Source organism: Capricornis sumatraensis, chromosome 15 (genome assembly GCF_032405125.1).
Source record: "Capricornis sumatraensis isolate serow.1 chromosome 15, serow.2, whole genome shotgun sequence".
Lineage (NCBI taxonomy): Eukaryota > Metazoa > Chordata > Mammalia > Artiodactyla > Bovidae > Capricornis > Capricornis sumatraensis.
Genome location: NC_091083.1, coordinates 81,733,557 through 81,839,371, shown reverse-complemented (window position 1 = coordinate 81,839,371; position 105,815 = coordinate 81,733,557). Strand labels below are relative to the sequence as shown.

The 105,815-nt window shown below is 47.2% G+C and overlaps 1 protein-coding gene and 1 pseudogene across 1 annotated transcript; both read right to left on the bottom strand.

Moving 5' to 3' along the window:
* Positions 1-911: 911 nt before the first annotated feature.
* PTPN1 (protein tyrosine phosphatase non-receptor type 1) lies at positions 912-65,001 on the bottom strand. The gene is made up of 10 exons (XM_068987030.1): positions 64,833-65,001; positions 21,790-21,880; positions 18,339-18,439; positions 15,980-16,078; positions 9,903-10,040; positions 6,758-6,967; positions 6,301-6,462; positions 5,700-5,926; positions 3,884-4,055; positions 912-2,752 (listed from the first exon to the last, which is right to left on the bottom strand). Exons 1-10 carry the CDS (start codon positions 64,893-64,895, stop codon positions 2,318-2,320), a joined length of 1,698 nt encoding a protein of 565 aa, XP_068843131.1. The 5' UTR covers positions 64,896-65,001; the 3' UTR covers positions 912-2,317.
* A 23,883-nt stretch (positions 65,002-88,884) lies between these two features.
* Positions 88,885-90,612, bottom strand: LOC138091416 (eukaryotic peptide chain release factor GTP-binding subunit ERF3A pseudogene; annotated as a pseudogene).
* Positions 90,613-105,815: the final 15,203 nt, after the last annotated feature.

The window sequence follows — 105,815 nt, the reverse complement described above, 5'->3', positions numbered from 1 at the left end:
CTGGGTCCCCACTGTCCTTGCTGGGCGCTCGGGGGCCCCGTGACCACAGGCTGTCTTCCTTTCTGGGTTCCACGGATCTCACTGGGAGGCCACAGCACCCGCAGTTTACTCAGCAGCCAGCTTTGAAACAACCATAAAACCTTAAAGGATGTTAGAGGAATTCTCTGTACTATTTCCTCAACATTTTGCAAATCTGAAATTATTCCAGAATAAGAAGTTTAAAGAAAAGAAATCACCTTAGGGGAGAGTCCCATTTGATTTCAGACTACACTACATGAATCCATTCACTATTACAGCTCCATCAGTTCCACATCAAATGTGGCTTGGGAAAGGGGCTGAGAGGTGGTCCCCTGGCGAGGGGACATGTTTCTCAAGTTTGAGCAGTTCTTCAAACAACTTGTATAAACTTGTCAAGTTATTCAAGGGCCCTAATACACTGAAATGGTGAGTTTTGTTACCGTTACTGAGGGATAAGAATAAGAAGAGGCCCCGATGTTCTGAGTAAAAGAACCAGGTGGGGAACGTTCTCGCAGGCCAAAGACACCCATGACCCTAGGAGGCTGTCGTAATCCTCAGATGTGGAAAAGCTGCAGCCCCTCCTGAACGACAACATCTGCTTCACAGCAGCAGGCATGGAAAGAGACATGAGTTGCCCAGCCTGCTTTAGGCCCTGGTTTAAGCAATGAAATGGGAAGCACCCCAAATCCATGTTCTTTAGAAAAAAAGACTTTTATTGTTGCAACTAAAATGCAAACCATCATTTATATGGCAAGTTGGAAAACTGTACAGTTTGACAGTTCTGTGAGGTCACAGAAGACCCTGAGACGCGCCGCCCCCCCCCCCATCATGCATCCACGTATACACACACCTGGAAAGTTATTATACCAAAACACCTGGCTGTTTTTATTTTTGTAAAAATGGTTTATTCTATGGCCACTGTAAAAAATAATGACCTGACGAGTAAATATTGGCTTAAGGCATATAGCAGAGCAGCTCACTACTTCTCTAACATACGTGTGACAGGACGCAGAGCCATCTGGTTTCCAAGGATAGGAGGTTAAACCAGTATATCCACTTTGAAATGCTACTAAATATACACACCCAAACTACTACATACACATACAGGACTTAACAGAACCGACGGACAAGCCCAACTCAAACACGCCTGCAGCCTGGCCCCCAGCCTCATCGCACCTCACCAGGGCCTGCGGGCAACACAGCAGATGCTCCCCCCCGGAAACTTATGCAGAGCTTCTAACACGTGAAAGGCAAAAATGTGAAAATGCTGGCCAAAGAGCAGCTCGTGAGCCACAGCTGCCTTTTATTTTTTCTTGGTAAAAAAAGCCACTGAATGTGGAGGTCATAGGTTCCCCCCCACGCAGGCAGAGTCCTGAGCACCATCAGTCCCCAGAGTTCGAGGTGGGGGCAGACGCCTCGTGCAGCAAGGCACCCGGACCTAGAGGGCCCCAGGCTGACTTGAAGGGACCGTCGTCCAGGCTGTTTCAGGAAGGGCGGTTTCCGACAGTTGCCGTGGTTCCAAATCACGGTCCGCTCAAGGCGAGTATGAACTTGGGTGCAGTGGAGGCTGATCCGAAAGGTGCATGTGTGTGTGTGTGGGGGGGGGGTGGGTGGGAGGGAGGACCCTGATTCTCCACATGTCCAGCGTGCAGGTGTGACCATGGCTCCCCATACCCTTGGAATGTCTGAGCTGCAGTGGACCCAGCTGGAGGAGGACAGGCTGGGCCTCACTAGGAAGTCACCAGAGTGTCGTGCCAGGAATTAGGCAACTATCTGTTACTGGAAAACGTCATTCCACTGCTGAATAGCAACTATTTCAGCAACAGTCTTAGGAACCACAGACATGTAACGATCAGACCGTGCAAAGGGAAACTGGACTTATACATGGGGCACGCTAGTCAGCAGAGCGCTAAGTATTCCAAGCACGTCGTATCTGATGGGGACACAGGAAGACGGGACATGCATCTTAATACACACAGGGAGAGTGGTGGCTGAGGTCAAGGTTGAGCAGGTAACTGGGGAGGTGAGGAACTGGGACAAAGGAACCTCACACCATGTCTTAAATAGCCAAGTGTCCATTATACATTATCCCCTTGCTCTATGAACACATGCAGACTCCTTCTCGAGTGCGCCGCAGCATCGTGACATGACGACAGCTCCCAGCCATCCTCCTACTGGGCACTGGTCTACGTGGAGGCTTGCGGCAAAGTCCTCCGTTTCCAGCCCGACCTGAGGGTTTACTGCTGTACTTTTGGATAAAGCCCTTGGTGCAAGGCTGACATCCAAAACCTTGAACATGTTACTGGTTTAAGAAGATGCCAGTGCACTGTGGATGTCTTCGGGGGAAACGATGTGAAAATAAATATGGAGTGGAGAGAGGCTCACTACGGGCAGTCTCCCAGGAGGGCGGCGGGAAGCACTGTGCGCTGCCCGCTGCGGGCCCCCACGTGAGGCTCGCCCCGCTGCCCACCCAGGCTGCCCTGCCCCGTGCCACGGGCACAGCGCCCTCCTGTGCCCTCCTCAGAACTGGGCCGTGGGTGTGGTCCTCCAAGCAGGGGAGGGGGAGGAAGGGGAGATGGTGCAGCTGAGGCCAAGTGCCCAGGAGGGCCGCTTCAGTGCAGACCCGCGACTCGCGGGCGGCTGCGGCCTTGCCTGTAGCCTCACCCACGGCGGCTGCCCGCCAGGTGGACGAGGCTGGCGCTGGGTCAGGCTGTGTGTCGCTGCTGAACAGGAACTGAAAAGAAACCAAGCATTTCCAGACGAGCCCGGCGCTGCAGAGCTGCAGACGCACGCACACCCTGGCTGCCCCTGCCTCCCATGAACAGTTTGATTTTTCACAGGAGCTCTGCCTTCCCCAAAATCACCTCCAAACAAAAAATTATTTGCATGCTGCTAAACCACTGGATGCAAAGACGGTTGCTTAGAAAAGAGGTAAAATGTGAAAAACCAATAAAGAACGAATCATCTTGGGAGGTGATTTCCGTGACTGGAGGTTTGAGGCTCCTCCTCGACCTTTTCCTTAACTTGACCAGTGACACGTTCTAACTGGGGGGATTTCTGCCGAGACAGGATTCCTATTCCGAGCCGAGCAGTACCTGCTCCATCTGGGTCTTGAGGCCTGGGTGGAGGACTGGCGGCCACCCTGCGGTGACCTCTGGCCCCAAGGGACCCTGAGTGGGGAGCCGTGAGGGGAGGGCTGTGTGGGGAAACGGAGGCGGGACACCCTGAGCAGAAGCAGAAGCCAGGTTCTGATTTCTAGAGATGGCCTTCGCTGCTCTCCTTCTCCCAGTGGGGGAAGCCTGCAGCAGGGGCTGTGGCTCAAGCCAGACGGGGGCCGACTCTCAACCCTCTTCACCAAGGGAGTTTACATTCGTACATGTGTGGGAGTCTTTCCCTGGGAAATCAAATAAAAACTGTATCTGGTGAGGCCACCTAAGGGCACAAGGCAGTTTCATAAGTGCCTGGTCTTTTCTCCCCCCAACCCCAGAAATAACAAAAAGCTTCTTTTTATAAAGGTTAAAAACAACAATGTGTTGTAATTCTATTATTTTTTTTTTTTTTCAAAAACGAACAAAAAAAAGGAAGAGAGAGAGAGAGACGTATTTGGCATTTCTTCTACTTACTCCTGAATAGGTTAAGGCCCTGAGATCAGACTCCTCCACTCCTGGGGCCTCAGCGCCTCCAGCCCCCAGTGCGCCAATCCCCAGTCCTCTCCTGTTAGCCCTCACAGTTCTAGACTCTGAAAACCTCTGGCCTGCTTCTTCCGGACGGGCTCAGGGCCTCCCCGGCACTGAGCGCCGCCGCCGGGCGAAGGCCAGGCTTTCTGCAGGCGGTCTGGCCAGCACGTCCGTCAGTGGAAACAGACCCTGTAGCAGAGGTATGCGCCGGCCGTGAGGACCGTGGCCACACACACGTTGACCAGGAAGGGCTTCCAGTGGCTCAGCGGCTGGTCTCGCTCCTCTGCAGGCGGCGACGGCTCCCCCTGCGCAGGGTCTGCGCCCACGACCCGCCTTCTGACTTCAGTGTCTTGACTCGCGCTGAGGAGTAAGGGGGCAGATAAGGGTTACTCACCCGGGAAGACAACGGCAAGGATGCTATTATCACGGGAGGAACTGTAGGGAAGGGAGGCCCCTGGAAACGGCCTGACAACGCAGACACTGGCTGGAAGACTGCCTGTCACCACCTCCTTGCCAGGGCAGGGGTCCGGGGCGAGGCCTGGGTGCGTGCGGGCTCCCCCTGGTGCAGACACTCAGGAGTTTGGCCTGCTCCATGGTCTCCTGGCACCCTCTGGCTTTCACTGCCCAGATCCACGCTTCCCTGCTCCTCACTTTCACCCATGGAATGTGGAGGGCACCTTGCTCCACGGTCTTCATGAATGAAGAAACAGGACACGTGACCCCGATGTGGCACAAGCCGCGGGCCCCCTCCGTCTCTCGCCCGTGGCCTGCGAAGAGCCCTCGGGGAGCACACCGTCCACCCTCAAATGTCAGCGGAGGCCCTGGAAGCCGGGCACAGCCTCCTGCACTCAGGCTCTGCTCTGGGAGGCTCCCCCGGACAAGCGTCTCTAGAGCCCCAGAACGAGAGGTGCACAAAAGGCCCTGGGAGTGGGTTCATGGGCCGGGACTCAGGTCTGGAACCAGCATTTGGCAAAGTAACCAGGGAAGATCTGGATGGTACGCTTAGCCGGAGGGCCTGGCAGGGCACACACCACGTGCAACCTGCTCACTCCTGCATGACGTTCCCAAGCCCGGCCACGAGAACACACCCTGATCCCGCCTTTCAACAGCTGCAGAGCATTCAGCACAGGGGGAAAGCCCTCCCGATACACTCCCTGGATTCACAATCAACCCACCTCTAGTTTTTCACCATTACAGGTGATGCCACCATGAACACCTCTGCCTACACACCTCTGCACTCCACATGCCTGCTGAGAACTGCTGCAGGCTGAATCGCAAGGTGCAGACAAATGTGAGGTCAGAGTGGGCGCTAATCTTAAGCTGCCCTCTGAAACAGCAGGCACTGAGGGCACTGCTTCCACGAGCTCAGGCTGATTCCTGTCCACCCTTCAAGCTCCGGCACAACGTCACCACCTGCAGGCAGCCCTCCCTGACCTCCCAGGAAAAGCTGGGTGGCTCTTCTCTAAGGCTGGTCACCTCAGCGTGCGCCTCCATCACAGTCCCATCCATGGGGCCCCCACCACAACCTACTGTTCCCTTCCCAACAAGATGGTCCAGAACACAGATCAGGGGCCCTGCTCTAATTATCTCATTTCTCACAGGCACGAGTAGGTGCTCGGTAATTTTGTCAAACCATAAGGAAGAAAAACGACAATCAAAGCTACACGAAAAGGTTGAGTTCTGGGGGCTGGAGGGACGTGGTCAGGCCTGGATATCAGTTTCAGGACCTGTCCGAAGCACGGCTCCTGTTTTCTGTCGCTGTGGACACTGGGCTGGAAGACCTGACTGGAGCCCCAGTTCCAACAGGCACCACCAGGTGGCGCTAGACCCCTGCTGCAGTCAGTCCCTCTCCCCGGCCAACCTGTGCTCAGTCCAGAGGCTCCGCCAATCAGCGGAGGCGCAGGGCTGGTCCAGGGGCCTGTCTCCCCAAGGACACAGAAGTACCAGTGGCCAAGAGAAGGCTGCCCGCCCCCACCCCCTCCAGTAAGCCAGGACCATCTTTACCTTTCCAGGCTGCAGGGGGTGTTTAACGGGGCTCTGGTTGCTTCCTTGATGGGGCCGTCTTCTTTATCCTCCTCCTCAGTGTCATCCTTTACCCACTGATGGTTGGGGAAGAATTCCTTGCACTTCCCGTTGTGTGGCTCAAGGACTCGCTTGGGGGGCCGGGGAGGTGGGGGGACGTGCTCAGGTGGGGGCTCCAGATCCTCGTGGGAGAGCTCTTTCCATTGCTCCTTGAAAAAGCAGCAAGAGGAAGATTTCACGGTTGGTGATTTGTCGGGAAATCTGCTCCCTTTCAAGTGAGGAGAGGTGAGGGCTAGGTGAGGGGCCTTTCAGCTTCTCGGGTCTCCAGCTGTGTCCTTGGAAGATGAGATCTTTGGAAAATAAGGTCTAACTTCCCTATTAATGCTCTCTGGGTGAGCACTTCAAAGAAACTGGAACATGGTGACAATTCCCACAACTTTCTAGCTAAACGGACTTAAACATGAAGTCTAGCTCTTTCCCCTGACACATGACATTATTTCAACTTTGACAGTGAACAGCCTCCTTCTTTAGAGGCAAAAGTTTAAAGCCAACACACTCGGATTAAAGCAAAAGGAATGCTGACCTGCACCGAAGAGTCTCCCATGATGAACTTGGCGCCCTCGATCACAGCCAGGTAGGAGAAGCGGAGCTGGTCTGCTGTCTGGATCAGTCCCATCCGAAATTTCCGCATTTCTAACAGAACTTTCTTGATATCAACAGAAGAAGGGTCTTTCCTTTTGTCCATCTGAAAGCCAGAGAGGAGACGCAGCTGAGCGAGGTCTGGGTGTCAGGGGCAACATGACTATACACGTCCTAGGGGAGCGTGAGAGGAAGAGTGTGAGGGAAGGGGATTCTCTGGCTTTAAGAGCACTCCTCCAAATGAAGCTGTCTACGGTAAAGCTCCCTTGACAGGCGGGAAGCTGCTAGAAAGTCAAGACCAAGGCAGGCTGCCTGCAGACAGTGATGAGGGCCGCGGCCAGGCCAGCCTGGCGGTCACTGCATGCTCCCTCTGCTTCCTGCGGTCTTGAGGGATGTCTTACCAGCAAGAGGCAGGTGTCAGCCAGGCAGAAGGTGCCTGACCTGCCGATGCCGGCGCTGCAGTGAACCACAATGGGGCCGTGTTCACGGCTGAGCGAGCCCGACTCGCGGACTTTGAAGAGAAAGTTCAGAAACGAGGCCGGCGATTCGGGGACTCCGAAGTCAGGCCACGTGGTATAGTGGAAATGTAAGATCTCTCGGGTTTCTCGAGACTGAAAGAGAAATACACATGTGACGACTCTCAAAGAATCACCTGTCTGAGAACCACTGACTTCAAGTAAGCGCGAAGTGCCTTTCGACCCGCCCGCCTCCACGAGCAGCCTTCGTTCCCAGATTCTCTCCTCGGGACCACAGACTCAGCGGACAAGGCTCGAGCCCCGGGCAGGCGCCAGGCTGCTCCTGCTTCAGCTGCAACACTTTCGCCCCCAGGAGCCCTCCTCTCGACGCCCTTCTCCCTTCTGCTGTCTTCAAGGTCACAACTGACTTCTCTCCGTAAGTCAAAGTGGTGCTGCACCACCGCCCACAGCAGTCTTGTCATCAGCGCCTCGGGGTTTCACATCAAAGAGTGGAAATGTAACCACACGTGACGGGCACCAGCTCTGGGGAACCCGGGACTTTACAAGACGATCTGGACGTCTCAGAGGACTGTCATTTTACAGAAAAAGGTTACTGACTCGGTCCCCAAAGACTGGAGGCTGCACGTGTGGCTCAGTCCCTCAGCGAGGAGGGGTGCCGGTAAGACCAGCTGGCCCGGCCCCCAGTGAGCGTCTGCGCTCCCGCGCTGGGCACCTGGGCTCCCAGAGCTCTCGCATGCCACCCCACTAGCCCCGTTACTCCCATGTTCCAGATCAGAAGCCTGAGGCTAGGCAGGCACCGCTCTACTAGCAGGGGGGCAGGAGTTTCAATCTGAGTTGCCTGACTCCAGAGCCCGCGTTCACAGCCTGCTGCAGGGACCCTGAAGGTGGACCCTGACGCTTGCCCCCGAGTGTGTCTCCTTGTGGCCCTATCAGCTCCCAGGGGAACTGTGAGGACGGCCTCTGGGGCTGATTCCAGCTCTGCTCCTCTGAGATTCCACTCCCAGGGTGGACAGCGGGCTGCCAGGGGCGACAGTCAAACCGTGGTTCTCACTGAGGAGAGCCCTCAAACCAAGTGCCCACAGTCACGGGAGCCAGTCACGAGGTAAGTAAGGCCTGAGACAGGAACCCCACCAGCAGCGTGGAGCCAAGGGCCACGCTGGCACCCAGGTCACCTGCAGAGCAGGTGATGGGGAAACACTGGGCCGGAGACCTGGTGGCCGACAGCGCCTCTCCCCTCATTTGGCGAATGTCCACCACGTGCCTCCTGGATGCCAGGTGCCACGAGGGACGACTCGGCCCTGCCCTCCCAGAGCTCACGCCTCCGGTACAACCACCCTCCCTGACCAGACGGTGACAAAAATGTGGGAAACGACCCACAACACACAGCAAGGACCTGACACCACAGAGAACACACACGGGTCACCCCGCACCAGCCATGACTCATGCTGGTATCTTCCTGCAATGACTGGAACCAATCTGTTGATCACACCAGGATAACTTTGAAAACCACACAGGCAGCTCCATGCCTTCCTTCCTAGAAAACGACCTCCTTATATACTTTAATGGTTTAAAAGAGAAACGTGTCTTTCTTTTTTTTTGGGGGGGGGTTGGTAAGAAAAGCACTTAAAAAGATTTTTTTTTAATGGAATAAGAAAACAGGCCAAAAGCAAGTTCCTTCTTTAAATTCTTGAAAAGGTGTGGGTCATCTGTTTACGCTCTCCCTCATGCCTGCCCACCTCTTTCTCAAGGAATTCATTTCAGACCTATGCGCGAACAGATCCACAAGGCTCAGAACAGATTTTTTTTAAAAACCACATTCTGTTAGAGCAAACAGATCTCCCCCAAACCTCTGCTCTGCCGCCCAGACAGAGTAAGCCTCTTCTGCTCGGGCGAATTCCATTCTCTTCAACGAGCGAAGAAATTTTCTCGAGTTTACCAGAAGTCATTCGTAATGCCAGGCTCGCAAGTGCTCAAAAGCATTAAAAAAAAAAGTCTACCACAGAATCCTCCAGGCACATTCCAACCCTCCGCCAAGATTACTCCTGAAAAACGCCCGTCTCAGCCCCTCGGTCAGCGCAGAAGCCCGTGTGCGCCCTGCCCCCGGGGCCGCAGCGCTCAGCAGGGCGGGGCCGCCACGCGGTTTCCACCTCTCCTCCGCTCCCAGGCACCTGCGCCGAGCTCTCCATCTCACTCCCACTCTGAACCCACTCCAGGAGTCACTGCCACTACAGAGCAGAAGTCGAAAGTTAAACTGCGAATGAGGACAAGGCCGGAGCAGACCCTGCCCGTCGGCCCGCCCGCCCGCGGCCCTGGGGGTCCGTGCTCCCTCGGCCCCACCGGAGCCCGCGAGCCCCGCACACGGACCGCTGCGGGAAGCCTTCCAAAAGCCCGGGCTGGGGATAGACTTGACAGGCGGAGAGATACGGTGCCCTCGGCTCAGGACCGACAGTTTGAGGAGGTGGGCCGTGGGACTGCACAAGGCTGGGGTGCCCACGTCTGAGGGAGCCCCCCGGAGCTCCCCTCTGCGGTCTCCGTCACGCACGGGGGTCTCCAGTGGGGGTTGGGGCGCAGGCGAGCTCTGCAGCTTCCCCGTGTAAGGGTCCTCAGCAGGGTTGCGTCCAGCAGTGCCGAGAGGTGGTCCAAGGCCATCATTTAATAAGAGCCAGCCCCTGGTGTTATAAACTCCCCCAAACTGGGCCTTTCTTCCCTCACTGCAAACTAGCGACTGTGGATGAGAGACCCGCGTGCCCCGCTGGTGTTAACTCCCAGGCTATCACGTTAGACCCCCTGCAGCTGGTCTGAGGTAAGAACCTACCCTTCCCCCTAAGAACCGGTGTTAGCTGGGGCTTAGAGAGTTCTGTGGAAAGGGAGGTACTAAGACTTTGCTCCCCAGACACTGCTGTTCACCTGGCAGGTAAGCAGGCAGACGCTGCTCACCACGGTGTGAAAACCACATCTTGCTCAGAGCTCAGAAAACCACTGGTGCCAAGTAAATCACGACTGAAACAACACCTCAAGGAGACGTCACCAACGGGCCCACCCCCAGCACTCAGGTGTGGGTCGTACTCACCATGAGGTTTTCCAATTCCAGCTGTCGTACTGTGTAATAGGACTTAATGTCTTCTGAGATCAATGTCAATTTCAAATTTGTGTCTTCAAAGACCATTTCTCTCTCTTCTTTCTGTGGCCAGTACTGTGCACATTTTAACTAGGACAGAAAATAGCGCCTAGTTATTGTGAGCAATGGACTGTCTTCCTATGGAGGTGTGGAATACTGTCCAAGAGCTTTATGATAACCTCCAAACCAAGGGTTTTCTGACCTTGGATGCTGACATCAGTGTAACCTGCCCGCCTCCTGGGGAGATGGGGAGGGGCGTGTGAAGACCTAGGCCAGGGCGAAGCGGGCAGACAGGACGTGCACTCTGCGCCCAGCCGCCCCGGTTATCCGCACAGAGACAGGCTCCATGCGTCGCATCCCCTTCCTGTCACCCACAAGAGGAGCCAGCCTGCACACAAGGTTCAGTCTCCTAGGAATGACTTCATGTAGCCATTTCAAAGATTATCAAGAACCTGATTGGTGCCCTCGGCACAATGCCGACTCCTTACCTTGGGGACGATAACAAGACTAGACTGTGAAAAACTTCAGGGGTTGTGCGTGCTAATTTGCTTCAGTGGTGTCCGCACATTTTGGCGACCCCATGACTGTAGCCCACCAGGCTCCTCTGTTCAAGGAATTCTCCAGGCAAGGATACTGGAGTGGGCTGCCATGCCCTCCTCCAGGGGATCTTCCTGACCAGGGATGGAACCCACACCTCCTGAGGCTCCTGCACTGCAGGCGGATTCCTTACTGCTGAGCCACCAGGGAGCCCCTTGAAGGCTTTAGTCAAACAGAAACCAGGATCTAGAAGGCTTGAGAGGGGTCCTCCAAGGCTGGGGATCACCTCCTGCCCCATCCCACCCTTTTATTCTGGTCTGGTTCAGTTCAGAAAAGTCCTTTTGATGTTCAATTAAAAATCCCAGGAACTATGTGATAGTCTTGATTTAAATGTAGCTCATTAACATTTTCCTTAAAGCAAGCAAGCTCCCAAAGACTTGGTTTCATTTAGAGGTCAAGAAAGAAAATTCGGGTCAAATTCAGTGGCAACGCTTTGCGTGAGCCAAGTTTCTACACCAGACATTTCTGGCTGCTGATGACTATTCTGGACAAAACCGGCAGGTAGACAGGGAGAAGCTGCCGGGTTCATAAGCCAGAAGAACTGACATCCCCAGACAGGGGCCCTCGGAGGCAGTGTGACTTCCATCAAATGAAGTATCAGTGCGTGTCAACAGCTCTTTGGGAAACAGCACAAGTTCAAGACACTTAGAATTCAACACGCACTGACTCAGAGGAGAAAGGAGGCTCTTGAAGAGGCTGAAGACAGAACAACAAATGCCCACTGATCCTGCTTTAATGAAAACCAAAGCCACAGAAAAAAGGGGGGGGAAACAAATTAAGAAACACCACATTGTGAAGCCACCAAAGCATCCAACTTTGTGGTCCCCAAACAGAAGGCCAATAAGGTTTTCTAAAGAGCCTAGACATGGACGTTTTGGACGGTTTCACCCATGTCATCTCCCTGCACCGATGTGCATGCATGCATGCTAAGTAGCTTCAGTCATGTCTGACTCTTTGATACCCTATGGACCGTAGCCCTCCAGGCTCCTCTGTCCCGGGGTTCTCCAGGCAAGAATACTGGAGTGGGCTGCCATGCTCTCCTCCAGGGATCTTCCCGACCCAGGGATCAAACTTGCGCCTCATAAGTCTCCTGCACTGGCAGGCGGGTTCTTTATAACTAGCGCCACCTGGGAAGCCCAGCTGCGAAAATGAACCGCTGGAACAGAGCCCAACTATCAGCATCAAAGTGATCCTGCCACTCAGGACACAGAAGCATTGATGGCATCACACAATCATGACTGCATGCTCAGCCACAGTGGGCGAGGCAGGTGAGAGCAAGACTTTTTCAGTTCAGTTCAGTTCAGTCGCTCAGTCATGTCCAACTCTTTGCGACCCCATGAATCGCAGCATGGCAGGCCTCCCTGTCCATCACCAACTCCCGGAGTTCACTCAGATTCACGTCCATTGAGTCAGTGATGCCATCCAGCCATCTCATCCTCTGTCGTCCCGTTCTCCTCCTGCCCCCAATCCCTCCCAGCATCAGAGTCTTTTCCAATGAGTCAACTCTTCGTATGAGGTGGCCAAAGTACTGGAGTTTCAGCTTCAGCATCATTCTTTCCAAAGAAATCCCAGGGCTGATCTCCTTCAGAATGGACTGGTTCAATCTCCTTGCAGTCCAAGGGACTCTCAAGAGTCTTCTCCAACACCACAGTTCAAAAACATCAATTCTTCGGTGCTCAGCCTTCTTCACATTCATACATAACTACTTAGAGGATGTTTAAAGGAGGCATTTATTCCTACACTTCGAATAATCAGATCTGTGTAATGCCTTGAGACACCAGAAACAAAGAAGCCACCTTGGTAGGCCCAGAGCCACGAGTGCTGGAGTGGGCACCCAAGGCAGTAAGCAGACAGAGAGTGAAGCCAAGAAGCAGAAATGCAGAACGGCCAGTTGCTCTCAGAGAAAAGTCCAATGCTTTCATGTCTCATGGGCAGGAGAGGCAAGTCTTTTAAATCTCGTCTCCACACAACAAGCACTCACTTTCAAAAGTAAATATAAAGCCTCACAAATCTCTTTTATCTGGATAAAGACCAAGACTCTGAAACTTTATCGCTGAGGAATTTTGGCACACACTGAGTGTCAATCAACCAATACTTATTTAAAAATAGGAGTTCTTCAAAGAACTCTTAGGCATCTCCAGCAACATGCCACAGTCTGCTCTCTGTCATTTCCTGTAGAAGTTTTTTGCTGTAAAAACACATAAAATAAAACAGAGCAGAAGAGAAGCAGCACAAGACCACTACTCCTGAGATCCTATTAAGTGGATCCACAGTGACCGGAAGAGGAGATTATTTTGTTGGAAAGCAGCCCTTCACTTAGCTAAGCTGGGGGCATGTCTCGAGGCGGCCAGGCCAGAGCTGGCACCTGTTAGAGGCGCTGTCACCAGCAGGAGGGCGGTGTGAGAGTTCTCGGGTTCTTCTCAAACAGCTAGGGCATGCTGAGAAAAATCCACCGAAGGCATCTGAGGTGACCCACTGATGGGTGATCTGGCTGAAAGAGGGATGAACACGGAGAACTAAAAGTGGAATGTGAGACAGACAGACAAAGCCTAAAGCACCCGCGATATACAACTCAGGGTCCCGAGGCTGAAAGCCCTTGAAATCAAACAGCATCTCTAGCAGGGACTTCAGGAGAGAGACTGGGTGACGCTTCTGGGTGAACATGGCCTGGCTTACGCCCCCTGCCTAGACAACTTGCATTCCTGGCCCCTGCACACATATGCACGCCAGCTTATCATGTCTAAATGCAATTTCTACATGGAATGAATGAGAACTTTAGCCACTTGGACGAACTTGGTCTAACACACACAATTATTTTTTGCACAACTGTCTTCCAGGAAGTATATCGGGTCCCCAAAGGGTAACGGGTAGTTCTGCCAAAACATACGAGGGGGACCACTGGACACTATTTGGTGACAGAAACCAGAAAACAAATATGCATTACATGGAGACGCTCTGCCAGCTGGTTTTTAACCACAGGCTGTAGTGGAGAAATTATAATTAGATTAGTTGAGCAAACAAGACACTGCAATTTCTTCTAATTTCCCCCGGTCAGCTCTGATGGGGGTGATAACTGAGAACGCTGAGGCAGAATTTAAAATGTTGATCCCAAGGAAGGCTTAAGAACCATAAGCCACACACGGCTTTCCATGTCAATTTGCATGCCCAAGTGACCTAGGGTAAAAAGAAGAGCTAGAGAGGAAGACAGGGACTATGCCACATTACCACAGTAAACTACATATAAACACTAGACAGTTTTAAACGGCCAGCACAGCAGTCCAAGGGGAAAGGACATCACAGTGGATCCGTGGTCTGTCTATGCTCAGCTTTGGGTGGGAGACCACCGAGGGCAGGGCCTGCTGCGGAGCATGCCACTTGAGTACCTGGATACCCTTCCTGGTGTCCTCTGACCACAGTAGCTGGAGCAAACCATGTGCAAACAGTGAAGAGGTTTCACCTGAACTTTCAGTGACAAACAAACAAAAGGCAAATGCTACCTTCTCTGATGAGTTTTGAGTAAGTCAGTCTTGATTTAAAATTCTCAACCCTCCACATCACGACAGAGTGAGTCACAACTGCAGGCAAGTCTGCCTCTCCAGGGACACCGGACAGTGTCTGGGGACGCTTTTAAAGGCTTCGGCTGCCGGCAGGGTGCTCCCAGCAGTTGGTGGGTGGAGACCATGATACCCCAAGCCACAGGCCGGGCCTCCCCGGCCCGGGCAGAGCGCGACCCGGCCGGAGAGGCAGCAACACTGGGGCTGGGAGAGCCTGGTGCCCCCGTGCTCAGCGCCCGCGCTGGCCACCACGGCTCGCTTTCCCTTGCGGAGCGCCTGTGTGGCAGCAGCCTGATGTTTTGTTTCTTTATTCAGAGTTGCTGACAAGAAAGGTGGTGGATAAGGGCTTACTTCACGTTTGCAAATTTGTGTTTTACTAATCAAGCCACTGCAGAGAAAATTAAAAAACCACTTTCACTAAGACTTTTTTTTCAGACAAAACACACTGTTGTAGCAGTTTAATATTCAGGTTAAGTGCTTTATCTGTTTCTGTAGAGCAAATGAATCCTCTCTTCTGAGAAAAGGAGGCAGAGGCAAAGAGACGATTTTAAACATGAACTGTCGTAAGAGGGCCGTTTGCTGTCGCCAAGCCCCGTCCTTTCTGGGGAGAGAGGGATGAGTCTATGCGGCAGGTGCATTATCCCTTCAGGTTTTCACTGCTCAAGTTTCCTTTGACACATTACTGCTTCACACTTGTACTTTTCCCCTGAGGGCCACGATGGTCCTTTCTCCGGCGGTGGGCTTCTCTGGAGCATTCACGTCCTTCTGGAAGCCGGGACAGCGGCGTCCATGCTGAGCCCAAGCACGGTGCCAGCGCCGGCCCGGACCCCCCTTCCCGTTGGCCTCCATGCTCCTTGGCTCTCTTCCCCTGGGGCCTCCGTGTCGGAGGCTGCGGAGCCTCGCGTGGCCGGCAGTGGGCATTGGGGAGAGGGCAGGAGCCTGAGAGGAGGACGTGACACCTACTGTGCCCTCAGACGTGAGGGAAGGTCAGCACAGCCACGCGGGCCTAAGGGCAGCCACGTGCACCTGGCGGGGGCGAGTGCGATTTAGGTCATTAGTCCAGAGAAGGGGCGAGAGACTTTAAAAAAAAAATTTTTTTTTAATAAAATAAGTCTGCTCTGGCTGGAGTAGGGTGATGAAGGGACAGAGTGGGGCCCAGGCCACCGAGGGCCCAGCTGTACCCGGTCCAGCATATGTCCTGGGAGGCGCGCAAGCCCTAGAAAGGTTTCAGCTGGCAAGAGGTGTGGGAGACCTGGTTTAGAAAGATCGCTCTGGATGTAGGGGCAGAAGAGACAGAGGAGAGGCAGGCGGTGGCCTCAACAAACAGGTTCATGTTGCAAAGTCCTCAGAAGCGAGGCCCACACTCCGGAAGGGAAGCGCAAGCAGACACTGTCCCTGTGAGAGGAGCAGCCAGGGAGACTCCAGGGGCCCAGCGCCTGCGGACCTGACAGGGCCGGCTCTGCGTCCAGCTGCTCCCACCGCTGGGTTGTGCAAAGGGGCACTTTACCAGAGAGGGCAGGCACGGTCAAGGCACAGCGGGAACTTGCTTTCCAAAGTGAAGCTCTGCTCACACCGCTGCACGAAGCCAGCAGAGCAGCCCCAGAAGCACACGGGAGAGGAAAGCGGGGCTCACGCTCCAGGCGCTGGGCAGGCCGGCCGACAGGGTGGGGTGGAGACCAGGGCAAGGGCCGCTCAACCTTTCTCTCCTTTAAACTCACCTGTTTATCTGACTTGGTTACAATAAGCATGTAATTACATACTGCTTCTTTGGATTTTTCTAACAGAAATCTAAACAACCTGAGGAAATGAACAAACATCGCCCTAATGGACTGGCACCCGTGCGGACAGTGGCGTGAAGCGTGGGCAGCTCCGACTCACCGATCCTTTCTCCATCACTCTGTTGAGCATGACGACGCCCCTGCTCTTCTGCTCCCACACCATCTCCCAGAAGTGACCGCAGGTGTTGGGTAAAGGGCCCTGCAAACACAATTCACAGTGTGTGCATCTTACATACAAACCCGTCCTGGTGCGAGCTCGCTGTCGGTGCTGAGTGGACAACAGCGCCCTCAGGTAGCGTGGAAGCCGTGGCTGAGGCCAGGACCTGCCTCTCCCTGCCTAGCGGTCAGTAACCACAGTTCTATTTTCTACCATGTAGCGAAAGGTCATTTCCGTATCTCAGAGCTGGTTCAGAGCCGAATGACAGAGGAGAGAAAACACTGATTCTGCTTTCTGGTTTGGGCTGGCTGGAGCAAGGGCGCCAGAGATCTCTATGTCAGGGCGGCTGGGACAGTGAACAACACTGCTGGCTGCTGGTGAGCGGTGGAGGGGAAGGGCCCCACCCGCACACCCTCGGACAAGCCACCTGCCTCCCTTCCCGCAGCTCCTCCGCCCAGCCTCTAATCGTCAGAGCACATGTTCACAGGGCTGGGAAGATGGTCACAGACTGACTACACCTTTCTGCAGGACCCGGAACACAGTAAATACCCTACGAAGTGTAAGCTATCATTATTACTACTATTAATGGCCAATCCGACCACAGACTCCCCTCACCCTTGGAGCACGGGACCTAAGAGATGAGGGCACACACAGCCGGGGGTGGGCAAGGGCCGTGGTGCCACTGGCCCCAAACATCACTCCAGTCCAGAACGGGTCTGAGGGACTAAAGTCATGGAAGATCTGAAAGGACACTCACCAAACAGCCAATACTTGAAGGTGGGCGTGAAGGCCAGTATCCGTGACATTACTCTCTACAGGTTTAAAAAGTGAGACGAGAGCCTTGCATTATTTGCTTAATGAACGACACTGAAAAAATGGGCACAGTGTTCTTGGTTTTGTGGCATGGAAATGATTTCAGTCCCACTGTCCAGTGGTGCAACTTTGGGGCCAGGCTGCTTGAACCCCTTACGTGAATCTCAGGGCAGAGGGAGACCATGTCAGCAAGCAGCTGGATACATCTGGGGTGCGATCTGACGGACAGACGGAACTTCAGACGTGCCAAGCAACTGCGAGGGTGCGGGGGTGGGGAGGACAGCGGGGTAAGAGTTTTCATGATGATTTCCTAATTCCCGTTTGACTTTATATACCCTATCTTTGCTTTGGGCTTGCTGACCCCAGACCAAGCTGAACGGCTGAAATCAGGAAGTAAGGAACTTGACCACTTCTAAAAGAGAAGTTCCCAAGAAGCCACTTGGCCACAACCTCTTCCCACCAGCTTGCCACCAAGGTCTCCCTGCCCCTCACCCCAACCCCAGAGGGCTGGGAGGACCACGGCTGAGGGCCTGGGGACTGATGTTCCGTACAATGCCTGGGGGCGTGTCGGGCAGACTCTGGTCATGTGTGGAGAGGAACCCGGATAGAACAAAGGGACAGTCAAGAAGGGCCCCCAGGAAAAGGCTCCAAAGCAGACTTTGGTCACTGTGCTGCCTAGCTTCACTGTCATTTTAGCCTCCAAATATTAGACAGGGTTGTGATGTTCACAGTCACCCTAGGACCCAACCTAACATAAGACTGAGAAACTGACATGGAAAGAGAAAAGAGGAAATGAGGATTTAAAGAGAGAGAGAGAGAAAGATTTAGACTGTGTATATCAATGTACCAGTAAGAGATGATGACTTGAGAAAATCGGTTGAGAGACCCCTTCACCCTCTTCCCCAGACTCCCGTGGTCTCTGGGTCATATACCAGTGTTTCACAAAAGGCCAATTATGAAACCACTGTTGTGATTTCTTTTTCCATAAAGATGCCAAAAACCAAGGGGAGTTTCAAGTCATTCTGCATGCTTCTCCACATAACCTCACACACCGCTCCACCCTCAAAGAATGAGGACCACGCAGAGGAATTCTGAAAGGCCATCTGGATAAAGATTTCTGGTCTATTACTAACCCTCTTACGTGTCCATAACCAGCTCTGATGCCCTGAGGCAAATACTTAGGGACTCAACACAGGTACCATCTTCTCTAGCTACTGCCTCTGTCGACAAACCAGACAACCCTGGCATTTTACTGCTGTTGTCTACAAATCCAGCAATGACACACTTCCCAGGAAAGACTCATGTCATGACTAGACTGAATCTCTGAAGGAAGACTCTTCCCTCCCATGTTGCTTTTTTGGGTTAGAAACCTGGTCTTCTAAAAGATGTGGAAGACTTTATGTGAGGCATGGATAACGGCACTGTCTAACTCTTTGGCTGACATCGAGAGAGGCAAAACCCACTAGAGAAAAATTCAAACTCTGTTTACCTGGGTGAGAATGTAACTCCTTTGGGCTTCTTCCATTTTTATCAAACTAGCATTGATATAGTCGTTATCTTCTTGATGAAGTTTAATCCGACTGTGATCAACTGAAAGGCAAACCAGAATGCAAGGTTAATCCAGGGGGTCTTAAGTGCTTGCACAGGCGATGCGCCCTATGGGGAAAGCAGAGAAGGTGAGTGAGGTGCTCAGGGTGTTCACACTGGCTGAGTCCAAACTGTTCTGAGATTAAATTAGTGTCTCCAATAATGGGAACAACAAGTACTTTCAGAAGGTTTTTGAAAGTATCTGAAACTTAATACAAAATAGCAACAGAAACAAATTACACTAAAACACAGATTATTAATTCTTGTTTGGGAAATCTGTTTTTAGGCTTTATCGTCTTATAATATTTATTACTGTCCTCACACCTCAGAAGATGGGGGGGGAGGGGATGTCAAGGAATCTGTTCTCTGAGGCCTAAAACATACTTTTATTGAGTAAAAAATGCAATGGCTTTGATCTTTAAAAGGGAACAAAATCCACCAATATTCCACCCAGTCCCCAGAGTTCAAGTTAGTACAATGAACGAAGTTGTTCATTTACGATCGCGTCTCAGGCTCACCTGTGCCTAATGCTTCCAAGATTAAATGGCTGAAGTATACAACAGTGTGAAAATTCATACCTTGAATTCCTTGATACAAGGTTGTCTTTAAAAAAGCTCAAGTATAACATAAATGTCACAATCAAAGACACTTAAAAGAGAGTTTAACAGGAAAACATAGACTCTGAATCCAAAACACAACACTAAAAATATATTAAAAGTAACCTTCAGAATAGTTTTTAGAAATAGACTTGCATTTGAAAGGTCTACCCCAGGTTACTAAAAAAGCACAGCCACTTCTTCTCTTTACCACATTGTCACAAAAGCCCTATTTTCCTGAAGGCAACTTTCCTTATCTTGCCAGGCCCATTAACAAGAGCAGGTGGGTGTTTTTATTTCTGGTACAAACAAGGGACAGTAAACTCAGCTGACGGCCCATAAACAGTTCTCCCCTTGCCCAGAGAGAAAGGAAAACTTAATGCGGATAAGCAGTTAGGGGCTTTCTACTTGAAAGCGTTCCAAAGAGATGTTTTAGTAGATTAGCCATTGTTTGGAATAGTATTTCTCATCACAGAGGGTTAGTACACACTGACATACTCAGGTGATACTGAAATGGGCCATGGACACAAGCGGCCTCACAGCACTGGGTGGTGACCTCGGGCAGAAACTTATCTTCTGAGTGCTGAGTGTTTCACCTGCCAAACGGAAGATACCAGGATCACCTTCTACCTTGAAACTTTCTCCCCATTTCCTTCATAACTTTAAAAGCAAATTACCTTCTCTAGTGAAGAGTGGAGGTAGGGGAGAAAAATGCAAGGAGTTAAGACTGGTTAAAACCAACCTAGATAGCATATTGAAAAGCAGAGACATTACTTTGCCAACAAAGGTTGGTCTAGTCAAGGCTATGGTTTTTCCGGTGGTCACGTATGGATGTGAGAGTCAGACTGTGAAGAAAGCTGAGCGCCGAAGAATTGATGCTTTTGAACTGTGGTGTTGGAGAAGACAAGAAGTCCAAGGAAATCTAACCAGTCCATTCTGAAGGAGATCAGCCCTGGGATTTCTTTGGAAGGACTGATGCTAAAGCTGAAACTCTAGTACTTTGGCTACCTCATGCGAAGAGTTGACTCATTTGTAAAGACCCTGATGCTGGGAGGGACTGGAGGCAGGAGGAGAAAGGGACGACAGAAGATGAGACGGCTGGATGGCATCACAGACTCGACAGACGCAAGTGTGAGTGAACTCCGGGAGTTGGTGATGGACAGGGAGGCCTGGCGTGCTGCAATTCATGGGGTCGCAAAGAGTCGGACACGACTGAGCGACTGAACTGAACTGAAAAAGTTTGGGAATTGTATCCCTGGAAGAATATTTCAAATGCTGTTTTTTTTCTCTGTAAAGCTGGTTTACAAACTTAGATGAATACTGATCGAAAACATAGAAAAGAAATGAAAGATAATATTGTTGCTAATTCAGAGCGAGTACAGCAAAGGCTCCAGACCAAGGGCTCGGTGGGCACGAGTGTGCGGTGTGAACCTCGGTGGTGACTCCAGTGCAGGGCAGCTGGCCAGGGCCTCATGGCAGAATTCCCTGAGAAGAGGCCATCAGTATTATTCTTAAATGAAATCTATGTGAAGCCATAGCCTGGAAGTGCTAAATCAAGAGAATCAGGCACTGGGGCAAAATCCTGTGTCACCTGACCTAGCCGCGTGGTGGACGTGCCCAGCGGGCACTTCAGTTCCTGGCCGTCTCAGCCACAGCCGACACCGAGAGTGAGACTTGGGGCTAAGCACTGATGTGTCCTGACTTCCGTCTGCGTCCAGTCCTGAGATCCCTGTGACTCCGGTGTGACTGAAGATCAGAGGAGAGGGCAACCCGCCTGGGGCCATGCAGCTCAGAGGGGCAGAGCACCGCGGCAGCCGTCGGAGGTAGACTGCTTAGCGCCAGCCCAGGTCTGATTCACTCCCCAGCCCACAGCCTGGGACACCGCACCATCTGGCAGGAGGCACTGCCACTTTCCTGTGGAGGGCACCAGGAGCCGGCCCTGCAGCGGGCTTCGGTGGGACTGGCCTGCTCGGGGGCCTGGTGGCATCGTCACGTCCCCGGCAGAGGGCACTGCTGTGGAGGTGCCGCAGCCACGGCCCTCACTGCTGGGCGACGCCACGTGGAGGTGAGTCCCAAGGCTCTCTGTGACCTAGAGGAGGTGGTGAAGTTCCCGTCCTTCCCTCCTCTCTAGTTTTTCTCACTTTACACAGATTCTAGCACAGTTATTCACTTTCGAGGGATCAACGGACTGAAAGCCAATTACTCAGAAGGCAGAGGAGGCTGCCAGCAGGCACACTGAGAGCTAAGGGCAGCAAAGAGCCAGAAAAACAGTGATGGTGGAGGGGGTGACCTGGGGGGAGGTGAGGTCAGCGAGCAGAGCCGACTGCGTCTCTAGCTGAGGCGGTGGGTGAGTGCCTCACCCACCCCCACCCGTGCCAGTGCAGGGCATCACTGCCGGTCAGTACAGTGCTTCGGGCCCAGCAATACCAAGTCACCCAGAAGGGGTTATATTACGCCTGCCATTACACACACTCAGCTGGTAGGAAAATGACTCATCATTAAAATAGTCGAAGCTAAGAAAAGTGCTTTGAACTTCGCTGAATTTTCTAGAAACTGAAACCTTATCCCTCCTCCATGGGTGGAAAAATGAACCATTACTATAAGCCTCTAATACCTTCATCATAGGAAACAATCAAGTCACAGACCTTGACTGCTATTGATTTATTACCAAACCCCAGGGCTAAAGGAGTCTGAGAGGCCCGCAGCCTCGGAGGAGCCGGCTGGATGGGAGCAGGTGACTGTGGTGTGAATACTTACAGGGACTGACGTCTCTGTACCTGTTTCGGTTTTTGTTCTTAGGAAGCTTGGCCACTCTGCATGGGAAGTCACTGGCTTCATGTCGGATATCCTACAAAATAAGAGATAAAGAGTTCTCTCTTGAAATCTCTGGCACCAGGAACCCAGCTGACTGCGTGCGGGCCATGTGCCAAGCACTGAGGAAGACGTGGCACAGAAACCAACAGCAAAGGGGGCCGGGGAGGGCGGGAAAGGCAAGGTGTTAATTCAGAGGCACGTCCAAGGCCATGGGAGGGAGACAGAAGCATATCCGCGTGCTGTGGGTGGGAGGAGGCGGTGTGGGGCTAGGAGCTGAAACAACATGGAAGAGGGCGACGGGAACGGGGTGCAGTACTCAGAGCACCCAGCACAGCAGAGGCACGGGGCTGAGTGGGCCGGTGGAGGAACGACAGGGCTGGAGTACACAGGTGGGTAGAGATCAGATCTTGGAGAGCCTTCTGTCAGGCCTGGGAATTCCATCTGCAACCTCTTGTAAAGCTACAGTTTACCAAGAGCAGATAAAAGGCCCTCTTCTGCCAAGCAACTATCCAAACACTTTCCCGAATGTGTGTGTGTGTGCATGCGCACGCACACACGCAGTCAATCATGTCCAACTCCTCGCAGCCCCATGAACTGTAGCCTGCCAGGCTCCTCTGTCCATGGAATTTTCCAGGCAAAAATACTGGAGTGGGTTGCCATTTCCTACTTCAGTGGATCTTTCCGACCCAGGGATCAACCCTGCATCTCTTGAGTCTCCTGCATTGGCAGGTGGATTCTTTACCAGCAGCACTACCTGGGAAGCCCCAGATGCTTTCCTAGAGGATGGTAAACAAATCCCATTAAATCAAACCGTCAGAAAGTGCAAGAAGTTAAATAAGTAGGGTGACAATATACAGCCTTGACAGAAGGCTGCAGCGTGTGTCCCGCTAGACAGACCACACACACCGCATTTGCTCTCCCACATCAACAGCACTATGACTCCGTTTGGAGACCTTTTTCTCTATGTCTGCATCTCACTAGTACTTTCACTAGTACTATGAAAAGACAAGCGCGCACAACAGTGTGTGTACACTCAATGCCACTGAACTGTTCACCTAAAAATGGCTATGATGGTAAATTTATGTTATGTATGTTTTACCAGAACTTTGAAAAAAAAGGACAAGGCTGCAGTGAGAGAACAGGAGAGCAGACAACAGCAGCACAGCTTCGGAAGCTGGCCATCAGACTGATGAGCAGCTGGCAGGTGGGAGGAGGCTCAGTCACAAGCCGCGGTGGGGAGAGCAGAGCGCCGGCCTGGTTTCCACCACAGAATTCTGGAACGAGGGGTGGGACTCTCCGCAGGGTGGGGCGGGGCTGGGCGAGGGGAGCTGCATCTCCGCCCCCACCTCCCCCTTTCTGCTGCTGGGTGCCTGCTGCCTCACACCTCTGCTGAAATCTGGAGATTTACTTTCTGGAAAATGTGAATCAGGGGGCAGAGCACCGTTCAGGTGATATGAGCAAACAGGAAGAAAGACCAAAAGGTACCATCACGAGGGTATGCAAATAGCAGCCCACTTGCACCCAGAGGCCTCAAGGCAGACGTGTGCTGCCCAGCCTCGGGCACCTGCTGGGAGCCTGCAGTAGACCCCAGAAGCCCCCCGTCTTCATCAAGCACAGACCACCGATTAAGAGATGTCAGAGGAAGGAACGCCTCTAGTATGAAAGAGATCTAAAGGAAAAATAAAACACGGGAAAAACAAGCCCCTTGGAGGAAATAGAGTGCAGAGAAACCAAAGCTTAAAAATATATTTATCATTAATATACTCAGAAAGATAAGATCCATACATTCATGGATTAAGAACAGGATGTTGGATAAAAATGTCTCTTGGAACTTGAAAACAAGATGGCAGAAATGATAAGCTTAACTGAAGAGTCAGAAGATAAAGGTAGAAGAAACTGCCTTTCCAGAAGGCAAAGCCTAAATAAATAATGGAAAATTAAGCAGAATAAAATACAAGGAAAGAAAACATTAAAAAATAGTTCAAGGAAATCTACCAGAGACATCAAGTGCTCAGCAAAACTATAAAAACAGACCCACACTAAAGCACAGTAATGTGTAGGTCGAAGATCTTGCCAACAAAGAGAAGATTCTGTAAGTTTCCAGGAAGAAAAAATAGTTCACTTTCAAAAGGTAAGGGGATCTGAATGGCTTCAGATTTTGTAAGAACACTGAAAGCTGAATGGCAACAGAGCAAAATTCTGAAGAAAAATGATGTCCAACCTAGAATTCTACACACAGCCCCAATAATCGTCAGGCAAGAAGGAACGAGAGACACGGCTCAGATCTGCAGGGCCTCAGAGACCCCACCACCTCTGCTGCCCTTCTCAGCATCCACTGGAGTTTCCACCTGAGCGAAGGAAAAAGCCAAGGAAGAGCAAGATGCAAGCTACCCAGGGGAAACCAAACGAGCAAAACACGATCCACAAGAGCAAAGGCGCAGGCAATCTCCGCGCAGGCTGCGGCGGGGGAAGCCCCAGGATGGCAGCTACACACCAGCCCCAGGGGCGAGCAGCCGGACTGGACCGGAGTGACTCAAGCGACGGACATGCCAACAGCATGCCTCTGTCCACTATACCCTCCGTGACTGAGCGAGACCACCAGAGGGAAACGAGAATACCTGCAGTCCAGAAAACAGGGACGCCAACTGAGAAGCAAAGCAAAGCTGGGTGCCGTGTGGCAGTGTTCAGAGCAAGCGACCCAGACAGAGGGACGGAGGTGTCCAGGAAGGATGCCTCCTCCAAGACCAGGGCTGCAGCTGCGGAGTCACCTGAACCTGCTCTGTCTAATACAGTAGCCATAAGCCACCCGAGATGTGGCGAGTCTGAAAAGAGATGCTGTGAAGGGTAAAAAACACACATCAGGTTTTGATAACTTGGTACTAAGAAAAGAAGGTAAAATATCTCAAATACTTGAAACATTGACTACTGGTTGAAATGACATTTTGAACATGTTGGATTAAGCCAACTATATTATTACTCTCATCTGCTTCCTTTTACCTCTCTTGCTGCATGCTAAGTCATTTCAGTCGTGTCTGACTCTTTGCGACCCCATGGACTGTAGCTCGCCAGGCTCCTCTGCCCACGGGATTCTCCAGGCAAGAATACTGGAGTGGGTTGCCATGCCCAGAATTACATACATGGCTGGTACTGTATTTCTATTGGATAGTGCTAACGGAGCTCAACATTCAGAAAACGAAGATCATGGCATCTGGTCCCATCACTTCATGGGAAATACATGGGGAAACAGTGGAAATAGTGTCAGACTTTATTTTTTGGGGCTCCAAAATCACTGCAGATGGTGACTGCAGCCATGAAATTAAAAGACGCTTACTCCTTGGAAGAAAAGTTATGACCAACCTAGACAGCATATTCAAAAGTAGAGACATTACTTCGCCAACAAAGGTCCGTCTAGTCAAGGGTATGGTTTTTCCAGTGGTCACGTACGGATTTGAGAGTTGGACTGTAAAGAAGGCTGAGCGCCGAAGAATTGCTTTTGAACTGTGGTGTTGGAGAAGACTCTTGAGAGTCCCTTGGACTGCAAGGAGATCCAACCAGTCCATTCTAAAGGAGATCAACCCGGGGATTTCTTTGGAAGGAATGATGCTAAAGCTGAAACTCCAGTACTTTGGCCACCTCATGTGAAGAGTTGACTCATTGGAAAAGACTCTGATGCTGGGAGGGATTGGGGGCAGGAGGAGAAGGGGACGACAGAGGATGAGATGGCAGGATGGCATCCCTGACTTGATGGCCGTGAGTCTGAGTGAACTCCGGGAGTTGGTGATGGACAGGGAGGCCTGGTGTGCTGCGATTCATGGGGTCGCAAAGAGTCGCAAAGAGTCAGACTGAGCGACTGAACTGAACTGAACTGAGCTTGTGGAAAATTGTTGTGAGAGGTTCTCAGAAGGTATGAGAAGAGTTAACAACAGGTAGGGGCTTCCCTGGTGACTCAGGCAGAAAGGAAACTATGCAAATGAAGAAAAGGCAACCACTGACTCCAAGAGAACCTATCAGAAAGGAGAGCAGGGCAGCACAGCACTGCCTGTGAAGCTGGGCCAGGCAGACAAGCCAGGCAGACAAGCACCACATGCTGGGGGAGGGGAAGCAAGAGGGACAGCAGAAGGGACGGCTGTGCAAGAAAGCGCCATCCTGTATCTCCCTGAAGATCTAAACTCACAAATCAAAGGACAAACATTTCCCTTAAAAACTGAAAACACATGCAAGCTCGAAGCAGGCTCAAAGAGTTCAAAAGTCATTCATAAAAAGAAAGACTGGGAATGGGGAGATTCCCAGTGGGCAGCAAATAACTGGATTATAAGACCATGGTGGTAGTATTTAACTTCTTAAACCATGTGTACATTCAACTTGGATTTAAAGAGAAAGTCCACATTCTGCTATTCTGCTATTTAAAAGAGAAACCTACAAAATGGCAAGGCTTTTGACTCATATGAGCAAGATAGATAGCAACTGAAAAGTAAGATAATATATTATAAACCCACTTGAGATTAAACAAATTAGTCTAGTAGTAAATGTATCCATCACATCTTTTATGGATGAGATTAAGCTTTGGGGGAAATGCTACACAGCACAGAAAAATGACTTGAAGGGGGAAAAAAAAATCTCATTTTTAAACTTCTTACTCTAGTTATTATTTGGACGTGTTCACCAATAGGTACAAATTTGCCTTATGACATGAAACAATCTTGCTCATTCCAGCTGGTGTGACTGAAAGAAGATGGAAGAAACAGTTGATATGAATAAACCACTGAAAAAATATTCATTCTAAGGAAATAAGGGCCAAAACAACAACAGTGTGCAACTGATTTTATGCAGCTGAAGGATTTAGTAACCTGTACTTTTTTGGTTGAAGAGAACACACCGAAACAGCTAATAAAAATATTGGGAAAATAGAAGCTATTCACATAATAGCTTTGAAAGAGTCTAAAATTAAGGTAGACTCAAACAGTCAAATGCACAGATCTTAAATATGTAGTTCAGTCAGTTTTTCTAACCAATTTCTTTTTGTTTCCTGATTTATTTTTTCCCCAAATGTCATACTTTTCCTTTTGTACTGGGGTATAGCCGATTAACAATGTTGTGACAGTTTCAGGTGAACAGAGTAGGGACGCAGCCACACACAGACTTGTATCCATTCTCCCCAAAACCCCCCTCCCATCCAGGCTGCCACATAACGTTAAGCAGTTCCGTGTGCTATACAATCGGTCCCTGTTGTCTAATCAATTTTGAGGTATAATTTACAAATAATAAAACAAACCCGGTTTAAGTGTTTCTCTATTTCAGAACTGCACATAAGAAATACATGCAGGCTTTAAATATGAGTTTACATTTCACTCAGTAAAATAAAATGCCAGGATTATAGTATTAATATTGAGGAGTGATAAAAGCACCTATAAAATTAAAAGTTAACTACCAATAGTGGTTTAGAAAAAAGTAGATTAACAACTGTACCACGAAATGTGACAGAAATACAGCAAAACAAGATTTCTGCCTTCTAAAGGACACCAAAGGCGAGCCGGCTTTCCAACAGCTGAAGGAAAGCAGACCAATGGCCAAGTTTAAGGGGACTGCCATCGCAGCATACGGCGTCCCTAGATCTTATACTGCTCTGACCAAAGATTAAAGAATCCACTGAAGTGTGCAAAACATCCACACAGAGAAAATAAAATAGAATAAAGGTCTTAAGGCTGATGATGAGAAGATGACTGTTGGGTAAATTTAGGAGCCACGCCAAGAAGGAAATAGTAAACTTGCCATGAAACATATTCTCAGAAGCATCCCCTGAAAACCCCCATTCAACATTTCAAGCACCATTCAAAGTGCACCTCATCCTTGCAGGGATGAGATCACACTGAATGGGAACCTGTAACAGTGAAGTGGCCTACACCAACAGACAGCTGCCCGTCTCCAGCTGCCCGTCTCCTTCCCTCGGATGGTGCTTCATTGGCTTTTCCGGAGTCTACTTCCTATTCTTGGTACAGGTTTCTTCAGAAATGTGACAGCAGAAAGCATCACGTGTAACAGACATCAAAGGTTCATGCTCTCCTAGAGAACACATCTGATGGTGTGTGGCCAAAGGAGGGCTCACATTCAGTCACAGCTTACCGGTGAGTGGTTTACATTACACTGTGTCATTTTATATAGGCACTGGGCACCCAAAATGATCTGCCGCATTTCTACAGTGAATCATTTTCATGGGAGAGAAAAAAAAAAACAACAGTTCTTTTAAAATTATGACTGAGCTGGGCTAGAAAGCTGGGATAAAGATGCCTGAAGTGAAGTGAAAGTCGCTCAGTCGTGTCCGACTTCGCAACCCCACAGACTCTACAGTCCATGGGATTCTCCAGGCCAGAATACTGGAGTGGGTAGCCTATTCCTTCTCCAGGGGATCTTCCCGACCCAGGAGTTGAACCGGGGTCTCCTGCATTGCAGGCAGATTCTTTACCATCTGAGCTATCAGGGAAGTCCTAAAGATGCCTAATAAAATTTAAACAAAACATCTGAACTGAAAATCCATCTTAAGAGGCAAGGTAGGGCAGAAACCATCATTACTTGAAAAACTTCTGAAGCTAGTTCTGACTCCCCATCCTTCCACACTCACTTAACAAGATGACTGATGATCTTCCAGTGAGCACCCAGTGAGCTCCTCATAAAGCTCTGGGAAGAGAAGGAATTAGGGCCCAGAGTCAAGCAGTTTCTCTATTTACAGGAAAGCTCATTATCCATTATTTAAATACCCCCCAAATCCAATTAGGCAAAAGTCAAACATGGGGTAAAGCTGATAATGTTTTAAGTGAGAGTTCTAATTTTTGAAAACACATAGGCATAAAAGCCAGGCTTGCAGAAATATTCTAATGTTTATAGCACTGTGTTAAGTTAAACTTAGCGATTTTGGTTTGAACATCCTTCTCTCTTCAGTCCCACAATAGGGTGAGTGTCTCTGGCTCCACTGTAAAATGCATCATTTCTCTTAAAACTATCCAAGAGTGATGAGGTGGAGCCAGTGTCTCACTAAAGCTGGGAGTCTGCTGGGAAGGTCCTAGACTCTCAACCCTCCTAGCACCAGCCTGGGCCCAGAGTGGGCATTCAACCTAATTCTAATAACTGAATTAAGGAATGGTTCTAAAGGTGTTCAGAAAGTCCTTAACTCGATACCAGTCTGCTTCATCTTATGGAGTAGAAATGTTCTTAAAGGGAGTGTGTTTAAGCAAACGTCTGGTCCACTCCTGCTTTCCAATAATAACAATAATTATTATTCTTACTATTTTGCTTTGCAATTGAGTCACACAGCCTCTCAACAAGATAGTACTAAAGAGCTACTAAAACACAAATTCAAAGCATAAATGGTTATTTTTAGATGATTTAGATAGCCATGTGTTTTAAATGTCTGAAGGAAGAAAACCCCCCAGTGGTACCTTGTATTTGCTAGAACTGCAGCGAACTGCAACTCCCTTAGTCTCTTCAACATGGTCTATTCTCCCCACACCCTCTTTCTACAAACGGTTGCCTAATTTGATCGTTCTAGCTGCTACCTAGTACTTTAAGGAAACTACTGCCTCTCAGAAACAGAGCTAGATCAAAGGGAAATACAGAAGTACAGTAAAGGCAATCATTTAAAATAATAAGTGAACATACAGGGCATGCATTTCCTGGAACTCTTGCAAGTAGTCACCACTGAATAGGAAGATATATATAGAAGTGGGGAGGGGGGCGGGGATGGCTAGACTAGAATTTTAGGAACCAAATCTTCCAAGTGACATTTGTGTTGAACAAACTGTTACTCATAAATCTCATTATAAATGAGAATATAAAATTACTGTATAGTAAAGCATACTGAGAAACACACAACTTTCAAAATCAGAAATTCAGCGTCTTTCAAGCTGAAAGCAATGCTGTGCTCTTTGTCTACACTGGTTAATGGAACGATATAACTTACTGCAAAGATCTTTGTTGTGGTGGTTTAGTTGCTAAGTCATCACTAAGTCACGTCCGACTCTTTGCCACCCCATGGACTGCAGCAGGCCAAGCTTCCCTGTTCTTCACTATCTCCCAGAGTTTGCTCAGATTCAGGTCCAGTGAGTCAATGATGCTACCGAACCATCGCATCCTCTGCCACCCCTTTCTCCTCTTGCCTTTAGTCTTTCCCAGCATCAGGGTCTTTCCCAGGGAGTCAGCTCTTCATATCAGGTGGCCAAAGTATTGCAGCTTCAGCTTCAGCCCTTCCAATAAACCTTAGTAAATGATTATATTTATCCATTTATATAATCAATATGCCAGAAGTCACAGTCAATACTGCTAAACTGTAAGATAATCTACACTGCTTAGATAATAAAGAGTTTAAAATTTAGTTAACGAGTAGCAAGCTTGCTTTGGTTTAAAGTTTAAAATGATTATGCAATGAATAGAAAAAGATGCTGAAAAGTAAACCCAGAGCCTCAAAATCTAATGTGGTAGGCTGAGAGAGAGGAAGGAGAAATGAGCACAACCAGCTGGCGTTTAAAAGGCAGCAGATCCGCAGCGATCACCCTCGCCAAAGCCTGCAGACACGCTGGGTCATCCTGTCCACTGGTCAGGGGGGAGGTTCAAAGATAATGGAGCCACAAATCACTACCAGAACAATTATGTGCATTTGGAAAATGACATGGAAAAAAGCAGAATCAAATTGCTTTACAAATTCCCCACAAATGAGAAGATGAGGGCAGGCACGGCAAGTGTGGTGTACCCTCCACAAAGGCGGCAGGGGGAACAGGGGAATCAACATGTGGAGGTGGTGGGGCTGTTTCAGCTCTGAACTACACCCTCCGCTCTGAATGCAAAGTGAGGGTCAATTAAACACAGAGAAAAACACAAAGGCACAAAGGCTCAAAAACAAAACAAAAACAAACGAAAACAACACACCTCCCACTCAAAATCATCTGTAAGCACAATACCGAAGAAAGAAAAACACACACACTATAGAAGACTCGTTCTGAAAAATAATCAACCAGAAAAATAACTATTTCACATGAAATTTACTGTTGGCTTGTCAGGCACTTTAAAGATAAATGTATTTGAGATCAGGGATAAATAAAGAAATTGTGCATAAAAAAGATGTTACATATACATCTAGGAAGGAATAAATGAAGACACAATAAGCAGATAGGAAAGAATAAATGAGAAATCTTGAAATGAAATCGACAACCACTGACATTTAAATAACAACAGACCTTAACAAATGAAGATAAACTCTGCACTGAACACAAAGGACAGGCACTTTGGAAGTGAGTACAGAGGAAGAGAGCATGGAGAAGCAGGAGACAGACAGGACAGGGCGGCCCCAGTGCGCCTCCAAAATAAGTCAGTGCCCGCACGATAGGGTCAGAGTAAAGCTGCAGAATATTACGGGTAAAAAAAGAATCTTCAAAGTAAATTATATTATCCTTCGGATGCTTAATATAACGTTAACATTATCATTTATTTTTAATAACTCTATGGTTACACAGTTAAATAGTTAACAAAGAAAAACTGTGTTTTCAAGGGTCACTGACTTTAAACCTTATTTTTACAATCCTTAAAGTATCTGTTTTCTGTTTTTGTTGCTTTTTAACATCACTTACATTTTCTGTTAAATGTCATAAATTTCACCTTGGGCAGAAATCAATAGGCAGAAAATGAATCAGACTTACAGTAACTCATGTCAATGAAGCATATTGGAACAAGTTTTTTTTTTTGAATGCTGAGAACCACAAATGTTCTCTTGCCATTCCTGGAAGAGAACAGTCTAAAAAACTGAATCCACTTTCACTTCTGTTTTGTTTACCTTCTGCTTTCCATAGGACAGTTGACGTGTTCAGGCCCTGGGGTTCTGCCACTCTGCAGAGGACAGTGGCACAGCTGACTAAGGACACAAGTAGCTGGCAGACATCTGAGAGTGGAAGGTTCACAGCTTGCTTTACAAGGAATCAGACTGCCAACCACCAGCTTCCTCCCTCCACGGTTAATTTCCCTATGGAGACCTTAGGAACCCACACAATATGCCCACTTTGAAATAACTGATATTTCATATCAGTTTATGAAACTGATGGTATTCTGTGGATAATCTGGGAGTGTGAATGGGAGGGAAACAGAATGTCAAAATGAAACCAGCTTTGGTTAAGAATTTGTTTAACATTTCAAGAGTAGTACAAGATTCTCTTATCATAACCAAAGAAAAGGCTTTTGTATTACTGTTACCAACCAAGTGAGTTTTCTAAATACCTTCTAGATGTAAATGTACTTTTCTACACACCACTTCGGGATTAGAGATGATGAAGGAAGATGCGCCCAATGCTCAAAACCATTCTAAAGTGATAGTTCTTTAGTGAAGCCACAAAAGTAAAATGACAATTCGGGGAAGAGAGGAAGCGGTGACCAAGCTCTTCTGACCGGCATTGCAAAGAACTCAGCTCATGTGAATTAAGGAAGCAAGGTTTACATTCAATGTCTGAATCTCTTCAATTCATCCAAATATTTATTTAGCACTGACTATGTGGAAAGCAAGAAGGATAGGAGGGTGAACAAGAGAGGCAAAGTCCTGCCACTGTGGACCTTGTGCTCCAGTGGGGAAGATGGCCAGACAAAGAGACACGAGGTTCTGAGCTAGGCGCTGCCACACAGAACTCACGCAAACATGCCCACCACTATTCATCAGGGACTGATGGTAAAACAGAAGGATTAGAGCTCCTAGCAAGCAGATACTCTACCTATACCCCCTCCCACCACCAGGGATCTGATCCCTTCTGGAGAAGCAGAAGGGGCAGTTCGGAAGCCCCAACCTCCACCCGCACACGCATTCCTTTCGCTTCCTCCTGGGTTCTAGCGCTGACCTGTGCCTGAGAACAATGAAGGACTCCAGGCACCAGCACAGAAGCACACGCGCCACACGTTCTAGGCAAATGAGGGGCAAGCTGACCCATAGGGGGCCACGTCTACAGACAACCCCATGTTAACGGTGTTTTTCGACGGAGAGAGGTTCTTCTTGGCAGCACAGTTCAATTTATGAATCTTTTCCTTTATGGCTAGTTTTTGTGGGGAGTCTTGTTTAAGAAACAGTTTTCCATCTCAAGTTTATACACACACTCGCCTACATTATTCTTGAAAGTTAAAAGAAAAATGTTTCCCATATATTTTCACTTATATCTTGATTATGACTCAAAACGCTGGAATAAAACATACAGATGACAAAATGCCATGTCTGTCCCTTCTAACAGCTGTTTTTGTGCACAGTAAGCACTCCTTTAACTTTACCAGCAGGCACTTACAGTCTGCTGCATGATGTACAATGGAACGAATGTCTGTCTTTGCGTAACAGTCTTTGAGAATATAAGCATTTTTCTTACTCTTATAAGCTCTTTACATATTTTAAAGCCATCAATTCTTTGTCTATGCTGGAAACGACTTTTCCAATTTATTTGTTTGCACATTAAACTTCCCCTACATAAAAATTTTTTTAAGTGTGGGAGAATGATCGTAAAACATCATTGTAACAATAGAGCTGCCACTTGGGAGAATGATTGAGGGAATTTTTATTTTCTATTGTTTTCTGATGGTTTTCTAGAGCATACATGCATTATCTAAGTAATAAAAAGTTTTAAAGTAGTTCTAAGTTTTAAAGTATTCAGACCCTATCGAACTTTTCCTCTGCGATTTCCTTTATTGCTTCTAATGCTAGAAAGTTGTCGTCGTCTTCAGTAAGAAATAACACTTTAGTAAAAAAAAAAAAAACCCCATCCATCTGGTTTATTTCCTTCTATAGTTCTCACCTATACCCACTCTGCTGTCTCTAAATCTCAAACTAGCAAAGAATAGGTGTTTCTTCTCCTTCTGTCAGCCTCGCAGTTACTCTGCTAATCTCTGTGTCCGGTTCAGAGAGCTCGACCTCCCTCTCCCTAAACTCAAATAGTAACAAAAATGCAGTTGCATCTGATCATTCAGATTTCAGAAAGAACAAATCACTATTTTTCAGAGAAAGAAAAACCGTTAAAACTAGGCAGAATTAAAAAAAAAAAGATTAATGCAGGCTCGATCAATTCTTTGCAACTATTTAGCAAAGATCAAGAGGAACACAGGAGGTTAAAATAGTAGGAAACTTAAAAAACCCACAATAATATTTCTGCACTTAAGATGAACATTGCTCCTTTGTTCTTCTGTAAGGAAAGGGTAGGCAGCATGGCTTTGGCACAAAGTTCTGCCCCCGTATTTATCTGGTATGTATTATTATGTGTCTAAATTTGTAGTGAAATACATGGAAAAAAAATGAAAACATTATATTATTTCTGTTCACCATGTCAATAAACAGATTATTTTGTAAAAAGCATACTTCTCCATGTTACCTGACGTCTAAGTTTTTAACTTCTGTCAAAGCAAATTTTACTTTATTGAGCCAGTCAGTCAGTTCAGTCGCTCAGTCGTGTCTGACTCTTTGCCACCCCATGAACTGCAGCACACCAGGCCTCCATCACCAACTCCCGGAGTTCACTCAGACTCATGTCCATCGAGTCAGTGATGCCATCCAGTCATCTCATCCTCTGTCGTCCCCTTCTCCTCCTGCCCCCAATCCCTCCCAGCATCAGGGTCTTTTCCAATGAGTCAACTCTTCCCATGAAGTGGCCAAAGTACTGGAGTTTCAGCTTCAGCATCAGTCCTTCCAAAGAACACCCAGGACCGATCTCCTTTAGAATGGACTGGCTGGATCTCCTTACAGTCCAAGGGACTCTCAAGAGTCTTCTCCAACACCACAGTTCAAAAGCATCAATTCTTCGGCACTCAGCTTTCTTCACAGTCCAACTCTCACATCACATGACCACTGGAAAAACCATAGCCTTGACTAGACGAACCTTTGTTGGCAAAGTAATACCTCTGCTTTTGAATGTGCTATCTAGGTTGGTCATAACTTTCCTTCCAAGGAGTAAGTGTCTTTTAATTTCATGGCTGCAGTCACCATCTGCAGTGATTTTGGAGCCCCCCAAAATAGTCTGACACTGTTTCCACTGTTTCCCCATCTAGTTCCCATGAAGTGATGGGACCGGATGCCATGATCTTTGTTTTCTGAATGTTGAGCTTTAAGCCAACTTTTTCACTCTCCTCTTTCACTTTCATCAAGAGGCTTTTTAGTTCCTCTTCACTTTCTGCCATAAGGGTGGTGTCATCTGCATATCTGAGGTGATTGATATTTCTCCCGGCAATCTTGATTCCAGCTTGTGCTTCTTCCAGCCCAGCGTTTCTCATGATGTACTCTGCGTATAAGTTAAATAAGCAGGGTGACAATATACAGCCTTGACGTACTCCTTTTCCTATTTGGAACCAGTCTGTTGTTCCATGTCCAGTTCTAACTGTTGCTTCCTGACCTGCATATAGGTTTCTCAAGAGGCAGGTCAGGTAGCCTGGTATTCCCATCTCTTGAAGGATTTTCTACAGTTTCTTGTAATCCACACAGTCAAAGGCTTTGGCATAGTCAATAAAGCAGAAATAGATGTTTTCCTGGAACCTTCTTGCTTTTTCCATGATCCAGTGGATGTTGGCAATTTGATTTCTGGTTCCTCTGCCTTTGCTAAAACCAGCTTGAACATCTGGAAGTTCACGGTTCACGTATTGGTGAAGCCCAGCTTGGAGAATTTTGAGCATTACTTTACTAGCGTGTGAGATGAGTGCAATTGTGCAGAAGTTTGAGCATTCTTTGGCACTGTCTTTCTTGGGGATATTTAATTAAAAAGCAACTTTCTGAGTAACTCTTCAAACAATATCCAGAATAAAATAGCTATGTTATTGTTGCTCGGTCACTCAGTCGTGTCCGACTCTTTGCGACCCCATGGACTGTAGCCCACTGGGCTCCTCTGTCCATGGAATTTTCCAGGCAAGAATACTGCAGTGGGTTGCCATTTCCTTCTCCAAAAATAGTTGCACCTCAACAAATTAAATTAGAACATCTTCCCGCCTCCTTCAACATATTCAAATGCAATTGTTTTAAAGAAGATGCCTGTCAATGCAGGAGCCGCAGGTTCGATCCCTGGGTTGGGAAGATGCCATGGAGAAGGAAATGGCAACCCACTCCAATACTGTTGCCTGGAAAATTCCATGGACAGAGGGGTCTGGTGACCTGCAGTCCATGAGGTCGCAAAGAGCCAGACACGACTTAGTGGCTAAAGCACCACCACCACCACAAACTGCTTTAAAAGGGCTCTGTGCCCTCGTCTTCTCCAGTCATAAGCTGTGGGCAACAGCTGCATGATCTTTTGGTCATGTGCCTTCTTAGAACTGGATTCATAAAAAACACATTTTCTAAGGGATGGAAGGAGGCAGTAAACCTCTTCTAATAATATATGACCAATTTTTAGAAGCTTTTGAAAGCTGATGCATGCCAAATCTTTCCTCAAGAGGATTTGCTCAATATCTCAAAGCTACAACTAAAACTATATAGGAACTAAAAATCCATATACATATTGCTAGATACAGACTAGGGTCACTATTATTACATAAATAACTGAAGCTATTGCAGAAGCAATATCCCTTAAGATATTAAAATAATAGCCAGACACTCTTCTTCCCAAGGCTCAGAAAATGAAGACATTTATGCTGGTTTAGCAGGAAAATAAATCCCTAGGACCAAATAAATCAAACATTTTGCAAAAAACAGGATAACGAATTTTAGAGACACTAAGTCTAGTGACATTTTCATGGAACAGGCAATGCCTAAACTTGAAAAAAGCTCATCATTAGAATGTTTGCTTTCTTACTGCACTGAAAAGCAATCTTCACAAGATTACTCATAGCAAACAGTGTGTAGCTTCAATAAGGTATGTTCATTAGAGAACAGGGTAGTTAAAAAGCCAGAGTTGTAGCATTCTTAAAAGTAATTGGTCTTAACACCCAAGTGTATTTTTTAAAGCAAAGCCTCACATATGATGCCAAAGTCAAGTTTTGAGGATCACCTTCAGAACCCAGAGCACAATATATCATTGTACTTGCAGCCAATTTTTGGCCTTGCATTTCATGCTGCGCCAGTGTTGTGGGGCAGGTGGCTCTGTCATGATCCCTGTCCTCACTGAGTTCCTACTCAGTGGGGAAGACCAGCCGTGGCCAAACACAGCACTACTCAGTGGAGTCCTGCCCAGAGGGGACATGTATTCACAGGAAGAAGGGAGAGGCATCGAGAAGGGCCCTGACAGTGAGACAAACTCAGGAGCGCCTGGGGAGCAGCCACATCCATGCAGACCAGAGCTCTTCCTGGCGCTACTGACCTGCTGCGTCTCCTTGCCCATGCTGGCTGACACTAAGCGGAGAAAAGAAGTCAGACGGCTGATATCCAAGCTGCTTTGCCTAGTCTGTTCTGACACTGTTGATTCAAAGGAAGCCTGAGCAATGAGGGCTGAGGAGGAGAAAGCATGGCCACCCTCCACTGGAGCAACCCCAGCAGCCTGCCGCCCTCTCCAGGCCCGTGGTCAGAGAGGAGAGAGTGGGCCCGCACCTCATCCGGGCCTGCAACCCGGGTCTGTGACCCTCAGGGGCGCACCGGGCACAGCTACCATGTCCTAAACCTGTCTCTGCTCCACAGGCTTCCCCAGAGACTGCGGTCTGAGCCTCCTCAGCTCCGAGGAACAGACATGCCAGGTCTAGCGTGTTCCCTGCCGAGCACGACTCCTGCAGACGCAGGGCCCTCATCAAGGATCCCCTGACTTGAGTGGGCTAAACAGGACGAACCAAGCCAAGAGAGAGGAACGTGGAATGAAGAAATCCGAGAAAGTGTGAGGATGGCGCTGGAAAACAAACAGTGGCTGTCAGAAGCAAGCACCAGTGACCCCACTATCTCTGAGCACTCTGTTCTTGGACTTCCTCAACAGAAAGGTCGGGGTGATTTTCCAGTAATGAGTAACTTCCTGCCATGATGCCCAGGGAACGGCTGGGTGTGAGAGCAGCGTTTCTTGGAAGGATGTGCCTCTTCCTCTCCGCTTTTCCTGCAGGCGGTACGGCTCTCTGATGTGCTGCATTCCTGGAGAAGGCTTCACTCCATCTGAGGCGGGATCCGGGCTCCCTGAACCCCATCCCTACAGAGCAGCGGAGGAGCAGGTCAGCAGTTGGAATATCAAGAAGGCTTTTCTGGAGCCCGGAGCTGGGCTGAGGAGAACTCAGCCTGGTAGAAAGCACACCCCCCCACCCGGGGCCCTCTGCAGCAAACAATATTTAGGCAGGAAGGGCAAGTGCTATCTTCCCAGCTCCCTGCCTAGCAGAGCATGCCATGATGTTCAGCTCCCTAGAGGCTGCACTCCAAATTTCTGTCCACGTATGTCCAGGCTGATGGTGCCTCAGCCCAGACCCTGGACATAAACTTCAGCTTTCCCTGACATTTCCCTTTCCTTCCCAAGTCCAAAGGCGATGTGGCTCTGGCTCCTCTGATCCCTGAGTGTTCAATTTTTTTTTTTTAAGTATTTATTATGATGCTAGAGTATCAAAATAAATGAGAGCTGGGAGGGGTTAATGGGTAGAGGCTACAGAGGAAAAAAGATGCACCATGAACTTATAATGGCTGAAACTGGGTGACAAACACACAGGGGCTCGTTACCCTAATCTAGTCCCATGCTTGAAAGTCTGCATGAAGGGTTCTTGCAACTCAATTTTTTTGAGCAGAGAGGAATACTACAATCGGATGCGTGTTTCTGAAGAGACTACTCTGGCTTTACGGTCCTGGGAAGTCAGTGGCAGCAGGACAGGTTTTTCCCCTCCCTGAACTCCCCCAGAAAAGTAAACAGGACGGCAAAACTGACAGACAACCCTCAGACAACAACTCAAACAGAGCCCTTTAGGATTTTGAAAGTGCACAGAAGGAGGGGACAGCCAGTGATTAAGACCCATGTGGCACTGCACTGTATGGGAGGAAGGAGGATCAAGACATGGGGGAGTCTGATGGCTGTGATCAGGAGAACCCCGAAGCATAGGCCTCACGGGGAGGTGTGACAGGCCGACCGTGTGTGTAGCCAAACCCGGAGCAGATTCTGCAGGCTCCGATTCATAGGTATCAGCAGGCTCCCCTTCCCCCAGGTACCCAGAGGCCCTCCAGACTCTCCCAACTAAGACCTTCCAAGACAAAGCCTGTACCAAGAGGCTTCTGGGAGTAGACCACATCGAGCACGGTAAGGACAAAAGGGGCAGAGGAGAGAGAAGGTTGAGATAATAGGTAAAAACAGGAGGAACAGGGGAAGCAGACCCTGGAGACACAAAAGTCACTTCACAAAGGCAGCTGAAGAGGGAGCCCGAGAGCCCTGAGCTAGACCATCCGCCTGATACACCCCTTCCTCCTCAAAACTGCTGGGAAACTGTTTGCTTAAAGATGGCCAACTGACAGGGAACAGCTGAGTTCCACATAACATTACTATACAAGAGAACAAGGGTCAAAAACTGCCCCTACAGAAAAGAAGAGCAAGCCAGAAAGAGGCCCACAAAAGATGAAACTAACCCAAGACACTAAGAACATGGTAGAAGCTCAGAAAAACAGCACAAATGAGGAGAATTCACAAAACAAAGTAACTGGAAAACAGGATTCGAAAAGGTTAGTGAAAGAAAGCGGGGACGAATTTAAAAGAAAAGAATAAAGTATTTTTAGAAATAAACATAAGACAAGGAGAATCCAAGAGCAAACACATGTTTAATGCCTTAGAGGAAACAGATATAGTGGAGTTAAAAAAAATAATAATTCCATAAAATATAACCAAAGAGAAATGTTTTAATTGTGTAAGTTTGAAATAATATTTTTTTAAACGTGCAAGTATATTTAACAATTTTTCTTTTACTTTAAAAGCTAATTAGATTTAAAAATTTTTTGAGGAAGTGAAAGAAATAGATGATAAAACAAGAAAATCAAACAAACACACAACAGGCTGAGTCCCTGAGAAGGAAATCAAAACAATGGAACAAAAGGAACAATGGAAAAATACTGCAACTTCAAATTTAAGGCTCTCCTGAAATTTAAAAAAAAGAAAAGATGTGAAACTATATATTAAAAGAACACACTGGTTTGGGAGGAGAATGACCCAAGATGGCCAAGAGCAAGATACAGTTTAACAAATGATGACACTATGACACCAAAGGCTAAGAAAAAACTCCTCTGGGTATCTAGCAAAAGGGCCAAACCACTTTAAAGGCAAAAAAACCAGACCATCAAACGCCCACTGCAGCGCTCTACACTGCAAGACACACAGCGGAATAACGTATTTAAATTACTTAAGGGAATAACATGTGATCCAAAGATTTTTATATAGATAAAATGGCCTTCAAATATTAAAGCTGCAAACTGTTAGGAATACGCATTGATAATTCACAGAATATTTCTATAAACCATTCCCAAGGAATTTAGTAGAGAAGGAGCATCAGGCAACCAAAATGACAAGAAAGGTTTAAGGAGCAACGACCATGAGCAATAAGGAGAGTTGGATACAACTTAGTGACGAACAACAGAGCAGGCCTGACACAAGAGGACGGCGGCGCAGCGGGCAGTGTATACGCGGCGGGCAGTGTATATACAACGCAGAGGACGACCGCCAGAGGGGACGGGGAAGGAGGAACAGGAAGGGCAATCAGCAACGGATATTAACTGAGACTCCTCAGATGCCAACCGAAAATACTTCAAATCGGATGCTGGGGGAGAGGGAAGGAGAGAATGGCTGATTATTACATAACTTCAATAGTGCTCACAGAAGGGAATCACAGGAACAGTCCCAAACTGGGGGCTCCGAGGGTAGAGAACAGCGACATCAGAGTCGAAGGGATCATCGGAAAATGCAAACATTCCTAAATACTCAGACTTACTTACAAAATCCCTCCACAGGAATTATAAACACATGTCCAGTGTACACAATATAAAGGTGTAATGAAAAACTTTACCAGCGTTAACAGTCTAGCAGAATCTACTCCTCCAAACATACAAAACAATGAACTCTTAAATAATGAATTCATTATTTTTGAATTGTTACTACTTGTTTTTACATAGACGGGCCCACAATATATGCATTAGTCTAGAATATAATCTTGTTATTCAGCCGTCTAACCTACCTTCATCTACTCAGGTAATTTTTCTAAAACTGCATTTTCTGGGTTATCAATCACACTACAAATAGAAGAAATCAAACTGTCAGCACCCACTGGCTCACAGAAAAAGCAAGAGAATTCTAGAAAAACACCTGCTTCACTGATTAGGCTAAAGCCTTTGACTTGTGAATCACAACGAACTGTGGACAATTCTTAGAGAGATAGGAATATCAGACCACCTTACTGAAAGATGCTTGCTCCTTGGAAGAAAAGCTGTGACAAACCTGGACAATCTATTGAGAAGCAGAGACACTGCTTTGCCGACAAAGGTCCGTCTAGTCGGAGCAGCGGCTTTTTCAGTAGCCTCACATCCGTGTGTGGATCTCAGAGTTGGACCATAAAGAAGGCTGAGCACCGAAGAATTGATGCTTTTGAACCGTGGTGTTGGAGAAGACTCTTGAGAGTCCCTTGGACAGCAAGCAGATCAAACCAGTCAATCCTAAAGGAAATCAATCCTGAATATTCACCGGAAGGACTGATGCTGAAGCTGAAACTCCAATACTTTGGCCACCTGATGCAAAGAGCTGACTCACTGGAAAAGACCCTGATGCTGGGAAAGATTGAAGGTGGGAGGAGATGGGGATGACAGAAGATGAGATGGCTGGATGGCATCACTGACTCAAGGGATATGACCGTGAACAAACTCCAGGAAGTACTGAAAGACAGGGAAGCCTGGCATGTTGCAGTTCAGGGGTCGAAAAGAGTCATACACAATTTAGTGACTAAACAATAAGTTAAAAAAAACTTCACCACTTTACCAGGTTTGAGAAACAGATTCTCTTGTTGAAGTACCTTCCACATACTCTTATGTTATTAAATCTTAATTATTAAGAGTTGCTGAACAAGCTTAGCCAGAACCAAACTTTTTCATCAGTGGGAGCCTAACCTCCACTGAGATCGTATTCTGGACAGAAGGAGCTCTCTTCTCTCACTCTCCAAACTCTAAACAGACACTCACGCCTCGTGTTCCTTCTGGGGTCCTTTCCGTCTGCATGCCCTTGGCAGTTTCCTCCTACTGTGAAATTTCTTCAAGCTGTCTGTCCAGTCGCCGTGCTTCCAGCGACCCTGTGCAGCTTCACGACTGGCATCGACCATCTCGGCTTCTCTCCCACTCTACTCAGGCTTCCTCAACTCAGATACTTTAAACCAATTTCCTTCTTACTTTTCACATGTCTACTGTTTCTTTTTACTTCAAAATTGAAAACTGGGGGTATTTTCTCATTATTAAGGTAATATATTCCCACTGAGAAAACTCAAACAATACCAAAAACCAGACCACGTATGAACATCATATGACTACTGAAAAATCAACTGACCACACATGCAGCAAGCAAGTGGTTATTAGCTTAATGAGAAGACTATTCACTGAAGAAATAAGAGCAAAATTCTCAAAGCTCCTTTGTTACCTGGACGTTCCCTGTATATACTTATTCTTCTACTTACTCTGCTCTGCTTGAAGTACAGGCAACTTGACATTTACACATCCCTGTCAGGCTTTTTTTCCAGACATACTTTGGTCTGTTTTGAATGGCACTAAATGGTTCTTAGTTACAAACCACCCAGAGGATCTTTCAGTAGCAGGGCCAGAAACTGTAAATTAGCTAAACTGTCTACAAACAATCGGTAAGCTGGTAAGGTACATTCAGACTGACAATTCTGTTCTCAGTCTACTTATTTCCCTTATGGGCAGTTGCTTTTTAAAACAAGTTGTGAGAAAACACATAAGGATATGAGAGGGATATATGATTAGGAGAGGAGATGCTTTTTGAGGGCAAAAAAGAAAAAAACTGGAATGAAATCACACCACAAAATAGCATTACTAATACAAGAATTCATGGAAAACATCACGCACAAATGAGCACAAGTAAAACCAAGGAAACCTGCTAAGATGGACAAGCTGCCATCCATATCAATATCCTGGTTGCGACAGTGCATTACACTTTTGGATAATGTTATCAAGGTGGAGGAAACTGGGCAAAGGGTACAAGGGATCTTTCTATTATTTCTCACATGAATCTATAATTATCTCAATAAAAATTTCAATTAAAAATGATTGGCAGAAAATAGACAAAATGGTTATAGTACCTACACTGTGCAATGATAGGGATAAAGAAAACTTTTATTCTTTTTTGTTTTCCATAGTAAACATATCACTATACAATGAAATACAGTATAAATTAGAAAAATAAAGAATTCTTAATAAGGGTTGAAAGGATAAGATGAAGACTTTAAGTATTCTCAAAATAGTATATAAAATCTCAAGCAATCTGAGTAAAGTGAATAGAGGACTCTTCAACGAATCATGGGACTCTAGTATAAGACAAATGCTTAATTTTAAAATGTCTGTAAACAAAGAGGAAGTCCTACTTTCTGCAACTGAATAATTAACTTCCAGGAATCATTATCTCAGGAGGTGACATACTCTGGAGACCAGTGCTTAGGCCATGCATGTCTTCCCTGCTTTCTTGAAAACTGCTAAGCCCCTTCTGTTCAAAAGGCTGTCCCACCCCATCTTGTAAGCCTCGCCTTCAACACTCTCCTGGCACCTTTTATTTTCCTTCCATGGCACTTTGCTCCGCAAGTCATCGCCCGCGTGACTGTGACGGGGCCACGGGCCGCGTTTCCGACCACCCGCGCCTGCACACGCGCCACTGCCTAGCGTCCCGCCTGGTATCCACAGGCACCCGATCAAGTTGGGATGAGTTAAGTGTCAACATAATTTATATGAATTTATAGATGACCAGCATAATGGTTTGTAGGGAAAATTACAACTCTTCTGTTAGTGAATAATTGTTAGGTAGCTTACTCTTTTAAGTGTTGAGTCCTTAATGTGGTTTCTTTAATTCCATAAACATTTCTGAAGGGTGTACAGAGGTATCCATCTTATATGGCAACTAAATTCTATAACTTGTGATGAGGCAAAAATTGCATGCAACTGAGATTAAAACCTTGGGGAAAAAAACCTTGAATTGTCAACATTGAAGGCTGAGATATTTTAAAGCCTAGATCTTAACTTCTTTTGTTTCTCTTTACCTGCAGTCTCCCCTTCCTTGCAGAGGATATCAAGAAGTGGTCAGACAGGACAATGTGGTACTTAGAGGAATTGCTCTTTTTGTTTGTGGCACTATGTACAGTTTAACTAAGCATGATTAAATGCGTGTACGGTACAGGTCCACAAGGTGACAATAAGCCAGACGCTACAATACACTTGGTCTTGAGGATACAAAGGTCTGAAAGACATGATCCCATATTCTTGGAGGGTTCATGTTCTAGCTAAGAAGAAAATAATATATAAGCAATAGAATAAAAATATTAATTCACATAAAATGGAATTGTTAAAAAGGAGCAACATGCTGTAAAAAAAAAAAAAAAGCTATTTGGCATGTCAGAGGCAGAATACGTGCTTTCTCAGTGGCTTTCTTCCTGCGACCAAATCCTAACTTTCCTCCAGGGAGATGGATTCCTCGAGTGGATAAGGGAAAATCACTGCATTCACAGAGGTAACAGAGAAAGCATACTAATAATATTTGCTGTAGTTTTTTGAAAAAAGGGAACTGAACAGGACAGTCAGCTCAGCGTTGGGAGCACGAGGCACATGCTCCATGGAGGTGGGGCCTGTGAGCTGAAAGCAGGCTCTCAGCAGACAGGAGATCCAGCACCCACAATGACTCAGTCTGAAGTGCAAAGGGAACGGGGTGAGGGGGGCTTTGGAGGGGTGGGGTGGCGGGGGACGGGCCACACCCTCCACAGACTGGCTTTAAGCACCTGTGTTAGGTGAGGCCAAGGAATCTGGAGACGCCAGACCCAGCAACACAGATCCACTGGAAGTCTTTGAGTAGGACAAGGACATCCCTTCTCGTCCCATGAAAGACAGGGTGGAAGTCAAGGGCCCGAACCAGTTGAAGGGGACTGTAAACGGCCAGAGAGGAGGGGGCCTGAATGGAGGCATGGGGAGAAGATGAGGAAAGAAGAGGGTCAGATGCACATTTCAAGAAGGAAGCTGGAAGACCTGGCAATCAGCTGGAAGAAAGGGAAAACTCAAGAACTGAAGGTTACTTTAGGTTTTTAGCGCAACTAGAAACAGGACTGAAGCGACTTAGCAGCAGCAGCAGCAGGAATAGATGCATATGTTAACGTGTAAACAAATGTCTGCTGGTTTTATAATTACTCAGTGGATTTCCCAATATACAAAAAAATGTTTAGTGGTTAAAAAATTTATCAAGCTTATAAGACAGGATAAAGCAGTGAGTGCTCTATGTTACAAAATACATCCTCCAAATAAGAGCATAAGAAAGTCTACAAAAATGTATCTAATATAAAAAGAATGCATTAGAAAATATATAAAGTCTTACAGGTAACCCATTTCTGTCTGATCTACTGTAAAGGAATATAACAAATTTGCATAGGTTAAAAAAAAAAGGCTAAATCCTTGAATGATTTTCTGGCAAAATAATTAGATGTTTTCAGAAAAACTGCCAGTAAATTTGAGAGAGAAAACCTAGTCTCATTTGGATAAAACTTGTTAAAAGCAAAAAGTGCTGTTTAATATGACAGCTTCCATGGCCAGACAAGCCCACTCCCCCATCCCCTTCTATGCTATGATTATTAACAGGAATAAGATGCCAGAAACTTCCATCACACTATGCCAGAGTGCATTTGTGGAACAATCTGTAATGCTGGGGAGCAGCCATGTTCCACCTCCAGCCCCGTGTGACCCCACCCCACCTTGTTTACGCTGACGCCAGACCCAACCTTTCAGAAGTGGTACATCACACCTTCCTTTCTGAGTGTGTGGGTAGGCCCAGGGTCCCTTTCTGCTGAGAAGTGAAACAGCAGCCGTCCAGTCAGGGACAAAAAGCTGAATGTAAACTAGCAGGGAACCTTAGCCCTGCAGCTCTCCACGAGCCAGTTCAAAAGCAGCCAGCTGCTAGATGGAAACACCCAGGGCAACTACGGCCATCAGCCCGCAGCCCAAGGGCCCCGCATCTCAGCACTGCTTGGTTGAGCAGGAAGATGAAGTGCAAGCTGGCTATTTGTGGGCTCAGGGGGGGAACGTGACATTCATGGGAGATGACAGCCCCGGAGGCAAACCGTTTCTCCAAGGCCACGAGGGCCAGGCCTGCCGAGCCTTCAGACGCTCTTGAGGCCCTGCCTGCTAGGCCTGGCTCGCGCTGCCCGTCCTTGCCCGTGAAGATCTCTGTGCATCAGCTGGGGCTCCAACCGAGCCTAGGCCACAGAGGTCGCCTGCCCGGAGGTTTACCCAGGCGCCTACGGAATGCATCTTGGACTCTGTGGACAGCTTCTGAAGGCTCAAGTAGGAAATGCGTTATACAGTTTCATGTACTGTCATGAAAAGGTCTTATCTGAAAACAAGTCTTATATAAGAAATATAATCAAGGGAAATGTTATCAGTATAAACTATAAAAGCTATTATTTTCTGCAATGTGATACATGTCAGGGGAGAATGAAATTGAAATACAGGTACAGTTTATAAAGTTTAGTCACCTGGGATTCTACAATTTCTCACAGCAAAATTAACAGGTGACAACTCAGCTACAACATTTAATTTTGAAAACCTCAAAAAGGCTATGTATTTATTTCAAAAACAGGAGCCTTGGATAGGAAACTCAGGTGCAGATCAGAAGCAAAAACCCTGGTCCAAGCAAAAAAAAAGGTAACCAAGGAAAAAAGGTCAATGTATGGAGACCCCAGAGGACAACAGAGGGCAATGAAGAGATGGCCAGCCCCAGAAGTGCTGTGGGAGCTGCCACTGTTCTCCAGCCCCAGAAGCACCAGCCTAGTCAATCCTTCAAGCTCTAGTCTACCCCCTGCATCCCTGAATCCAGCCTCTCCCCTGAAATCCATGGGAGTCCATACTCACCTGGAAGGGGGGAGAAAAACGACTTCCAGTGCCAAGGTTGCATGAGAACAGGATACATTAATACACACCCATCCCATCCCCCGCCCCCAGAGACACACACACTACCTCCCAGATAGAACCTGGAATGGTTTTTATTAATAAAATCACTATTACGCATAATATTAAATATTATATATAGTAATCATCATATATCATAATTGTACAGGAAAAGCGTGTATTAACAGGGACACTTCAGGTATACTGCAGATTAAATAGGTACCAGGGTAAGTTTGGACCTTAACCACCGCATTGATTCTACAGAAACAACGTTCCGTGTCATGAACAACGAACTTTCAATCTTCTGTACTGGACATGCTTACGTATTAGGGGCTGTCTGTACTTTCATGCTTGATTTCCGTTCTAGACTCTGCCAGCCGGAAGAGTCCATCTGAACACTGTTCCCGTGAGCTGACCCAAGTAAGATTTAAGGGATGCTCCGGACAGTCATAAACTTTGAGCCTCACACCCAGGTACTCCATGACACAGGAGACCGCCCACAGCTTTTTATCTGAGGCCTGCCAATTTAAAAAAGACAAAACAGGGCGATTAAAACTCAGACAAAAAACAAAACCCGTGGACACTGAACTTGGCCACTGAACTTGGCCACTCAGAGCCTGTTCTGTGTTACAGGCCGCTGCACCCAGCTTTCCGGCTGTTCGTGAACACCTCTCCCAATCTGCTGAAAGCTTGCTTAAGCAAGTGTAAGACAGGCTTGCTTCTATCATCCATCCTCTTCAACCAGCCTTAAACACAGAGACAGAAAACAACTACACATCAGAAGGTGGGAGCAGTCATTTGTTGTAGTTTGCAGCCAGTCAAATGTCCCAAGGCCACAGCGCGAGAACCCACAGAGCTCGGTTCCGACGCCCACAGCCAACACCACTGGCCCTGTGTCCTCAGGGAAGCAGCCTCAAGAGCCAACACGGGGCTAATTGCTACTGGTGGCTGCGGTGGCCCTGGGGGAAGAGGGTGGTGAGCAGGGGAAGCAAGGAAGGGGGAAACAAGACCTAGAATGTGAGGGTGAGTGCGGACTCGGTAACGGAGGCCACAACCCCAGGACTGTGTCAGTATGCCTGAACCCAGCCTATTGGGATAGAAAAGCTTCCTGCTTCCCATAACCATCTTCAACACAACTTCTCTAAGGAGCAATGAGGGTTCAAAGGTGAGCAGGTTGAAGGCAGGCGAGCGCTACAGTCCCAACAGGAAACCTCTACTCCGACAAAAGGCATCCCCGGTCTCCAGGAAAGGCGTACATCTGGAGGAAAGGACACTGGACCAGGAAGAAAAGAACTCTCTGGTCACAAGTCTGCTTTGCGACCACTTAATCACGCCAGGCCTTGGTTCATTTGAAAAAACAACCCTGCCTCACGCCATTCACCACAATGACTTGTGTTTAATACAGGTAACAGAAATGTGTGACTAAGGGTGTTTATACACATTTGATTACATTCACATAAAAATTCCAGTTTAAAAGACAAACCTTCAAAAAAAAAAAAAATCCAACAAAAAGCCAAACCAATCCAAAATACCCCTTCTTCACCAGATTAGACACGTCATTCTGCTCCAAGCCACAAAGCCAAGCCTGCCTAGGCAAGAACAAGGCTTTTACGTTTATTTTTATTCCGCTCCTCCATTCAAACAATACCACTCCTTTCTTAAGAACCAGAAGATGAGGGAAAAGTTGAGAGTCACAAAAAAGAATAACCTTCAGGGTTGAACCAAGGGTAATATGTTAAGAAAAGAGTTAAAAACAAAAACAATGATTTCTTTTCACATGCAAATTCTTCACCTGCCCAGAATTTTGTTTTGCTGGAAATTTTCTGGCAAGATCAAAATCTCAGGAAATTCCAAACAAATGAAATTCTAAAGGCAAATTACTTAGGAAAAAGGATCTAACTTGAGAGACCCAAGCACACTCCTCCCATTTTTGCCCAGTTCTTCACTTTTATAGAGGAGCACCACACCAACCACAAAATCATATGCTAACAGGAGCTCTGTGTCCTGCACGCTGACAGCTCTGGCTTTCAGTAAATGCCTCTGTTTCCTGTCAGCACTGGCCAGTCGCAGCTACCAAACCTTAGGAGTTTCAACGAGGGAAGACCACCCCCCCCACCCGCCTCCGCTGACGTCGCTGGTACTTGGCCAGCACCGTGGAAGAAGCCACAGGGCAAAGGCCCCTCCCGAGCAGCGTGGGCTGTGCGCCGCTCCGAGGCAGGACCAGCTGAGGAAGACAGAGGTGGTTTACAGGCGAGACTTAGTTCCAGCGGGTGTATTTGTGTGTGTAGTGTCTACCTATCTGAGATGAAGACCACTGGCATGAAGTCCCACTACGTGCAGCGCACTGTGAGGGAGACACCAAGATTCCACCCGGATCCGGCTCAGAAGGGCTCCCCATCTCAGTGGAGGAGGGGGTGGCTTCACACATACTCTCCAAGGCAAGAGAGAAAACAAAGTGTGTGCTGACCCGATCGCGGGCCAGCAGCACACGGCCTGCACAATGCTTACCGAGTCAGTGCCTCCCTGCCAACCAGCTTCTGGTTCAAGGACCAAAGAGCACAGCTCATCAGCTCAGCCGGGAACTACGTGCTCAGTTCTTTCATGTGCCCGGCACTATACCGGGTACTAAGGGACAGAAATGACTCAAACAAAAGCAATCCTGCCAGTCCTGTCCTTTCGAAGACTTCTAAGCCGGGTTAGCTGGCGATATGTACGCAAACAGGCAATTACAGGACCATGGGTGTCATTACAGTGTCACCGCACAGGGCACTGTGGAAGCAGGAGTACAGGGATGGGCGAGTTGGGGAGTCTGAGCAGGCCTCCTGAGAGGCCCACGCTGGGACGGGAAGGCAGAGCAAGAATTGGTGAGGGAGAATGATCCAGGCAGAGGAAGCAGCACACACAGGCCCTGTGGGGGACAGCGAGCTGGCATTCCAGGAGCGAAGCTCATTCTGGAAGCTGTACCCGACTCCAAGGCCACCTATGAGCCACTCTGAATTCAGGGGCTGTTACTACCTCTGGGTGAACAACTGAAACAGCAAAGAACAGAGGCAGATGAAAGCAGCGGTGTGGGGAGACGCGTGGGGCTCCCCTAGCAGAGGAGCCCAGGAGGGCGGGCTGGGGCTAGCCAGCGAGAAAGGGAGGAGACAGAAAGGAAAGGGAAAAGAAAGGAGAGAGCGATGGAGACTGCGGTTACAGAATGTTCAAGGAGCAAACAGGTCGACCGTGTTAAATGCTGTTATGATAAGGATGCAAAGAATCCGTTGGATTTAGCAACAAGGAAGCGAACAGTGACCTTGTGAACAATTATTTTCACGGTGTGGTAGGGTGGAGCGTAGCTTCCCTGGGTCGGGGAGTGACCAGGAGGTGAACAATGGACAGAGTGACCTATTTGTTTCAAACATTTCAACTGGAAAGTGCTGATGGTGGGGGAGTTGCTGCCAGAGAGAGCGTGCAAATGTTTAAGTGGTTCAAAAGAGATGGCAAACCAGACGGAGGGCTAAGGACACATCCCTAAAAGTGTCACAGAGCTGTCAGAACAAGACAACTTGCAGAGGTAGGACAGGATGGCGTGGAGAGCACAGAGGTGAGGGCTCTCTCAGGATCAAAGGCTCCTTTTTCTTGTCGAGAGAAATAAGGCTTGAAGGATGGCTGGCAAACTTCAGACCCGACAGCCAGGAGCTGACCAGACTCCTAGTGGGTCCATCTGCACAAGTGGAAGATTTTCTCCAGCAGCACTTAGGAGTGGGGGCCCAGGGAAAGACAAGCTGGTGGCTGGCTTGGTCCAGGGTGGGCTGGTCAGGTGTGCTGAGGGCAAGAAGACGGGCAAAAGGGCGAGGTGGGACTACTGGAGAGGCAGCATTTCAGGGGACTGACCACTGCCTAAGGAGGGAAGGGGGGCTTGAGCTGGAAGCGAGCAGCTGAAAATCTGGCTGATGGGGTAAATCCAGAGGAGGGAAGTAACTGAGGGAGGGGGTGTGGAGGCGCAGGGCGCTGTGACCGGAGAGTGGAAGGTCTGAGTCTAACGAGACAGCAAAGACAGAGATGACCCTAAGGGCCAGAGCACGCCTATGGGAGGGGGACCGAGAGCAGAGACACAAACTGTACAAGGTGAGGATGGCAGGCAGCCGGCCCCAGCGATCACTGACGTGGTCCGCACAGACCGCAGCCGTGGGACAGAGGGCTCGCTGGGAGCCGGGAAAATTAGGGGGGACAGAGGGATGCTGAGGGGCCCACTTAAAACATAAGCAGCACGATACAGGTGAGTAATTAAACCAGTCCCCGAAGGCGATTTACTGACTAGGAGGCGAGTCCCTGCTGGGGTTCTCTAAGATACACCCTCCCAGTTATACCTCCCTTCCAGCCCTAACTCTTCTCACTGTCTTCAGCAAATCTGAAGACACAGCATAATCAACGAACCGGAGTCTTGTCCAGAGTTTGGACTTCTATTGAAGGTCTATTTTTATGATGCTTTCCTATTCGCCTCCATCTTAAAATAGTTGCTCCCTCACACCACGCCTGGCAACATTCTGCCCGTTTAACTGCTGTGCTTAGTGATTCTGTGAGAGGTCTATGGACTATTGTTGTTCTACTCCATACATCTACTGCTATGGATGTTCCACAGTATATCCATTCCAAAATAAAATTTTAAGGAGGAAAAACAAAAACCAAAAGCACACTTAAACATCCTCCACTATTAAAAGAAAGACAGTCAAAGCGTCTTTTACTCTACTTCATCACCCACCATCCAGAAAAACTCTCCCCCTTTCAAATCTCTGACAACTAGCAATCAACAATTATTCTTTAAAGAATAAAATCCAGTGTTACTTTGATACATGATCTTCAGAGCCAGAATTAGAAAAAGGGAAAAATAGATGTTTCACAACCTTAATGGTTTGCAGATATCTAATTCTGACTGTTCCTACACAGCAAGGAATGAGTTTAGTAAGTATGTGAATGGAAAACAGACAACATTCAGCAACTCATTCAGAATTGCTCAAGATGGTAACTTGTATGTTTAAATTTTGGTAATCATAAAGTCTCAGAATCTGTAATCATATCCAAAATGTTAAAATGCCTGAGAATTAAAGCTCATCGCTTAATCATTTAAAACTAGGATAAATTATCAGCAAACTTATTTTACAAGGTACCAGACATGAAAGAATCACTCAAACAAAGCCATCTATTTATAGAGAACCGTTAACACAGACCACATAATGGCATGAGCTGGCTAACACCATTAAAAATATCCTTTAAAGTTCACAGTGAATAAATGAGACCTTTATTTTTACAGTATCATCTGCAACTCAGGGGGATAGTCACATATTTTCAATTTGCTCTTAGTGAGTCAAGTTTATACTTAAAGAGTCTTTAAAAAAAAAATATTTTACATGTGAAAATGTAACGCTGCTTTCTGTACAGACCGAAGAGCATCTGCAGGGCTTCTGGCTGCGGAGGCTGCTGTCGCTGCAATGCACAGGCGGCAGCGCGCTCAGGCTTCGGAAGGCACGGTTCCCGGCTCCACAGCACAGGTGCAGTGGCTGTGGTGCATGGGCCTAGGTGCTGCGGGGCATGGGGATCGAGCCTGTGTCTCTGGCACTGGCAGGTGGACTCTCTGCCACTGAGCCACCAGGGAAGCCCAGATGAGACGCATATAAACTGTTTCTCCTGACAGTGCCTCTGCCTGCTGTTCCTTCTCCCGAATGCCCCAGCGCCCAGGCCTATGCCAAGAGCACTCTCAGTACTGAACTGGGATTGTCTCTCTTCGGCCTGTGCTGGCTGCACTGCTAAGCTTCTTAAGAGTAAGGACCGACTGTGTCTTTCTCGCGCACCACTTATCCTCACTGCCCCCACAGCCTGGCACCCAGCTCACATACTTGAATGAGTGAATGGGCTCTGCCTGAGAGGAGTGTGCAGTAAAAGCTTCATGGAGAAACTGATCTTCAGTTACTGATTTTAACTGCACATATACAAAGAAGTATTAAATGAGTAGTGCCGTCATATCACATGATTCTGGGCTGCTGGAACACGGAGTCAGTTCTGTCCTTCTGGGATTCAGCTTTAGGAAGGGAAAAGGTATAAACCCTAGAACAAAGATCCTGATTGTTTTATAATGGTTAAGAATCTGCCCTACCTAGTGCCTGTACTTAAAAAAAAAAAAACACTTTATTTTTAATTAATGAACATATTTATTTTTCACTATGCCATGCAGCCTGCAAGATCTTAGTTCCCTGACCAGGGACTGAACCCACATCAGTGGCGGTGAAAGCACGAAGTCCTAACCACTGGGCAACCAGGGATTTCCCGCTATGGCTTGTTCTGACTTGTTACATAGCACACACCTCTATGGAGGAACAGATGTTCAAGAGAGATCAAAGAAGCAGCATCTCTTACAGTAACACGTGAACTTCTGCTGCTACACAGGTACCAAGACCTCTCACGTCTAGTCTTTGTAATGCATAGACATATTTTCTTCTCATGGCTGTCATTTCCTTCATCCCTTGCCAGAGGGTACAAGGTAGAGAAAGAAACTTCGTGAATTGAGACCCACAACAAATGGTATCGTTCCTAACCAGGTCACCAAGCAAGTCATTAAAAACCTTACTTCTTAGATTTTTCAGTGCAAATACATTTGAGCAAGTCATTCTTCTTATCAAGTCCCACATGGACTATCCAATTTAATTTCCAAGTTGATCATCAAAAATAGTTCATGGAAATAATTGAACATGGGACAAAAATATAATCACACTCAGTTGCTCGAGGTGGAAAAACATGGCGGCAGCTTCCAGCTTCCTCAAAATAGCAGAAGGGGGCAGAGGATGAGAGGGGAGGGGAAGGGCAGGAAGGAAAGAAGCCCCTGCTTAATAATCTTGTCCTGGCTTTCAATGTTAAGGGCCCGCCCAAGGCATTTTGACACCAGCCACCACATTTCAGGCTAGTATTCCCTTCCTCTGATTTTATCTAATGACAGCACGCTAACTACTTACAAGCCTAAACATCATCTTAAAAATCATCTTAATTCTGATGCTGATAGCAAACTCTAAATGGAAAAACCCAGCCTGGAGTAGAGGCTCAAATTCAAGGGTCCAAGGGCTGGGTAGTTCATACAAGAGAGGACAGGCTGACCGGCTGGAGAGCTGTGGTAAATGAAGGATACACACGAGTTAGATTACTAGTGTGGAGTTAGGGGGAGTGGTGCCCCTGGGCCCACCAGACCACTATCACTCTGGGTTCAGACTGTATGATCTGCAGATTTTTCAAGAGAAGTCAAAACCCCAGATTTGTTGGTAATTCCTCCTGATTTACCAACAACAACAAAAATTCAAGCTCCTCTTGTTTTTAAAGCACTGTATGGACCAAGTCCAATATAACTGGATAGTCACCTTGTGACATATGAGTAACAGGTCAGAAATACGGACAGTGGTCACAATCTTGACCTTCTCTTTCCAGGTGCTGATCACCCAGGAGGCGCAGCACAATCCCGTCTGCAGTGGTGCAGTGTGAGCACGGCCACCAGGCCATTGTAAAGCTGGATGTAGGACACGGGAGACCTCAGGCGGGGAAGAACATAGAAGCTCTGACACCTAATTGTCCTCCTAAAGCATTTCCTGCTCTTAAAGACCGATTTATGGTGTGTAATAAACGGCACTGCAAGTAAAGCGCTCTGCCCAGTGCCTGGGGCATACAACAGACTTCAGTAAATGTCAGCTATACTGGGTTTCATTATGAACGAGCGCACATCATGGATCAGACCGTGTGTTTCTCCCTTGAATGGGAGATATTAGTCCAATTACAAAAACCTAATAATTCTCTTCAGACATGAGAATAATTTCAGAAGAAACTACGTTCGTCAGTGTGGCAGTTGGTCATTTTGTAAAATAATCAATTTATGCCTACATAGAGTGCTTTATTTTTAAAGCCATAATGAAGCCGTTAAAGTTTTGATTTGAGCAAATATGGAAACTGGAAGCTCCGTCTCACTGTTAGATGAAGGGGAGCACAGAACACAGAAGGCTCCCGAATCCAGCAGCCGTGGGGCACGGAGCCCGGCTCCTCAGCAAAGCTGTCCCACTCTTCCGGCTGCTCATCCGACCACGGAGGCGCAGGATGTTAGATTCCAGCCATGCAGCAAGGTTGTCTGGTCTAATCACTACATTTTTCCTGATCCTGAATGTTAACTCCTTTGAGGTCCCACAATAATTGAAGGCAGACCCAGATCCCAAACCCCGTGCTCTCCCTTCCATCACCTCCCAAGTTCCTGGGGGTACATCAGGGTGGTTCAGGGTGGTTCCTTAAGAGTGGGGAGCAGGGCAGTTTGGAACTAATGCTTTGAAGCAAAACTCCTGTGTGAACCTAACCAGTACTGGAAAGAGACAAAAGCCCAGTCTTTAGAAGTACAAGGCTTTATCAATGAAGGGGACAGGGTGGGAAAGGTTTCCTATGCAGTTACATCCCAGGATCAGACAGACTCTTTTAAAAAATACCCTTAAGCTGCTAGCCTGGAGCAACAGTTCCACGCCTGGAGGAAAGAATCTAATTTACCTGCTGGAAAAGGAGAGACATTACTCAGCAAAGCAATCGATGATTTTAAAAGAAAGCTGCTATGCTTCAAAGTGTCCGGCTACCGAAGTACTGAGAAAAATATGCTTTTGAAATGTCGCCAAGTGCAGAATATAGACTGAGTCCTACATTTCAACATTTGTCTTTCTAAGAAAGCATGTTTTAGCGTCAGAGGATATCGAGCAAGCTGTGAACAGGAGACCAAAATGAGCTCAAACCACAAATAACCTAACACGCTTATCACTTCCTTAAGAGCAACCTACAAAAATCAAACATTAAAGGCATTTACAAAACTAAAGGAGTGATGCCAGTTTAATCCTTTAACTTCGGCTGTATCCTTTCTTCCTTCTAAAGTGGACCTGACATGGAAACTTTACCAAAGAATGGCATTTTATTCCTCTGAAGGCAAGTACAGGGGAAACCACTAGGGCCAAGTCTCACCCTGTAAATAAAGTAGCATGTGCTGTGTGCTCCTCAGTGGTTGGAAGGGTAACCACCTCCTCAAACTGAAGATAGGAAAGTTTAGATGATGGACCACACCCAACTCCAGCTGCACTTCACAGAAAGAGCCATGGACACGCCAGACTCCTACTGCAAACCGAACCTTGCCTCCATCTCCTCCAGCTATTTATTTCTTACGTTCAAAAGGAACTTCACTGTCCAATGAACAAGTCTGTTGGGAAACAATAACAAGTAGTGGAACATGTTGCAAAAAGAAGCTTAGTTGACAAATACAGGTTCCTGGCAGGGGGAGGGGGGAGGTACCAGTTTGTTAAACTTCAACTATTTTTTTTTTTTTTAGTTATTCTGAGTGATGACTACGTTTTTGTAAGTTTTCTGAGGCAAGTTCAAGCTCAAAAAGGATGGAAACAAGTGGTTGAGAAAAGATGAGCATAAAACTTACCAACTGCTACTGTGCATTCTTCAATACTGTCACTCAAATGATCCAAAGCATTCTTACCAGTAAGTAGGAAAGCAAGGCACAGGAGCAGACCTGGCTACTACGATGAGAACAGATGAAACGGAACTCTGCTAATGGCACTAATATTCCTAGGATGCATTAAGAAAAACTGTCAGCAGGACACGAAGGAGTAATTAGATACACCTAGAACAGTACCATGAGAGGCACATGAAGGACCCCTGAGAGCATAGCACACATCCTGGGGCCGTGGAGTCTCAGCCAACAGTCAAGAGGCATGTGGACCGGCTGAGCCTCCAGCTCGGCCACCTCACCCCGTGCACTGAGGGTTGCTCCAGAGACGGGCTTTGCGCCTGTCAACCTGATGGGGCTTAAGGCAACTTCCTAATCCTGCACCACTCTGCTTCACCCCGCCTCTCAGGATGATGATCTGAAAGACCCTGGCAATAAGGAAGTGGCATCCAGGCAGTAGGGGAAGATCCAGGAAGTGGCATCCAGGCTGGGAAGATCCCCTGGAGAAGGAACAGGCTACCCACTCTAGTATTCTTGGGCTTCTCTGGTGGCTAAGACAGTGAAGGAGCTGTCTGCAATGTGGGAGACCTGGGTTCAATCCCTGGGTTGGAAAGAGCCCCTGGAGGAGGGCATGGCAACCCACTCCAGTATTCTTGCCTGGAGAATCCCCATGGGCAGAGGAGCCTGGCGGGCTACAGTCCATGCGGTCACTAACAGTCGGACACAACTGAGCAACTACTCACACACAGCACATCCATGTGACAGAGAAAAATACTGGCGACACTCAACTCTAAGATGCTGTCAAAAAACAGCTCAAATTAGGGTAAAAATAGAGCAGAACAAGAACAACAAAAAGCAGAAAACTCCCTCTAATACACCTCTGAAGATCTTCTGAGAGGCCTCTTCTCTCTGTGCGAAGGCCACACAAATATTGACTAGCCACTGAAGCATACTTCACCTTTATCCCTGCAGAAGCAAACTCAGGCCTGACTCTTTGAATAGTGAAGCAATACAAGGTCTAAGAGAGATAAATATAACAGCGACAAATGTTTAACCACCAAGGGAATTTAAAGCTAATTTACCGTATTATGACAAATGCAGCTTGCCTGTTTGTTCTCCTGAGTGAAGTTATATTCAAAAGTGATTTCATGTGCAGACATTTTTAAGTGACCCCTGTTCTTCAGAAAACTCCAACTATTTGGAGTGATTACTTGATGTTCACCTCTCTGTAAGCAATTCACAGCAGTGCACAATTCTCTGAGTAATCAGGACTCATCAGAATAAAAACTAGTTAAGCTGTTCCCTGGGACTTAGTGTGGCAATTTTTAAATATGACTCTTCAAAAGGAAGAGTTGCACCAATAACAAAGCCATTAAGTAAGAAGAAAAGTCAGGGGGGAGAACATTTAATAACAGAGTAATGGAGATAAGGGAGAGTTTTCCTTCTCCAGTCACTAACTAATAAACTAGAAAAACAGCCTTGGAACCCTAGTTTTGCTATGCTCATCTTATCTTTGCAAGTGGTGCTGCTGGCCCACAAAAGCCACAAACACAACCTAGGCTCTTCCTCCTCCATCCGTCAAAGCAAGCACACCTCACTCAGTCTTTGGGAAGACTGCTCTGCAAGTAAACGAGCCCAGGACACAAGGCGACTTGGGCCCAAAGGTTTGCTTCAACAAGTGGTTAACCTTCTTCAATAAGGACTCACAATTTCCTGGCACAGTACTAGATTAATAGTAGCAGGGAATATGTGTATTTTCCTGAGAAAAATACAATCCTTAAGGGTCCCTTTGCTAATAAGCCATGTTTACTATGTGGTTCTGTGCTGCAGAACTCCTTAAGCACCAAATCTAATTACCATGGGGTATCCATAAAACTTTTGGAGAAAGAAATGGCCACCCACTCCAGTATTCTTGCCTGGAGAATCCCATGGACAGAGGAGTCTGGCGGGCTACGGTCCAGAGTCACAAAAAGTCAGACACGACTTAGCGAGTAAACCACAATAACCACCTGTAAAACTTTACATACAGCCTCGGTAGAATCATAAGCATTTGGAACTGCAAATTAAATCAGGTCACAAATTTAAAACGAAGAAAACTGAAAATCATGTATCAGTAGTTATTTTCATCTGCAGTGTGACTTGCACTGCAGTATGACTGACTGATGGGGGCGGGGGGAGTGTGTGTGTGTGTGTGAGCTTGATTTTCCTTTGGCTGTTTATTTTGGTAAAGAAAAGATCTTACGTGGGAAATGGTCTTGTTCCTAGCTTTCAGACATTCAGAATTTACAGACTGTCAGTAAGTTACTTGTGATTACATCACGCTGCCTTGAGAAAGGGGAGGGCAGCTGTCAGGCAACTCTGAAGCCCAAAGTGAAGCATTCTTTCTCAAACGCTGGAGCCTCGGTACTTGGTTCGCAAACATGGCAGCTGTGTATACTAACATACTCTTCAAATGAATTTAGACCAGATGTAGGTTTCTTTCTAAAATTACAACATACAGGGCAGCGACTCTTCGTGTACCTAGCTGGGGTTGAATCTTTCGTAAATTCTCAAGAATCAGTTCCTCTATCTTTACAGGAAAAACCACCAATTGCTACTTCGAGAAACACTGCAAGCGTAACTTACATGTCAGTGCCACTCATTTTCCCACATTACTGCACCAAAGCAACCCCACTTATTAAAAAGGTTTCAATACCTCTTGGGAAAAAAAGCTTCGATTCTTCTGAATCTTTAACTATACTCACAAAACTTTCATGCATTTTTGAGCCTAATTGTACCCACTGACACCCACACACCTTATAAAACTGAGCAGTCACTGCAGTGTTTACAAGGCTTACTTCAAGAACATTAAACTCTCTTTGTGAGCACATTAAAGACTTTTATTACTTGACGAGAACTTAGTGGTCAGTTAGGTAGAGGATTACTTTTACAAAGGAAGGGACTGAAGCGCAAAGCAGGGAAGCGACCCAGTCAGCCTAGTTAGTGTTAGAACCGACTGGAGAAAAAGCAAAAGATTCAACTACTCTCCTGGCTAGAAGTGTGGTCTGATCAAAGGCCAAAAATGTTTGCCTTTACCATTTATACTTTGAGGAAAAAAAAGAAAAATCACAGATTTTAAAAGGGTTGTTACTTTACGGAGAACCATATTTTTAATCCCACCATAGTCAAAACATATCTTACAAACCAGGTACATGTGAAGCCCTTCTAGAAGGCATGTGAGAATAAGTCGAGAGTGATGAGAAGAGAGTAATTCAATAATTTTTAGAGACAGATATACTACCTCCAAGTCTCCTATTCAGCTCACCCCAGGCCAAGGACAGATCTGTTGTTACCCTGAAAGTTCCTGTGAGACACACTGGTGGTGTGAACTCCTACTGGGTAAGAACCCAGGCTTTTCTTCCAAGCCACCACAGTGGGCAGAACCAAACTGCTTCATCAAGCCATGGCTCCCACTGTGCTGGTTTTCTCTGAGTGGCCTCTGCTATTAGTACCGACACAGGCTAATCTATTAATGTGTGTGTCAACCATTCCTCCTCCCTGAGAATGTGAGTTGGGAACCATGACTCGTCTATGTCTATTGCCAGGGCCCAGAGCAAAGCGCTGACAATCCATTCAACCCCAACATTTCTTAAGGCACTCTGGCCGGTGCAAAGCACACCAAGATGAATGAGAAAGATGGAAGAGCTGACTTCCATAGCTTGGACTCTACAGGAGATGAGCCCAGATACGAAGAAACCACTCCCATGAGAGCACGGGGTGTGAAGGTGTAAGGACGCAGACAAAGGAGAAGGCCAAAATCTAGTGTGAGGGGCATGCGTTTGAGCCAGAAAGAGTGGGACTGGCAGCCTAAACAGAGTGCTGAGCCAAGGGACAGAGGAATGAGAGAGAAGGGTGTCTGGAGAAGACTGCACTTTCCAGGGTGGCTAGAATAAAAGGTACATGGGAGGGAGGGGAAGGCTGGAGCCTGGCTGCCACACCAAGGAGTTTGGACCTCACAGATAAATGACAGCGTAGAAGTAAACAGAGGAGAGACAGGCTCAGGTCTGTTTTTAACACAATTACTCTAGAGATAATGTGAAGAATACATCCGGTAGGGCAGGGGAAGATGTGGAGAGATTGTTGAGGGACCTTATTAGTATGTTTCTGGCTTCACTAATTTCTGTCATGTGAAACCAGAAATGGTAGCAGCATAGGCAAACTGAGACCAGTGGGACGGTAGGAAGCATATCATGGTGACCAGTCAATGGGATGCAGCAGAGGAATCAAGAACCACTGCAAAGTTCCTGGCACTCCTGGATATTCAAAACGTGCGCCCACTGACTGGTACCAAGCTGCCCTGTCTTGAACACAGTGACCCAGCTGGACTTCCCATTGTTCCCGAGCAGGGGCCGTACAAGCAAACACGCCCAGCCTCTCTGCAGTCAGTATCAGCTGGTTACCACGAACGAATTAACATAACCACTGTAGGGAGGGATGCCAGCTTGTGCAAAACTCACATGCCATCAGGTAGGCTGATGAAAAATACATGCCATTAAGAGCACAGCATTGGACAAAAACTGCTAAAAGGATTCTACAATTTAAATGATCAGAAAACGGACAACTCAAAAAAAGAAAAAAGGCGGTGGGGGGCGGGGAGGCACGGGGTGGACACAGTTATTTCAGCAGTTTAGAGACTGAAAAAAACCCCTACAGAAAATTTAAAGACTTATCATGAAACTCAATATACATTAATTACATTACTCAATACCAGAATAAAAACAGATTTGGGAGAGCTATTTGTGCTAAAATGCAAAATGCACTGGAGAGGCCTTGGGGCCCAATGGTAGGTAACTGAAAATCACTTGCATTACCACTATACTGGTGGGATACAGTCCATGGGGTCACACAGAGTTGGACACGACTAAGCACATATATGTGCGCGCGCGCACACACGTTATCCACCAGCTGACTTTTTAGAACCATCTGATACTATGGTTTATGATGTACTTCCAAATAGAACCAAAGTATTCCTATAAATACGTCAGTGATGTCAAACGAATAATGACAGCAAAACAGTCTTCCTTTCACTATTTCTACTTGTGCCCCCTGTTAATCTAAGAGGAGTCCAGACAATTACAAGCGTCTTTGCATGTTTCCAAAGTGGGGATCAGACACCTAAATTTAGTGCACTCAAACCAGGGCTACAAGAGAACATTTAGATCTAACGGGTCACTCAAGATGACTAGGGCTTCCCAAGCTCTCCATGTATTTCCGCTTGTCTTTTTTTTTAAGTGAAGTGAGTCATAGTATATAGATCTCTTCCTCTGCACAAAACACAGTTTTTCTCTGAAGAGCATAGTATTTACATAAAAAATTATTAGGAAATTTTAATATTTGCCTTAGACTATAATGACACAAGAAGTATAGAACAGTAAGGAATTTTAGTGGACTGTTGTAACATGGTTTTAACATAGGCATTAAGTCGTATTTCACAATGAAAGCAGCTATAAGAACAAATGTCAGTTGGAAGAGTGGCCCATTTTACGAAGCCTGCCTCTAATACAGAATAAATCTTGCCTTCGAGTCACAAGCTATTGTTGCAATCTCTTTTATCTGAGACAATCAAATCATTCATACTGAGAAGTAGTGAACAGTGTCATAGAATCAAAGAATTAGAAATGAGAGAAATAGTGAAAATACCTGACCCCCAACTTTAAATTACAAATGCGTAGTTTTTCCGATTTTCATTCACTCAAGCCCACTCTTCTCTCATTCTAGCTTCAAAACCAATCCTTTTCCCCACCTCTTCTCTCTTGAGCACTCAAGGCCCTCTATGTATTACTTCCACTTTTCAAACCAGACATACAATCATTTAAGTGATAGAAAACAACTTTTAAAGCCATCTGCACATGCTTTCAGAGCTTTTTATAGACCTAAATGCTTATTAATGTCTATGCTATTTATTAGCATTAACGACTAAAACCAGTTATACTCACTTTATCAAACTGACAAACAGAATCTTTGCTTGAAACATTTGTTTCCTAAGCCGCCACATTTCTCAGCATGTAAAAGTCTACTTCATCCTTTGTTCTTTTCCCATTGTTTCCAAGTTTTTACATTTTTTTGTTCTAGTTACAAGTTAGTATAGTGAGAAATAACTGCACTGCTTTGTTTACAAAAATTACGTGTTATCTAAAAAATCATAATAGACTAAGCAAGCTCAAAGTGGCTTGGTAGAAAGTTGCCTTCATTGTGATATGCCACAAAATATTTTTAACTTCCATTTTCTACCAACCATAAACACATTTCTTTGAATTTCTGAAAAATAATGGTTTTGGTAAATTGACACATACTTTGGAAAACCTGCCACCTTAAACTCAAGGTCATTTGAATTCTACATTGTCTTAAAATGCCACAGTTGGCTCTTAACACTTTTAACGTTAAGAAGGAAAAGAGCTTCTAATTTCGATTTTGTAAAAGAGAAATATCTGTACTGCAAAGGTGAGAAAGCCTGAGTGGATAATTCTCTAAGATAAAAGAAACCACCTCCAGAAATGTGGCAATCCATTATGAGTCTAGAGAAATCTCAACATATAACTCATGGGACTTCAAGGTGGTAGACAAACTTAAAACAATGAGGGAAATTTAATTGAAGACCATGCTCCATGCTAGTGGGTTGCTTAACAAAGTTTTAACAATGCTTGGGTGACAGGTCTCTCACTCTGCCCTGAAACAAATCAAATTCAACCAAAACTCCTGGAGGCCACCCCTACTTGAGATGGGGTACATCATAATCAACACTTCAGACCAAGAATTTTTTCTTTTAAAACCACTTTACTGTATTAAATTTGATGCAGAAAACTTGTCTACACATTCTCAAAGTCACTCGTGGAATTCATTCAATTCACTCAGACTAGACATGCAATAAAATGTTATATATTGATCGACTGTACTTATAAAGATTAGAGTGGTTATAAACATTAGTCTATCAGAAGCTAATATACATTACAGTGCAAGTAAAAAGAATCCTGTCAAATAAGCTTGATGCAAATCCACATGAAACCAAGCCTGTCAAAAAAAGGCTTTCGTTAGTCAAGCATACCAAAGAACTGCTTAAAGCTTTTTTCCTTTTTAAGTGGAGCTCAAAATAGATTTTAATACTACCAGCTGATGGGTCTCACAATTTGCCTTTGGAGCCTATAAGCCGAAAACAGCCTTCTCCCTTCACACAAGTAACAACATCTCTCTATTCTGTACATCGCTTATTTAAAACACCCAGTATGGTTTTGGTTAATCCTCACAACCCCCGCAATGACATTTAATCGGGAGCAACATATTTTCCTCACAGGATTTAGCTGCTCCTGAAAGCAGACCTCTTCATCTTTTCTATCTGATGATGCAGACATATGGGAGAAACCCCACCTCCCTAAGTTTTTATTCATGAACCACCATAGCCCACAAGGAGATGAGGACTGGGAAGACATCATCATCTCCACCCTGACCAAACGGTCAGATGTTCGCCGGAGAAAAAGATGCTGTTTTCGAGAGGGTAAAAACGTTAACCTCCCCCCGCGCTGCCTGCCTGACACGGGGGGTAACCTTCTGGCCCCAGTGGAGTGGGTGCTACAGGCCTCCTGGCTGTAAAGCGCTTGAGTCTGTACTCTCAGGGCGGAGCTCACGGAGCAAATGCCTCTTCTTCTGACAGATCTTCCCTGATCCCCTTCTCTGAGACAGACCCTCTCTCCTGAAGTCACTCTCGACCTGCTGATACTGTTTCCGTCGTACCCCCTGTCACTATTTGAAATGATCTGCTCACGTGTTTGACTGCCCCCGTTCGACACTAAGCTACCGGGGTGGACAGGATCTCGCGGGTCTCGTTCAGCCAACACTACCTCCAGCGCCTCCGCAGTGCCTAGCACGGTAACAGGCACGCGGATGCAGATCCATCAAATGAATGAACAGGAAAGGGGAAAGGACTGTCATCCTTGGGACTCGACGCAGCACGGCGACTAGGGGGAGAGGAAATGTATGAGAGGGAGGGCGGCAGTACTCCTCTCCCCCCGGGGAGACGAAGGAAGGCAGTCCGCGGTGGTCCGGTCTAGGAAGGGAAGTGGGGGGTGGGGGGCGCTCTGCCCATCACCCCAAGGGACAAAGAGTGGCCGGGCCGGGGGGCGGGGTCGGGGTGGGAGGCTTCGCACCGAGAGCGGAGGCCGGCGGCTCCCAGGCTCGCGAGGTCGGTCAGCCGGGGCTGGAAGACCTGAGGAAGGTGGGGGGTCAACGGGGGACTGCGAGGCCCGGGACAGACGCAGGCCCGCCCGGGAGACAAAGACACAGTGCGCCGGCCGCGGCCGCCGTCCGATCGGGTCCTCAAGCAGCGGGGGCCGAGGCGGAGGGCAGGACGCACAGGGAGACCGGGGCTGAGGGCGGTGTGTGTGAGGGGAAGGCTCTCGAGGCCTCAGGAAGGGCCTGCAGCGCTCCGGGGCGCTCCCGCACCTGGTAAATGGCCGCCCAGCTCCCAGCTCTGTCGATCTGCTCGAACTCCTTCTCCATCTCCATGACGGGCCGGGGCGGCTGCCGCGCCTCTCCCTCGGCCCCGCTGCGCCGTCTGCCGCTCTAGGCCGCGTCACGCTCGCCGCCCCGAGTCCCGCCGCAAGCCTCGGCTCTGTCGCTACCGCCGCCTCAGCCGCCGCCGCCGCCGCCGCGCCGCCGCTTCTTCATGTCAACCCGGCAACCGGAAGTACGCACCGCGCTGCCGCGAGCTCCGCCCCTTAGCCGGAAGGGCCAATCAGCACTCGTAGGCGTCGACAAGCACTTCCGCGGGGCGGGGTCGGGGGGCGGGGCCTGGGGCAGACATCTTGCCGCGCGAGTTCCCCCCCTCCTTTCCCGGACTCCGGGCTTGGGCGTGGCACGCGCCCGTTGCCTAGGCGACCCGTGGCGCCCCGCCCACGGCGCATGGGTTTGCAAACCTCCCCCCGACCCCGCCCACGCGTCTTGAGTGCCCGCCGTAACGCTGTGCGTGGGGTTCAAGTGACCTTGAAGCAGTGATGCTTCTTTCCTGCAGCGCCAGGGCCTAGGTCTCAGGGCTCAAAACTGGAGGAGACGCGAGGAGCAAGGGAGCATTATGTGCTCCCCTTCCAGGCTCCTTCTCTGGCCCGATGTCTGCCCCGGTTTCTTGAAACTTCGAGCTTCGTGGTTTATCGGACTTTCGGGAAAGGCCCCGCTATTCTCTGAATGTATTTTCTGTTTCGGAGTCTCCTGGGCGCTGCGGAAATGAATGGATTGAGATCTTGAAATGATTTTCAATATTTCCCAAAATAGCAAGGAAGTCCTGCTCAGACTGGATTCAATGTAGCACACATTCCACGGTGCAATAGTGTTGAATAATGGCAGGTTTCCGGGCCGACCTCCAAAAGATTAGGGTACAGGAATGTGTATTTTTCACCCGCCAACCCAGCTAATTCTGTACCTGTGGTCCTTGAAGCGCACGTGGAAAGAGCTGGTCAAGTTGCCTTCCCGCAGGTTCTACTTTAAGCCATCCACCTTTGGCTCTAGCACCTTATATGGATTCTGTGAACTTCGTGGGGTCAGAGACCCTACAGGAGGGAATCATCTCTCTTCACGGTTCCCATCTCAAGCCTCCCCAAGAGTTGTGTTGAATTCCAGCTCATTCCTTGAGTGCTTACGGTGGGCACTGTGCCTGGCATTTCAAGTACATTTTCTCATTTAATCTCTGCAACCACCCTACAATATAGGCACTTTTATTCTCATTTTATAGATGAGGAAACTGAGGCGCTGGGAGGCAAAATCACTTGGCCAAGGTACCTTTGCATATGGGTATGGAAGCCAGGATTCTAACCCAGTCTCCAGGAGAGAACACCCTTTGGAGCCAGGCTGCCTATGTCCAAATTGCAGCTCTATTAAATATAATACTAGCTGTGCAACCTTGGGCAAATTACCTAACCCCCCTCTGCCTCTGTTCCGTCCTTTGCAAAATGAAGATAATAAAAGTACCCACCTCATAGGGTGGTGTGAAGATTGAAAGAATATGTATAGTCCTTTGGGGTCTTCCCTGGTGCCTCAGCGGTAAAGAATCTGCCTGCAATGCAGGAGACGCAGGAGAGTGGAGTTCGATTCCCGGGTGGGGAGGATCCCCTGGAGGAGGGCATGGCAACCCACTCCAGTATTCTTGCCTGGAGAATCCCATGGACACAGGAGCCTGGCAGGCTGTGGTCCATGGGGTCGCGAAAAGTCGGACACAACTGGAGCAACTGAGCACACACACAGCACAGTGCTTTTAGTCTGGTAGGTGGATCAATAGATATGAGCCCTGTTATTATATTCCATCAAATAATAGCAAATGGGAGGTAAATTATTATTGGGTAAATGCAGTTAGTTTGCTAGGTAGTGTCTTTAGAAACTATTTCACGGAGGGGGAAATTAACAAAAGATGTCCTTTCAAGTGAAAAGTTTGGGAACCCCACACTTGGCAGTTGCCTAATTTAAGTCTTAGCTATTTGATTCTCCAGGTCCGTGAACTCTTCCTGCCCTTGTTTCTTTAAGTGCTTGTTTGTCTGGAACTCACAGAAGAACTCCTTGAAGGGGACAGAGAACAAGGCTGGTTCATTCCTTTCACATGGGCTAAGCTAAGTAAATCAAATGCCCATAGGGAGCCCAAGTGGCCCTCAAATGCCCATATGGAGCCCAAGTGGCCCTCATGTCTTCAGGGAGTGCCACCCAGTGACTGGAGCAGCTTTGAGTGGAGCCAGCGCTATCCACAGGATATTGGTGAAGGAGTGTGGTGGGGTGCAGGGTCCATGTGTGTTTAGTGGATGTATTAGTTATCTAGGGTGACCCTAGCAAATTACCAGAAATTTTGTTGGCTTAAAACAACAGAAATAAATTTTTTGAACAGTACTGGAGGCCAGACGTCTGAAGTCAACATGCTGACAGGGCCACACTCCCTCTGAAATCTCTAGGGAGAATCTTTGCTTCTTCCACCTCCTGGTGGCTTCAGTTGTTCCTCAGCTTGTGGCAGCATGAATCTGGTCTCTGTCTCGTCTTTCCTCAGTTTTCTTCTCTGTCTCCTCTCCCTCTGCCCTACTCGTTGAAGGATATCTGTCATTGGCTCCGCTGCTGCTGCTAAGTCGCTTCAGTCGTGTCCGACTCTGTCCGACTCTGCCCATAGACGGCAGCCCGCCAGGTTCCCCCGTCCCTGGGAATCTCCAGGCAAGAACACTGGAGTGGGTTGCCATTTCCTTCTCCAATGCATGAAAGTGAAAAGTGAAAGTGAAAGAGTACTGGAGTGGGGTGCCATTGCCTTCTGCGGTCATTGGGTCTAGGACCTACTCTAATGCAGGGTGACTTTGCATGGCCAGGTGATCCAAGGTGATCTCACATTGAGATCCTTGAATTAATTACATCTGCAAAGACTCTTTTTCTGAATAAGGTTACATTCTAGGTTCTAGGGGATAGGACTCAGGTATATCTTTTTGAGGCCCGCCACTCAACCTACCACAATGGCCGAGGGTAAAACTTTGTCACAATATTGATCCTGAATGAAACCCCTGATTTCAGATTTCAGTTAGTCACTATTATATCCATTCTTCACATAGCAGCCAGAAAGTGCTCTTAACTTTTAGATCATGAAAACTTATACGTAAAATCCTCCAGTAGTTACCCATCTTTATTAGAATGAAACCCAAATAAGTCCTAACCTTGGTCCATTTCACCAAGCTCTCTCCTTTTTTTTGTACTCTAGTCCAATTCTCTAATTCACTGAATGAGTTTCAACCTCAGGACTTTTGCACCAGCTTTTCCTGCTGTCTGGATCTTCTTGCAGTTCTTCTCACCCTTTAAATCCCAGGTAAAATGTCCTCAGCACACAGGTCTCTAACCACCATCTCTGAAATAGACCCCAGTCACTCTCTAACAGTGAGCTTGTATTTTTTCATTTCTTGGCATCACAGAGTTCATCTCTGTGTTAAATCCCCCTCTTTATTCGTGGGCTTGTTTCCTTTCCCTGTCCCCACCCCCCACTAAAGCATTCCATGAGGGTAGGGACCCCGACCTCTTGGGCAGTGTCCCAAGCCCCTGATATTGGGTTGGGAGGAGAGACTTGAGTTGCTGGAATCTTCTCCAGCTCTCTGAGGCTTGGCTCTTATCCATAACACTCTGCCAGTTCCCTGCTAAGGCCTGGCCTAGAACTAGCCAAGGCTTGGTATCCCCTAGAGATGTGATGGTGATGTTGGGGAATCTTTTAGTGATGACCGGTTAGAAAATAAACAAACGACCATGTGTCATGATAGCTAAAACCTTTTCCTGTCAGGCCTGCCTAAGGGATGGTCTCACGCAATTTCCCAGGTCTTTCCTTCACAGATTTAGCTAATGGAGGAAATCAATGACCCATTAAACTTTTAAAAATGTCCTAAAGAGTTGTCAGTAGAGAAGGGTGGCTATTTACCAAGCCTCGGACAGATCACTGACTCCTGACTTAGCAGTGTCGGCAAGTTTCCTGGTAAAAATCCATCCCAGTCTTTTTTTCTCGGAGATAGACCAGTGTTAGGAGCTTGGGATTCAGGGGGAGACCAAACTAGTCTCCAATGCGATGTCACTTCCTCAGAGAGGCCCCTTCTGATGCCCCCAGGTAAACAGTGCCCCGAATCCCTGTTCCTTCTCAGCACCTATCAGGCCTTTGAGGACATATTTTCTCCCTACTGTTACCATGTGGTGTTATCTCATACATTTTTCTGTGTTCTCGTCTACCACTGCATGTAAACTCCATGAAGAAAAGAGACAAAGTCGATCTCAGTGTTGTCTTCCTTGAGCTACAGGTCATTCCCAGATGGGCCCACCAGACCTTGGAAGGTTCCAGAAGTCAAGATAACAGGGCTTTTTTCTACCTCATAGACTCGGACCCCTAGAGTCCTCAGGGGCCCCCAACTCCTTCTGTCTGCCAGTGAGGATACACAGCCAAGAAGGGACACGGCCCTGCCCTCTGAGATTCACAGCTGCTCTCCTGAAGAGGTCTGGGCACCTGGACCAGTCAGCTGATTTGGTGACAGTCAAACACATCCCTGAGATGGGATAACTGACTCGGGACAAAACCCAGGCCCCGCAGCACAGACACTGGGTGCATAGAGAGAGCTCAGCCATGGGTTACAGACATGCTAGGTGTGATGTTGCATTTTATTTTTTAAAAATAGTTTATTTTGGCTTTTTCTTAAAAAATAAAATAAAATTGTTTTTCTTTGGCTGTGTAGCACGTAGCATATTATTTCTCTGACCAGGGATTGAGCCTGCACCCCCTGCAGAGGAAGTGTGGAGTCTTAACCACTGACCGCCAGGGAAGTCCTGATCTCGCATTTTATATTTTCCAACAGTCCTAAAAGTCTGGTGTGATTCCATTTTGTGATGAGAAAATGGGTAAAAAGAGGTGAAATCAGTGAATACCCCAGTATAGAATGCTGGTCTGAATGCAGTTGGTTAGAAGCTTCTAAACCCTGGGTTTGCTGCTTGCTACCTTTCAGGCTTTTGGGCAAGTTGCTTAACCTTCTAGTGTCAGCCTGGATGCTTTCCAGTGAGAAAAGCTCAACTGAAAGTAGCTTTCACAAAATGGGGAATTCACTGGCTCATGAAACTGGGAAGTCCAAAAGTGGCTTGCTTCAGGCACAGCCGCGTCCAGGGGCTCAAACCTTGTCACTGTGACTCTCTTCCACTCCTGCTGTCTCACTGCTTCCCCCTGTGTCAGCTTCGCTCTCCTCGCCAGGTACCCAGGATGGCCCTGGCAGCTCCAGGCTCACTCCTTGCCAACTCGGCAACCCTGGCAGAAATAGTGCTTTTCTTCCCCTGTGGTCCCAGCACCAGTCTTGGCCTTGACTCTCATTGGTCCACTTGAGTCTCATATGCCATCTCTAAGCCAATCACTTTGTCTAAGGGAAGTATTGGCAAATAAGTAAACTGAGGCCCAGAAAGGTCAATTTTTTAACCGAGGTCACACAGCTATAAGTATGGAAGTAGGATTTAGATAAGAGGCAATCTGGTTTCAGCACCTGTGCTCTCAGCCACAGTCTCTGCAAGAACTCCCATGAGCTCTTAGCAAATAATAACCATGTGTGCGTGCTAAGTCATGTCTGACCCCATGGGCTGTAGCCCACCAGGCTCCTTTGTCCATGGGATTCTCCAGTCAAGAATAATGGAGTGGGTAACCATCCCCTTCTCCAGGGGATCTTCCTGACCTAGGGCCCACCCCAGGTCTCCTGCATTACAGGAAGATTCTTTACCATCTGAGCCATCAGGGAAGCCTTAATAATAAACCATGGATACATGAGAATCGTGATAATAATTATCACAACAGCATGGTGAAGCTACTACTATTATTATCCCACATTTGAACTGAAGCACAGAAAGTTTCACAGCTCGCTTGTAGTTACATGGCTAAGAAATGGTGGTGTCAGAATTTGAACCCAGCTCAGCTCTAGATGCTGTTTCTAATTCTGAAATTCTATGACTACATTTGAGTCCTGCACTGTTTCAGAACTCACAGGAAGATTAGCAGCCCAGAAGCTCCTCCCTCACCTCCTCTCGGGACCTTCCCCATCCTTGTGAAGACTCTCCCACCTCCCCACCCAGCCCTCGCCCCGCCACCAGCCCCACAAAATATTTCAGACTTGACTCCAAGCCGTTAAAAATAAAAACAAAAATAAATACATAAATCTAATCTGAACCTGCCTCTCTTGTAAGGGTGAGTTCCCAGGGACTGGAGGGGCAGGCGCTCAGGGGAACTAGGGGAATCACGTGTCTTCTGAGAAAGGAGGGTGTGGGGTGATGAGTGAAGCAGGCAACCTTCGAGCAGGGAAGTTTGACTCAATGATGGAAACTAGACCTGGCCCCATGCTTTCAGCAAAGAAAGGTTTCCAGAGGCCACCCCACTACAGTGGTTCTGGGCGTAGATTCTGCAATCTGGCTGACTTGGGCTTATGTGCCCTTGGACAGGTTACTTACCCTCTCTGATTGTCAGTTTTCTGCCTTTTACATTAAGACAGGGATGTGACAGTTGAATGAGTTGGTGTCTGAGCCTTGTCTCTGGTTCAAGGACAGGACTCCATAAACATGGCTGTTATTATTGCAATTGTGTAGGTTGCTGAGTGAGAAAAGCTACCACCCGGTCCCAGATGTTTTCATGGTATAAGTTGCCACCTCCTACTTTACGTCTCTAATTTTTGGCATGCTGCTGGAGGTAAGAAGGGCTGACTTTGTGGGTGTGTCTCTCATCTGGTGGCTCAGGGGTAAAGAACCTGCCTGCTAATGCAGGAGACACAAGAGATGCAGGTTCGACCCCTGGGTCAGAAGATCCCCTGGAGGAGGAAATGGCAACCCACTCCGGTATTCTTGTCTGGGAAATCCCTTGGACAGAGGAGCCTGGTGGGCTACAGCCCATGGGGTTGCAAAGAGTCAGACACGACTGAGTGACTGGGCACACACCCACTGCGATCTGTGCAGCTGCACAGGGCCCCGGGCTTTATTTATTAAGTAGTTGCTTTAGCAGTTTTTGTGTTTGAAGATGGAAATAGCTTCCATTTGAGAACTGTCTGTGCAGACAGGGAGGGACTGGCCTGAACTTTCTCTCCTTGTGCTGGCGGGGAGACCTGTGGAGAGGTCCCACACTTGGAGTGACTGAGCAGAGGGACCCAGGCTTGGGGAAATGGGTTCACAACTCTTTTGCTATCCTCACCTGAGCCATGGGGAACAGTGGGTGGAGCTTTCCTTCGAAGAACCAGGATCTCCCCACTGCCCACATCTGGGGTAGGCAAGGGAGAGTAAGGGTCCAAAGCCTAGAAGGAGAGGCAGGAAGGCCCCCTCCATGGCAGGTAGACTGGCTCCCACCACACAGTCACAGGCTGGAGAGAAATGAGGAAGGAGACCAGCATGAGCAAAAAAGTAGGGTGCAGGTACATGGCCTCTAGAAACACTGTGCTTACAATTTCATTTTATGTTTTCCTTTTCTGTGCATAATTCCCGCCTGTTACACTCAAGGCTTCACTAAAATGTTGTTCATTGCTACAAGCTCATCTTATGTTGGGGGTTAGATACTAATCATTCCCAACATCAATTCTCTTCTTCTTTCATAGAAACAGGATTGTACCTTGGCAATGGCTGCCCAACTAAAGACTACATTTCCCATGTTCCCTTGCAGGTAACTATGCCAAGTGACTACATGCTGGCCAATAGGATATGGGTGTTAGTGATGTGGTCCACTTCTAAATCGTGCCCTCAAAGGCCTAAGCAGTACTGGGCAGGGGGACAGGTAAGTTCTTTCTTTTGCTTTTTCACTTCATCCCTCTGCCTGGAATGTAGGATGCAGTGAGTTCCAACTTGAGCTGTACAGACAAGGGCAACATACAGGGGTGGAAGAGAAAAAGAAGAGCCCGGCCCATCACCCTAGACTGGTCATGCATAGATTGTTCTATGAGAGATATAAAGGAGGCTGATATTCAGCTGATACATACAGGTCTAGTCATCATGGTTGCTTACAGACATTCTTGCTGTTAAAAATAAACTTCTGCTTTGTTTAAGCCACTGTGGGAATCTCATTTACAGTAATTGAATCTGTTTTCTGGTTAACTCAGCCATATTTTAGGGGGCTGATAAGGAAAAGGGCTGGGTAGTGCCTCCAGATTCAGATGGTGTTGGGGACAGGAGTGGCACCCTGTTGCAGGCAGTTAAGAGAAGGCAGACAAGGGCTGTAGAAGTCCTGGGAGAGACAGCTCACTGTGGTTGCCAAGCAACCACAGGGATGGTCCATGGGACATGTGAACATCCCCCGGAGATTCTGAGTAATATCCGCAGAAAGAACCTGATAAAGTTTAGTCTTGTTCTTGTCATGGGGTCTGATCATTAGTTAGACATTAAAGGGGAAGCTGGAAATTTCGGGGACAGCTGGGGTTAGAAACCATGCTCAGAGAATGTTAATTCCCTTCTGAGGCAGATACTTTTTGGTTGCCTATCTCCCCACCATTCCTTCCCCCACCCTTCTTCTTGGCTGACTGAACCCACCCAATATAACAGAGGCAAAAAAAAGTGAGCTGTTCTTTTTCCAAGCCATCTTGGCAGTTAGAGCATGGACATATAACTCAAACGCAGCTTATTCGGCGTCAGGCAAAGTCTGCCCAGGAGCTCCTGGGAAAGGTTTCTCCTTCTTGTAAGAGACACGTGGAAGGAATTATGCTTCTTTCTCGACAGGCTAAGGCTGGAGGAGCACAGAGAGAGAGAGCCCTGAGTCCTTGACAAAGTCACGGAGTTACTGAGCTGTCCCTGGAGCCACCTGGCTCTGAACTTCTTTGTCATGACAAGCTTTTTTGTTTTATTGTTGAAGCTACTTTTTTGTTACTTGCAGCCAGAAGCATGCTAACTGATACGCTGACTTTGTCTTCTGTCTCAACCTTCCTTCAGCCCTGTGGGTCTCAAGTGTAACCTTATTGCTTCTGCAAAGCCCTCATTGCTTTGGAAGTCAAGCTCTTCTGGAAACCACCTGCATTGACTTGTCACCACTTTTCTTCTAAATAAGAATCTCCCTTGTCATGTCTTACTTCTTCTTTTCAAACCAAGATCTGTATCTGGGTGGGGTGGGGTGAAAGCAGGACTTTGGGCTTTGTGCAACCCTCTCTTTTGGCGCAGATCAGTCCTCTTGTATTGGCCTTATCGGTCCGGATGTGTCTCTCTCTGAGACTGGGAGCTTGTCTCATGCATGGGCTGAGGAGTGTTCGTCTTGGTATACCTTGGGTAGCTCAGGCCTGGGCAAAGGAGGTGCTCCCTGAATGCTTGTTGAGTGACTATATGAAAGAATGAATCATCCAAACCCAATTTTATCACCTCCCTAAACAGAGCCAATTTCCCTCCCCACTGCCCTCCTACACTACTCTGGGACAAGACAGTTCTTGCAGAGGTAGAGACAGGAAGAAGTTAATTCCGTTCTCAGTTCCAAAGCAGCTTCTAATCCTTCTCTCCTTAAATTACCTTTAATCCACCCACTGTCAGCCTTAGCTCTGGTTCAGCTCTGAGCTGACTTTGACCCAGAGCATCTCAAAGAAAGAAAAAAAAAAAAAAAAAAGGGAAGGAATGAGAGAGAGAAGAAAGGAAACTGTGTTTGTATTTAAATCATTTCAAGAAACATGGAAGAACTAGAGACAGAAATGATTGGAGGTGGGCATGCTCTCCACTAAGAGTTGTCAGTTGCAGACCTTCCCCGCCCCCCTCAGTTCTTCTAATTACAAAAGCGATACACATTTAATGAAGAAACCTTGGAAAGCACATATGAAAGAGAGGAAACTTAGTGTTTTAGTCTAACCACTTATGATGGTGACTTAACGTTTTGGTATGTGCATTTCCGCATTTCTTTGGTTTGTCCCTGTTTCTTCCCCTCTGTCTCCATCTCCCTCTTTCCTTCAGCCCCTCTTGACTCACTCACTCTCTCTCCAAGTATCTTTCTCTCCTTCTCCAATTTAAATACTTCCAAGTTCTTCACCCTCCAGACTGGGTCGTCCCCCGCCCTCCTTAATAAACAACTCAGCTTGATCTAATTCCCGTCTTGTAAGGCAGCAGGAAATTCAGTGCCCTGGCCTCCGCAGCACTTTCTGAGAAGTCTGAGTACCTTTTCCTCGAACTTGGCTTATCGCTTGTCCTTTCTCTCTCTCAATGGCCTGCTCTCCAGCTTCCCTTGCTCTTCCTGCATCGATGGGGAATGCTTCGGCCCTAAGTCACACTCCAGCTGAGGCAGGTCAGAGCTTCGTTTCCCCAGACGAGCATCCCCAGATGCTCCTGGCCTGAGCATCCCCTTGGCCCCCCATGTTCACACTTGCAAGCTTCCTCCAGTCACTGGAGTGGGCGCAGTGGCCCTCCGGGTCTGGTCGCGAGTGCCAAGGAGCGCGTGCCTTTGGGAGCAGCCCTTGGCCAAGGACAAGGGGAAGCTGGTGCACAAGCACCTCGACTCCCTGCTCCTCAGAGGGGGGCCTCTCAGGGACTGGCTGGGAGTCCCCACGGGGGCGGAGGCCTCCTTGCCCACGGTGGTGACCGGCTCCTGAGTGCCCTTCTTGTTCCCTTAACCCTGGACCAGTCCTCCCTAAGATCTCTCAGGCCACTCAGCGGCATTCGGAGCTTTGCCTCCGCGTTGGCTTCTGGAGGAACTCTGCTCAAGACGGTAGACTTGGGCTTTTCCTTCTGACTAAAGGGCCATGAATAGAAGCATCATCTTCAACCAGGTGTGATCCTCAGCTTCCTGGCATCTTCAAAAGAGCAGAGCATCCCCACTCTAGTCCTCGAGACATCAAGTATATTGGGCTTCATCTAGGCCCCCCCATTACATATGCTTTGCAGCCTCTACTTCATATATATACGATAAAATGATGAGGGGGCCCTCTGAGTGACTCAGTCTAAATTCAGAGCTCATCTAGCAGTTGGGGGCAGTTGCTTCTCTTCTGGGCTCCCTGTGAAGCCATTTCAGCAGGAAAGCACCCGACTTCCTCCCCTTCTTCCCCTCCCCTCCGTTTCCAAGCCCCTGAGAGCCAGAAGTCTCACTTGAACTGGGTGATGGAAGTGAGGAAGGGCTAGAAGAACTTTGCATCAAATTCTAATTTTGTTTTCTTCTTTTGGCTGCACCACGTGACCTGTAGGATATTTGTTCCCTGACCGGGGATTGAACCTGGGCCCTCAGCACTGGGAGCCCAGAGTCCTAACTGCTGCACTGCAAGGGAAGTCCCTTTGCTAATTTTTTTTTTAAATCAAAGTCTAGATTGAAGGGTTTTTTTTGAGCAAATTTTTACAGAAATATAACATATATACAGAATAAGTACACAGTTTAAAGTACACAGTCTTAAGTATGCAGTTTAAAGAATTTCTCCCAGCTGAACACGCTCATGTAGCCAGCATCCAGATCAAGACACAGAGCCCGACCAGCCCCCTGAGAGCCACCTGGTATGCCTTCTAGTCACATCCCTTCCTCAAGGACGACCACCATCCTGACACTGAACACTCTAAGTTGGTTTTGCCTGTTTTTGAACTTTGCATCAGTGGAATCACTCAGAGGGTGCTCTTCCGTGCTTGCCTTGCCTTCTTTCCGTCAACATCATGGCCATGAGATTCATCCATGCTGGGTCTAGCTGTGGCTCACTGGTTGAGACCAACATTTTAATTTGAGGAGTTTCGAGTTTTAAGAGCTGAAAGAAGATAGTTTCGGTAACTAAAAGAGTCCCCAAAATTATAGAATTGGAGAGAGGTGGGTTGAGGACACCACATGTCTTGGGGCAGTGACCAAACTTCTTGTTTCTCTATTTCTGTAACATGGGGCTAATACACGTTCCTACTTCACAAGGTTCTTGTGAGGACTCACTGAATTACTGTCTGCTGGGGTGCAGGAGCTTCCCTGGTGGCTCAGACGTTTAAGAAAATCTGCCTGCAATGCAGGAGACCGGGGTTCCATCCCTGGATCGGGAAGATCCCCTGGAGAAGGGAGTGGCTACCAGCTCCAGTATTCCTGCCTGGAGAATCCCATGGACAGGACTAACTCGCAAGGTGTGTAGAGCAGGGCCTGGCCTGGGGGCGGTGCTCCATGGACGCCTGCTGCGGCCTCCGTTCCTGTCTCTGCCATGAATCCTACCTTTACTCTAGATTTTTATTATTACCCAGATGGAAAACGGAGGTTTCAACACAGGCTATTTGGTAGTAATTATTATAAAAATGATTTCATAGTAACACCTCAACTAGTTGAGACATATCCCTAGACCGGTTAGGTGTGTGTCTCAGGTAAAGTGCACGTCAAGCCTGAGAAGTTAGTACGGCTCATGCTTGTTTAACAGATGAGGCAACTGAGGCTCAGAGGACGAAGCAACTCCTTCTGGGTCACAGAGCGGGTTGGTGGTGGAGCCGGGGCCTCTCTGACCAGGGAATCCTGTTCTCTTCTCTTTGCCCTTTCACCTCCTTCTCGTCCCCTGCTAGGTCTAGCAGTCCTCAGGATGCCCGGGGGTGGTTCTGCCTGGCTGCCCCTTGGCCTGACCCCCTCCCCCACCCTGGCAGCCAGGCGGTCCTGCCTTAGGACCTAGAAAATGTTTTCTGTCTTGATTTTCTCATTGACCTGTTCGCGTGAGGCTCCGTGTTTCTCGCTGGTCTCATAAGTGGCACTTTGTGAAATACCAGGTGAGTCAGTCATCCTCAGCAAACAGGTTCTCAGGTAGCCTCGTGGTCGTGGTACGGTGGCTGGGGATGTCGGTTTTTATGGAGCTGAAATTAGTCAACAGCAGTTATAGAATTCTCCTACTGCCAAATCATGAAATTGGTTCAGGCCAGCAGGCATGGTAAAGGAACTTGTGAGAAGGAGGTAGGCACTTTATAGAAATGCAGAAAATGCCAGAAGCAAATTCGAAAAGGCTTGAGAACAGGATGGCCTGGGGGAGCCTTGGTTACACAAGCGGGCAAGTCAGCTCTGATCATGTGTCTTGTAGGGTGCTTTGGCTGCAAGCAACAGAGAGCAGGGCCTCACACCGGCTTAAGCAGTACGGGAGCTGGGAGGCAGGGCAGCTCTCCAGTCGCTTGACTTGGGGGTTCAAGAATGTAACTGAGAACCCAGGTTCTCTCTCTCTTCCCTCTACTATCCACAAGCTGGCTTCAGCTGATAGCTGGTTCCCTCTGTGGCTGCAAAGTCGTGGCCAGTAGTAATCAGGCTAAAAAATGGTTAGCATCCAATGGGGAAAAAAGAGAGTGGCTTTCTTGGACTCTCTTAAGAGTAAGGAAGTGTTGCTGCCTGAAGTCCTCAGGACATCTATCCTTGTGTCTCGTGGGCTAAGGTGGCTTGGGCCCGTTCACCCCGAACCAGTCATCGGCAAAAGGCATATTTGGAGGACATATTTTAGCAACACTGGGAGACATCTGGAAGTATTAGTGGCATCTCATGGGTAGAAACCAGAAGTTAAGTCACTAAGTTATGTCCCACTCTTTTGCAACCCGTCAGACTGTAACCTGACAGGCTCCTCTGTCCATGGGATTTCCCGGGCAAGAATACTGGAGTGGATTGCTGTTTCCTTCTCCAGGAGATCTTCCTGACCCAGGAACCAAACCCACATCTCCTATATTGGCAGGTGAATTTTTACCACTGAGCCAACAGGGAAACCTGTAGAAATCAGAGATGCGGCTAAATACCCTACAATGCCGGGATGGTGCCTCCCCAATTCATACACTACAGAAAATTACCTGGTCTGAAACGTCAACACTGCAGAGGTTGAAAGTCCCTGGCTTAGACTAATCAGGCCCTCTCTGCACTGGGGTGTAATAGTTGGTGGGGAGTCACCTACAGTGTCCACTGCAAACTTTTTTTCAGACTTTGTCACTCTGTTAGGGACACTGTGTTAGGGATTCAAATTTCAGGGAGGGTTTGTTTGGCTTGGCCTGGACCACTTGCCCACTCATAAGCTTACAGAGTGTAAGGCACCGTGGTTGACCAGTAGTTCCCCCACAGGAAGATCCTGGTACAGGAAGTGGGAAGGGATGTTAAACTAGCAGAACAAAGCAAAAAAAAAGCCCACCTCAACTTCTCTAAGAAGCTTAAACTCTTGATACTGCTGGAGGGGACAAGTTTCAGGTCTTAACTGAGAACCCACGAAACTGTGATTCCCTCCCCCAAAGAAGTGACACTCCTCTCAAAGAAGGAGAGGGAGACATCCCAGAATGAAATAGGGAAGTGGGGGAAGCACACTACATCCTGGGATGATGTTGGGGAAGGGAGGGAGAGAAAGAGTACATGTTAACTGGACTTCAGAGATGGCTGCCATTCATTCTTGCCCTTCAGGTATGGGGTCTAAACTTCCACTCCCTTGAATCTGAACTGGCCTAGACTTTGTATCTGTTTTGACCAATAGAACATGGTGCAAGTGATCCTGGGCCAGTTCTGGGCTTCCTGCCTCATGGTGCCCTGAGGAACCATGGAAGAAGTCAAGCCTACTCCAGTGGGAGGGTGCTGAGGTGCCATCTTGGAGGTCCAGCCCAAGTCAAGAGGCATCAACCCCTGTAGCCATCTGCTTGCAACGGCCTGAGAGAATCCAAGTGAGAACCACTCAGCCGAGTCCAGTCAACCCACAGAACTGTAAGTGAGAATAATAAACCGTTGTTTTTAAAGCCTCTAAATTTGGAGGTGGTTTGTCATGCATCAATTGATCGTGAGAACAGTATATATAAAAATAATATATATGTCATTAAGGTTTTCAATTTTAATATTTCCTAATATTTTCATGAAAATATTTTATTATAAAAGTGTTACCAAAAATGGAGAAAAGAACTACTGCCCCTGGTTATGCTGATTTAACTCCAATCACAACCGCTGCTAGCATTTTAGTGTGTATTCTCCCAGCCTTCTTTCCTATGGAAGGTTTTCATAGGGCAGTTTGAGAGCATATTTTTTCCCCTTTACCAGCATGTCATCATCAATATTCTACATTGCCACAGAGTTCTTGCAGCCAGCAAACTATATTAATAATGCCATTAACAGGCGCTTATAGTAGATAGAGTAACGGTCCCCTTAAAGATGTCTAGGGGCTTTCCAAGTGGCACAGTGCTAAAGAATCCGCCTTCCCAGTGCAGGAGATGCAAGAGTCGTGAGTTTGATCCCTGGGTCGGGAGGATCCGCTGGAGAAGGAAACGGCAACCCACTCCAGCATCCTTGCCTGGAAAATTCTGTGGACAGAGGAGCCTGGTGGGCTATAGTCCATGCGGTTGTAAAGAGTCAGCTGAGCACACACACCCCCCCCCAAAGATGTCTATGCCCTAATCCCCTGAACCTGTAAATGTGTTACTTTATGTGGCAAAAGGGACTCAGCGGGTGTGATTTAGGTTGAGGATGTTGAGATGGGAAGATTATCCTGGATTATCTCAATGGGCTTAGTGTAACTACAAGGTTCTTTATAAAAGGGAGGCAGGTGGGTTGAAGTCAGAGAAGATGATGTGGGTAAGGAATCAGGGTCCAAGAGAGTGAGCAGAATATGCAAAGTTGTTTGCTTTGAAGATGGAAGATGTGCCACAAGCCACGGAATTCAGCAGCCATCTAGAAGCTGGAAAAGGCAGGGAAACAGGTTCTCCCCTGGAGTTTGTAGAAGGAACGCAACTCTGCCAGCACCTGGGTTTAGCTCCATAAGACCCATTATTTTGGACTTCTGACCTCAGAATTATAAGATAGTAAACTGTGAAGAAGGCTGAGCGCCGAAGAATTGATGCTTTGGAACTGTGATGTTGGAGAAGACTCTTGAGGGTCCCTTGGACTGCAAGGAGATCCACCCAGTCCATTCTGAAGGAGATCAGCCCCGGGATTTCTTTGGAAGGAATGATGCTAAAGCTGAAGCTCCAGTACTTTGGCCACCTCATGTGAGGAGTTGACTCATTGGGAAAGACTCTGATGCTGGGAGGGATTGGGGGCAGGAGGAGAAGGGGACGACCAAGGATGAGATGGCTGGATGGCATCCCTGACTCGATGGCTGTGAGTCTGAGTGAACTCCGGGATTTGGTGATGGACAGGGAGGCCTGGCGTGCTGCGATTCCTGGGGTCGCAAAGAGTCGGACACGACTGAGCACCTGAACTGAACTGACTGAACTAAGCCACTAAGCCTGTGATCATTTGTTACAGCAGCTATCAGAAAGTAGTACACCGCCTTATCATCATTTAACACTCAGTATCTTATTTAATTCCCACAACAGCCTATGAGGCAGGTCCTGTTACCATCTCTGCATTTTAGAAACGAGGAAGCTGGTGCTCAGAGGGACAAAGGGACTTCCTCAGGCCCCAGAGTATTAAATGGCAGAGCCCAAGCTGGCCCGCCATTTATGGTTATATTTATAAAAACCACTGGTATAGGATTTATTTGGAGTTGGGTAAACATACAGACGTTGGTTTAAGCCTTTGTCATATTGCCATCTTTTTTTTCATTGTTTGTTCCTGTATTAAGTTAACATTGTGACTTCTGTGGAAGTCCCCGCCAGCCATAAGATGAAAACCACAGTTTTGAAATCGCATGAGCCATTGACTCATTGGCTTTTATTGTTATTGGCACTGAAGTGTCTCATTTGAGAAGACAAAATCCCAGTTCAGTTTGGGGTTTGGTGGACCAGATGTAATTTTGAAGGTTTCTTAAATCTTAACTGCTCTGTCAATCTTTTGCTTTTGGGACTCAGTTTTAATGACCTTTAAATAAGGTCTCTGACATGGAGCCTGAATGCATCTATAATCTGAACACAGACAAAAGTCTGTGCAAAGAAGATTCTTTTCTACTCAGCGCAGTTTCCTCCTCTTGCAGCAAGGTCGGTCAATCCATGAGCTAAGCTCCCGCACAATGGCATGAAATCCAGTAGTGTTCCCCCAGACTGCTTTTGCATTGATCTGTTTGGAACAATCTCTTTTAACATTTATTTTTAATTGAAGGATAATTACTTTACAACGTTGTGTTGGTTTTAGCCATACATCAACATGAAACTGGCCACAAGTATACACATGTCCCCTCCCTCTTGAAGCCCCCTCCCTGCTCCCCCCCCATCCCACCCTTCTAGGTTGTCACAGAGCCCCAGGCTGAGCTCCCTGCACTGTACAGCAATTTCCCGTTAGCTCCCTGTACTCTGCATGGTAATATATAGTTTCAATGCTGCTCTCTCAATTTGTCCCAGCCTTTCCTTCTGCTGCTGTGTCTGTTCTCTATCTCTGTGTCTCTATTCCTGCCCTGCAAATAGGTTCATCAGTACCATTTTTCTAGATTCAGTAGAATATTTGTTTTTCTCTCTCTGACTAACTTCACTCTGTATAACAGGCTCTCGGTTCATCCGCCTCACTAGAACTGACTCATGGTCGTTCCTTTTCATGGCTGTGTAATATTCCATTGTGTTTATGTACCACAACCTCTTTATCCATTCCTCTGTCAACAGATATCTAGGTTGCTTCCATGTCCTGGCTATTGTTCATAGTGCTGCAATGAGCTTTAAAAATTTTTTTTAATGTGTGGAAAACAATCATTGCCCACATCTAACACCAAACGCCTGCATTTCCACCAAGATCTCCCAGTTTCTCACATGTAGATTGGTTCCAATGATCCTGGGCTCTTACTCCCCCTCACACAGTCCCCCACTGGGGTCAAGATTTGATTCAGAGTTCTCACCAAGCTGATTTCCCCCCAAACATCCAACTGATAGTCCTGCGTGCTTTTTTTGGCCACACCCACAAGATGTGGGATCTTAACTCCCTGACCAGGGAGCGAACTCTCACCCCTGCATTGGAAGCATGGAGTCTTAACCATGGGGCTGCCAGGGAAGTCCTCATAGTTATACTGTAGAATCTTCTGAAATAATTTTTTTTTAATTAAGACATTATCTACTGTAAGATTTACCCTATTTAGGGTCAAGTTCTACAAGATGAAACATCCTACAATGCACAGGATAATCCCCAGCAATGAAGCAATTCTGCCCAAGGTATCAATAGGCTGAGGCTGACAGCCTGCATCACAGCTGTGATTTCAAGTAATTTCCCTTTACTGTCAGCCTTCCCTTCCTTGTCTCACTTCCCCACTCTGGGACCCATATTTCTATTGCTTCTCATCTGTGTGTTTATTTGTTTACTGTCTCTTTTTCCTCCTGTAATATAAACTCTAAGGGGCAAGGATTTTGCCTCTTGTTCCCACCATATAATAGTTGCTTAATAAATGTGTTGAATGTATAAAAAGTGCAGACAAAAACTATATTTTATAAAGCATCTTTAAAATTTGAGGATACGGGGACTTCCCAGGTGGTCCAGTAGGTAACACTCTAGGCTCCCAATTCAGGGGGCCTGGGATCGATCCCTGATCAGGGAACTAGGCGCCACCTGCCACAATTAAGAGTTCGCATACCGCAACGAAGACCCAGTGCAGCCACATAAACAAGTAAATAAATAAACAGTTAAAAAACAGAAGAATAAATTTTGAGGATGCCAGGAGGCTTCTCTGGACTTCAGTCTTGGTGACTCTCTAAACATCATCTGGGGAAAAAAATGTATGAGTGAGACAGAGAGAGACATTGTCTTCGTAGACTAAACCTGAGCTGAAATTCTAGCGCTGCCACTTAACTGCCACATTGCCAGAAACAAGTCACATTCCCTCATCTGTAAAATGGGAATTATAAGAAGATTAAATGTGCTCATGGATGTCAGCACCCTGCACTTTGTAAATGTTGGCTTTGACCTTCTTCTCTGTTTGCTCCTTCTCGAGTTTCCAGGCCAGCACTGGTGCCCGTGGTCATCCTCGTCAGCCCACCCTGGAGGACTGCCTGCAGCGTGGTGGACAGCTCTGTACATGCCTATGGCAGCTGCATCACTGCCCAGGGCCCATGTGATTGGCACGTTCACAGCAGGTCAACAAGGGAAGTGCCTGGCAGTTGACAGCCCCAGGCAGTACTGTCAACCACTGGGAGATGGGCATTGTGGATAAATGTCGCAGCTTCCTGACCCCTTCCCAGGACAGTTCTGAAGTGTCCTCTACATCATCTCCCAGAGGTCCTCTGTGAGGTTGAGCCCCGTTTGCCCACAAAGGTAACCAGCTCATTGACACACCTGCCATTCTCCCTTCCCTGTCTCACCTCCCACTTCCTCATTATCCTTCCCGAGGTTGTTTCCCAGATAAACTACTTGCACCCAGGGAGTAGCAGTCGCTACCTGTCGGCCTCGGATTTTCTCATTTGCTCAGCTTCATCTGCCCATATTCTAGCTGTTAGCATCTTCACCTTTTTGCATGAGTTTGTTTGGTGTTTTTTTTTCCTGACTATAGGGGTCAAGCAGGCTAGAAATGCTGAAGAATTACTGCTTCGTCCCTTCTGCCCAGCAGCCATCAACCTGTGCGTGGAAGGAAGTGGTGTATAAATGCCCCCAGCTCCCTTGTCCTTCAGGTAGAATAACTCTGAGACAGAATAACTCTGTTCTACTCTGCGGGTGGGACGTGGGGTTAAGCTCTAGTTGCCCATAGTAGTAACTGTCTTGATAACTTGTTTAATCCTGGTTGTTCTTCCTTCCCTCCCTCACTTTCTTTTTCCCTATTGGTGTGTCTTTTGCCTTCCAACTAAATTACTCGTCCTTGAATCTTTGTCTCAGGGTCTGCCTCTGGGGAAACCCAAATGATGGTACAAGCTCTACTGTGGGGGGTTTCCAAACTAATATCCGTTAGACCCAACTGTAGCTTCTCTTTAAATCTCTGAATAGGAGGGAACATGCTATTGGCCAATTAAACAGTGCTCTTCTAATAATTCCACCTGGAGCCGAAGCAGATGACTCCTATTCACTGAGTGGAAGGACCTCATCTTTCCCGTGGCATTAACAAGCCTCACACCCCACCCTTTAGTACATAGTTGCCCCCTATATTTCACATGAATTCTTCTGTTGGTAGCCCTGGAAATGCCCCTTGAGTCTCCAGTGGGGGGCGTCTCCTGTTCCTATTTATTTAGTTACTTTCTGGGGATAGGCATACATGTTGAATGTTGGCAGCAAACGGTCTGGCTCAATACTTTCATTTGTTTTAAAAAAAAAAAAAATTCAGAGTGGCTGATTGGAAATCCCACAGCAACTAGTCCCCCCACTCCCATGACACTTTGTTATTTTTATAAAAAAATTTCCCCCTATTTTCTTTCTTTTTATAGTGGTGAGTACAAAGGGTATTTGCTAATTCAGGGCCCTGCTCAATGGTTGACGGTACCGCCTGGGGCTGTCAACTCCCAGGCGCTTCCCTTGTTGACCCGCTGCGAGCATGCCAATCACATGGGCCCTGGGCGGTGATGCAGCTGCATAGTACATGCGTGGACAGAGCTGTCCACCACGCTGCAGGCAGTCCTCCAGGGTGGGCTGACGAGGATGACCATGGGCCCCAGTGCTGGCCCCGAAACTCAAGAGAAGGAGGAAACAGAAGAAGGTCAAACCAAATTGCATCCTCTCCTATGCCAAGCACTCAGCGTTTCCGTTGGCACCACCCCTTACGCAAGTTCTCTGTCCAGGAGATTCCTGTGACACTCCGCCCAACAAAGAACATGTGACTTAGCACCAGCCAATCAGAGCAGCTGAAGTACAAGGGGCACCATGACACGTGGTACAGATTGGTCCAATCAGAATTCATCTCAGGATTTGTTTGGCAGCAGCCGGGAAGCAGGTCTGTCTTGCAGTCCCTTGGGAGTTTAGTGTGGTTGGGTTGCTGACAAACAACTCAGCTTACTGAACATCTCAATTCCAGAGGAATTTCAGATGCTAAAAAAAATTTTTTTTCACCAACACTGCTCATTATTGTATTATGTTAAATCTCCCTGGAGAGCAGATTCCTTACCAGTATTTTTGAGCAGCACCTGTCACTTTCTAGTCAGTTTTGCTTGTTTTAAAAAGCTCAGTCTAAAATAGATCCAAAAAATCTGAGCAAATACCTGATTTAAATCTCATATTGGTCAGAATATCCATCCCACTGCAGTAAATAAAAGGCAAAATAATTGGCTTAAAAAATGGAAGTTGAATCTTCTCTCATGGACTAGCCCAGCGGTTAGCGTCCAGTTCGCCGTGGTGGCTCCACCTTGTCTGGGGTTCAGACTCTGTCTCGTTGCTGGGCACTCTTAACGTGTGACTTCCACTTCCTGGTCTGGGAGGGCTGTTTTAGCTCCTGCCGTATTTCCTCCTGCCGGTGGGAAGAGGGAAAAGGGAGGAAGAGGGCCCTCTGATCCCTCCAAGGGCACAATCCAGAAGCTTGTTGTCACAGAGCTGGGGACGTGAGCCTCCTCCTCCTTCCCTCCAGTCTTTCCCACTCAGCTCTGTGACCCCTGTGTGCAGCATCAAAGGGCTCTCTTGCCCTCTGGCTTCTGGTTGGGTTTGATCGATGAGAGACACTGGCAGGAGACGGGAGGAGAGGAGCAGCATGGGTCTGGTTATTCCCCCAGCTCTCCTGTTGGGATCCTGGGCCACTGTGTTCCTTGACTGAAGGTCACAGGTCCTTCAGACACCGTCTTCAGAGGTCTTCTCTCCGGATCTGGCAACCACTTCCATCTTTGCCCTTTTCTATTACTGTTACTACCTAAGGGTTGGAATGCACCCCCACCTCGCCCTGTTATGACTGCTTAGTGGTAACACCCTCTCTGTTATTAGCCCTGGGGGTGTTGTAGCATCCATTGGGGCTGCACCCTGCCCAGTGCCTTGTAAACAGTCCATTCGTAGAACTGCCCTCCTGCTGGGTCTTTGCTGCTGCTGCTATTGCTAAGTTGCTTCAGTCGCGTCCGACTCTGTGCCACCCCATGGACTGCAGCCTACCAGGCTCCTCCATCCATGGGATTTTCCCGGCAAGAGTACTGGAGTGGGGTGCCACTGCCTTCTCCATTGTCTTTGACTGGTGTGAATCCTCCTAACAGTCAAAGGCCATAGACGCCTTTATTATCATCCCTGTTGCATAGATGAGAAACAGAGGGACAGAGCGGTTAAGTGAGCTGCCTAAAGTCACAGAGCTAGTAAATGGTGGCACCAGTGTTTGAACCAGGGTGGTCTGGCTCTGGAAACTGCATTCTTTATCACTACACTGGACTCAGCTTCTTGAAATATGAGGCAAGAAGGACAAGGTTGTGGATTGTCCTCCACGTCATCATTAACTTGTTGAGGGCCTCAGTTCCTCGTATTTTTGGTGAAGGAGTGGACTAGTCCAAGAGTTACAGGTCCCAATGCCTGTGGAAGCCAAAAACTGACATAAACAAGGGGCATGGGCTGGGTCATCGGCACCAAGAAATATGTTCTCTCTTGCTTTCCTGTAAAGATCTGGCCCTCCTGTCTATCTTTCCTTCCCCACTAGCATAGAGAACCAGGCACACAGAGAAATCATTTAGAAATTGCACTTGGCTGACAGTAACTGCTATCAATACTTGACTGTAGCAGTTTAAACCAATTAGAGGTTTCTTCCTTTTACTTAAAGCCAGTCTGGAAGTCAGCATTCCAAGGAGGTAGCTCCATGGTGTGGACAGAGATTCCGTTTCCTTCCATCTTTAGTACAGACCCTCTCTCAGGTCACAACGTGGCTACTTAAGCTCCAGCCATCATGTTTGCATTGCAGGGAAAACTCAGGAGAATGGCAAGGCACCAACAAGCATTCTTGGAAGCCCCACCATCAGCTTTCACTTGCAACGCGTGGGCCAGTCAACCTTAGCAGGAATGAGAGTTTGGACTGAAGAATTCTCCGTGGTGGGATCTGTCCCGGGCACTGTACTGGCAGGAGTACACTCCTCGGCTCGCTAGATGTCAGTAGCGCTCCCCGCCTCTAGCTGTGACAACCGGAAACATCTCCGGGAACAAAACTTCCTCGATTGGGAAACATTAGAGCACTCTCACATTCAGAAAAGCTGGAAAATGTGATTTTTGAATATATTACTACCCCCAATAGTGTAGTGGTGTAAGTATGAGGGAAACAGAGCTTAGACATGTGGGTGGCAAACAGCAGTCCTTGCTCCGAGAGATCTCGTTCATTTTCCTCTTATTTCTGCTGAAAGAGAAACAGTGACCTAAGGGCAATGATAACCATTGTCAGCATCAGGAGTGATAGAGAATGGTGAGGACCAAACTGCAAGCAAAGGCCCCGTAGAGGGTGCTTTCCAGCTGCTTCCCAGCGGGTTAGCCTTTGTTACCCAAAAGGGTTATGTGGGCCTTCCCTGGTGCCCCAGTGGCTAAGGCTTTGTGCTCCCAATGCAGGGGGCCCAGCCTTGATCTCTGATCAGGGTGCTAGATCCCACATGCCGCAACTAAGAGTTCGCATGCCACAACTAGAAAGAAAGAGAGCAAGAGAGAGAAGAAGAAAGAAAGGGAGGAAGGGAGGAAGGAAGAAGGAAAAGATCCTGCATGCTGTAACTAAGAAGATCCCACATGCAGCAACTGGGACTCGGCATAGCCAGATAAATTTATGAATTAAAAAAACAGAAGGATCATGGGACTGGAGTTATGAGAGCTTCTGATTTTTCAAGAAAAACTAGAAACCAAGCCTTTAATTTGCAATCTGCCATTTCTAAACATTGGCAACTAACGATTTTTATAAAGATTTTTATGAATAGTGTTTGACCCATAGGATGCTAGTTTGCAGTGAGTGGCCGACAAGATTTAAAAACTTTATTTTTAAACATGTAGAAAAAATAGAAACCTAATACTTGGGTATACATCTTCAACAGTTATCCACATTTTGCCAATCTCATTCGGTCATCTTCCTTCAAATTACCCTTTCTTTGCCAGAGTTCTTCTTTTTTTTTTTTTTCAAATTGAATATTTTATTAACATGGTAGTTGTCTTTGTAACATGTGCACACACACTCGCACACTCAGAATGATCTGCCTGGGGGGAAAAAGACTAGGAATGCCTAAGGGGAAATAAAAAATAAAAAAATTCCTGGTAGGTTTTTCATTATTGTAGGCAATTATGTCCACATCACTTACAAAGCTATTGCCAAATCTGTCCAAGGAAGCAGAGTTTGAGAGGGGAAGAAAAAAATCTTGGGAAAAATTCAATAGTGGCATAGCAGAGCTCTCAATATGAGAAAGCTGACATAATGTGGACTTTTGCTGTGAATTTTGTCTTTGCAAAATATGGGGAGAGGTTTGTCAATGGGCAGAAAATAAGAGAAGGCGGTGTGAAGTAGGCTTTTGCAGTCAATTTTCCTCACAGTATTGTGCAGGGTCATCAGGAAAATGCTTCGTCTTTCTCTGCAACCAGTTTCAGAACTTTTCCAATTGCAATGGTCTTACCCTCATCTCTTAAAGTAAAGCGACCCATCTGAGGGAAGTCTTTAAAGGTCTCAAGGCAGACGGTTCCTGCTGTCGTCAAGCGGGCAATGCACACTTGATCCTGCTTCACAAAACGGGGTCGAGTCTTACTTTTTCCTCCTGATTTCTTGTCTACCAAGCAGATTAAGGCTGTTATTTCGCCTTCTTCAATACAGGTATGAATATGCAGCACCGCATTATAACCTGGGCAGATGATGGACTTGTGCTCTATAATCACTATCTGGGCATCAGATGTGCGACCAGAATGACAAAGATTATTCGGATCACAAAGTATGAACCCTGGAAGAATCTCCTCCTCTTCAATTCCTTTCAGTCTGATTTTGAGGTTTTCACCTGGGGCTACAGAATCGGTTTCCACATCGTCGGAAAGGATTCCAAGAACTTCCACATTGTGCTTGTTTGGCATCATCACAAGCTGCTGGCCTTTACAAATAGATCCTGATTCCAGCTTTCCCAGGACCACAGTGCCCATATCCTTGTACTTATCCACAATTGGCAGCCTGATTGGTCCATCAACTGATCTATTGAAGTTTGGCAAATTATCCAGATATGGAATAAATGGTAATCCAATGTACCAAGGACAGAAATCTGATTGCTCCTTAAGATTTGCTCCCGTCAGTCCTGAGCATGGCATGAAGTGAATGTCCTTTTTGGGATTAAAGCCAACTTTTTTCAAAAACGGCACCAGTTTCTCTTTACATTCTTCGTATCTCTCATTGCTCCAGTTTACTGTTGGGTTGTCCATCTTATTAATGAGCACAATCAAATGCTTTACGCCCGCCGTCTTTGCCAGCATGGCATGTTCTCTCGTCTGTCCTCCTTTCTCAGATCCAGTTTCAAACTCTCCTTTCCTGGCAGAGATCACCAGTACAGCCAAATCAGCTTGAGAAGCACCACCAATCATATTTGGGACAAAACTCTTGTGGCCAGGGGCATTGAGAATTGTAAAATGCTTCTTTTCCGTTTCAAAATAGGCACGACCCACTTCTACTGTTTTACCCTTGTCTCTTTCTTCCTGATTTGTGTCTAAGGCCCAAGATAAGTACCAAGTTTCTCTGTTTTTTTCTTTAGCTTCTCTTTCATATTTCTCAAGTGTTCTTTTGTCAACCATTCCAGTCAAATACATTATTTGTCCTCCAATGGTTGACTTGCCAGCATCTACGCGCCCAATGAATACGACATTTACGTGTTCCTTCTTAGGAGCGCCTGGCGGCGCAGCCACAGATTTAGGTTTTGGTATTTCCTCTTCCTCCTCCATCATTTCCTGGGCACTTTCCTCTGCGGGCCTTCCATCTCCCAAAGAACCACCATCTGGCTCTGCTTCACTTATTTCTTCTTTGTTCTCCCATGATTCTTCTGGGGACATCTCTGTCTCCCCATTTTCTACAATAGGTTCTGAAAGTTCCGTGCTAACAGCTGAATTTGAACCTTCACACAACAAGGACTGTTCGTCTTGAGAAGATTCCACAGGTGCTTCGCCTCGGTAGTTCTCCGCCAGAGTTCTTCTAAAAGCAACTGGTTGGCCTCGTGTCATTTCACCAGTGAATACTTGATAACCACTTTAAAAATTAAGTCATGCTGTTAACCACGCTGTTATCATACTTACCAAAGTTAGCAATGAGACCTTAGACTGGGCCAGATGCTTCTGAAGGGGGCAGCTGGCTTTGCCATTCTAAACTTTAGTGATTGATTCTCCTTCCTGTCTCCTGATCACCCTCGGTCTCTCACCTCTGTCCCTCCTTTTACACACCTAGACAGACACACAGACAGATACATAGATAGATACACACATGGAAGCACCAACACTGGAGTACACACAAAGACACAAACACACAGACCAACTCGCAGAACACCCACGCACACATTCCGCACGCATGAACTCCGCAGCCACTTTTTTAAGAATAAAGCACACGTCCTGAACTTAGACCTGCAAGCTTTTCAAACTGGGCTAGAACTGCTGCCGGTCTCGTCCCCAACCTCCTGCGTCTCCCTCATGCTGACTAGTTTTTGACCGTGGACTGGTTCACTCACCCAGGCCTTCAGTTTCCTTTGTGCAAAACAGGGACAACAATTCCAACTCTCCCCCAACAATGGGGCAGGGAGGAATGTAATTACAGGATTGCACACTCCTTGTCCAAGTATTAAAGTGCTTAATCATTACTGCCACTGCAGCAGCAATGATGAGGTGATCAGAAGCCCCAGCGGAAGCAGACAGTAAACGAAGAAATCCAGAAAGGGCTCTGATGGTCTGAACCTTCCGATTCCAGACAGCTTAAGACCCACGGCCCTTCTGTCCCTGAAGTCTTCCATTCGACTTCTATCCATTCATGAAGATGTTTTGGCAGCCTGGCAAGAGAAAAGGTTCAAAATCCAAATTCCCAACTCAAGCCATTAAGGGAGAAAGATACTTTGCAGCTTGGTTCCTAAATTAGAAGATGATTTCTGGGTGTTTAAATATCTCCCTTTATCTCTGTGCCATGTACGCGGCTGCTGACACAGCTCTGGGGCCTGGGTGGGGCTTGGGGTCAAGGGGAGGGCGGGTGATGCATTCTTGAGGTGTGCCCTTGGAGGAGATGTCCAAACAGGCCTCTGGTTCCTGCCATGCTCTGCCAAGGACACTCCCAAAATATCCAGGGGACAAATGCTATTTTTGAGGTTCAGCAGCCCAGCTGGTAAAGAATCCGCCTGCAATGCAGGAGCCCCCAGTTCGATTCCTGGGTTGGGGAGATCCACTGGAGAAGGGGTAGGCTACCCACTCCAGGATTCTTGGGCTTCCCTGGTGGCTCAGCTGGGAAAGAATCCGCCTGCAGTGTGGGAGACCTGGGTTCAATCCCTGGGTTGGGAAGATCCCCTAGAAAAGGGAACGGCTGCCCACTGCAGTATCCTGGCCTGGAGAATTCCATAGACTGTGTTACAGTCCATGTGGTCGCAAAGAGTCAGACACAGCTGAGCAACTTTCACTTTCACTTTAAAGGCTACCATGTCCCCCCCCCCCCGCCCCATAATCTGATTTCACTCAGAGTTTGCTTTTAAACAGAACCTGCCTTGCCTTTTGATCTTCCAGGAAATTTGGTTTCTCTTGGGGTCACTGGAGTAAAATGTGAATTAGCCTCAGTGCGTCTGGCCTTCTCAGAACTAAACTCTCTTAATGTTTAAAACTTTTTCTCTTAATCTTTTGCTGTTTCTTTCCTATTATCACATAGAGAGGATGCCAGTTAAGTGCCTGATGTTAAAATTTAAGATGCTGGGTCTTTAAATCCTGTTCTTCCTGAAAAGGTACAAATTTATCATTCCTAAGGTCAGTTTCTGGTCTAGAGTCAACAGAAAGTGAGGAATTTTGGGTTCCTGTTGTTCTGTTTTTTAAATACATATTGGAGGTCAACACCCTTTGAAGATGAATTCATTTGCAAAATATTATAAAGTTGAGAAGTGGCCATTTTAATTTCTGCAAAATGGTCAAGATGATGATGATGTAATGATCATAGTAGCGTAAGAGCTGCTTTAATTTGAGCATTCACTGTGTGCCAGGTGCTGTGCTAAGCTTGTCACTAGCATATCTCATTTATAGTAGATACATAGCATATCTCACGTACAGTAGATATATAGAGAGATACATATATCTCATACATAGTAGGTACAGCTGTTATTATTATGATGACTTTTCCATCTCTTCAAGGAAGCCCTCCCTGACTTTAACCTCATACCCTCACCCCAGGCTGAGTGTTCTATCCTTTGGACCATTAGACTTAGTGCTCTTTGAAATTACTTGGTTTCATGTCCTTGAGAGCAGAGCTCATGTCTTATTCAGCATTTGTATCCTAAGGGGTCAGAGCATGGTAGGTATATAGTTAAGACTTGTTCAATGAATTGAATAAAAAACCTTAGGCAAGTTGCCCAGTTTCTCTGAGCTTCATTTTTCCCCTCTCAAAAACTGGGTTAGGAGCAATAATAACAGCTGATATTTATTGAGTCCCCATGTGGCAGAGATGACTGGCTGCTCTCCTAATATCTATTCCTTATTAACAGACACTGATCTGGGCAGCAATGTGCCTCTCATGCAGCTAGGGGAGAAGCTAGCAGAAGTTGCTGGGTGGAGCTGATAGTTGTCAAGTACACACCTTTCATCCCTCTTCATGCCCTCTTTCTTCGAGCCTAGAATGTGGACACAATGGCTGGCACTCTGGCAACTGTTTTGGTCCTTGAGGCAACCTCAAGGATGGTGGAGCAAAATGATAGAAATCTAGGACCCCGATGATTATCTATTCATCATTCTAACCCTGGATGTCACACCTTTTGGTTTCTTAAGTGCATACAGGGAAAGGAGGAATTGGTAAGGGGAGAAAAAGGAAAAGAGCTCTATCTTAAGTCACTTACTTGGGTTTTTTGTTTTATAAAGCCAAATCTAATTCTAACTGACAAGACTTGGCCAGGCCCATGTTCAGCGCTTTTATTATGCACCTCAGTTAACCCTCCCAACAGCAGTTTTAAACAGGCATCATCATTATCACTTCTATTTCACGAGGAGGCAGAGACTCTGAGGGATTAAGTGACTGGGATTTGAAGCAGGCCGTCTGTGTCCAGAGCCAGCACTGCATTCTGCTGCCTGCTTTACTGTGATCTTATGGGCGATGTGGAAGTATACAGATACTGCAAATCACTGGATTCATAGTTGCTGTTCATTCACTCATTAATTCATGTATTTAGTCAACAAGCATTTATGGAGAGCCAACTCATAGGCTTTATTAGACTTGGGGCTATGAAAACAAACAAAATGGTTGTCTGCCCTCCAGAAGTGCCCCCACTGGGAGGTTCTTTTATGGTTACTTCCCAGGGGCACATATTGGGTCAGGGTCCCAAATTTGGTGATGCACTGTACAGCCTCAGGGATACCATCTACACAGACCTCAGTATGAAGGGTGCCTCCTAGATTTGGGCAGTCCACAACCTGCACAACTGTATGTGGCAGCCAGCCACCAACAGAATCGGGATGCAAAGCCTTGTCTCCAGTCTCCTACTTGGATGCCTTTCCATCTATTCCCTGTAATGTCTTCATCTGTTCCCAGATCCCTCTTACTGTTTGTCAATTCTAGTCTCTGTGTTTTCAGGTTAGAAATATTTCTAAGATGTCGGGGGCTCTTTACCTTCATTCATGTATGAGAGGGAGGCATAAACAACTCTTTGGAAGCTCCATGTGTTTCTCTGCAATGTGGCTGGGCAGTGAGCCAGCTTTTTCATTCTGGGACCCGAATATCATTATTATCAGTGTGTTTGCCAAGGAGGTTCACTTCTCTGTGGAGGACTCTCCAAGATCCTGCCCAGGAATCCTGCCTGCGGCAGGCTGCCTGTGTTCTGGAAGCCGAGGCAGGGAAGGGAGCTGGGTCTGACCATTTTGGCTCCTTATTTTATCCCCAGCCTCTCCATCTCAGTGTCTCTGGAAAGTAACTCTCAGACCCCCTGCCAAGGGGGGTGGGGCAGTCACCTGGCTACACAATGGTGGGCAGAGGGGATTGAGAACCTTCCACCAGCTTCCAGTCGGGGTTCCTGTGATCATCCCCTCCTGTTCCTTCATCCTCAGGAGCATCCGGCACCACCATGAAATTTTTTAAAATGGTAGGTGTGACTGCTTGAATAAAATACTTAAGTTTAATTTTACTTTAATTTGGGACTTACTCCCCAACCCGATATAAAGTCTAGTGTGACTTTTATCACTATAAATTAGTTCTGCCGATCAAGGACTCTATATAAATGGAATTATACAGTATGCATTCTTTGCTGTCTGGCTTCAGTTTTTTTTTGTTTTATGTTTTTGGCAGTGAGAAAGGCCTCAGTGGTTTATTGCCAATTTCAGGCGGCCGCCCCTCACGGCCACCAGCCAGTCATCCTTTCCTGTCCTGGCTACCGAGCCTGTGTCCAGAAACTGTAGAGGCTCCAGTGGGAATCACGGTGCGGAAGGTGGGAGGCTGGCCACACAGGCCCTGCCTCGGGTGGCACAGACTCAGACCAGATCCCGAAGCAGGAGACGGCAGACCCAGTGGAGATTCTGGGGAGGCTGGGCTGCACCCTGCCTCATGCAGCCGGCATCCCAACAATTCCTGTCTCCACAGGAACCTCGGCTGGAGCCTCAGGGCGGGGGCAGCCGGCCAGGACTGTGGACAGCAAGGCCCTTGCTCTGCAGCCCGTCCAGGCTTCCGGCAGCAATGACAGGTAAAGGGGGCCCTGGGTGGACACGCCCCTGGGGGGCCTTGGCCTCCAGCAGTTTCAGGCCAGTGTCCATCCCCAGGGGAACGAGGACCCGGGCCCTGTCTGGCGTCTTTGACTCAGGGACAGTGTCTGTGAGATTCACTCAGGTTGTTGGGTATATCCATCTTCATTCTTTTCCATTATTTTAGCTTGTACCTTCTATCCATCTATCTGTCTATCATCTATCTAATTTATCACAATTTATTTATCCACCTGCTGTTGAAGAACACTTGAGCCATTTCCAGATTTGGGCTGTAATGAATAAAGCCGCCATGAACGTTCTTGAACGTGACTTTTGGTGGACATATGAACCCAGCTCTCCAGGGTAGGCTTGGGGCTCTAATTTGGAATCCACACAGGACGTGTCCTTGTTATTGTTTACACTGTCTCAGTTCTCACTGGATTCCTCCACTATAGGCTCAAGCACCCGGCCATTTGCTTGATGTTGCCACTTGGATGTTTTACTGACCTCTTAACCTTACCATGACTTACCTTGGAGTGCACCCCATCCCCAGCCAACCCCAGTCTGCTTTCCCCAGTCTCCCCAGCTCAGTCTACATTGCCACCGCCCTCACAGTGCCTGAGCCAGAAGTCAGCCTCCAGTCTTCTCTTCATTTGAATCCCTGCTCCTCCTGGTGCCACATCAACCTGTGGATTCCAAGTTCAAACTCTCTTTCAAATCCATCTTCTCCTCCCCGTCTCCACTGCCTCCTCCGGGTCCGACCACCTCATCTCTCTCTTAGATAGCTGCCCAGCCTCCTAATGGGCCTCCCTGATTCCATCTTGCTTTCCTCTAACAGCTTCTCCAAATGGCAGCAAGATGCTCTTAAAATGTGAATCGGATCATATTCTTCTTTTGAATGTCTTCCCACTGCACTTGGACTCAAGACCAGACTCCTAAAGGGCGGTTTACAAGCATCTGGCCGCCACCTGTCACATGTCATCTCTCCCAGGCACTCTCCTAGTCCTTGGGATTTACCCCCTCCTCCCACCCCCCCCCCGCCTTTTTTTTAACCTTGGGGACTTTTGAGTTTGCTGTTCTCTCCACCATTGTGTTCTTAGTCCTTGCATAACCTTTAAAATATCTTTTGCATATAAGCAAGTATGAAAATATATTCTTTTCCTTTCCACCCCCTGAAAATGTCACAAATGAGTAAATGCTGAACACATGGTTCGTTACATTTTGTGTGTGTGTGTGTTTTGCTTAAGAAGTCCTGGCATGAACTTTACTTTACCTATTCATTCACACAAACCTGCCTCCTTGCTTTTTAAAAAAGATTTTTATTTATTTGTGTATGGCTGTGCTGGGTCTTTGTCGCTGTGTGGGCGTTTTCCTATAGTTGCGGCGGGCAGGGGTACTCTCCAGTTATAGTGCACAGGCTTCTGATCGCGATGCCTTCTCTTGTTGCAGAGCGCTCGGGTGCGTGGCCTTTAGCAGCTGTGGCTCTCGGGCGGTGGAGCACAGGCGCAATCATTGTGGCGCATGGGCTTAGTTGCTCTGCAGCATGTGGGATCGTCCCAGATCAGGAATTGAACCCGTGTCTCTTACACTGGCAGGCAGACTCTTTACCACTGAGCCACCAGGGAAGCCCCTGCCTCCTTGTTTCATATCAGCGAATTTTATCCCACTGTAGCGATGGAATGCCATTTATTCATCCGATAGTTTGTCGGTAGATACCGTTTTCATTTTTTTTTTGCTATTATAAACAATGTGATAATGAATAACTCTGTATATGCCATTTAGCGTATGTATGAATAAACCTGTAGAATAATTGTCTATTATTTATTTATTGGCCACACTGTGGGCTTGTGGGATCTTAGTTCTCCAACCAGGGATGGATCCTGTACAGTGAACGCCTGGAGTCTTAACCACTGGACTGCTGGGGAATTCTCTGATCATCAGTTTCTACTCACCAACTTGGTAGATTGTCAGACTGGGATTTCTGTTGATTTGATGGGGAGGTAAATGATATCTCTTATTATGCATGATATTGATCATTTCTTTACATACTTAAAAGCCATTTGCTTTTCCTCCTCTTTGAACTACCTCTTTTTGCCTATTTTCCCACTGAATTGTTGATACTTTTCTTTTGATTTGATGAAACATTTTGTATGTTAGGTAAATTAGCCTTTTGTGATTAGCCCAATTTGTCTCTCGGCATTGAATTTAGTACATCTTTTTAACCATAAAGAGTGTTTTTAACGTCTTTATGTTGTCAAACATATTTGTATTTCATTTTAGGACATTTCAGGCTTCCCTGGTGGCTTAGATGGTAAAGAATCTGCCTGCAGTGCAGGAGACCTGGGTTCGATCCCTAGGTCGGGAAGATCCCCTGGAGAAGGGAATGGCAACCCACTCCAGTATTGTTGCCTGGGGAATCCCATGAACAGAAGTCTGGCGAGCCCCAGTCCATGGGGTCACCAAGAGTCAGACACAACTAAGAGACTTCACTTAGGACATTTCAGTTTTGCTTCATTATTCAAAAGGTCTTTCAGAGTCTGAAGTCATAATAGATTTATACCTATCATATTTTACTACATTTGCGGTTTCACTGTATGCATTTAAACCCATGATCTATTTGGAATCTGTCCTGGTTTAGGTGTGAAGGAGGTGTCCAGCTAGATTTCCCCTCCCGGTGGCTACCTGAATTGTTTCTTCTCATGTTGACTCTCTTTAAATGTTGCCGCCTCTCTGACTATCCTGTTCAAAGTATTTCCTATCTCAGTCCCTTGCCTGTATCTTTCATAGAGCTTATTGCAATCTGCAGTTCTAAAAGCGTTTGTTAGCTTGCTCTTTTTGGTTTCTCCCACTATGTCAGTTCCTTGAGGGCTGGGATGGCTCTTTTTCACCATCATATCCCCCACAGCGTGCGCAGCGCCTTGTACATAGCAGGTGTTTGTGGAGGACATGTGATGTTGCTTCTGCCTTCTGGCATCTGTTCTTCCTTCTTCTAGTATTTGCATTCCAATTTTCCTTTGAGAAAACCACACCTCCATTGCTGCCGGTCCAAGGAGTTTGAGTAGGGTGGACTCCACCCCCTGGCTTCAGGTGTGGGGCGTGACCAATCTGTGGTCCACCCCTGGCAACGGTGATTGGTTGAGATGGGCGCATGACCTAAACTCAACCAATGAGATACGATCTCCCACCGGAGAGGTATTATTGAGAGAGGGTGGGGCATTTCCCATACAGATTTTCCGAGGCCCTTGACTCTGGGTCAGAGGGACCAGCCTTCTCACGTAAAAATGAAAGGAAAAAATAAATAAAAAAGGAGTCCTGACAAGGCAACTGTGGTGTCTCTCTTGTTGATCTCTAAAACAAAAAGAATATTGTAATTCTGCATCTGGGGTCTTTTGATGATTCAGTTAAAGAGACGCTTCCATTTCTTTCAATCCAACAAATAATTCTTGAGCGCTTATAAGCTGTGTAAGACTTGAGCTGAATTCTGGGACTGGCCTCAGATCCTAATGGTGATGTTTTCAGATCCAGTGGGCTTCTAAAATATTTTTGAAATAAAACAACATATGTCAGAGTTTATAAAATATATAAAATACAAAGGCAAAAAGGCCAAAAGACCTGTACTGACATTAAAAAAACAAATAAACAAGTAATACTTGAACGTGGTTAGAAAAGTGAAGTCATTCAGAAAGGCTCGAAACATAGCACACAGGTGTAATAAACCACTCCCACATTCAGGGGTTTAAAAATTGACATTTTAAAAAAGCTCACAGGCAAAAAAAATGGCGCTGAGTCTACTCCCCATTAACAGTTTCTTGTGGTTGCTTTTAGAAAACTTTTATACACATATAAGACTATTTATATGTATATACCAAAATATTCAAAAGCAGAGACATTACTTTGCCAACTAAGGTCCATCTAGTCAAGGCTATGGTTTTTCCTGTGGTCATGTATGGATGTGAGAGTTGGACTGTGAAGAAGGCTGAGCGCCGAAGAATTGATGCTTTGGAACTGTGGTGTTGGAGAAGACTCTTGAGGGTCCCTTGGACTGCAAGGAGATCCACCCAGTCCATTCTGAAGGAGATCAACCCTGGGATTTCTTTGGAAGGAATGATGCTAAAGCTGAAACTCCAGTACTTTGGCCACATCATGCGAAGAATTGACTTATTGGAAAAGACTCTGATGCCGGGATGGATTGGGGGCAGGAGAAAAAGGGGACGACAGAGGATGAGATGGCTGGATGGCATCACGGACTCTATGGCCGTGAGTCTGAGTGAACTCCGGGAGTTGGTGATGGACAGGGAGGCCTGGCATGCTGCGATTTATGGGGTCGCAAAGAGTCGGACACGACTGAGCGACTGAACTGAACCAAAATATTGTTCTGCTTTTAATTTACAAAAAATATAATATGCATCCTGTTCTTCCCCTGCCTCTTTCATTTAAAAACGTCAGTAGAAAAATGGATGAGGGATATGAACACACAGTTCTCAGAAAAGGAAACACAAACAGCTCATAAATATATGAGAGGATGTTCACCCTCCTTTGTAATAAAAAAAAAAGCAAATTAAAAGTACACACAGAGAGCATTTCTCATCTATCAGATTGGCAAAAATCCAAAGTCTGATAACACTCTGTGCTGGCGAGTCTGCACGAAAAGACACACTCTCGTACCCTGCTGGTGGAAGCGGAAACCGGCAGAGTCCTTTGGAGAGCGATTTGACCACATCTATCACAGTGACGAATGCATATACTCTTTGATGCAACAGCCCTAACTGCTGCAAACAAAACCTTCAGAAGATCTTGGTCAGGCATAAAATGACATACACCTGGGATCATGTTTCAAGTAGATGTTTATTATCAGGGAAGCTCTGAGGGCCAGACCTTGTTGGTCTTGCTCACCTCTGGGGCTCCAGGTCCAAGAACAGTCCCTGAACATAGCTGATCTCACAGGGACAACACTTCCTCAGTATCCATTTGCTCTTCTGCCTTCATCACCTTCTTTTGCAATCAGGTTGTAACTATGCTCATTTCTGCCCAATGGGATGTGCAAACATCATGGAAACCACTTCCAGCCTAGTCCTTAAAAAAAAAATCATGCGACCTTCTAGCTGTCTCTTTGCCTGCCAAGTCCACCTCCAAGACCACCTATTCCAGATGGCACAGCAACAAGATGCAGAAGGGCTCTCCCTCTGGGTCGTAATGTCAAAGTAAGGAACCAACTTTTTCCTGTCTTAAGTCACTGCCACTTGGGAGGTTGTTATGCAGCGTAGCCTGCCTTATTCTGACTAAAATGTAGGTGCTCAGTGTGTGTGTGTGTTAGTCGCTTAGTCGTGTCTGACTCTTTGTGACCCCATGGACTGTAGCCCACCAGGCTCCTCCATCCATGGGATTCTCCAGGCAAGAGTACTGGAGTGGGTTGCCGTTTCCTTCTCCAGGTTCTTAGTAAACACTTTCAAAGAACATTATTGCACACGTAGCTGGATGAATGAGGGCAATCTTAGGCAAAGTTTTTCAGCCACCATGTTTCTGAGTCAAGGCAGACATACTGAACATCTTGGTGCGTGCTCACGCTCAGTCGCTAAGCTGTGTCCGACTCTTTGCAACCCAGTGAACTGTAGCCCACCAGGCTCCTCTGTCCATGGGATTTCCCAAGCAAGAATACTGGAGTGGGTTGTCATTTCTTTCTCCGGGAGATCTTCCCAACCCAGGGATCGAACTGGTGTCTCCTGCATGGGCAGGTGGATTCTTTACCACTGAGCTACCAGGGAAACCCATCATCTTGGTAGATAGTGCAGATTGTTCTCCTGAGAGTTTGCATTCATTTATAACGGCACCCCACTCCAGTGCTCTTGCCTGGGGAATCCCATGGACGGAGGAGCCTGGTAGGCTGCAGTCCATGCGGTCGCTAAGAGTCGGGCACGACTGAGCGACTTCACTTTCACTTTTCACTTTCATGCATTGGAGAAGGAAATGGCAACCAAGTGTTCTTGCCTGGAGAATTCCAGGGATGGGGGAGCCTAGTGGGCTGCCGTCTATGGGGTTGCACAGAGTTGGATACGACTGAAGCGACTCAGCAGCAGCAGCAGTATACCCTTACCAGGACTTCCCTGGTGGTCCAGTGGTTAAAACCATGCTTCTACTGCGGGGTGTGTGGGATTGATCCCTGGTTGGGGAACTTATCCTGCATGCTGCTCGATGTGGCCAAGAGGAAAACAAAATTTTACTCCTGCCAACAGGCGTGATGAGAACTAGTGCAGACCTCACGCTGTCCTGGGCACTGCGCTCGGCGTTTCATACATCTGGAGCAAGCTCACCCTCACAGCAGCCCTGTCTCGGCTCCTGCTAATACTGTCCTCATTGTTTGGGAGACGAAACGGCAGCACAGGGAAGTGAGGTAACTTGCCCAAGGTCACGCAGCTAGTAAGGCGAGCGTACCAGCTATAATTTACCGTCTGTAAATGATAAATTCCTCATCTCCTACTTCTTTGAATGAACTGGCCAAAGCCCAGGAATCTGTATTTTAGAACGACTCTACATATGCTCCTGATAGGCAGGTTTGGGAATTCAGAGTCCGGGGGACTTCAGTTAAAGGTGCCAGAGTGGTTTTGTTACCAACCAGGGTTTTTGGCCTCCGACATCAATAGAAATTGATCTGAGGCCAGACAAGAAATTCAGGCAAGGCTTTGTTGGGGTCCCTGCTACAGCGGGGCGGGGGAGGTGAGAACAAACAGGTTTCCTTGCTTTCTTGCTTGCTGCCTCGGCTGAGGGGGCAGCAAGCTTGTTTCTTATATGGGGTGAGAGGCAGGGCACGTCCGTGGGTCAGGCTGGAGGCGTGGCTTAGGTGTTTTGCCCACCCCCAGGTGGTGGTGTGTGTAGGGGGCATGTACAGTATCCTGCTTTTACTCCAGGCTCCTCAAAAATGGCAGCTCGGCTTTTTGGTCTCTTTGTATCTTTGGGGTCCAGGATTGGCCCCAACTGTGCAGGCATGCAGTTATTTTTAGCCCCACACAGTTTCTTTGTATTCTGTTGCTGGGGGAGAGGTGTGTCCAGGTGCAAGCATTGCAGCAAAGTGTCCCAGGTCCCAGCCTGTCTCAGTTTTGTTCAAGCAGCTAAAATATCAGGGCACCCTGGGCAGGGTGTCTTCCTTGACATAGTCTTCAGTATTTGTAGAACAGGAATAAACTGATAAGAGTGAATCAAAACTGTGTACTTCTTTTTTTTTTTTTTTTTACGGATTTACTCCGTGCATATACTGTACACAATTTTCCAAGTCAGATCCACTTCTTTAGAAGTGTAGGACTGATGTTGAAGCTGAAGCTACAATACTTTGGCCACCTAATGTGAAGAACTGACTCATTGGAAAAGACCCTGATGCTGGGAAAGATTGAAGGCAGGAGGCAAAGGGGACGACAGAGGATGAGATGGTTGGACAGCACCACCGAGTCGATGGACATACGTTTGAGCAAGTTCTGGGTGTTGGTGATGGACAGAGAAGCCTGGCATGCTGCAGTCCATGGGGTCGCAAAGAGTTGGACACAACTGAATGACTGAACAACAGCAACAATATTTTGAATATAACTTCATCTGTGGGGTTCAGAGACATAAGAGATGGAAATATGATAAAATTTCCCTTTTGCACAGAAGCCTGAGTTGGGATGGTGACTCTCCACCATGAAGTCGTCGGAGGCTCGGGTCCCATTAGCAGCGTGTTGTCCCCATCCCGAAACCCAAGTGGCTGACCACCACGTTTGCTTCCCCTGTTGACACCCCTTTGTCCAGCCCTCAGTCACACGGCCACTTCCCACTGCAAAGGACTCTGGGAAATGTAGTCTTTATTCCAAACAGCCATTAGCTTTTATGGAGCTTCTATCATTATAGGAAGGGGAAGACTGATATTGGGGGACAACTTTCAAACTCTACCACTGAAGAGTATAGACTTTAGATTCTGGAACAAAATAGATTACTCATTCCCAATAACTGCACTACACCATATGGTTTCAGAATTTCAGCTGACCATGACTGCCAATTTCAGGAGGCCCCACTTGGCTGGTCGCTGGGGTTTGTGGGCTGCCTTATGGTTGTATCATGCAATAAGCACATGTGGCTCCTCAAACTCATCAACAGTAATAGATTAGAGCCAACAATATTTACTTTTACATTTCTTCTCAAGGGTGTCATCCTCAGCATCAGAAGAGAGATTAATATTTTGCCGATTATGTAAGAAGTTGCTTGTAGAAATTGAAGATTTCTTTTGCTTCCCAACTTCTGATGTCTCCCAGCATTATTAATGCCATGGATACACTGGGGTCTAGGCTCTGCCTGAATCCCCTGCTCCTTATCCTAGCTCCATCTCTGGTGTTAGCAGAGTTCCCCCTACTTCACCTCCCACCTGTTTTCAGCTTGGTCCCAAATAAGGCTGCTGTTTCATAGAGTGCATGCTAAGTTCCTAGGCACTCAGCTGGGTGAACAATCTACTTTTTGGAGTTTGCCCACCTGACATTTATTTCCTCTTTTCCTGATAAGAGCATCACAGTTTTGTTACAGAACACCCTGTCTCACTCAGTGCATGTAGCTACCAAGAGCTGAGCCTGCTCCTGGCCTTAACTGTGGGCATAGGGTCTCGGCCTGGCCGACCAGTGTTCCATTTCCCTGGCCTGATTGGGTCAGAGAGAGACATGTAACCTGGGGAAGCCAGTGAGATCCAGGTGATCCAAACCGTTGGGAATGAGAAGTGCTTTATCAGCTGGACTCAAAGATAGTATGATATTCAGTAAAAAAAATAAAATAAAATAAAAATTAAAAATAAATAGGTTCAAGAGGGAGGGGACATACGTATACCTATGGCTGATTCATATTGATGAATGACAGAAACCAACACATCAAGCAATTATCCTTCAATTAAAAATAAATACATTTTTAAAAAGTAGCATAGAAAACATAGATAAATAGTGGGAAAAAAAGAGATGCTATTATGTCCTGGGCCTAAAGCTTCTGGGGTTTACCTTTGCCATCTTTTATTCATACCTTCATTCAGCAAGTGCTTACTGGGCACCTACTGTGTGCCAGGTGCTGTTGTAGGCACTGGGGCCGCTGTAGTGAGCAAACAAAAACTTTGCCTTCGAGGAGCTGACATTCTAATGGAGGATCCAGATTATAAACAGATATTTAATGTGGTCGGAGAGCCATAGGTGACAGGGAATGGAAAACCAGGATAAAGGCGCAGGAGACTAGAGGGCTGCTGTTTCATACAGCGTGGTCTGAGAACTCTTCGAGAAAGTGATGTTTAAGCAGAGACCTCAGGGAGTGAGGAACCGCCGTGTTCCTACCTTTGGGAAGGGCGTTATAATGGGAGGATTTCAAATTTGAAGCAAAGCTCCGAAGCTAGAGTATGCTTGCCTTGTTCAAAGAACTACAAAGAAGTCAGCGTGTCTGGAACCGAGAACATAGGGGGGAGAGAAGATGGGATGAGGGGACAGCCTGGGGAGGCCTGTGGCCGAGATGAAGACCCAGGCCTTCATCCTGAGGGTGCAGGGGAGCCCCCAGAGAGGTTAGGGCAGGGGGGAACCTGGTCAAATGTATGTGCGAGGAAACCCACTCTGGCTGCGCGAGGGGAGGCAAAGCCTGGAGAATTGGAAACGTGAATTGAGAAGTATCTGGGGGGCTCTGAGATGAGCCGTGTGCAAGCTAGAGCAACAGTTTCCACATTTAAGACTCCACCAGTGGCTCGCGACTCCAGTCATCCAGCCACTACCTTGGCTATGCATGTCCCCTACTGCCTACAGCCTGTCGGCCTGTAACGTGTCCCTACTACCTTACTTGGTGTGTTTCTTTAAACAAACACGTTTGTTTTACTAAAGTATATTTACTTTTAAAGGCAATATGTTATTTCTACCGTATCAGCCAACTCAGGCTAGATTCTGCTGCAGTAACGAACAACCCAAGAATCCCAGTGGACTGTCAACTACAAGGGTGTATTTCTCATTCATATTTCATGTTGCTTGCAGGTTGACTGCAGCTCTGGCCCAGGTGTCCTCTGTACTCTGGAATGCAGGGTGAAGAAGCAGCCCACCCCCTGCCATCTGACTCACAGCAGAGAAAGAAGAACAAGTGGCAGGACCACAAGCTGGCTCTTAAAGCTCCTGCTTGGAAGCTTAACTCAGATGCTATTGGTCAAAGGAAGTCACACCGCCAAGGCTGACATCAGTGGGGAGAGTTACCGGCGAACTGCCAGTAGGAAGGACCGATAAACATCGAAAATAACACAATCCGCTACATCTACTGTGAATGGAAAACCAGCACCACTTGCCTTCGACAAAAGGCGATCACAAAAGTGTAAATATGAAAACATTTAAATTTATTCAACTGTGGCCAAGTAACTTTGCCTTTTGAAGGCTTTAAGCCTAAGGCCCACTTGCTTTTTGTTCAAAAGGAGGATGGGTAAGCATTAAAAAGGCATTAAAGACATATCAGTATCG

What these genes read in the sequence shown, in the direction of transcription:
- PTPN1 (XM_068987030.1), bottom strand. Translation starts at nt 64,895, where the DNA reads ATGGAGATGGAGAAGGAGTTCGAGCAGATCGACAGAGCTGGGAGCTGG. An exon ending in GCTGGGCGGCCATTTACCAG is followed by an intron (nt 21,881 to 64,832) that starts GTGCGGGAGCGC and finishes CTTATTTTGTAG; the next exon opens with GATATCCGACATGAAGCCAG. An exon ending in GAGTGATGGAGAAAGGATCG is followed by an intron (nt 10,041 to 15,979) that starts GTGAGTCGGAGC and finishes TTTCTGTCCTAG; the next exon opens with TTAAAATGTGCACAGTACTG.